Here is a 144,179-nt window from a genome sequence, read left to right on the forward strand (position 1 = left end):
TTCTTAAAATACGCCAAGCAGCATGCCATGACAGGTGCTTTTTACACGCTCGTCAAGAACGGCTTGTTACAATAATGATAATAATAAGCCTCCATATTCTCCGGAAAGTTCTTGGTGGGTTCGACTGGGCAGTGTTTCCTGGGAGAAGTCCCATTCGCTGTCTGGGCTGCGTGTAGAGGGGGCGAGGGCCCTGAGCTGATGATGAGCTTTACCAGCCTGACTGTGCCAGGAGCACCCGAACCCTCTCTGCTGCATTTTAATCCTAATCTGTAACACATAATGAGGGTACTTATACTGCACAATACTCCCTACCACTAAGGGGCATGCTCAAAGCGCGCACAAACAGTTAAAAAACAAAACAAACACATCAAAAGTCAGATGAATGACACATAGAGGATAGTCGTAAGTATGAGCTTGGAGAGAGTTACTGTTTGTATCGGCTGAAAAGGTGTGTTTTGAGGTTACGCTTGAACGCTTGTAGAGATGGGGCTGTACGCAGTGGAAGTGAGTTCCATAGTGCAGCAGTACACAGTGGAAGTGAGTTCCATAGTGCAGCAGTACACAGTGGAAGTGAGTTCCATAGTGCAGCAGTACACAGTGGAAGTGAGTTCCATAGTGCAGCAGTACACAGTGGAAGTGAGTTCCATAGTGCAGCAGTACACAGTGGAAGTGAGTTCCATAGTGCATCAGTACACAGTGGAAGTGAGTTCCATAGTGCAGCAGTACACAGTGGAAGTGAGTTCCATAGTGCAGCAGTACACAGTGGAAGTGAGTTCCATAGTGCAGCTGTGCGCAGTGGAAGTGAGTTCCATAGTGCAGCAGTACACAGTGGAAGTGAGTTCCATAGTGCAGCAGTACACAGTGGAAGTGAGTTCCATAGTGCAGCTGTGCGCAGTGGAAGTGAGTTCCATAGTGCAGCTGTGCGCAGTGGAAGTGAGTTCCATGATGCAGCTGCTGCTGAAGCAAAAGAGTGAGCACCAAATGTGAAAATATATTTGAAGAAAAACTATTTTTCGTTTCTCAGACAATCCTACTTATTATATGTGTGACAATGAAACACGTGTGGTTCAAAATGAGTGTCCATACGATACATACAAACCAACGAGTCAAGCTACCTTAGATAAATCCGCCTGTAGCTGTATCCTTGACAATGCCACCGACTGTCCAAAACTGTGAGTCCCTGTCACACATTGCTATCCTAGACAACACAGCAATTTGTCCAAACTGTGCGTCCCTGTCACACATTGCTATCCTAGAAAATACAGCAATTTGTCCAAACTGTGAGTCCCTGTCACACATTGCTATCCTAGACAGTTCAGCCATTTGTCCAAACTGTGCGTCCCTGTCACACATTGCTATCCAAGACAATACAGCCATTTATCCAAACTGTGCGTCCCTGCCACACATTGCTATCCTAGAAAATACAGCTATTTATCCAAACTGTGGGTCCTTGTCACACATTGCTATCCTAGACAATACCGATCATTATTCATAACTTCAAAATTTACATATATCCCTAACTATTTTTGTCCAGTATATAAGATCTCTCGCTCATCTTTAGGACAATGTGATAACGTATCCCATCACACATATCTCACTAAGACATCTGTGTACACTTTCTGGACTTATGTTCTGCATTTGACAGTCTCGCCCAATGTCCTAAAATCTTCCATTTTACAGCGATCGCCCAAGTCCTCAAACCTTCCTTGCAGTATGACCAACACATAACAGTCCTCGACCAAAGTCCTCAAAGCTTTCAGTTAACAGTTCTCGCCCAAGTCCTCAAGGCTTCGGTACAAAATAATCAACATTTAACGTCCCCCAGCAAAGACATGAAAGCTTCTTAACAGTATGACCAAGATTTAACAGTCCCCTTCCGAAGTCCTCGCGCCGTCCGATCAACGTCCGTCATATTTAACAGTCCTCGCCCAACCCCCCATGTTATCCGGTCTCCAAATCCCTTTTAACAGTTCCATGCGAAAGCCGCCACATATACCGTTATCATACATCGGTCAGGTATGGAAGTCGTGTACAACTGTCACATCTAATATTGACTCACTCCGAAAAAAGAGATTATCATCCCCATAGAATATCATCATCATATTGTTCTTCTTTTCATCTTACAGCAATGGACTCTTGCCGATTTTCATATCAAGGCATTTTTATCAATTCAAACCAAGCTGAGGCGTCTCTACATTGCAAGTACAGTATTCTTCAATAAGCAGTCCCATTCAGAAGCTCGCGGGAATCTTGTATCGTTGCCTGCCTATATGTGCCTAGCCCTTGTTACAACACCATGTAGTTGTACACCGATTGTGCCATGAATATGTTATGGACCCACTGATGGACTTCTGTATTTGAAGGCACAGTTATCCCTTCAACAGCCCGGAATACGTATGTGTTCCGTTAACTAACGGTTCAATCTAACCCGAAACACCTACCCTCTGATCCATCGCTCTTTCCCGCATCAAAGGATTATTAATGCACACACCAAACCTGTTTTGTATATTGAGCTGATTATGTAACCCGTAGGAGGGAGGGGGTGAAGTACAGAGTGTGTCTGTGTGGAGGGGTGAAGGATACGGGGAGGGATGGTGGTATGCAGAAAATGAATGGTGGGTGATGGATAATGGCGCGAAATGACAGAGCGCACGCGCGCCATATGGAATACTCTCTAACCTGCAAGCAGACTCCATGACATCCACGCTTTGCTTCCTGAATGGGGTACGGCAAAAGGAGAACGCTCGGAAATGGCGGGGGATGTGTTTTGGAGAGGGGGGTCAACGCAGGCAGCAAATTGGCGTGAAATGCTTGAATGGGGAATCTTGTTGGTCCTGACTTGACGTCTCACTTTGCGTACCGTGTTTGCCCTCGAACAGAACGCGCTAATACCTAATCGTCTATAAGATGTATAGTCTTACGCGAGAAAAGAACGAAGTACAAAGGTACAACCTAAAAACTGTGCACGTTTATAACAAGCACATCTCCTTTGAAAGGCATAAATCAGTTATCCCATCACACATATCTCACTAAGACATCTGTGTACACTTTCTGGACTTATGTTCTGCATTTGACAGTCTCGCCCAATGTCCTAAAATCTTCCATTTTACAGCGATCGCCCAAGTCCTCAAACCTTCCTTGCAGTATGACCAACACATAACAGTCCTCGACCAAAGTCCTCAAAGCTTTCAGTTAACAGTTCTCGCCCAAGTCCTCAAGGCTTCGGTACAAAATAATCAACATTTAACGTCCCCCAGCAAAGACATGAAAGCTTCTTAACAGTATGACCAAGATTTAACAGTCCCCTTCCGAAGTCCTCGCGCCGTCCGATCAACGTCCGTCATATTTAACAGTCCTCGCCCAACCCCCCATGTTATCCGGTCTCCAAATCCCTTTTAACAGTTCCATGCGAAAGCCGCCACATATACCGTTATCATACATCGGTCAGGTATGGAAGTCGTGTACAACTGTCACATCTAATATTGACTCACTCCGAAAAAAGAGATTATCATCCCCATAGAATATCATCATCATATTGTTCTTCTTTTCATCTTACAGCAATGGACTCTTGCCGATTTTCATATCAAGGCATTTTTATCAATTCAAACCAAGCTGAGGCGTCTCTACATTGCAAGTACAGTATTCTTCAATAAGCAGTCCCATTCAGAAGCTCGCGGGAATCTTGTATCGTTGCCTGCCTATATGTGCCTAGCCCTTGTTACAACACCATGTAGTTGTACACCGATTGTGCCATGAATATGTTATGGACCCACTGATGGACTTCTGTATTTGAAGGCACAGTTATCCCTTCAACAGCCCGGAATACGTATGTGTTCCGTTAACTAACGGTTCAATCTAACCCGAAACACCTACCCTCTGATCCATCGCTCTTTCCCGCATCAAAGGATTATTAATGCACACACCAAACCTGTTTTGTATATTGAGCTGATTATGTAACCCGTAGGAGGGAGGGGGTGAAGTACAGAGTGTGTCTGTGTGGAGGGGTGAAGGATACGGGGAGGGATGGTGGTATGCAGAAAATGAATGGTGGGTGATGGATAATGGCGCGAAATGACAGAGCGCACGCGCGCCATATGGAATACTCTCTAACCTGCAAGCAGACTCCATGACATCCACGCTTTGCTTCCTGAATGGGGTACGGCAAAAGGAGAACGCTCGGAAATGGCGGGGGATGTGTTTTGGAGAGGGGGGTCAACGCAGGCAGCAAATTGGCGTGAAATGCTTGAATGGGGAATCTTGTTGGTCCTGACTTGACGTCTCACTTTGCGTACCGTGTTTGCCCTCGAACAGAACGCGCTAATACCTAATCGTCTATAAGATGTATAGTCTTACGCGAGAAAAGAACGAAGTACAAAGGTACAACCTAAAAACTGTGCACGTTTATAACAAGCACATCTCCTTTGAAAGGCATAAATCAGTTATTAAGGAGTTCCTTGCGTGGATTAATCTTGACAAATCCATCCAGTGTCACGCTGGGCTTAACAAGTGTTACGCTAACCGTATAATGAGGGGACTAGCATTGTCCGTATACTTGCAAGTCTTGGAGACACAACATAATGAATTCTAGAGGTGCATAGCATAAAAACAGAGCCCCTTGGTGATATGTCTACGTTCTAGTGTGTGTATGTAAAACTAATGCTTAGTCTTTGAATACAGACAACTTTGATAGTAACAATTAAAATTAAATTGAATCAAAATTTATATTAAAATGGAGTAACAATTAATTGAAAAGGAGATCCAGACTGGTGGTAAATTCCTGAACCCGTGGAAATGGTGTCTTGCTTCATTTAGGACTTAAGCATTACGGGGACGGCTAGAATGTAGGGATATAATGTGATTTGGGGGGTGTGAGACTTTATACAGTGTGTGGTGCCTCTATGCTTATTGCAGATAGAATTGCCTAGGCCTGTTTCGGGAGAGCTCATACATACTCAGTTGTGTATGTATATTATTCAATCATTCAACGTCCGTATACTTTTGTTACCATGGGGACACGCGATTGGAATAATTGATGTACATTAAACTGTAGGACGTAATAGTTTTTAGATAAAACCCTCCGTAAAAGTGAGTATAGTTTTACGCCGCTTTTAGCACAATTCATCAATAACAGCTAGACAGGGTCACCAGAAATTGCATAACACTTTGTACCCATGGAATCGAACTGGGTTTCGGCGTGACGGGTGAACGCTTTAACCACGGGCCTATTTCACCGTCCCTGCTGTAAAATTTTCATTCTCCAACTGCGTCGAGGACAATGATTAAGGCTTTCATTTGGTGTGAGTAATAGGTCAAAGGTCAAATGGTTGTTTGTCTATGTTCAAACACTTGATGAATGCGAAACGTATTCGATTTATTTCCCAATACGATGAAAACTCAAACCAATTGCCTTTCCGGGGATAAACAGATTTGTATTCTTGGTAAGCGGTCTTCAGGGAAGTATTATCAGAAACAAGTCCTACCGGGGGACATACCAACAGCGCCCCCTGTCTCAGGACACCGACATGCCGCTTCGATATATAGCAACGCCAGGCTACCACAGCTCCTTAAGACTTGTCCCTGCTGTGGGCGTGTAACATAGCCTAAGTCGTTGAAACAGACCCGTGTATTATTGAAGGGAACTTTCACAGTATGTGATTATTTGTTGCTCGCTCTGAGTCACAGGGCGTAGCGTATATGGGACTAAGTATTCCATCCCAGTGTCGGTTTTCATAGCAACTGAAGGAGCTGCGACATATACATTCATGCAGTCATTCACTATGTGCCACACTGAAAACCATGCCCCGACAGGGCTTTGTCCTGACGTTTCCATAGCAACAAACTTTGATGTATATGTTTGAGGTGTTACTGTCATTCACTAGTGACATATACAACCTTGAATCTCTAGACGAATATTCAATTCATCATTTAAGCGATATCTTTTTTTAATAACACAGCGCATTACCTGTCGTTGTTGTATAACATAATTTCAACCAGTTTGTCAAAATATATCAACGTGCACATCACTAAAATATGCTATTTCAGTTATTTGTATATGTCATTCGTGTTCTTAAATTCGATGTGTGTATAGACGTTCGTTATAGTTCTGTTGTATAATTTCATCTGTTCTGAAATCTAATGCAAAATGTATCATTGCCAATCCATCCAAACAAATCCACGAGCCCATTATGTAAATGCATGTATTTAAATAGTTTTTGTGTATGCATACCATTCGATCGATGTGTTTCTCTAAAAGTACATTCTAGGTGTATTGTACTTTTCATGTATTCTGAAATGTATTGCAATTAACATCATTGGCATTCCATTGCAAAAACTCCAACCTAGCCCTAATTAAAACACATTATTTCATTATTTTATGTATATCTTTGTCATATGTATACCTATTCGGTGTCATAGCATAAAAAAGTATCTTATAACGTTGTGGAACATTTCATGTTTTCTTCAGTGTTTTGCAATAACTATCACTGGCAACTATATGTTGGTTTAACAATCTACACAAATACATCAAAGTAACCAATATCTAAATACATTACTATGCTTATTCATTTCCTTGTCGTTTATGGCGTGTTTGTATATAAGTATGTTGTCATGGTATTGTACCTTTCATTTGTTCTGAAATGTATTGCAATAAACATCTTTTCCAATCCATTGCAATACTTCAACTCACCCATCTAAATACATTAATTCATTTATTTGGTCCCTTGTCAGGTATGTATATAAAGACATAATACACTTATTTGATGTATTTGTATAAAACTATGTTATAACAGCGTGGTACATTTGAGTTGTTTTGAGATGTATTGCAATAAAAATTATCTTAAGATATGTGATTAAGGAAGCGTAAAAACTCAGGTTACTTTCAAGGAAGATATTCGTTTGATGTCTAAATGTGATTGTTGAAGAGTCTTAATCCCTTTTCTCGTGTCACTGAAAACGAATGTAAAATAACGCGATCTCGTCTGCGGTACTGTTCACGGGCATTGCTCTGCTATCGGCCAAGCGGGAGGCATAAGACGGTTTCAATTAGTGTGACATGCGAGCTCGTAGGCAGTGGGTGCTTGCTTGTCTCTGGGAGCAGTCATATCTTGTGTTCTCGAACTTTTCAATAGAAGCAACGCGCACCTGTCTCACGTGTTGACATACCAGTTTATTCCGGTCGGGACTTAATCAAAACAGAGTAATCTACGACACAGATAACGGTTACCACGTGTGCGACGATGTAGCGCACAGCTGATGCAGCAGTGGTTGAGCTAGAATGCCGTTCCTGTCGCTGTCCTGACACGAGGGACCATGTGGTTTCAATCTATGAACTTCCTATCTCCACCGGCTCTACTCTACGGGGAGTATACCACGCGCGCGCCTTGTCTGATTCAATAACAATGAGTAAATTGATTTTCCTTTATTACAAGTCGCAATGGTGAAAAAACATCACCACTTGTGTTTCACCTTAGGCAAATCAGAAACGTAAAACGCATTTCTGAGCCAACCTATCAACGAATGCGCGCACGGAACTAATGTCAAGCCCGGCTTTCAGGAATTCCCCACTGATTTGGCGCGACGCGGTTGTCTGCCCCTGAAGAGACGCGAAGCTAACGTGATCTCTTGCAAGTGCGAGTGGGTTCAGTAGGCTGTTATTGCAAAGGTGTGTAGGTAAACTGTAATACCTAAGCCGGGATCTACCAGGAAATATGTGATTTACTGGAGTTCATTTCCTCTATCAGCAAACGGGCCCTTCCAGGTGTTTCTCCTCGGATATATATCTGTACAGCGGCGCACGAGATATTTGCTTGTCATTCAACATTTAATTGATTTTGTTGTGAAAATCAGCTCGTGCAACCCGTGATCTTCATGCTGCCCGTGCAGTCGTGTAGGATGTAAACAGTTCAGGTGCTCAAATCTCACGTTAACTTCACCAGCATGGGAGCTAAAGAGGATCCACCAGACACGATTGAAGAAATTCAGGAAATGGAAACCCAGGTAAGCCTTGAACACTTGATTACAGGTGCGAGTAATACCTGGTTGTATTGATTTCTATTACAGGTAGACATGCACAGGTAAGTTACAACACAACCACCAGGTGAGAGGATTAACTCGTCCACACAATTCCTGCAAGTCGGCGATAGGATTTCTACCACGGAGTTGACTCGACCTTTATATTATTGATATTGGTGCAGCTAAGCCGATTGACAGGTGCCTGACTCGGGTGAAATTCATTACCCTGCCATGAACAGAATTCTCGTCAACCCATACGGTTGACTAGGCGATATTAGCGCTTTTATGCCGATCTTCATGTTATGGAAGGACATTATAACAGTACAAGAATTAACCGTTATAAATATAGCGTCATTGTCGGCACGACCCTGTGCGCGTTGTCCTGCTTCGACGTCCCAGCTATTGATGCCAGGCAATACAAGCATCGATCTGTTAATCGTCTAATCAGATAATGACAGGACAATTTGTCATGTTAGAAATGTTTGTGTGTCTAGCAAGGTGTATCCACCAAAGCGTATTACGCAGAAGATACTGCCTAAATATATCCGAGAGTGGAGGAATATTACCCTTTCTACCATTATTAGTGTCACTAGAAAAAACGTACACATTTGTTACAATCATGCTCCAATCAATACCTGTAGCATCATATGGACATATTCAAATACGTGTTAGTCCAGGAATTCCTCATTAATTTTTGCATCCGTGTTCTTAATATACCAACCTGTGACGCACCTATGACAAATATGGCCTTGACTCTTTGATATATTCATTGCAAGTGAGAACATACAGGTAAACACAAGAACTCTGTGATATCGCAAATGATTATATGTTAATATTGCGACACTTGCTGCCAGATATTGCTTAGCAGTCAAATACGTTTTGACATGTTGATCAAGCATGCACACAAAGTAATATTGGGTCATCTTAATGGCATGTTTAATGGAGTCAGTGTAATATATCCCGCGCATATTGTCCACGTAATCAATGAGCAGCCATTTATAATTTCGCTATGGTTACCGCATCTTGCATCGTTCGTTTTGTACTGTCAGATCTATTTGTCAGAAATACAAGCCTTGATGTATGTAAAATCAGATACACAACGACATGCCATTGCTGGATGTTATATAGCGGAATTGACTTGTATTGGCAGTGTTCAGATTTCTAGAAATCGCTCGCGGTTGTTGATAGTTATCTGTATTGATATTTGTTTGTACTCCTTGACGTGCAGGCCGAATTACGTCGGTTGTACATATCACGACAATTGCCGAAAATGTGGAACATCTGCGAGAATGTGAACCATCTGCCGACGTCATGCATGCGTCAGCTAGGTGCATGTCACGGTGATGCACATAATTATATTCATAACATGAAACCGTGTAGCACAGTTATGTATATTGCCGTTTACTCATATTTATTTTCTATTTACGCATTCTGAACACCTATGGCTAGTTTGTTCAACATGATATATTATGCGAAAAAATATACCTTTAAAAAAATATTCAGAATATGTGAAAACAGACATAGCTTTTGTGTACCGTTGATATTGATATATATTTGGTTATTGTTAGGTCTCTTATATAACATGTGGCTCAGAATATATATGTTTGGAGACACCCTGTTGAAGTAATATGTAATAGAATTTGTAATTCAAAAGTGCATTGGCAACACCAGCACACATGTGAACATTAACACAAGTGTCCTCCGATTGTGCTGAAATCTGTGGTCTGAATATCGACATGAAATGTAACACCAGTTGTTATTATCTCTTTTGACAGCTCGGTCCATCTGACATGGACCCATGTATATGTCAATACATATATCACACCCATATGTCAGCACAACAGTTAGAAATCGATTACAATACAACGACTGTCATATCACCGCTGAAAGGGTAAATAACACGACTAATCACTACAGAAGGCTTAATGTCCTGGATTTCCCTGCTATTGACATCTGTCAATTACACAATCTGAAGCGTGGTCTGAAATATACATGATGCAGGGTGGAAAAAATTCTCTTTCAGCACTAATATTTCTACTGATGGTATCACATGAGATCACATTCCAAACAAACCAAACGGCATCAGTGACAGTTGGTGTATATTTCACACCCCGTCCATTCTCGTTATAGCGCGGCAATGAAATGTACAACACCTGACCACGAGTGACAAGTATACATACCGACCATTCTTGTCAGTCAGTCTTAAAGGGGATAAATTTATGAAGCCAGACGCAGATACATTGACAAATGTTGCATTTTAGTCATTGTAACGTATTTGCCTGTACAGATCTCGACATCAAACTGTGTCGACTGAAATAGATTATATTTACCACGTCTGTCACACCTCGCGATATATCCGCTATGTAATTAACAATCGGACTCATGTAGGGGCTCCCATAGTGAGAGACTTTTAATTATGCCCGTTTACTTGGTATTGACGATTTCCTTTAGATACGAAGCACCACGTGAGTTTCCAAATGAACAGGCGAAATTCATTACGAAAACTTATAACGTCAATTATACCGTTATGCGTTTGTTTGTCATTCTAAACAATATTCTTAAACAGTGCTTGGGACTCTTAAGGTCCTTCCCTTTTTGAAGGTACGTGTAGCTAGATGTTCTAGCGATTTGAAAAACACCCCTTCTTTTAAACGATACTTTTATCAAGTAGATAACCTAAGAGACGATTTCATTTGGATACTCTGAATACGTTATATAATGCAAATACACCCGTCGGCGGTAAACTGCTATGTCTGTGAATAATGTAACCTCTATTCATTGAATATTGTCACGAGATCTTTATTTTTAAAACTAAGATAACGGGGTTTATATGAATGTGTATTCAGTAAACAAGTCCGAATTCTGATTATTTTCTGTAAGCTGTTCCTATCAGTGAAATTCGCTTGCAACAGTTGCGTGGATTCTCAAGTTTCAAATGTCAAAGCACCAGCTTTGTACGTTTATAACATCCAATATATTTTACTGTTTTCTGCGATAAATATTAGGTTTCCGTGGAAGTAAAGTGGGCTGCGTTTCCGTACCAGGTATCTAACGGTAAACCAGATATCTAACGGTAAATGTGTTGACAACAGCAGTGGAGGAGGATGTAGCACACAATGTGTGCATAACGCGTCCCAGCTTTCGTAAACATTCACAGCAGCTATGAAACATTCACGGAACATCCGCCATTCCATCGCTATCAGCCACTAGGATTAATCTGTGATTTGAGCGATAAGTTTTATCCCGAGTGTATGTGGTTATCACTGTTGATTTACGAGACAATTCACTCGGAGTGAGTATGGTTTTACGCCGCGTTTCGGAACATTCACGCAACATCTGCATGGTTAATACTCAAGCCGTATGAGGTAAATTCACTGTTGAAGGAGATTAACGACATCTTCACTTTTAGGAGTGAGTACAGTTTTACGCCGTATTATCGGAATATTCCAGTAGTCTAGCGGTTAAAGCGTTGCTCATCGCACCGCATGCTCAGGTTCTATTCTCCATATTGATTACGATATGTGTAGCCCATTTCAGGTGTCCCATGCTGTGATATTTCTGGAATATTGTATAAAACGACATAAAGAATAAACTCACTGACTGGGAGATAGGAGACTTCATGTACCGTATGCCCCACAGGGAAATCGAACCATGTCCTGAGGCGAGACGAGGTGAGGCGAACCCAGCGAACGCTTTAACCACTTGACTATACCTATAGCTCCTCACTCAAACGACCTAAAATTAAGATATTGACGAATTTGTTAGTACTGATGTTTCTGTATGGTCCAAGTTGAGTCCTTGTCGACAAATCTAGATCTGTCTTGAATCGACAAGTCCTGTTCGGATCCGGGCTAGAATTTGTTTGGTGAACAGCAACCCATCATTGCCACAAGAAAAGAATAGTGAGTGACTTTAGTTTTACGCCGCACTCAGCAATATACCAGATATATGGCGGTGGTCTGTACATAATCGCGTCTGGACCAGACAATCAGCAGCACGAGCATCGATCTGCGGGGACGGAATGTGCGCTGACACGGCTGCACGGGGACTGTCATCGCATCCCAATTTCTTACATTGATGCTCATGATATCAATCACGGGGATGTATGATACTGACTCCATTATTTACAAACTGGCGTCACATTGCGTGAATATAGTTAAGTGTTCAAAAAACAACTTTAAAAAATGGTTAAAAAAACAAGTTTTATCTGCAATATTGTCTATTTCAGCTATCCGACAGTCTCAAATTCCACATCAATCCCTGTTATTTATGTCTATGGACTTAAGTACTGTCATTTAAAACGAAATGGTGGTGAGGGTATCCATTTGCAATGAAGAAAAATCTTACTTGAAATACATGTTACTGTATTTAAGAGAATTTAATACTGAAGGGACACAATATGTTCCTTATCCCAAAAGCAAAAACGTGTCTGAAAATATTTTCGTACATGTTTAAAGAATTATTATTTCCGTGATGGACGTAAAACTGAAAGGAATTGTTGGGATATGCTCGCTACGCGTGTAAAATACATCAATAGTTTTGCAAAAAAACAAGATGGTAGGGTCGCTATGTTTAGAGTGTGCACCGCGAGAATGCTTACTGGCGAATAATTTACTGAAACAAAACTTACACTTCTGCCTCAACAAACATAACACAGTGTTAAAAAGCCGGTGTACGAAGTAGGTATACACGGCCCCGTTGATGGGGAGACGATACGTGGAATGCGTTGTCGACAAAGACGTAGACGGCGAGGTATCACATGGCAGTGCACGGCGCTGTCGTAACGCGATCTGTAGTCGAGGGGAAGGTATTGTTTTTGTGGCGAGCTAATACGACACCGGTGTTAATGCTGTTCTTGTTGCAGTTACTGTTCCAGGAATAGCATGAACACAATATCTGCATCCGCGTAGAACGGCTCTCAGTTCCTCTCCGTGCACAATATTATGTCATTGTCTGATCCGCGTGTTATTCAAACCACGGCTTTGGATGCAGTCTGCGGGAAGATAATGATCTCCTGTTGTTGTGGCGGCGGTAAAACCGAACATTTGTAAGCTGAAAATGACTGCGAAAGTCATAATTCGTGAAAGGGAACGTCCTTGTATGTACGGAAGGGTCTCTGTTGGACTGGTTTCATGTCTTAGTGCTGCGAAATGCAACAAGATCATTGATGTAGCGTTAAACGTGTTCGCTCGCTCACAGCAATCAGCGTTGAAAGGAGACGTGCAAGTGTTCGCAGTTTTACGCTGCTTTGAACAATATCCAAGCGATATCACGACGGGACACACAAGAAATGGGCTTCACATATTGTATCCGTGTGGGGAATCGAACCCACGCCTTCACCCTGAGGAGCGAGCGCCTTTTGAAGGAAAGAATTCCAGTCTCAGCCTTTATTGCAGAAGTCGTGAATACAATATATACTGATCGGCAAAATAAACGTAAGTTTCGAAAACAAATGAAATCTCATTAAAGTAAGAGTTCGTATGTGTGCCCTCTATTTAAAAGAAACTTGCCCTGAAAACAGAGTTGCGTTTCTTTTTCTGTTCAGAATATTTTGGACACTAAGACACCCGAACGCAGCTTCAACAATCTTACTCTGGTCAACTTTACTCGTGAGTTCGAATCCCACATTTGTCAAGGTTATGTTCCCAGTTCTCATAAAATGAGCGCTAATCTGCATGGCTGCAACGATACTGAAATTATGTTAGCCTCAACTCGCTTAGACCCAAAGCAACTGTTTTAAACATAGTCATAACGAAGGCCAGGGTATAGCTTAAAATGGGTGCAGTGTAATACTCCTAAATTTGTTATTTCCACCGAGAAAGTGTAAAATGATTAGGTAAAAACTCACTCACTCACGTAGGCAAGCACGCACGCACGTACGCGCGCGATCGCTCGCTCCTTCGCTCGCTCGCTCACTCACTCACTCACTCACTCGGGGACCTGGGCCTCCAACCTATGGGATACCTTCCGTAAACAAGCCTCCATCATCAACCGCATCTGCAACGGCGTCACTTGGAAAATATGTCAATATTGATTCCCATAATGAAATTTCTGAATCAGATTCGAGGTATGCGGTTTCCGTCAAGCAGATCTGGTTTAGGGCTATTAATATACGCGACAGGGTGTACCGTGTATCTCCAACGCATTTATTTTTTTATTTCTCGATGTGCCCATATTCGTGCTATGTGAAGAATGGACTAGTCTAGTGGATAAGGTGTTTGATCGTCACGCTGAAAACTCGGGTTCGGTTCCCCCCATGGGTGCATTGTGTGAAACCCATTTCTGGGGTCCCTCACCATGATGTTGTTGGAATATTTCTAAAAACGGCGTAAAACCATAGTGACTCGTGCTACATGAATGGAGGCTTTGTGAATAATCGAGCCTGGTGATCGATATCATGAACACCCATACACGAAATTGGAGTACGGTGTCGTTCGAACACCCAGCTAACCAAATCCATTAGGCTAAAGCTGACAAATCGTTATGTCCCTGAGTATAGTACGTTAGGACACGAATAGGACGTGTCGGATGTCCATGTGGCATGTATGGACAATTAAATGACACGTTTAGGGCACGCTAGGGACAGGTATAGGACATGCACGGTGTGCAAAACATGTTTACGAAACTGAGAGTATGGTATTAAAGCCGCTTTTAGCAGTATTCCAGAAATATAACGGCCGGGGACACCAGAAATTGCCTTCACACACTGTACGCAAATGGGAAGTCCAACACGCGTCTTAGGCGTGACGAGTGACCGATTTAACCACTAGGCTGCCTCACTATTGCGGTACGTAGAGAGCAGGTTCGATTCGCCAAATGGTAAAGTGTGCGAAGCCCATTTCTGGCCCTGCGGCAGTTGACGCTAAACACCTTTATTTGCTGCGGTCGGGCGGTTGTGGCCGTGTCGAGGCTGTAGGGTAGCCTAGGGGTAAAATAGTTGGCTCGTCACGCTGAAAACCCGGGTTCAGTTCCTCACTTGGGAGGTTCTGGTTCAGACCTGATTATTTACAGACCGTCGCAATAAATCTGGACTGTTGCTGAGTGCGGCGTAAACCTAAACTCACTCAGTCAGCCCCTGAACACATTAGTATCCGTTCCAACAAAACCTTTTGGAAATGCCAAAACTCAAAATGAGGCAAATTTAGAATAAACTCATGCTTCGGAGTCTCCCAATTCTCTGAGGATTTCTTTTTCACTTTAGTGGAGTTTCTGTCAAACACATACAGTTGAAGAGACTGGGTGTCCGTCAAGTAGAGTGTATGCGTGGTGACCTATATAACATAAGGGTCGGTGGAGTAGTCCAGTGGTTAAAGCGTTCACTCGTCACGCCAAAGACCCTGGTTCGACTCCCTACATTGGTATAATGTGTGAAACCCATTTGTGGTGTCCCTTGTGATATTGCTGGAAGATTTCATAAACCGACGTAAGACTAAACTCACTGTATAACCAGAGACCATATATTATATGGTCTCTGGTATAACGTAAAGATAATTAATTGTTGTTGCTTTTCACAAGCACGAATATAGATAATGTTCAGCATCGCTAGTTAAACACTAATGAACTCTCAGGTCACAGCACTGGTTTGTACGATAAGGCACATTGCATCCCCGCTGGAAGGTTGGCAGCACTTTCTGGAGAAGAGAAGTACTTTACTGCCAAGTGTTTCGCGCTGTGTTACATGAAAGAGGCAGAGAGGAGGCAGGGTGTTACACGCCCCATCAAGACGGGAGGTCAGGAGAGTAGAGTGGGGATGCTTCAACGGAAAGATGCTACTTTGCCAGGTCGAGATGCTACTGGAGGAAAACTAATTGTTTTACACTCACACAGACATTGGCCTCTGTCGGACAATATTTGCCATCAGCGATTAATATCGGTTAACCTATTGATATAAAATAATTATTCTTTTTTTCTGTTTTTGCTTTCATTTGAAGAAAGACATATTATCACAAAGGTAGCGAGGTTATTTGGGGCATGGGGGTTGAATGTCTGCCAGAGCGGATTTAGGTGGTGTGCTACCCAGGAAACGTATAATTACGTCACATTTCATGGTTCTCTTTACTCTACGTGTCATAAAAGAAACGGAGAGACCAAACGGTTCGAGGTCAGAACACTGTGACCTAGTGGTAACATCATTTCACTTCTCCCCATGCCAAATACTTCGCGGAAAGGGTAGAGAGGCCTTAATTGTTAGATCACAGATCATCCATGTTCATGAAGGCGACGAAGTTGGTTTATTATGTTGGTTTTTTTGTTGTTTTACGCCGCAGACAATCCCAGACAATCCGGAATGTTTATTGATAACCGCCAGTAAAACGCAGCGGCGAGACATAACTTTCACTCAGCAGTTATTCCCTGGATATAACCTTTTCATCATGCCTCATGTGGAAGACTTTATGAACTCGTATTACTGTTAACATCACTAGGGCACACAGTGGAAATTAATATACCACCTTTAATGCAAAAGCACACCCATGGTGTGATAGAAATAGTCCACTCGCTTAAACTGCTAGTCAGCATAGCAAGTATTGAAAATTAGATTCAACCAACAAATTACACTCGTTCTGGAAACGTTACTGTTTTTAAAAAGTGTTGTCAGCCTGAAGTGGTTAAAGCGTTCGCTCTTAACGCCGACGACTTGGGTTCGTTGCCCCACATGGGTACAATGTATGAAACCCATTTCTGGTATCCCCGCGGTGATATTTCTGGAATATGTTTCTAATGCGGCGTAAAACTACACTCACTCTCTCATGTTCTGCAACATTATGTGTGTGATTAAGTAACCTTACTTACAAGTGTAGATAAACTTATATGCCAGGTTATGACGCATTGTTTCACGAGAATGGTGGAGAGAAATGGAAAAGATTTGGAATGAAATTCACATGGATTTGTTTATCCCGGGCGTCCAGTTTGCAGTGAGAAATGTGATTGATTTTTTGACATGCCATGCATGTGTTTCTATAATAACGGCCAAGTTACCACGTGGTTTGCAATTACGTTCGCCACTTGTCGTCGTCACGTGACTTATTCATCACCCTGACAACGACAGTGTCTCGCTTTATTAGTTGTGTCAATAGCCATTGCAATTTTCGAATCTTTTGCCATCGACAAGAATGCATTGCACATCGGTTGAAATAGACACCACACTTTAAAATAGCAGCGTGTTCTTTCATAATGCATAGATAAATTATTCATGAAATCTTTTATCACGAGAGTTTCTTTTCATGATTTTTTATTTCTCTCGACATAAATTCATCGATCAATACCGATGAAAGAAACACTAAACCCTTCGTCCGCGCATGCTCAGTTCGTCGCTGCAATCGACACCACTCCTGCCGGGATCAAAATCCATGTGACAATATGTTATATGACTGAAAAATACCTGAATTCCAATAAAACGGACTGAATCAGCGCACGGGAAGGTAGACAAACAGAATTAATGTATTATGAGAAATTTCAGCAAACATTGCGTGTGTCTAACTTGATTGTAAGGTTTAACAGGACAGCGGATCGCAAGCTGCCCAGGCTTGTCTAGACAGCAGTGGACGGGGGCAATTATTGTCTATTAAGGAAATCAATTTATACCTTGTACTATCCTTCTTTACTGGACTAATACAATTGATGGGTGTATGGTAGTAAACAAGATTGGACGCAAGCTTAAAAGCTATTTATACACGGGTCGTTAATGCATTCAGATATCGGTCAGGTCACAAAGACTTATATTCATTAATTAATCCGATACTCAAGCTGTGCTGTAATATACCCTTAGAGTGTAGATGCGTTATGTGGATGTTGATGAAAAGCGGAAGCTGGGAGAGAGCTTGTATCATTTTGCTGATGGACCTCTGATGGATGATATATTGTCTCGTCGTGTCACACTGCACAGATCGATGGCAATGTACTGCCACTGTTGAGTCATGTGGAGAATTTCATTAAGCTTTTTATCATCGGCTAATAATTTTCTGTCGTTCATATTTTGAAGCATTAAATTATTGTTATGGGTTTCCAGTGTGTAATGGCTGCGGAGATTGTATGGATGGAAAGGGTATGTATTCACTTTGAACGTTTATATTATTTTCCTTTCTGAATGTACATAATGGAGGTGACTGGCTATGTTATTGTAGTGAGTGAATTAAGTTTTACACCGCATTCAGCAATATTCCGCTACATAGGCAGCGGTATGAAAGTAATCGAGTCTGAAACAGACAATTCAGTGATCAACAGAAGGACAATCCATCTGCGCAATTGGGAAGCGATGACATGTACCAACCACGTCAGCGAGTCTGACCACCCGATCCCGTTAGTCGCCTCTGACGACAAGCATGGATTACTGAAGACCATTTCTAACTCGGATCTTCACTGAACAAAAAATTCACAGAATACCTTCTTAACACGATTTACCCTCTTACGGTGTTCAACTTGGAGGAAGGTTAAAAATGTGGTCGATACGTTGTGTCATTGTGTTGAGGATCTCTTTACAAAATCATATATATGAAGAGAGAGACGGGGAAGGGGTAGAAGTCAGCGTAATTATTTGAAACATCCGTGTAACGTCTCAGGTCGAGGTAAACCTCACTCACTATTGAAATTCCCGAAATATATGTTCTGTTTCCAATATACGATGTATAAATAGGTGGGGTTTCAACACGTGTCCTACACTGGGATATATTGAACATACCCTCGTAGCATTTATTATTTCATTCTTGATATATATCCAAACATTTTGCTTTGGCATGTACTTAAACATCCGATGTATTCAGTTTACGATATTTTGAAGACTGTTGCTACGAAAAGTGGTATAAATTTAACCTTTATGAGACTGCTGAACGCACCTTTGAGATACTCACAGTCTCCGACAGGCCATGTCAATCTCAGCCACAAATGTCAATTACAGCCACCTGCCAGCGTCATCACGCCTTATCACAGGCGGCGCTGCTGCAACCCGTGCCACAGCTCGTGCAACACTTGTCAATATCACTAACACGTGCTCCCGAACCCAGCGCAGCAACTGCAAGCCATATTTGTTTAGAAAACACTACGCTTCTGTTTTTGAACATTATAATTAGACTTGCATTTTGAGGAGGTGTGCTTTATTGAACATTTTAATTCCTTATGTAAGCACCATTGATGAAGCAATTTATTTGACTAGGTATGTGTCAATATCACATGGTTTTAACAAGGTAGAGAAAAAAACTCTTTTCTGCTTAAATATTTCCATGGATAACATACATGCTCAGGTACACACTTTCTAAGTGCGTGTACACTGAGCCAATTTCGATGAAGAGTGCTCCTAATTTGTCAGGCTTAAATTCGTGAAAGATTTTCGTTCTAAAGCAGCATATCCAACAGTCACCTTCCTTCAAGATGCAAATTATATTTCAAAAGACATCTTGCATATAAATGTCAACTGAAATGAATATTTCATTTGCCAAAATTAGACTTCTGCCCTAAATCTACAAGTTTTGAAGTTTATGTTCCAACTGGTATGTTTAAATGTGACATCTGTTTGTTTTCATATTCAACGGTCTTAACAAACAATATTTACGGTGTTGGTTTATTCATATATTCACAATTTGTAAGATAATTACATGTAAAGAAACGCTGACTTCGCATATTTGAACAAAATTTATATTCGTTTTAAAAGACGAATCAAATACGAATATGAAACTAAGGTATTTTGAAATGCATAAGTGTGTGCGTTGAAGGGTGTTTGTGAAAGTACAGAAGTGGTAAGGCTGATTTTCAGTCTCCTGTTTAATATAAAGTTTGTTTTTTCAAGTACAGATGACCCCAAGTGCGTGCTTATTGACAATCCGATCATCGCTTAAAAAATCAAATTACATTCCTACTCCTTGAAATCAGTAATACTATTGAAATATATCTACGATCTTTACTGTATATTTATGAATATTCAGTAACACACATCGTTAAAAAGCATCATCTAATCACTGATCGTGTTGGCAATATGCTCCACACCTCCGTATGTATGTATATATGTATTTATGTATTAAAGGTCGTTTATTCACGCATATATATTGCCTTGTAATTGAATACAAAGAATACGACCCTGTAGTCAGGAATTTCATAGTAACAGTGTCGCGGTTTTTCATTTGTAAATGAAGTATGGAACCTTGGTGAAAAATCCTCAGTTTGGGCATTGTTACTTGTTATGCGGCACACTATTTAGATATAGAGTGGTATATTGGGGTGCCGAGTATGCCATACACAATGTATTGAAATCGTGCTTTTGGAGCGGAGTCGAGAATGAGGTTTGTATTGCTGCAAAGTAACCCTACGCCAGTTTTGTCACTCATGTGAAATAATCCAACTTCAATCGCTGCTGTACACGCTCTCAGAAATGTAATAAAACATGATAGTTGTTGTAGGACATCGGATTAGGGGAGATTGTGTTACAGATATAAATCCAATTTTACCTACATGGTGACCAAATCAAAACACAGTTCAATTCGGTGGTTGTTATTTGACGAATGTTGAAAGGGGAAGAGACGTTTTGAGTTTTTACTGAATTGTAACACTTTCTGTTAACACTGAAATCATATTTCAAAGCTGTTTCTTATTTTGGGCCTCCACGCAGGGAACTAGTGCAATGAGATTTTGATCTTCAAAGATGCATTTTGCAAACATCCTTTAAATATTTTGTACGCGTTGGGTTTAGTGGTGCAGGTGTATCAGATATTTTTGGTTATTGCGAGGGATATACATTTGTACGTACAAACACAGGATATATCTGACGTGTTTATCGGTACGAATTGTTTGGTGGGTATGGCTGACGCAGTTTCGTCGCCCGTAGAGTTGCGTCCGGTCACAAAAACATCCTGGTTATGGCAGTTGCGTTTCGAATGCCAGAGGGGCGATGGTGTAGCCCGGTGGTTAAGGCGTTCGCTCGTCAAGCCTAGGACACGGGTTCGATTCCCCGCAGGGTACAACGGGTGAAGCTCATTTCTGGTGTCCCTCACCCATGTATTGCTGGAATATTGCTAAAAGCGGCGTAAAACTAAACTCACTCACTAGCATCTCAGGTTTGCTCCAATTTTCCATTTATCCGTGCTTGTGGTTACAGCAAGGATGTGTACATCAAATACAGTTATCATTTTGGGATTTAACATTAAGCAGACACGCTGTGGTATATCTGAAATAATACCGACAGTTGCGTTAAACTAAGTCACAGCTTGGTAACTTGGTTGATCCTAACCCACAATCGCAACCCGATGGCATGGGGCATGTTCATGATATCAGTCACCGGGTGGGTCCTGAATCTATCACTTACATCATGTTGCTGAATCGTTGTTGAATACGGAACTAAAAAACACAAGTAACCGGATATTCTTCGGGGTTTTTTTTCAGGACTTTTTGATATTTTTCACAATTAATTCACAGAATATCAGCCATATTGACCATCCGATACCCACTTTTGTAATACTTGGTTACGGAGAGTCTGTGTAGCTGAATTCCGCACAGCAGACAGAACAAACTACAACAGATGGGAAATACTCGTGCAGCTCTTTGAAACTATTCCATGCACTTTTTCGACGATTTGCTGATGACTTTACCGCTTGAAGTCAATTTTCAAGGTCAACTATTATCAGCTTTGACATCTATATTCTGCTGCAGCAATATTTTCGCTGACACATATATTGCACAGAATAGGTTCTTAAACGATCATGAAATATGCGTGCCGACAAAAATCATCACTCGGTGAAATCATCTCATTCTAAAGATGTATGTAAAACTTACAATCCGCCAAAGTTGTTTCAGAAACAAATTTTAAAAAAGGTCAACAGCTTGCAACCCCATTTGAAAAGCAATGAGTAATTGGTCGCAAGTCAAGGTAAAAATGGATGTGTTACTTTCTCGGCATTTATTTCCGTACATTATTTTATTTCCTTAACGTTTTTCACGGTGAAACTGTTTACCGTTTGCGTCGACATTTGTGCGTAAGCAGTGTCAAATATGCGTCAGCCGTACCTGTGCGTTTGTTACAACGTGTTGCAAAGCTCAGATTTTTTAGTAAACGATACCTCGCCTAAGCACGAACGTTGAGTCGTGTAGAGCTCGAGTAAATTAAAACGGTAATTTAACGTGCCATGCTGAGTATTTTCGTAGGCATACGGTTCTGCCGAGAGCTGGGTCCACTTGCACTTAACTCTGCAGGAAAAGACAAACTCGCTTAAATCATACATAATCATAATACATATCAGAATCATAACTGTAAGTGCATGCCTCTTAAAATTGAGTGGAGGAACATTGTTGTCATAAAACTAAATATCAGCAGTATCAGGCTCTTATTTGTTAGTCGACCAGTAAAGTCTTCAGAAACCCATGCTTGTCGTAAGAGGCGACTAACGGGATCGGGTGGTCAAGCTCGCTAGCATGTTTGGCACATGTCATCAGTTCCCAATTGCGCAGATCGATGCTCATGCTGTTGATCGCTGGACTGTCTGGTTCAGACTCGAGTGTTTACAGACCGCCACCATATAGCTGGAATATTTCTGAATGCGGCGTAAAACTAAACTCACTCACCCACTCACTACTTGTTAGACAAATTTGCTTGTCCTCGAGTTCGACCGAGTTCATAATATAAATTCTATATGTCGTAAGTATTTATAATAGTGCGTGAATTTAGTTACGAAGAGCTACGTTCAGATTTACATTTCTACATCCCACGACAAAGACGTGCAGCTTTATAACTGTTTTCAGTGTGTGTTTTTTTATGCCAGATCCAAGAGAGAGTGTGCGAATGGTTTTACGCCTCATTTTGGCGATGTCCACACTGGGGACACACGAAATGGACTTCACACATTGTACCCATGTACAACCAACACATCCGAGATAATATAAAAAATGAACGCAAGTAAAGTTTAGAATGGGTTTTAAGTCCTAGATTGCCTCGTTACTATTGGTCTGGGTTTTTTTATTTGAATGTAAGTTTTGAATGTGCGGAAACGGTGAAAAGGTTTTAGTAAGAGAAATATTACATGTGCACTGGATTTTTCAGAGTTATTGTGTTTCAATGTATTTTACAAAAAAGAAAGCAATTTTAATGTAAACGCACGTCAGGTGTTAATTTTCAACAAATCTATAGCCACGTGCGTGTGAAACTTGCATATGCATAGGGAATACCGTGTCAACATGACGCTGATTCAGCTGTTTACACAGAATTCTGTTTGAAAGAGGGCAGGTCTTTCACACGTGTACGAAAATCCATAGTGTACTGAATGGGGAGGTAAAACACAATGGCAGGGTTTGTAGTACATACGTGCAGAAAGTAAGCTCAGTGTCAATGTGCGTTATAGCGAGGAAGGCGTAAGACAGCGAGAACACTCGATGAGACGGTCGCAGAGGTGCTTTCTAGTGACAAGGGACGTTACTCCTACGGCTCTCCTCGCTTACCTTGCTCACCTGAGAACACGAGGGTGAAAGGCGACACTACTCGATAAATTAGTGTGGTCTGTGGGTTATGGCTTTGGCAGACAGAAAATATTGTTTCGTTATTCATGAGCATTGTTGATTTACTTTATATCACTGTAGAACATTTGGTAATGATTTTTAGATTGATTGTTAACGTATGTGGCATTTAATGTTTATAAGCAAATTTTATTACTAAGAGTAATGCCAATATATATTATTGGAATTTACAAGGCCATATATATTATGCATTTGATGAAAATGTCATATTGTTTCACCCCATTGTAAAGGTATGGATTATTTCACGTCATAATCTCTTGGGACTCATCACGACGAAGCCTGATTCGAATCCCCGTGTGGGTGCAATGTGTGAAGCCGATATCAGGTGTCCCTGATCGTGTCAGGTGTCCCTCGCCGTGATGTTGCTTGAATATTGCTAAAAGGTGGGGACCCAACTCACCCACTCACTCATATTACATCTCACCGTATCTTCCACACACGCAGTAATCAACCCTGAAACGATGCATAAAGGACTGTTGTGTATTTCGATGCTCGTGATATCAGTCCCTGGTTTGTTTCGACTAGACTCGACCCTCCTGACCGTTTTTTCGGGGACGGTTAATATTGTTTCCGACGTGCAGCTACAATGGAATCAGGGGTATACCACTACGCCGTTAGCCCGAGACAAGTAACAATCTACACGGACATGTTGTTTTCCCCAAACCTAGTTACTTTACGTATGCACAAGCCCGAAATGAGGTTCGGTCTAACTGGATATGACATACGAGGACCACCTGTCGAAAACTCCCACTTTTCAACAATGGTAACCATGCCAACATTAGCAAGTCGATTATTTTGGAAGCTGTGCAAAAGCAACAATACTCAAGATTTCGCTGTCACGGCGATATCTTTGACAAGGAGTGGTTGCTTGGTTTGACGCCCTAAGCAATATTCCAGCTGTGTGCAGGCTGTCTGCACATAACCGAGTCTGGACCAGATAATCCAGTGATCAAAAGCATTAGCATCGATCTACGCAACCGAGATACGATGACATGTGTCAGCCAGCCTGGCCATCCGATCCTCTCCGTCGCCTCTTTCATCCAGCATCGGTTGCTGAAGTCCAATTCTAATGCGGATCTTCACGGGTGTCTTTGATAAGGAATGATCGTGGTATTCAAACGATATTACATCACAAGTTTCCGCACACAGAAACCATAAGGCACCCATTTTGGGAACTGAACCCATCTCGCAACCAGCGACAGCTACTCCATCACTGATAGGGCGTCAGTGAAGAATCGTGTTGGAACAGGTCTTCAGCTACCCATGCTTGCAGAGAGGGTCGACTAACGGAATGATCGGATGGTCATTCCCGCTGACCTTTTCATGTACGTCATCGTATCCCACCTGCATAGATCGCTGCTCATGATATCAGTCACTGGAATGTCTGGCCCAAACTCGACTAATTGTACAGTATAACACAGTACCGTCACAAAGCTGTAGTATTGCTGAGCGCGCTCTTATCCAGCAGTCGTTCACAGTGATGGTAAAGTATAGTTATTGGCGAGCATCACTGGCCACACATCCATAGCCTTTCAGGCACAATTTTCACAGCTTTAAAGTATCCGTCATGAACGTCAGACTTAACAATAATGGCGACCAAGAATAAATCCAGCCCGATGACGCGGAGTCTGTACCTATCGCTACTGACCTAGACGTCTAGACGGTTAATTTTGTGCTCAAAATAACATGTTATTGCTTAACAAAGAAAAGATGCGAATTTTCTGGATTTATGCTCGGCAGATTCCTTGTATATCTTGAGCTGAAAACATTGAAACGAAGCATATATTTATCAAGAAAAATAGTCTTTTTCCAGCCTCGATATCCGACTCCAGGAAGATAGATGCACGCTTTCAATATTAAACCCGTTGGTTGTGGAGATTTCGTCTCGCATTTATTGAAAGAGATGAAGTTGATTTGTGACTACCCCTTGAACCATATAACAATTTCACTCAGAAAAGCAATATTTCATCGCGTATGTTCCAAGTTCGTTTTAGCTGAGGGTGGCGCTGGACTTCCTTTCCGACGACATTGAGGGATGCCCACATCGCCAGTTTAAAAGCCTTCATCAAAAGATTCGCCACTCGTGCAAAAATGAACAAAACCCTAGAAATTCACTTAAAAGATTAAAGGATATTTTATTTCCTGCTCGTTGCGAGGCGGATCTCAGTGAGGAATGGACGCGGCGTTTTTCTGTTAGATCTGTCAATGGTTCGACGGCTATGTTGTAAACATCTCTACAATATTGGTGAAGCTCTCTACTGACATGTTTATAGTCGGCGTAACACTCTCGTTAATGCTTAAAAGTGCCAAGAGCGCCCCTTAATTCCTGAATCAGTGCCCCAGCTACTACCCTTGCTCTTGAAATCAATCAGAAGATCACCATACTAAGTCTTGCCATTGTACTCCGCAATGACTGACTAACTCAACTGGTATTTTCTCTCCGAGCTAATGCATCGTCGTATTGGTGAAAACAACACAGACTGGGCACATGTCTTTAAATAGACGGGTTTCATTATTAACACTACGTTTACTTGAATTGCGTTACATTCATGCGAATGGTATCATGTTCTGATCAAGAAAGCCTTGGCATTTTTGGACTAGGGACGCTTTCATAGTCCTGGCAGCCGTTTCTGGTCTTTGAGTATTTCTCTTGAAATTAACCAGTTTTAGGTTTCTCCGCCCAAAGTCGACAGTCCTTTGCTAATCTGGGAGCCGTCTCTCATTACGTCTCCGCCGGGTCACGGACTGTTCGCGAGAGAGGACGTTATTACAGGGACCTTCTTCACAGGAAGTAGGTCGTCTTCCCTTTCGACGTTTTGGAAGTAAAGTTTGGAGATATCTGATAATTATTTAGTTCGACGGATACCCTTGGGGTTAGATTTTTAATAGTCTGAAGTTTAAACTTGTATTGTTTTACGTCTGTGGCCTGCGGTGCAGTTGCTACCGTCGCGATGGTGTAGTTAGGTCCGTCCATTAAGAATTACAGGTTTGTCTATTCCGCAGACCAAATTTGGAATTCACTGGAAGCATGGTATTTTACGTGGAGACTAAGAATCTGCTCATCAACTTCTAGTGTGCAAAATAGTTTCCAAATTTACTAGCCAGTCGAGCTAGCTTTGACTGAAGGTTACTAGCCTTACTACAAAATAATTCACTAGCCCAAAATGTGAATGCAGACACGGGTTTCATCACCAAACTGATAATATGATGAACATTTTTATAAGGTCGTTATCTTGCACGATTTAATATAACTTAACAAGTCAGAGGTAGTGGTAGATTTATAAAATGACCCCATGAAAAATAACAGCTTGATTTACTGGCCCGACTGGAATTATTACTAGCCACGGGCTAGCGGACCAGTCGCTATTTCTCACACCGCCAACATCCCGACCCACCTACAAACCATCTCGCCCCTACTCATCATCATCCCGAAGTCCATACCCGACACTACCAATTGCCCGTCCTTACGCTACTTCCAACCAAATCAAGTGCCACACCCTCTTCAAGGTCTTTTGACCAACAACACCACCTCCAACCTGAGCCCACCATTCCGCCCCAAGCCTCCAAGAGTCTTATTTGTTTTATATTTGAACCAGGCATGCCTGGTTAGTCCAAACAGAACCATTCCAGTTCTAGGTGCGAGAGATGTGTAAGTATGGTTTTGCGTTTCCTAAGCAGTATTCCAGCACCAATGGAAGACGACTGTGACGTCAAAATACGCATACATTGTATCTGGAATCGAACTCGGTCTTTTAAATTGGTTAATGCGCAAACACCTTCTCCACTGAGCTACTCAACCTGCGAAGGTCACCACAGACATAGGTTATCCTCTAACCGCAATACATTATCCATGCTACAGAATATAAAATAAAAATTATCCATTCCACACTCAGGTTTAGTTCCAGTCCTGATCTATCCCGGAAGCAGATTCCAATTATTGAATAGCACGTCACACTTGCTCATATGACCACTGGAATGTTTGATCATTTTGACCCTTCACATCAGAACGAAGGGGTAGTGCAAGTGGGGCCAAATAATCATCCGTGCCTAAAGAATGGAGGCATGTAAAATTTCCTCAGATGCTAACACGGCTCTTACACATCCCAGACGTAACCCAAACACTTGATCAATTCCAAAATAATATAGCAATCAAGACATGATTCAGCGATGCAGCAGTGCCATGCCCAAGATGATTTTCCATGCCGAAATAATATTTTGATTTCTCTTGGTATTTTGACTCCAATATGATTACCCCAAGATCGATGAGAATGCATTACAACTATGGAAGTACCACGAGAGGTATATCTGATTTTGCTTGTCCAAGCGAAGGGACGAATAAAACGACATATACCCCGAGTGATACTGCTACGATGAATTAACCTTACGGTATGTTTTAATCTGCAATTTAAGAGAATTAATACAAAATGAAAATTTACAACAATACCTGTTGAGCTGAGGCAAAAGCACTTGTCGCCACGTTACTTTCATTGACACGTATAGGAGACAAGGTGGCTTGTTGTTGATTTTGTTTTGCTAGTTTTTCGATTCGTTGTTTTCATTGTTGCGAAGTATCAAAAATGTATACTCCGACTCTGTGATATGTTTCCTTACCCAGAATTCCAAGATCATCCGAACCAATTCGACCTCATTTTTGTAGGAAGGTAAAGTAAATATCTCTTTGAGGCATTTGAATACGATTTAAAATACAACTCTTCAGATTCCATCTTGTAATGAGGTGTCGTAAGATGTATTAATATTTACATTAGTAGCTCACATGGGTTGGTGTTGCGAAATATGACCAATTTGCAGTTACAACCTATTCACACAATGGTCTACCTCCTATTCCAATTTACATTCCATTATCTTCCAACATCGTGAGACATCAATATCATTTCCCAAACCCCCTGTCGGGGCTCAGTACGATTGCAATATCCCACACGGTGCTCCCTAGTGAGACCGGTCCGTCCATTTCCGTGGACGACCAGAGATCGGGCGTCTTCGCCAGCTCTTCCCCACATTCATTTCCGACGTGCAGAGCTGCCCATAGTCCGCCAGTGCCGATGTTTTGATAACGCTTCGACAATTACCCCGGTCGGGATTTAATTCAGTTTTGGAGCATACGATCGAGCTGCCCAAACACACAGCGCGTCCATTGAGCGCCTCAACCCCCCAGCGCCACCGAAATCTCATATTAGACGAAAATAAAACTCATTTCGTCTCTCGGTTGCTCCTGCATTCAAACTTTGGAACGAGTGGGTGCGTCTAACTGACTTATCTCCCCTTGATGACACTACCCAATCAGATTGCGTCTTGTTTCAATGTTGACATATGTTTCTCGCTTTTCGTTTCAATACGGCTGCTCTTTCTTCTAAGATAACCTATCAACTTTATCGGTTTAAGGCGGACACATGAGGTCAAGCTGCCGTTCATGGGATGATTGAGTTACATTGATTTGCCTCACAAATACAGACTGGATATTAATCTGTAAGATGCACGAACAGTCTTATCGAAGTCATATCATTCTTAGCTTTTCTTCTGATGAAATTCTCGCCGGATTGACAACAATATTTGCAGAGGAACATGGCGGGGGTGTATGCAGTAACACGCTGATAGTGGACACAGGATGTCCAGCAATAACAAATACTCGCATATTTGAAGCGGGTTTTCATCAAAACTGACCTTGGTTTGAGATCTGGTTCGATTTGGACTTTTGCGAATGTTGCGTCTAGAATGTATTGTGAGCCGTGTTTCTTTACATGGTGATAATGCAAAGTGATGGAGAATGGATGGGATGGGCATTGTATGTGTGCATATTTTTTTGTGGATGAGTGTGGTTTTACGCCGCTTTTACCAATATCTCGTCGGTACAGGCTTCACATATTGTACCCATGTGGGGAATCAAACCCGGCCCTTCGGGTTGACGAGCGAACGGTTTAACCATAACTCTACCCCACCACCCCACCACCCCATTTTTCTTTATGCCAGTATTGGTAATTGCTAAGTAATAGAAATTGCGCAAATCGATGCTTATGCTGTTGATCACTGGTCTTGTCCAAGCTCGAATATTTGCAGCCGTCCTATGGCTGAAACATTGCGGTGTGCGGCCGTAAACAAACGAACAAACAAATACAAACTTAACACAGGATAATGGGATGGCCTTTTCTGAAAGTATTTTCACGGCCTGCGTTTGATGTTTGAAATCTGTTTCTGGTGCCCACCGTTGTGATTGCCCAAGAAGATAGTCAAAGCAATCCCCATTCTACATGCTCAAATAGATTCACTTTCTGACTTGAGAGAGGAAGGTTAGCTGTTGGAATCCTGACCGCGGCATTCTGAAAGTTGTTACTTCGTGTTATCGTGCCTGGCGTTCGGTGTTTAAGTGATAGACATTTCTAGGAGACAAAGTGCATACTCCAGGCTAGTTCAAGCTGGCAGGTACGCACACACACGTTCGCACATACATACACACGCTCTTCCGCACATGCGGGCGCAAATTCGTATATTCGACATTCGCATGCCGCAACATAGGTGCAATAATCGTAAACCTCAAGGTCCCGATCCACAAAGCGTTCGTAACGTTACGACCTGTCGTAACTCTATAGATTCTTGTAAGCTTTCGCACGTCGTAGCGCTACGAACGTTCTGTGGATTGGGAACCAGAGTCCCGACCTACAAAACGTTCGTAGCTCTACGACGTTCATAAGCCTGTGATAAATTGTAGGGTTACGACAGGTCGTAAAGTTACGAACCACCACCTCAAGTCAACGTGACCAAATAAATCAGGTAGTCATTTCCACTAGCTGGGTTCATGTTTGTCTCCGTGTGCCGCTGGCATGTTCATTTTGTTCATCACCTGATTATCTGATCATTATTACGTACAGATCGCCAATACATAGGAAACAAACGTAATTCCACAATGGAGTCACAGGTGCATTCTTAACAACGATTCTCGTAAGAACCATTTTGGCACTGGTGATTACCAGGTCCAAATTGGCCTCCTCACCTTGACGTTATTGCTAGACGTTTAATAAACTGATTACCTGAGAGTGATTTATGTCACAAAACGAAATAAACCACATGCCTTTCAAATTTACCACCTCGTAGCTTGCACAGAGGCCAAACGACGGCTTTAATAATATCACGTGTTAAATAAATCTGACGTCGGATTATATTTGGCGCCGTTGTTGATTACAAGCGGGTGCAGAATCTGACTTGAGGAGGCGGAAGAGGCAGGTAGGGCGTCGTCGATGAGAGATGCCAGGCACCGTAGTGATGGGGGAAGGAGGGAGGGGTATTTGATACGTAAACATGTTAATAACCACGGTTTATATGCTGGAATTATGTTAATAACTATGTCAAACAATAACTATGTAAATAACTAATTGACTTTATAACTATGTAAATAACTGTCTGACTTTATAACTATGTAAATAACTGTCTGACTTTATAACTATGTAAATAACTGTCTGACTTTATAACTATGTAAATAACTGTCTGACTTTATAACTATGTAAATAACTGTCTGACTTTATAACTATGTAAATAACTAATTGACTTTATAACTATGTAAATAACTGTCTGACTTTATAACTATGTAAATAACTGTCTGACTTTATAACTATGTAAATAACTGTCTGACTTTGGGTGGTACATTAGTACTTCACATAGCAGGAGCTGCGGTTGGTTGCCATGTTGTTTTGTCTCATGTCTGATTGTGTGTCTGTGTGTGAATGAGAGAGAGGGGGGGGGGAGAAAGGAGAGAGAGAACAACACACAGACAGAAAGAGACAGACAAAGAGGGTTGATATCTGATGCCGTATCTGATTGTGTGTCGGGGTGTAGGTGTGCCGTGTCTGATTGTGTGTGTGTGTGTGTGTGGGGGGGGGGGGGGGGGGGTCGCCTCTTTAGTATGGAACTGACCCGTGAAGGTCCCGGAGTAGAGTAGGCCTTCAGCAATCGCACATGCCATAAAAGGCGACTATGCCTGTCGTAAGAGGCGACTAACGGGATCGAGTGGTCAGGCTTCCTGACTTGGTTGATACATCTCATCGGTTCCCAATTGCGCAGATCGATGCTCATGCTGTTGATCACTGGAGTGATTGGCCCAGACTCGACTGACCGTCGCCATATAGTAATAGTAATAATATCCTGGAGTGCGGCGTAAGAAACTCACTCAGAAACCCTAAGGATAGAACTCTAAGTACTTTAAATGAAAAAAAAATGTTTGTGCAAAGTTTCCAGTTGCAAGACCCACTGCATTTGCATGCTTCTGTTGAAACGTAATTACTCTGCAAATGTCATGCTTTGAATTGAGAGTATTTTAAAACTGATATCGGATTTATATTCGAAAAAGCACAATACAAATGCAATTTGAATGACATCATACGAATACCTCATCGAATTTCAAACTATACGGAGTAGGCTGTCAGGGCAGTTAAAACGCGGAACGTCAAGTAGATGGATTTTAGCATGTGTGAGACTGAAGAGTGCTTACACTGTGCCAAGGTATGAAATGTGTATGAGATAAAGGAGGATGTAACATATGGCACATGGAGGACTCTAGACCTGCCTACACACCTGTCTCTCCTTCTGTCTCTCTCCAACAGGGGCGGTGGGGTAGCCTAGTGGTTAAAGCGTTCGCTCGTCACGCCGGAGACTCGGGTTCGATTACCCACATGGGTACAATGTGTGAAGCCCATTTTCTGGTGTCCCCCGCCGTGATATTGCTGGGATATTGCCAAAAAGAACTAAACTCACTCACTCTCTCAAACAACCCTTTCTGGCTTTCAGCCCCCTCTCTCCCTGTACCCTACCACCCTCTCTCTCTCTCTCACTGTCTCTCTCTCTCTCTCTCTCTCTCTCTCTCTCTCTAACACCTCCCCCTTCCCTACTCCCTCTTTCCCCCATCGCTCTCTCTCTCGAGCAGTGGGTCCTCTCTCTCTCGTCCTCTCTCTCTCTCTATCTATCTATCTATCTATCTAACACCCCCCTCTTCTCTTTCCCCCTCCCTCTCTCGAACAACGGGTCCCCTGTCTCCCCCTCTCTCTCTCGCTATCTCTCTCTCTAACACACACACACACACACACACACACACACACACACCTCTTACCTGCTCCCTCTTTCCGCCATCCCTCTCTCCCTCCCTCCGCCATCCCTCTCTCCCTCCCTGTGCATCTTACCCTCACTCTCCGTTTCAAAGAAGGGTGCAATACGATGCATCATGAACTCAGCATCCACCTCAACTTAGTGCCGGTGTTGTGCTTACTTTGTGTATATTACCTTTTTTCAAATATACAATTACACCTATTATCTTTTATACATCTGTAAATCTTACGTTCCTACTGAAATGCCATAACTGCGGAGGTAGCCATGGTATGCAGTCTTACATCAAGTGCAGCGTCCCGTTTGAATAAACACATATGTATTAATGTTATTCCCTTCATCCTGACAAAATGTGTAGCTTTTACCTCTGTGCTGTATTCAATCACCGATGCATGAATATTTTTCCTATCTGCAATGGGCTTAATGTTAAGTGTTGTGTTTTGATATTGAAATAGAGAAAAAGTTCGGACAATAGGAAGGGTTAGCATAATGCACGCGCTGAACGATCCATGAATGTATTTTGTATGCGGCGTCGTGCAGCAAATAATGTGAATTAATTCAACCCACGTTCCCTTGAGAAAATGTTCCTCAAACACTTATCTCTAGTGTCTAATGCATTTGGGAAGAAATGTAGGATTATTTTCACTTGCGAGTGACGACTTTCCTGCAGGTTATACCTTGTGCAAAGCGACTGATTATGATTGACAGGCGTATATTTCGCAAATCGCCCAAGCGGATGATATGACTTCCAAATCTCCAATTCACCGCATAAAACACATCAATGTTGTTTGTATTAGATTTATATAAATTGTATTCTTAAAATGTACTCACAGTCTGTTTAACGATTCCCCAAGAACGAGCGACGTACTTCATATCTCGGCAATGTACATGTATAATGAACAGCAAAAGAAACGCAATTTTCGAAAAATCGAAATCTTATAAAAGTGAGCGTTCTTGTTTATGTCTTCTATTTAAAAAAACTTGACAAAAAGCCAGAGTTGCATTTTATTTGCTTTCTTTTGCCGTTGAAAGCAAGGCCTTGTTGAACCTGACGGTAGTGGTACGGACGAGTTGTATGGATCCAGTTTTCCGCTTGATTATGTTTATATGTACATGTACAAAATATTATATAATTCCACGTAAACTTCAGTTTCGATATTGCAAATTTCGTTGGAATACCACGACTACAAACCCTGCAAGAAACAGCGTAATTATGTGCAGTACCACGTGACAGAATATGGTTTTGGCGCCGCCTTTAGCAAGTGCTCCGTTAATATGACGGCGGGGTACACCAGAATTAGACTCATTGTATCATGTGGGGAATCGAACTTCGGCCTTCAGTTTGACGAGCGAACGCTATAACTGTTTGAGAGGCATTCTAGAAGTTGCTGAGATAAAGATGACAAGAATTATTATGGATGATCAACTTCTTTATTGCAGGGTAGCGACGTTTCGGTATAGATTCTTATACCGTTTTCAAGCGTGTGGGGAATGGCAGGGGGAGTACAATATATATACAGCAGAGATGAGCATGTGATGACAATACAACAATGACAGGATTAACAATAACTATTTGAGGTAACAATACATTAGAGAAGTGTTGAGGTAAGCTGATTAAGGACTGAAGCCAGCGGGTGAGTTGACAGAAGCCAGGGTGAGATGAGTGGATTAATTGGTGGAAGCCAGGGTGAGTTGAGTGGATAAATTGAGACTGGGGGCCAGAGTGGGTTGATTAATTAGTGTTAATGATGCAGTTGAATGCCGGAGAGACAAAGACGCCTTGATCCCTGTTGATTGTTGGGTTGTGTCTGCGGATTTGTACTGCTTCAGCAAGTTTGCGTTGTTTGAAGTCATGTTTGTTGCTAGCAAGTGTTGTGACAGTGTCCCAGTTGATGTTGTGGTCAGGAAATTTGGTGATGTGTTCCGAAATGGCTGATTTTGTGTCACCTTTGTTTGTGGAGGTTTTGTGTTCTTTGATGCGTATGTTGAGTGGTGTGGATGTGCGGATTTGTACTGCTTCAGCACGTTTGCGTTGTTTGAAGTCATGTTTGTTGCTAGCAAGTGTTGTGACAGTGTCCCAGTTGATGTTGTGGTCAGGAAATTTGGTGATGTGTTCCGAAATGGCTGATTTTGTGTCACCTTTGTTTGAGCACCAAGCCCTCAGTTCCTCACTAATTAAACCAACCTGCTGGTTCAGGAAGGTTGACGACACCTTTGTCATTCTGCCCCAAGCTAACGACCCCTCCGCTCTCCTTCAGCACCTTAACCAGCAACACCCCCGCATTCAGTTCACGTTTGAGACTGAAAGCAACTCACAACTCCCCTTCCTTGACGTTCTCGTCACCCGCACTACTGACAACACCATCCAAACCTCTGTCTATCGTAAACCCACTCACACTGACCAATACCTCCACTTTGACTCAAACCACTCACTCCGAACTAAAACGGGCATCATCTCTACCCTCACCCGCCGTGCCCTAAACCTATCCTCTGTCTCTCCTCAACCCGAACTAAACCATCTCAAGCATGTCTTCACTCAACTAAACAACTACCCTCCCCAACTTGTTAACCGTGTCATTAACTCCACTGTCAACCCACCTCCCAAACCCACTACTACCAAGCCTGATCCCGCTCCCATACGCATCTCACTACCATACACCGGCAAAACATCACACCACATCAGTCGCCTACTCAAGCAACAAGCAGGCATTGACACCTACTTTACAACAGGAACACCCCTCAAAACAATCATTAAGGCCAACGGTAGGAAACACAGTACACAACAACAACACCCTAAAGGCGTCATCTACAACATCAGCTGCAGCTGCGGCAGCAACTACATTGGGGAAACATCCAGACCACTCAACATACGCATCAAAGAACACAAAACCTCCACAAACAAAGGTGACACAAAATCAGCCATTTCGGAACACATCACCAAATTTCCTGACCACAACATCAACTGGGACACTGTCACAACACTTGCTAGCAACAAACATGACTTCAAACAACGCAAACTTGCTGAAGCAGTACAAATCCGCAGACACAACCCAACAATCAACAGGGATCAAGGCGTCTTTGTCTCTCCGGCATTCAACTGCATCATTAACACTAATTAATCAACCCACTCTGGCCCCCAGTCTCAATTTATCCACTCAACTCACCCTGGCTTCCACCAATTAATCCACTCATCTCACTCTGGCTTCTGTCAACTCACCCGCTGGCTTCAGTCCTTAATCAGCTTACCTCAACACTTCTCTAATGTATTGTTACCTCAAATAGTTATTGTTAATCCTGTCATTGTTGTATTGTCATCACATGCTCATCTCTGCTGTATATATATTGTACTCCCCCTGCCATTCCCCACACGCTTGAAAACGGTATAAGAATCTATACCGAAACGTCGCTACCCTGCAATAAAGAAGTTGATCATCCATAAAAATTCTTGTCATCTTGAACGCTATAACCACTACGCTACCACACCACCTCTTACAATACAAAGACGCTAGTTAGGATATGGTGAAGGTATTCACAGAGGTTCCCGTTCTAAGGCCAGTCCTATTAAAACTATTTCCTGCTGTAGTGCTATTTGAATTATGTGTTCTGTTGGTAATGTTATAGATTGTTCTAATGCTATTGGTAGTTAACATCGCTAGTCCTATTGCTGTTAGTTTTGCTGGCCCCGTGGATCCGTGAAGATCCAAGTTAGAACGTATCTTCAGCAACCTGTGCTTGTCGTAAGAGGCGACTCACCCACTCACGTATGCATCGATGCTCATGAAGCCGATCACTGGATTGTGTCCAGATTTGATTGTTTACAAACCACCGCCGTATAAACATCAAATGACCACACAGATCATTAATAGAGTATGATGGGATAACCTTTTTTGAAAAAGGACAAACAAACAAACGAATATTTCTCCTCCATCAATCGAATGAAGGGGTCAGAAGTACTGTGGTAGTATTATGATAAAGACTAAACACAAATTAGTATCCATGAAACGTTTCGTGTATTGTCGTTTGTTTGTGATGGTATGAGACACTAGGATGTCGAATTCATTCATCTGAGTATTGAATTAATTAGGAAGTGTAATATTGAGCGCTATTTAGAACGTTTTTGGAAATGTTCCAGCAATATGCACACCATATTAAGCCAAGGATCTGACTATTGGCATTTGGAGTGAGTGAGTGAATATTTAACGTCATTGGCATTTGGAGTGAGTGAGTTAATATTTAACGTCATTGGCATTTGGAGAGGAAGGGAAATATAGTTAATTAAATGGCCAATCTCTCTCTCTCACACACACACACACACACACACTCACTCACTCACACCACACCACACCACACCACACCACACCACACCACACCACACCACACCACACCACACCACACCACACCACACCACACCACACCACACCTTCTCACTTTCTCAAAGGTATGCACCCCTTTCGCAAAAAGCTGTATCCGACCCTGCTCCCAAAAGGAAGTGAAGGGGTGAGGGTGGGAAACAGTAGGAGCAAAGAAAGATTTCAGCTACATTTTTAAGTGACCCAACACAAGGCCATTTTTTCTATACCTCGTCAGCTTCACGGCACGACATAACATGACTAATGCTCTCTCGTCCAACCACTCGCTCTTTGTGCAGTACTGTTATGCAATGATAACGACACATGTCATTTCCCAGTAGGCTGTCAATCAACTGATAGCAATGCTCCAGTTTCCTACAATAAGATATGTTTTGTTGTTAATATTGCCTCAGACCTTTCTTCCTCAGCACAGATGATGAGATAAAGAATTATGTAACAGCATCGGTCACAACAACGTGACTGCTGTCAGGTGAACGCTACTCCACTGCCACTCGACGTCAACACTGGTGATGTGAAGCATTAAGGGTAAACAAAGATCAGAAAACTTTGATTTTAACAGTTTTGTTAAAAGTTAATTTATTATTTTTATAGAGTTTGGACAAGTATTAACTTTTTTGTACGCATTCATTTCTATCGCATATGCTACCTGATACTTAGATACGTTTGGGGTTTTTTTTGGTCTTGTTTGGTTTTTTTTTACGTTCTTATTGCGTAGTGTCATGAGACTAGTTCCAGTACAGGCTCTTAAACAGATCACATCTCAGCGAAGCAAGGCGTCACGTCCATTTGTGTACGATTATTAGAGTGTATGATAGCGTACTAGGTTTTTAGTGTAATTTGGAAAGAAGGTTAAAAAAACCCAGAGCCCTAAAAAATCAGAACCGTTAAGATGCCTTCCATCAAAATTATCTAGCGCACATTTATTTCACTTTCCTTGGCGTTATTTAGGAATTATCAGGCACTTGTGTATCATGCATGGTCCTATGCGCTTGTGTATGAAATTTTGAAATAAGTGAGCGGTAAACGTTTCTCTTTTTTTCCTTTTTTCTCATATATAGGGTAACATGTCAACCCAGTGATACGTGGGAGAAGTGTCAACATGCGTGTAAACTCTAAAACTAGTTCCAACAAATTACTTCGTATATTTAGAACGAATCTGGAATTCAAAGACATGACCTGCGGAATCTTCCAGATGAACGAGTGCATCTCATGAGAGATTTTGGTAGTCTCAAAACAATGTGTGTTGATGTTTTGGGCTGGGTTTTTCTTTTTTTCATTTTTTGTCATCAGAAGCTTCAGAAAACTTTGTATTATGTACCTGTGGTCAAGTCAAACGTTACCTGTTAGATATTGATGTTGTGGGACAGTTGATTAAGGCTTGTTTGTGCAGAGATGTAGAGTTGCCTCCCCTTGGCACAACAGGATTGTGGATTCGTATCCTTTTTCTTTGTAAAAATACAATTTATCTCACCCACTAACGTAATCACATTTTTAGCATGCAGTAAATGGGTACCCGGTAGGGTGAGATGAACATACAAGATGTTGACAAGCCCGGCTTTGGTTTTTGCACACCTCAAGGAGCAGAGAATGTTGGCTCTTGAAACAATGACAATATTTCTTCCGTTGTTTCATCTATATTTTCCTGATGCACCAAAGATAACTGTACAAAACGTTGTCTTTTTTAGATATTACGTTTGTGAATTTTAGATTAAAATATGATAATTACCAGCACCTTGTTTTTGACAGACGGACATTCGTTCCCACATTTTCCTGAATCTAAAACAATCATAAAAAAATTACTATATTTAATGGGAAAGCCACACCCCGTGTCTGAAATGAACATATATTTTTTAAGTTATGCCATCTTCATAAAACGTGATGAAAAGGAGCTCATAGTCTCGTCCCGACTCTACTGTAGCGTAGACTTGCCAACTGTTACAGACTTACATGGGAAGTATTGAATATATTTGTTTCAGGGTTATGTATGAATTGTAAAGTAACACACTTTACCCTGTTTAGTATGCATGACCAGGGCCCATTTCACACTCAATCATTAGCTCTCCCGGAGCCATGGTATCTAAATGAGGCAAATTCCGAATGTCGATAGGTTTATGTCATTCATTCTTAATTAAATATTGGTTTGGGGTTTTTTATTTTAATTAAAATTTCATATTTTCAGTGTCACAGTCCCGAACAGTTTCTGAGAACGCTCTTCTATGTATTATCCTAAGATCGATCTGTTAACAAATACTGAGCATTTAAGTCCCCATGCAGCAGCTGTTCGGGTCATTTCCAGATCGACTTTGTTGACTTGTCGAAAGCCGGAATACAAACCCGTAGAAACCACGTTATGAACGAGAAGGACAGTATTTGGTCCTACAAGATGGTTTTACCGCTTCCAGACCGATATCCGAAGAAAGACGATGAAACGTTTTACGAAACATCGACATGGGTAAATCATTTGTTTTATTTCAATTGTGTATAATTCCTTCCTTTTCTGTTAGAATTCTTGACAACTTGTCCCGATTTAATAGGTCGTCCCGTGAAACAGCACGGGTTAGAATTGGTCTTGAGCAACCATAGTTGTTGTGAGAGGCCGTGAGGTTTCTTCGTGTACCATTGTGCTGGTCGGTGTTCATGATGTCTTGAATAGTCTGGTCAAGACTCGTCATGTCAGAATGGCGTAGATCGATGCTTGTGATACCACAGACTAGATTATCTGGTCCAAAACCAATCGACCCGTGAAGGTCCCGGGATGGAATAGGTCTTCAGCAACCCACGCTTGCCACAAAAGGTAATTATGCTTGTCGTAAGAGGCGACAAACGGGATCAGGTGGTCAGGCTCGCTGACTTGGTTGACACATGCCATCGGTTCCTAACTGCCTTTTTTCATGGGCGGAACGGGCTCCGACTTGTCCGGTTCTCACTTCCGGCTTGTCGTACAGGGCAATGTTCCCGGTCAATGTTCAGCGGTCACGGTTTGTCGTGGTTCATCGAGGCTCTGAGAATCGTTGTTCCTACTATCACCAACTGGATTGACTGCTCCAGGATATCATTGCTCCAGGAGCGATATTGTTGCATAACCCAACGGCAAACAATATTCAGTCACTTGTTTACCATTGCACCACTTTTTGATGGGATGTTTTGATACTTTAGTCTTCTCTTGTATTAATTTCTATATTGTTAACAGTACAGTGCAGTGAGCAGCGTTTGAAAGCCAACACCATGCAGGCACACATGCAACCAACGCTCATGCGCAGCTAACTAGTGCAACGACAATGTTCTGACGTTGGAAGCCGTGCAGGTCGTTGCCCTTGCCGCTATTACCCAACATCAGGGGATATTTCCAACGATTTGTGCCCATATTAAAATATTTTACCGCAATAAATGTCTCCGTATAAAGCGAGCGCTAGGTCATGTTAAAGAAAGATAAAATCATTTGCGTAAGTAATCAAATAAAATCACAGTGTGGGGTGGCACTGATGGATGATTCTCTAAGTTGAGAGGAGCGTGTTCGGCTTTGTTTTAGCTCTTCCTTTTTTAGCTGGAAAACGGCTTAATTTGACGTTTGACTCAGCGTAATTTTCTCGGGAAACTTGCACCTCTTCTCACAATGTCATGTAATCGTTCTCCCAGCGCAAGAGGTATCTCCAGACTGCGGCTTGCGCCTAAGGGCAAGCGTTCTATCAAGCTTAGTGTCAAAGATGATATACGGTGTACACTCAGGTCGATAGATGGCGCTGAGATAGCCCATGTTGTCTTTCCTTCTTAGAGGACGGGCCATTGAGGAGCTGTAGTAGCTATGACAAGATGATACGTTTCTTGGTCCGTTTGTAGTTAGGTACTCGTCTCGACCATTATATACACAGATAAGGAGCCCTGGTTGTATTCTATATTCCAACTCGGAGTGGACGTCACGTGCAGCGTTAAAAACGTTAGATGGCTGACGTGCTTCTTCATACATCTCTTCCGCGCGGAGTCTCCGGTCGCAATTTGAACTGATCGATTGAACCAATTCGTCTGTACCCCAGGGCTTGGCTGGTGGTTTGGGGGTGGGGAAGTTTTATCTGTCCTTTCGGGCGAAACTCCGAATAGGCGGGCAAGCACAGCTAAAGCCGTTATCTTGGTTAATTACGACCAGATTACGCAGCAGTTGTCGCCCTTAGGCGATTCACAACTCGTGGTTGATTATACAAGTTAGAGAAGCGGGTTCGCTGGCGATATCCTAGAAAGTGTGAGATTTTATTGATAACGTTATGTGTTTACAAATCTTAAGCTTAGTGCTAACACAATAACTATCATTGTTATTATACACAAATGCGATAAGTATATTATGCAAATGCTTTTAGGTGGTTGTTTGTGGTTTAACGTCAGCAATATTAAACATATATATGACATAGGTTGTATATAATTGAATCTGGATCGAATAAGCCATTGGTTAAGGAAATGTGTCACAGTTCCATCAGACTGACACTGTTAAACCAGTAAAAGCCCGGACAGTACCAACAACCCAATACACGTTGAACGTTTAAGTGAAACATTCTGAGTCTTGACCAACCTCCATATTTAAGCGACCCGCGAAAGTTCGAGGTAGAAAAGGCCTTCAGCAACCTATGGTTGCCATAAGAGGCGACTATGCTTGTTGTAAGAGGCGTCTAACAGGATCGGGTGCTCAGGCTCGCTGACTTGGTTCCCATTTGCGCAGACCGATGCTCATGCTGTTGATCACTAGATTGTCTGGTGCAGACTCGATTATTTACAGACCACCACCATATAGCTGTAATATTGCTGAATGCGGCGTACAACCAAACTCACTCATTCACTCACTCACTCACTCCATATTTAAGCAAGTTTTGTATAAATCCAAGGTATGTTATGAATAATTTAAGTAGTTCTAGGCCTGGTGAAAATTGAACATACGTTTACGCTGTTCTAAGCAGTATTCCAGAAATATCAGGGCAGAAGACACCAAAAGTGGCTTCAAACCCAGTTTGCGGTATCGAATCGGGGTCTTCTCCACGACGACCAACGCTTTAACCACGTGGCTACCTCACCGCCGTACATTTCTGGCTTCCGAACATGACACCATATTATCTTTACGGGGAAAGGCTTTATTCATATTTCTTTATCGGGATGGGAATAATGAAATGTCTTAAAAACGCAAACAGTGAACAATGCAATCGATATGGCGACTATTCCATTGAGGAGATTTAGCTTTGTTTATTCCACCCGCGGAGCGTTGTTTTCCGAACGTGCCAAGAGATCTATCTCTCATATGCTAGTGTTGAAGCGCATTGGTAAAGAAACCTCAAGTTCCTGCAATTAGTGCTATAGTTTTTGGCTATTAAGTTATGTGTTTATACAAGAGGCATCAAGGCAAACAGTCAAAGACCGGAATGGCCTCCGGTGTGCCAGGACCATTTAACTGCTGAAAATTGATCCAGTACTTCGTAAGACTTTTTAGCCAGGAATATTGACCCAAGAACTATAACTGCGTGCCTCAAGACACCTTTTTGTCATCGCTGTCGCCGAATCTGTTGACTTTCTTTCGAGCTGTGATATTAAAATTCCCCATGAACTAATATTTTTGCCGGTTTGGCTACAAAGTACGACCCTTAAGGGGCTTTTTTTCGAATTATCACTTGACGGCTGGGAAAACACAACGTTTGTGTATTTGTACAAGAGCTTATCAAATTTCTTGTCCGCTTGTTTATAATATTGCAGAGTCAACTCAATAGCGGTGAATTTCACGCACGTTTTATTGATTTTTCATCACAACACAATGGAAAGCTGAAGAATTTAAACCCGCAACGCCTGTTGATATTAATATAGCATCAATACCACAAAGCTGGAACTTTGGATATTAAGAGTATTTCTTAGTTATGGCTCCACCGCGCTCCGCGTATCTTGTTATCGATTATTTAAGCCGAGATGCCTCATTAAGATGCAAATATTAAATGTATTGGTGGAATCCTTTGAAACTAACCTCGTAAACTTATTTGAATGACACCTAATCTATATCAACAATGCAGCCCGATATAGTTGACGTTAAGGAGACAAATGTGGGTCGATTGAAATGAACTGGCACATATTGCCGGAAGCAGTATATGAAATAGGTGTGTATTTCATGCATATACATTACATTTGCTACCACCTGTCAATGTATTACACACTTGATATGTAGGAATGTTTGTTGCACGTTACACATCAACACGGACTGATTTGGTAATACCATTGCTGTGTCGATGTGCTGGATACTTGCATTGGGTGCATTTACTCGTAACCCTGTTCATATCGAATATGTGTTGCTCGTTGTTCGATTCAAGCAGACTGTCGATAAATTCTCACAGAGACAGTGAGAATACTTTTGCTGTATTCTAGACGCCATAGAATAATGAAAAATGAAACAAACTTATTGAATACAATGAGTTGTAGATGAATGTTAAGTGTCTGAATATGTTTACTGAACAGCAACAGAAAAAAGATTCGAAAAAATGAAATCTAAGTGTTCATGTTTTAGTCTATTTCAAAACTTGATACTAAAACAGAGTTGCGTCTTTTTAGTCGTTCAGTATATTATTTTGGCAGAAAAAAAATATAATTCTTTTTTAATTGAAGAGGAGCCTTAGCGTAATGGAAATGGTAGTGAATGTTTTATTGTTTCAGCATTGTTTGGGGCTCCGCTTAGACACTTTAATTTTGTTTAACTGTGTTTTTCAATAGAAAAATAATGTATCGAAAACTGTCAGTGATAATTCTACTTTTAAACAATATAAGATTTAACGATATTCGACGTTCCAGGAATATCACGGCGTGTGGCACCAGAAATGGTATCGAAATAATGACACTGAATCACATTTGACTCCAGTTATCAAACGTTGTCCGATTCCGATGATCAAGAGACATACTTTCTGTTTAGACCTACTGGGCTTGGCTTAGTGGCAAGTTTGGGTAGATTTCGAGTATTTCGCTGTTGTATTCTCTCGACTTTGTCTTGCACAGATCCATGTTCCAATCCTGGTTTGATCGTGATTAATATTCATGTTCTGTTGGCACCAAAAAATAGCATATAACATGCTTGCATTTTTAGATGACAGGGGTAAGACAACATGGGCGTCTCATATTAGAAACCTTTTGTTTTCTCATGGGTTTGGATTTGTGTGGCTAAATCAAACAGTTGGTAATATTAATGTATTTCTTAAGCAATTTCGAGAACAATCAGTTAGCATGTATCACCAAGAACGGCATTCCTGTTTAGACAATAGTTCAAGATATCAGCTGTACAGATCGCATAAGAGCTACTTCAACCTGAACTGCATCTATCTGCATTGACATCTAGAAATATCAGACGCATATTTGTCAATTTTCGATTGGGCTTATTAGACTTATCTGTAAACAGGGGCAGACGGCTTTTAATAGAGAGATGGTTAAGGTTATGTCCACTATGTAGCTCGGCCATAGAAGATGAAATTCACTTCGTTTTTGTTTGCCAATATTATGTCGATTTAGGAAAAAATATATCCCAGATACCTACCTATTAAAATATCCCTCAACTGCCTTTGTTTCCATTCTATGCTCCAAAAGTGAAAATGTAATATGTAATCTTGCCCTCTATCTAAAACATGCTGTTATCCTTAGAAGCAATATCTTATCTGAACTGTAATTTCTTTCGCGAAATGTATGTAACATGTGCTGATAATATACCTGTATTACGTGTATATGGGCGGGAGGCCTTGAGTACAATAAATATCTTAGACTTGACTTGACTTGGTACCTGTGAAGATCCGGATTAGAATTGATCTTCAGTAACTCATGTTTGTTGAAAGAGGGGATTAGCGGGATGGGTGGTCAGGTTTGCATACTTGGTTGACACGTGTCATCATATCCCAGTTGCGTGTACCGATGCTCATTCTGTTGGTCACTGGATTGTCTGGTCCAGACCCGATTATGTACACACTGCCGCCATATACCTGGACTATTGCTGAATGTGGCGTAAAACTAAACTCATCCACGTGGTTTGATGGCGTTATATCGAGCTAGTAAGTTGTTTAAGCAACGTAAATACCAAGACTACATAGCCCGGCATTTCTTTGGTTAAGTCGATACGCCTTGACAAGCTGAAATTAAAACAGAGTGCTGAGCTGCGATACATCAAAGTCATGTTTTCCAACTACAAAGAAATATCTGTTTAGTGTTTACCTGATAACCTTTCGGTCAACCTTAACTAAGAGCACACAGCAGGACCTGTGGGTTTCGGCCATTAAATAGTTACTTACGCGTTATACCATGGCGTTATAGCTGTCTGCCATTCTTGCTGGGAAAGACAATTATGCTTGTCCTACGAGGCGACTAACAGAATCGGGTGGACAGGCTCTCTGACTTGGTTGACACATGTCATCGGTTCCCAGTTGCGCAGATCGATGCTCATGTTGTTGATCACTAGATTGTCTGGTGCAGACTCGATTATTTACAGACCGACTCCATATAGCTTGAGTATTGCTGAGTGCGGCGTGAAACTCACTCACTAACTCACTCACTCACTAGTGGTTAAAGCGTTCGTTCGTCAACCGAAGACCCGGTTCGATTGCTCACATGGTGTCAATGTGTAGAGCACATTACTGGTGTCTCCTGTCATGATATTGCTGGAATATTACTAAAAGAGGCTTAAACCTAAACTCAATCAGTATACCATTTGGTTATACCTGTCTTTCTCACCACGTATACCGTGCTGCTATTCGTGTCTGCTTCACTATACCGCTGTGTTGTAATTGTCTTCACTATGTACTGTTGTGTATCTGTCAACATCACAAAATACCATTGCCTCCCCAGCTCACCACATCTTGTCATCACACATTTCACCATACTATGGGGTAGCCTCGGGGTTGAAGCGTTCTCTCGTCACGCCAAAGACCCAGGTTCGATTCCCCTCAAGGGTACAATGTGCGAAGCCCATTTCTGGGGTTCCCTGCCGTGATCCCTCCCTACATCTGGTTTCATCTTCGCGATACCCTATGCTTTACGACCCAGTTTGGAGACATATAAGCCATACTGTACACAGTTAATACCGTTTGACGATCTCTACATCATTTTGATGATAAACTGTACAGGCACTTGATTTTGATTGCATGCATAAATATCAGACTAATTCAACACTTTGACGTCTCACGTTTGGCAAAGAATCACATGAAGAATATTGTATGTTTACTGATCTGCTTTGTCTGGAATCGATTGTTTACTGCCATGGTACTGTTTGCGGCGTCAAACGGCATCAATCGCTCAGTGTAAATCCAGTATAGACAATGACAGGCACATTTTTTTCGATATTGTCTCTGAAAGAAACCAGTTGTGGTGTGGTAGCCTAGTGCTTAAAGCACCGGGTTCGATTCCCTACATAGCTACAATGTGTGAAGCCCATTTCTGATGTCCCCTGGCGTAATGTTTACGGGGCTATTGCTGAAGGCAGAGACAAACCCAGTTCACACACTTATTCTGTATGAGTTCATTCAGTAAGTCAGCAACGACATGTGGTCTAGCGGAGTCTCCCCGAGGAGTGGACGATTGAGGTTTCGATGTTTCGATTCCCGACCGTGTCAAGCCAAAATACTTAAAACATGTAAGATATTTTTACCCAGACTGCTGCTGTGCTTGAGTCGATTAAACAAGGATATTTCTGCTTGGCGTTGGTCTACTGTTTTTGGGACTGGTTTCTATGTTTACTAGCACTAGGTTTACTCACTCTCTCTCTCTCTCTCTCTCTCTCTCCCCTCTCTCTCTCTCTCTCCACACCATCTACACACAAACCCACACAGTTCACCTATTTCAAACCATCACCCTTAACTCAACCCAACCCCCCAACCCCAACCCGTACGCCTACCCAATCCCCCCATGTCTGTACTCACAAACCGAAGCTCCACCACAGGTTTTCTTTCACATCACTCAAATGTGGGTCCTGGAAGCTTCAATAATCTGCAGCTGATTATTGGAATCAAGGGGATTCGTTTCTATTTTCGAATTACAAGCCAGTGCTAAATTACAGAGTGCATTTGACATAGATGAATTGATATTACAAATCTAAAATCATGATGCATCATTTCATGCTAAGCCTCTCATTATATGAATATTAACGAGAGATAGTTTGATTACCGCGAGCTTGATTCCGCGAAGTATTTTGGGGCTATTTCCGGGTCGGCGGGTATGAATATGTATTTTCGTTCACCACAAGTGTGCTTTATGTTCTTAGTAAACTAGAACTCAATCCACTTCATTGAAAGGATAGAGTCCCCTGTACTTTCTACGATAGAACAAGTGCTCTCGTTGCGTGAGTCGACCACTTCATCTACAGCGGTACAAAGACACGCACATAAATATTTACATAACACAGCTCACCAAGTGCCCCTTGTCCTTAACGAAGGTTTTACACCCAAGCCTGTTTCAATTTGTCTCCAACAATAAAAGTCCAACTTTGTGATATTTAGTAAGATTGGATCAATCGTGTTCGATGAACTCTTCACATAGAGAGGAGAAATTGTAGTCTCACCGGAAATTGCTAGGTCACGTGATTTCTTAACGATCTTTTACGTCTGTCGTTGGACGGCCTAATTTAAGCGGAGGAGCTAGCACATGGCGGTCGGTACCGTGTCAAATCCGTAGATGTCTTTCTAAATCTTAGTAATCCAGTTGCTTGTTCTACAAGACGCTTTCTCCGCCTTTGGCGTCATTTTTGTCATGTTAGCACGTCACTCGCTCAATAATCTCTCGTTTATTGGATAATTTTACCGTTACAAATGTCCATTACGGCTTTTACACGGTCTCAAACCTGATTCACCGAAACCAATTGGTGGCCTGCTCTCATTTCCTGCTTCTGCGATCTGGCGATTCGACACTCATTACAAATATAATGGAATAACTAATATTGTTTGATGGCAACGCCGCTATTTCAGGCTATGTACATCCAGGCTATAAGTCGCCCCTAGCTAAGAGAGTGGCCCTCGAGAGCCGATCAAATAGAAGCAAAGTGATGGCAAAGTGAAAGTTTCACACAATATGAAATTGCTTTGACTTAGATGAGTGCATGCAATGCCACTGCATGTCCTTGCCATTAGGAGAAAAAGCCTAAGGGGGTTGCCCTGAGCATGAGAGCCTTTGTACAGAGCTAATAACAAGATTCTGTTCCACGACCGATCGTCCTCCTTTAACTCTTCGTGGTTCTCTTCTGTGTTGCGGCCATCAATGGATCCACCGCTCAATCTCTTCAGGATGGTGTCTTCGAGAAGCGCAATGAAAGCCCTTCATCTTGAGTTGTGGCGTGCTGAAGATACTCGAAAATTGAAATAAATGGTTCGGGAACCATGGCAAGAATCACAAGACGATACGACCGGGAGAATGGAAACATATTGTTCTCACGCATGTTTTATGACTTGAAATGCTCTGCCCCTGTAAAGGGATTTGTTTATCTGGAGACAGTCTGGCTCTCATGCGCATTTAGATGGGCGAGAAGCTCGGCTTTGTGGAATACGTGAATAAATATAGAGCTTTCTTGGCGAGAGGCCATACATTTGGAAGAAATGGAACTATCTTGTCTTGAGATCTTGTAATTCTAAACACAATACACAATAAAGGCTCTTCGCTGAATCGGTAATTTACGACACAAGACACGACAGCAGTTCTTTGATGAGAGTGTTTTGTTTAAAGCTACTTGGGCCAGTATTTCTGTTGTATCTCCGGGTTTCAGGAAGATATCTTGCTAAAACTCAAAATGATACAACCCGCGAACATCCCCCGTGTTCAGCACCCCATGCATGCACGTCGAAGGAGGCGATTAGCGGAATCGGGTGGTTAGGCTTTTGGTTGAGCAATGTCGTCGAATCACACTTATGTCGATCGATGCACATGTTGTTGATCAGTGGAATGTCAAACTATACCAAAATCAAGCCAATGACATTTACCACTCTGGGCAATGGACCCGTGAATGTCCCGGGGTAGAACAGGCTTTTAGCAACCCATGCTCGCCACAAAAGGCGACTATGCCTGTCGCAAGAGGCGACTAACAGGATCGGGTGGTCAGGCTCGATGCTGATGTAGTTGATCACTAGATTGTCTGGTGCAGACTCGATTATTTACAGACCGCGCCATATATCTGGAATATTTTTACTGAGTGCGGCGTAAACCTAAACTCACTCACTCACTCACTTTGGGAAATGCAGGTATTAACGCGGGATTTGATTTCACTATCACACCCGTGATATGCATCCGTGTGAAACCAAGGGGCACAATCTGCGGCTGCTTGGAATCTTGGCGCTCTCTCCCACGACGGTTATGGAAACCTTCAGGAAATCATAGTAAATCGGAAGTCGAGTCTCTTTCATCTGTACATAAATATCGGTTAGTTTTCTGTCAACACTTCTCCAACAAATCACGAAGACTTATGGCTGTCAGATTGTTTCATTCGCATCCCCTCTCATTATATCCAGGAATCAATATCGTTAATTATCGTGATTGCTTGTGTTTACAGTGAAATTGACACACTACATACGATTCATGCTGATGGACAGTTATATGTGATTCTTTTGATAGTACCGTGTAGATTTCTCAAACAGTTTGTTAATGGTCTATTGGCCGAAGAAATGTTGATGTTACATTCACCGGAAAAATACGTTTGTGTGTGGTGACAGTGAAAACGTGCTAACAACGTGTAAATTGTCACGCTGGATTTACCAGAAATTACATATCCAGATGTCAGTGTCAATTGCTCAATCCCATGATGCCCTGCGGTCCCGCAATACTTCCGCCTGATTAATCATTCACACTGACCTCTCACCTCAGGTGAACAGGTGACAAAGAAACGCCGTCAGAGCGGTTGTCAGAAATGATTGCCAGACTTATTGCCAAACTCATTGCCAGCTTGTTTGTGAAATGGGTTGCCAACATGGTTGTTGATGGTTAAATAGGTTGTCAGATTGGTTGTTAGAATGATTATCTGTGTGATTGTTAGAATGGTTGTCGATGTGATTGTCAGGGTGGTTGTCAGATTGTTATAAGCATGGATTTCAGATTGCTGTGAACGTTGATTTCAGATTGGGTGCCTGAATGATTGTCATCGTGGTTGTCGGATTGTTATACGTGTTGATTTCAGGCTGCTCTGAACGTGGACGTCAATTTAGTTGTCTCAATGGATGTCAGCGCGATTGTCACGTTGTTATAAGCGTGAATTTCACATTGCTATGAAAGTGGTTGTCAGATGGTTATCATGCATGGTGGTTGTCAGAGTGTTATCATAAGGGTTGTCAGGGCAGTTTTCAATGCAGTTTTCAGCGACGTCACCGCCAGCATTTTTCCAGGGATCCAACATTCACGAACCACTTCCTAGCGTGTAGATCTATAGTGATGACAAATATCAGCGGTCTGGTGGTTGACAAGGGGGTCTCATTAGCAGGTTTGTTTGAGGAGAGGAACTGTGTGCAGAGTCCCCGATCCATACTCAGCCTCGCTGAAACGCCTTACGTTGCCATTGACGACGTAACTAATTCTGCTTTTGTCGTGTTTTGGTCTGAAAGCAGGTAATGGGAGAGGATTGGCGGTTTTATGACCATCAGTTGCGGGAAGGCCAGGCGAGATGGGAAATCACCGGAGAATCTTTTCCTAAATGAAGCAGATTAGAAAAGAGGACTCTCATAGCTGGCGTAATTCTCCCTCTCTGGGCCTGATGACATACACCGGCAGATGAGTCCCATTAAAGGGGGTAGCTGATTACTGTGCACCTGAAAGGAGGTTTCGACTGGAGAATGTGTCAGAACCCGGATGTAATTGATGTGACGGGCCCCGCGGCCATACTGTGACCGTAATCTGACTGACGTCACTTCTCATAGCGCAATAACGAGGCGGATAGGTAGAGTTATTGAATGCTGGTGGCCGGGGTTTAAAGATGGAATTATCTCAGACAAACCTTTAGGAATGTAAACGTGATAGGGCCCTTCAAATAACGACGAGCTCGTTTGTTTGTTAAGACAATTTAATTATGGAGTTCGGTCCAGTAATTACCGATAACAAGAATGGCGAACCCTTAACATCAGAACTCCAAGAGATCACTTACCAGGACATCTACATCTTGGAAAGTGCACTCTACAAGAACACGATCAGGTTATTTGGCGGTATTGGCAACAACATATGCGCGCAATTGCTGTTGGTAAATTTATTACAGTGTGCTTTGGGCTTTTCTTGTTTTGTTTTGCAATTTAAGGTGAATTGTGTTCCTGCCCTCAGATTCATGTTCCGAATGAGTGAGTGAGTGAGTGAGTGAGTGAGTGAGTTTAGTTTTACGCCGCATTCAGCAATATTCCAGCTATATAGCGGCGGTCTGTAAATAATCGAGTCCGGACCAGGCAATCCAGTGATCAACAACATGAGCATCGATCTGCGCAATTGGGAACCGATGACATGTGGCAACCAAGTCAGTGAGCCTGACCACCCGATCCTGTTAGTCGCCTCTTACTCATGTTCCGAGGGAGTAGGGGAAGGTGAAGAGAGGAAGAGGGGGGTGGGGACGGGGGGTTGAGGGTGAGGGGTTGGAAGCAATAATGGTGGGATGGTGTATGGTAATTGTAGATACCATGCAAACTTGATAGCGAAAGTAACATCAAATAAAGTTCTCCCTCTATCCGCTCTGTCTATCATATGTATGTTGAATGTTTGTGGGTGGATGGATAGACACATCGATTTATATTCACACACCTGCATACACAGTCAAACACGTGTGTTTGCACGTTGATGCTTTGGCGTGGATGCGCATGTGGGGACACCGTGACAGATTTTTCATAAACTGCAATAAGTAATGTTCCATCAAACCACTTAACAAACTTAAAAACAATATTAAACACTGATCTCTACATGTTTACTCGTTTAGACACTTTCCAGTTCATGCGAGACTTCAATGAATTGAACCACTCAACCTTTCAATGAAATTACTGGTTTTCTTCTCGGAGATCTGGATTGTGTCTTACCAGGCTCTGCAACATGCATTGTAGATGTGTTTAACAATAACAACTTGACACTGCACATTACGAAATGGCTGTGGGTAATTGTGTTCTTTTCAGATGCATTGAACTGAGATCCCATTACTAGTAATCGATAGTGGAAACGAGGGCGACAGATACCATGTTGATTTCAAAGCAGTTAATCTAAGCCAAGTCACCATGGCCTCGACCTTCATGGTCTCCATAGCACCAGCCAATCAAATTCCGCGGCGATCGTCAACCCGCGGCGACAACATGGGGGAAAGTAGTAATTTCTCACCAGGTGTGCGAATGTGCGGGAATTCCATATGAGTACGAGACAATCGATCCACAGTTGAGTCAGTAAACCAGCTAATAATATCACCCGGAGGAGCCGTGCATGAACATAGTAACGGGTAACTGTGACACGCGACACCTTGCGGCGAAATCACCTATTGATTTCTACGCCATTATCAGTCGTCCGGCGCTGACGAGGAAACGTAGAAAAACCGAACTGGTAATGGACAGGTGCTCCATTGTGAAGTCGATGGAACTTGTTGAGACATTATATAAGAGAAAGAAAGAGAATGGAATTGGTTCCGCAGGCAATGAAATTATATGTCTGAAGTTGAAACTAATGTCACTTTTGCATGACAGCATGTAAATTGAGGTTCGGGGCATTTCAGTTGTGATCAGGGTACGAATGTCGTTTTAAGAATTCGGGTCATGCATTTTAAATACGATGGTTTTCCTTGCAGATCCTCACAATAGCATAAGTCGACTCTGTTTTTGTCCAATGAGAATCAATGTTACATCGTCATTCGAGTAAGTTGTGGGTAATGTCAGTGAATATCCTGCGTTGCCATCAGATGAAATGGCAATGTGCAATGGGACTCGGATCACCAAACTCGACCCAAAACTCCACCAACCCAACCCCAACCCCAACCCCAACCCCAACCCCAACCCCTTTGCAGGTTCTAATCCAAGATTGCTACTGATTGTGTTCCTCGGTTTACCATAGCTATTTTTGAAACATAGTAAACGCCCCCTCTCTCTCTCTCTCTCTCTCTCTCTCATCTCTCTCTCCTGCCTCTCATCTCTCTCTCTCTCTCCTGCCTCTCAACGCACCCCTTCTCTCATCTTTACCCTAACTCCAACACTATCTCTCTCGTTCTCTTTTTCTCTCCCTCTTCCTCTGTCATGTTTCACTCCTATATCTATCTGTCTGTCTGTCCGTCCGTCCATCCCTCCATCCGTCCATCCATCTATCTATTTATCTATCTCCGCTGTATTACAACACTATGCAGCATATCTCACAATCATCACTCGAATGTGACGCACCTTGACTTATAAATGGCATTTCCAAATTGTTTCGCCTATCCTTACATTCTGTTTGTGTCGAACACAGTAATTAGATAGAGGTTAATTCAGGGCTCAGTCACAAGGATTCCAATACTTGTATTGATTATAGTCTCCAACCTTTTTGGTTCGTGTCACTGTCTGTTTGTTTTGCCAAGCACAGGCAGGAGATTGAAAATTTCATTTCCGAAAACGTCCCCCCGTGACCGTGTGTCACGCACATGTGACCTTAATTACTGTCTTTCTCTGTCACATGAAATGGCGGGCCAGGTCACAGGTCCCTTTGTTTTATTGCTTCATAAATTTTGCAGAGATTACTTTGACACCATCAAGGGAAATAAGCTGATTTACGGCTGTGAACGGCCAGATTGCTGAGTAGACATTGTCAACAAGCCTGGGGTTTTTTTTAGAGCTTTGGGGGCACCGATGCTCAGGCTTCTGCTTCGGGGGGCTCATGTGCGAGTAGATTTATGTCAAATATTTGTCGGACGAAGTCACGACCCTTAGATGATGATAGTAAATTCGAATCTCTAATTCGCACCTGTACCACACCTGATCATGGGTCCATATGCACAAAGTCATCTTTGACGTGTAAACATTTGGGACCTACGATCGTCGTCGTATCAAGATAGCTTCATGAAAGTGGGCCCTGGGCTGTCAGACCAATTGAAAGAGTCACAAAAACCCCAGCAAGCACCGTAGTTCGCTGTACAGAGTTCCCTACCTTTAGTATTGCAGGATCTATAATGACCACTAAACAACTTAACATATTCTTCCCGCATGTGAGAGCGGTGGGGTAGCCTAGCGGTTAAAGCATTCGCTCCTCACGCCGGAAACCAGGGTTGGATTCCCCACATGGGTACAATGTGTGAAGCCCATTTCTGGGAATCCCCGCCGTGATATTGCTTGGATATTGCTGAAAAGCGATGTGAACTAAACTTACTCACTCTCATGTTTGAGAAAAAAAAACAGAATATTACGCCATGACCCCTCACCAATGTTGCAGTGATACATGTGCAAGATATGCCAATGAAGAAAAGTACGTATTTCAAGAATAATTGATTCGGTACAGTTTCTGTACATCTGCACATACAATATAGACTATTCCTGTTATCGCATAGGGTGGTCCTGTGCGGCGAATAGACATAACAGCGTCTACATATTGCAGACAATGGACGACTTGCTTATCTCTGCGTGTTCCAAGTTTAGCGCCTTAAGAACTTGTCAGTTTAGATTCTTTGGTGGAAAAAACACTCCTGTGTGAAATCTGCACTTGCGAAGAAATGTGCATTTGTGGATTGTCATTTTCACTCAAGTGTCGGATGTTACCGAGGTAGGGGAAAATGTTACGGAATCTGTAATCTCGTAGGAGAGTGCAAATCACCTCAGTCGTTACTTGCCATTTACGTTTACATCACTACCCGGCGAGTTTGGACGCCCACAGTGGAATCTATTACATCACTGGGAGCAGTCCAAGGGAGGAATTGTTTCATTTTTTCCAGACAATTAAACAGCAGATCCCGACTGTTTCAAGTTGAACCTACTCAAACCGGAATATATATATCGTTATTCACATTGTTTCATTTGATTGTTGTTACATACGGTTCATAAGTGGGTGGGTGGGTTTATTGCCGCTTTAAACAGCATTTCAGTCTGCTGGTAGGGCGGTGGGGTAGCCTAGTGGTTAATGTGTTCTCTCGTCTCGCCAAGGACCCGGGTTCTTTTCCCCACATGGGTACAATATGTGAAGCCCATTTCTTGTGTCCCTCGCCGTGATATAGCTGGACTGTTGCGAAAAGCGGCGTAAAACCCAACTCACTCAGTCAGCTGGTTGGTGGAGGAAAGTCTCAAATTATGCAGGTTCAATGCGTTTCTGATGAATCTTACAAACACAGACGTGATGCTGACAAATCAATGACCATGCGATGTTATGTTAGTTAAGTTACAGGTCCATGTTAGTTGAGTTACAGGCCCATGTTAGTTAAGTTACAGGTCCATGTTAGTTGAGTTACAGGCCCATGTTAGTTAAGTTACAGATCTGTGTTAGTCACGTAACAATGCTGCATATGTGATGTTACAAATCTGTGTTAATTCTACATATTTGGTGATAGTACAGAACTATGTTTGTTATGTTACATTACAGAGCTTTGTTATTTAAGTTACAGAGCTTAATTAGTGCTGTAATGAAGCTGTATAAGTTGTGTAACAGAGCTTTGTTAATTAAGTTACAGTGCCAAATTAGGTCTGCATCAGACCTGCTGTGTGTTACAGATCCGTGTTAGTTCTGTTATAGAGCTGTGTAAGTTAAGTTACAGAGGTTTCCTAATGCGCTTACTCAACTGAGTTAGTGCTGTTATGAAGCTATATTAGTTCTGTTGCAGATCGATATTGGTCATGTTATTAAACTACAAGAGCACCGTTATAGTGGTATTATTGATGTTATTGAGACGTTTAGTTCTCTAACAGAACTGTTTGTGCGCTGATACAGAGCATTATTAGTAGTAATGGAGACGTAAGTAATACTCCTCACCAGCTGACTGGTATTTCTTTCACAAGTCTGTATTTATATGGCAAAATATGAGCATGCTTTCTGAATGCCAGAATGGCGGGAAAAGTTTGGGCTTCTCCCTTGACGCAAATATGTAAATGTTCATAATGTGGTTTTAACACTCTCCACATGCAAATTCGCGGAATCGAACACATGGGGGTGACTGTTCAGTGTGACCATAGTACTAAATCCCATTTTTCTTAAATGTTTGATTTGTATAATAGTCAGACCAAAGCGTTTCCATGACTACATTCATTGTGTTGACACTGTAACGCAAAAGCGACAACTTCGCCGTGTACAACATAGACAAACTTTCATCGAACTGTTTCAAACCTGAAGCGTGTTTACTGCATGTAGGTGTTCTGATCTATATCGGTGACAGTCGCTAAGGTTGATGAATTATTAGCCTGCCACCCCCCACTCACGGCTGTCTTCACACCCAGGTAATCACCATGTCTGGGTCACTATGGAAGCACTGGACGCTGCCCTGGGACGGGAGTCAGGGAGTCAACAGTTCAAGTAGATGTAGATGCGTGGCATCCACTGGAGCAGATGTTGTTGAATTAACCATGTCTATTCAGACAGCAACGACATCTGCTTGTGATGCTGATGTTGAGAAGGAGGAGGTGGTGGTGCTGGTGATGTTGGTGGGTTGTAGTTAAGCCGATGAAGATCATGACTTCGACGACGACGATGATGAAGATGACGATGATGATGATGATGATGATGATGATGATGATGATAGTGAGTGAGTTTAGTTTTACGCCGCTTTTTAGCAATATTCCAGCAATATCACGGCGGGGGACTCCAGAAAATGGGCTTCACACATTGTACCCATGTGGGGAATCTGATGATGATAGTGATGTCAATGATGATAATGATAATGATGACAATGATGATAATAATGGTAGTGATGATGATGATTATGATGATGATAGTGATGACGATGGTGATGATGACAGTGATGACAATGATGACAATGATGAAAACAATCCATAAGATTGCTACTAAACAATACACTTTCTATGCTTCCAAACAATAGCTCCATATCTTGGCTAATGTGCAAGATCTTGGCTAATGTGTCAGATGTCAAGATATTATGCAATATTGCATGCTTCTTCAGATATTTTACAGGCAGTGTAAGCGTAGAATAAGCGCATTTACATTTTTTGCTCGTGTGTTTGGGGACTTGGATACTGTTTCTGTGTATACGACAGATATAGCTCAGGGGGGCTTGGCTATTGCTGATTGTGAATGGATAGCGTTGTGTATCGTAATACTGATGTCTCTGTCAATCTTAACTATCTGAGGTAGAACAAATAACGGAATCAAATATCATCCAATTTAATCTCATCAAAACACATCCACAGTTGACATGCTGGCACTAACACTGAAATCAGTCCTCGAAACCAAAATCCTTTTATGACAGATTCTATTACTCAGAAATAATATCTGTCGAGGGAAAAAACGTTATCTTCGCCGAAACAAAAATCTCGAATTAGATCTCGCGAGAAAAGTTGCACGCGGAATTCCCCGCCAGCGATCGATCGACTGTGTCAACAGCGCGGAGGAATACATTCGGTGAGACGGCCAGGTGTCGCGTTGCCGTTCGATGACAAAGCACAGCTCTGCATTACAGCAACCGTGTAACATTACACAATGTTATATAGCGCCCCCTCTCGACTGGGGGAAGGGTGCATTGCGTCGTTTATTACCTGACTCGTTAACTTGGGCTTTTGGCCTTTTCAAAGTCTACGACCTCGGGGTAAACAATGATTAAATTTGAACCCATCACAAAGCTCGCTATGTTGTAAAGACAAGATTCACAGTGGAGGAGATACAATCTGCTACAAGAAGCGTCTGTTGTCATTTTCTTGTCTTCATATTTAAGTTACTATTTATTTTAGTAGGTTTAATCTTAGCTTTGGCCATAAAAACTGTGTCAATATTTCAATAAATAAATATTATGGCAGCTGCTCTTGTTTTTATTGTCACTAAACATTCCTGCAAATTTTAAACTGAACTTTTATCAGTTTCAATGTATTCAAAGTTTGAAAAGAGATTATTTTCAAAGAATTTAAAATATATGACATATAATGATATAACTATTTACTTGATGAAGGGACAAGGCGTAGCCCAGAAACGTTGCGTTGTGAACGGTGTACAGTTGTACCCAACGTTACTCACCTGAACTTTAAGGAGCTCAGCCCACAACAATTTGTACAGGGGAGGACCTTTGCCCACAACAACTTGTACAGGGGAGGACCTTTGCCCACAACAATTTGTACAGGGGAGGACCTTTGCCCACAACAACTTGTACAGGGGAGGACCTTTGCCCACAACAACTTGTACAGGGGAGGACCTTTGCCCACAACAATTTGTACAGGGGAGGACCTTTGCCCACAACAACTTGTACAGGGGAGGACCTTTGCCCACAACAACTTGTACAGGGGAGGACCTTTGCCCACAACAACTTGTACAGGGGAGGACCTTTGCCCACAACAACTTGTACAGGGGAGGACCTTTGCCCACAATAGTAATACATGGCCCATGATAGTAATACACCGTTATTTAAAATAGTGCGTATTGTTTTATTTAACGACACAGAAACACCACGTAATATTGCATATTGAGAGAGCAAAAACTGAACCGTTTATATATTAATAATCGATCTGTAAAACTAAACTTCGTGAGCACTCTGAACATTGAGGTGGGTAATACAGAGTTTAATTAAATGAAAGGAGAAAACAAAGGGGTAGAGAGGTTTTTGTGAGTGCAGTTAATGTTTTATCACAATTAGAACTATTTATATCCTCAACAGTGTGAGTATTAAGGGTGAATATTAATGTAGGCACAAATTTATGTTGTGGGCAAAGGTCCTCCCATGTCATGATTGTCGTGGGCAGAGTTCCTGTGGTAAACGATCCTGTGGGGAAAGTCCCTGTGGGGAAAGTCCCTGTGGAGAAAAGTTCCTGTGTATAAAGTGCCTGTGGGCGAAGTCGCTGTGGTAAAGTGCCTGTGGGGAAAGTGCCCGTGGGGAAAAGTTCCTGTGTATAAAGTGCCTGTGGGCAAAGTCGCTCTGGGTAAAGTGCCTGTGGGAATTTTTTCAGTGGGTACATTTCCTGGATTTGTTGTAAACAAAACAGCAGTTGTAAATCCATATCATACGATGTTGTGTGTAGTCATATAGTGTGAATGGGCGGATTTAAACGACCTTGATGAGAACTTGAGACCCGTGAAAATAAGTTCTTTCAAATTTTGTGTGGCAGTAAAAAACGCCGATGGACATTTTTCACTCACTCACCTCATGGAAGCTCTAAATGTCAGGATAATGATTTTGCATTGAGAGTGGTCGCAATTCACGTACACCTTTCAGGCTGCCTGTTGTCCCAGTTTCAACACATGCGCACGTTGGGAACGTGCATTAGGAGTGCCAGATAGATAGATCCAGTTTATTTACATAGCCTTAGACTGTCAACACACCGGCCCAGAGTGGACATACATCGTCGAATCGATTAATGCGAACGGCGGCCATTAGCTTGTGTTTAACAAACTATATCCTTATTTGTCCAGAGCGGTGTCACCCATCCATTCTTTGGTGTTCGCGTTCGTGTATCACCCCGAGAGGCAAGACGTGGTGAACTGGTTCTTTCATATCGCTGTGTGTGTTTTGTTGTGTAATGTTTATTCTCGGACTTGTTAATGGCGTTGAATGTTGCTTGTTTTGTCTGTGACGTCATATTACCTGATTTTATTGTGTAATGTGTGTGTACGTGGACAGATACACATATTGCCATCAGTGTCTCTATTTACACAGGATGGTTGAACATTGTTTAATGATAAGAACAAAGTACTACAATGCGATATAATAAATCTGTATGTTGGCTGAGCTCTCAAAACTCACAAAAAGTTAGATCTTAGGTTGTATCCCAGATCCAACATTTTCCGTCCATTTTTGTGCTGGCTGGAATTTTTATTGGTTGACACCAAACAGCAATTTTCAAGCCATATGACATTGGTCTCTAAATTTTCCACATTGGACCTGACAATCCATTCAATAAAATCATGAGCATCGATCTGTGAAATTGGGACACGGCGATATGTGTCTACCAAGTCAACAACACTGACCACCCGATCGAGTTAGTCGCCTCTTACGACAAGCCAGGGTTGCTGAAGATCATTTCTGATCCGGTTCTTCAGGGATTCGTTGGAATGACGTATCTCACGCGATATTTTCACACCATTGCATGGGGGATACCTACTTTTATACAGACTTTCACAGACTGACATCTTCGTGTAAAATATTTTTGCATATGTCATCATGCCTTTCAAGCCTTGAAGACAGAATGTGATACGATTATAAAAATGCGAGCCAGTCCTTTATCTAAGTTCTGAATGCGCGATAAGGAAATGTGAATACATATGATACCATATACCCGGTAAACGACGGGTGGTCGAAAGACGAGTATATGCTTTACAGTGACATTATCTCACTGCACAGTTCTCCTTCAGCCAACCGTGGCTTCAAAATGTGTTCCACTAGCCCCATGGGCACCTTTCGCCAGCCTCTCACGTGACTTAATCCCGTATCGTTTCGCGTTTCCCGGCGTCGCCCACGTGCAACCCGTGCTTGTAAATAACACAAGTTTATCGGCAGCATTGTAAAAACATTGTTGAAGTTGACTGACAACTAGCGGGATTGCTTTAAAGTCCCATGTTGATATCACCACGATCAATTCAGGGTGCTTACCGCACCACTTGTCGAATGACGTAACTTGAGATTGTGTAATTTTTGGTTTGAGTGTGTTGGGGTGTTTTTGAGAGATAATTGATGAAGACTTACATTATCCACTGGAAAAAAATCCATTGGAATATTGTACAGACTTTACCAAGTTTATCGACGTGCAATTAGAGACAGTCGGATTTTGCACCATATTGGTGAGACCCCCGGCACTGCTAAACTGGAGTGTTGTTTAGAAATGGATTTTGTACGTAATACTTTCCAAATGAGTAGTCTGCTTTTACGGAATTGTGAAAAAATCTGTGGTATGAATTACTAGACATTATCAACGTTTTCTTCTAGGGGTGGAGTGCATTAAGACCACAAGGTTAGGTAGTTCTTATGTATAGAATTAGCAGAGTGGGTTAAAATCTTTTCTAGATGTAATGCTTCCTTTGCGGGAATGTTTCAAGCATATCGATCGGAATTGTGGAGTAACGTTCGACAGCTTGACCTTCAATGGACCCAGCTCCATACAGCGTTACAGGAACACAACGAGAACCAGTCTTCTGGAAAGTAGGATCGCAAAATCATTGAATTGTTTGATTTGAAAATGACATTTCGTGGGATCTTCGGTTTTCCAAAAAAATAACTTCCCTTTTCGCCTGGCTATAATTCTCACTAGTCATTCAGAAATCGAGCAAGGGATTAGAAGTATTAGAAATTGTATTTTAAGTGGATTCCCAAACGTATTGGTGTTGTCAATGTTATTAGTGGAGATGGACTGTTCAGAGCTCAAGTTATTTGTCTCAAGCAAATGATATATGTCTGTATTGACTCTGATACCACGGGGTCTTGGCTTTTCAAAGATTTTAAATCCAGAGGGAGAATCGCTCCACGCAAACTAGCATTCTCTGAAGCAATATTAAGGGGGAGTAATTTTTTGAAAGCATTTATTTGTAAAAGCAATTAGCAGGGAAGATAACTTCAAAACAATGGTCTGCACAAATGATTAACACTGCGTGTTTTTCGATATTACGTAACCATGGCAACCTCTTTGATTTCTGGGATTATAGTTCAGCTTCAGCTAAACCGCCATGGAACGAAATACATGTTTGATCTGTTTGACTGTGTAACATGCATGAGACCGTCAAACCACCTGATTTGGTTGGTATGGGCGTTTTCTTGTCGTATCTCGACATTGCGAGCTTTGCATACGTAACCTAAATTCCAAGCCATGTATTCTCATATACAATAACTAAAACACAGCAGAGACCCCAAGGGACCCCAGGGTCTCATCCGGGGCTGTTTAGAAGCCGTACCCACATAATAGAAGCTGCAATGATTGGGAATAGTTGTCCTAGGCACGACACCCTCCAACGGCTTTATATTGACAGTCTTTGAACCAATATCGACCTCGATCCAAATATTACGGGTAGGGTACAAAAGACTGTTTCTTTCAGTTCGATCTGGCCTGCCAGAACATCACCCAGACCGGCAATTCTATGTAGCCATTCAGGAACTCCTGAGCGAATTACATCCACGCGACTGCACCTTCAAAGAGCGATTAGGAATCTTTTACCAGTCGCTCTCAACTAAAATAACATGGTTGTCGGGCTCGTGAATGTTGAGGCTCTATGGTGAAATAAAAGCCCATCATTGATGAAGCAACGACAGTCCAATCTGCCAAATTCACGGAAGGTAGAAAATCGTGATTGAATAATCAGTTAGCGGCTGCTTTGATCAATACAATAATATAAATGTTTCTATTCTTAACGTAAACGAAGAAACCCGATCACCGCTGTTAGGAGCTTTATTTGCTTATCAGATTTAGCGAATGTTGTATTCGGGCTCATCAATAGCTCTCTAGCAGCTCGAGTGTCCTTCAGATGCAGCGCCCATATTGACCGTTCGGTGCCAGGACTTTGGCAACAATACCGTTATTGGAACGGGCCTTCCTGCTGGGCAGACGTGGTCATTTTTTCTGACCCTTGTAGTTCCAAGGAGTACATGGATGGCATAAAAAGGCATCTGTGTGGGGGACATTCATTGTTGTGTCGTTTAGTTTTAATCTAACTTTGTTTTCACTGTATTCCTTGAGTTTTTTTATTGATCGACAGAAAGGTTGTCTTTATCAATATACTCGCCGAAATGTTTCCTGGGAGTCTTTGAAACGACAACCATGGAGACCTTCCAGGGATCATTGGCTCACAGAACCTGTGTCACATAACTGTGTATACAGTGCGAGAGTAAACACGCTGTTAAATTTCAGCCCAAATATACGTGTGGATAAAACCATTGAAATACCTCGAATGCCTCATTGCTATTCACAGTCCTTTTATACTCTGCTGTATATAGACCCAGCGTGTTGCGTGTCGGTCTGGTTGATACGTACACCCAGATATAACATTACTTGGTGGGATGAGAATAATATTCAAGATATCATCTTGCTGACCAAGCACTTTGGTCGAGGCGCTTCCTGAATTTGATGCAAAATAAGTAGTGACGGTACTGGTTGTATGGTCAATCGCCTCTTGCACAGGCCCTCGCATGTGTGAGCGTGTATGTATGCGCATGCGTAATGAAATAAGATCAATGTGTATCCGTAATCGAACTCAAAGGGACCGCTCATGTCACAGTCTGTTTGCAGTGAAAACGTACCGATGAATTTCACTTTAAACAAAAAAAGTAAATCGAAATAGAGTGAAATTTAGATTGCGAATCCTCATAATTTTACCTTGCCAAGTGGACATTTAAATCTCAGAATTTTATTCAACTTCGATAAAAGTTGCTTAACAAACAATCATAGTTTCAAATCGCTTAATTTATTTTATCACAAGGGGGTATGCACATTAAATGAAACACCAATAACAAGTTGGGCTCGTGTACGTTAACGCTCATCACGGACCGCTTGTGCATTTGTGTTACTTTTCCAACTACTGCGCCTACCCCCTTGTACTACAAACCAATAACAACGATTTGAAATCACGGTCGTTTGTGAAACAACTTTTATTCTAAGTTGAAAAAAATTCTGAGGCTCATATTTTCAATTTGCACGGTGAAATATCGGGATTCGCAATTTATCTTTCTTTGTTTTACTTTTGGGGTTAAAGTGAAATTCATCGGTACGTTTTCACTGCAAACAGACTATAGTTCGTAATAACCGTATTTCGCTATACGCATACCTGTTCAAATATACAATAAATGGCTCGAACAAAAGTAGTTAGTTATTTCCATCTGTTCGTTATATGCGTGTTCAGTGTAGACGTAGTTTAGAATATTATATTCATACAACTGCTTGCGAAACGTTAAACTCAACATCGCCACAGTGTGTAGAGTATTTGTTACGGAAATATGTGAAAATAGGATTGTGCACATTCGTATCTTCCGTCCTACCTGTACTGACTATCTGGGGATTAAGGGAAGGAGATTTCGATAGAAAAACCCCAATCAAATATTACTCTATCATACATCTAGTTACCGAAATGGTGTTTCACGCTGAATGTCAATGACGTAGGTGGGGGTCATCGCGCAGCATTGTCCAGTCATCACAGATGTCCAGCTATAGATCGTGGTAATGAATCTCTCGTGAGTGTCCGTCAAGTCCACTATCTTGCACAGTCGGATATGATCGGCCAATCTCCTTTACCGGTTTCTCACACTAGTCTGGAAGTCCGGTTTTGTTCGTGGGAGGTCAGTTATTCTGGTACATGTCCAGTCACATTGGTCAATATTTATTTGTAAGTATGAGCTATACCCGTTGGTGTGCACATTCATTTCTTTGCTATAGACCTAGATGCAATTTCTCGTCACGATCTATTGGTTTGGTTCTAGATGTAAAGTGAACTTATACTTGATAATCAGTTGATTCGGGTTGTGTGTAAGTTGAACTTACACTTGATAATCAGTTGTGGTTCCGATGTAAGTTGATCAGATGCTTGAAAATCAGTAGGTTCGATTTAGAGGCAAGTTGAACTTACACTTGATAATCAGTTAGTATGGGAGTATGTGCAAGTCGACTTTACACTTGATAATCAGTTGGTCCAAATTAAGATGCAAGTTAAGCATACACTTAATAATCACTTGGTTCGATTTAGATCCAAGTTGAACACATGCTTAATAATCAGTTGTTGGTTGAACAAACACTTGATAACCAGTTAGTATGGGTTATATGCAAGTCGAACTTACACTTGATAATCAGTTGGTTCGATTTAGAGGCAAGTTGAATTTACGACTTGATAATCAGTTGAATCGTGTTTAGTTGCAAGTTCACGTACACTTGATAGTCAGTTGGTTCAGGTTCAGATTTAAGTTGAAAATACGCTTCATAAAATTCGGTTTTTATGAGTAGGTTGAACTTAGACTTGGAAATCAGTTGGTTCGGGTTTAGATGTAAGTTTGAACGTACACTTTATAGTCAGTTGGTTAGGGTTTTGTTGTAAGTTGAACTTAGACTTGACAAACAGTAACAATGTTTGGAGCTTTGTTTCTAAAACTGAATCTACACTGAAACTGAGTCGGTACAGGTGTAAACCCACGTTCAACTTTTGAAAATCAGTTGGTACAGGTTTATGAGCCATTTAACCGCTGCATCGTCCTTTACAGGTATCCTCCATGATGCTGATACAAAGAAACATTTTCTGAGGAGTTGTCTATGATGGTGGTGTGAGAAAATGACGAACCACATGTATGATTTTACAACAAACTAGAAGGGAGGATTAGGATCTGATAATGTGAAAATGTCGTAACTTAAAACTATTTTATACGTTTACGTCCTGGTAGTTTTCTCTGAAAGCATCATTAAGGAAATGTACGAGAAGGTTTCATTAGTGTACATTGTTTTTAGACACGTTTGAAATATATATCACATTTCTGGATCAAAAGCAGCCATGATTATCAAAAGGTTTTTGAAACTTGAAAGGTCCGTGACCCAACAAGCGGCACTTTTGTTGGAGTTGATAATTTTGGAAAGTTCGGAACGACTAAAACCGTACATTTCCTGACTTTATAGCATGAGAGTGCTCAATGTTGCTTGTAGTACGAGGAGACAGGTCTTGAAATACGGTGTACTGCAGACATACTGTATATCTGTCAATGAGGAAGTGCATATAATATGACTTGCTATACGAGCACGGATATACATGTAGATAGATAGTCGCACGCAATGGGTAGACTTAAAGTTCACTTTAGCCATCTTGGATGACGTCACACTTGGTTAAGACAAATTCTCCATATTTATTCCGATATGACTACACAGTTCCATTTAGAAAATGGTCAAATTAATATATGCTATAGGCTTGAGATTACACTTTCTAAGTAAAGTAAAGATTCATATTCGAACCCCCTGACACAACTTAACGAAAGTACAGGGATCTTTACTGTAGTGAGAATATGCATTGTGACATATTATTCTTGTAACTGGCTGTTTCATCTGATAAGATGAGTATGGGGATGGATGCAGCACCACTGCTTGTTCTCTTGGTCCCAAATTTGACAATTTGAACTGATGTGATATTGCTGACATTGGGGCGGTAGGTTAGCCTTATTGTTAAAGCACCCGCTCGTCACGCTGAATACCCGGGTTCGATTTCCTGCATAGGTACAATGAGTGAAGCCCTTTTCTGGTGTCCGCCGCCGTGATATTGCTAAACGCGGCGTAAAAACATACTCACTATTGCTGACATTAGTTTCCGTAGTATAGCAGTGATATTTGCTGAATCCTGACACTGTGGTCTTGCTGTAATTTTGCTGACAAAACTTTTTGTATTCCCCGGAATGCTAACTGTTGTGCACATGGTGACTTGACTGTGTTTCTTTAATGGATTAGGATTAAGGGGTGGTCTTGCTTCAGCATTGTTGAACACAGTCCCATCGTGATATGATATGGCAGCAATGTTGTTATAATCACAGTCTTAATCCTTAGATCCTAAATTGCTCCTCCCACCCCCACTCCTTTACACTCATTCATTCATTCTTTCATTCATTCAGTCAGTCAGTCATTGGATAAAGAAATGAATAAATGAATGAACAAACGAATGGTGGGTGTAAGTTGCCTTGTATATAATTACAGTAAAGTGCGCATCTTAGTTGATCGTACGCTGTGAGGTAAATGAATCTCTATGTTAGAGCCTCCCTCCCCCCTCACATACTAGTATAACCCCTTAAAATAAACAATAAACACATGACTAACAATAGGAAAGTTCACACGCACCGCATTTCGCCGTCCTGTGAGCCCCTAAACCTGAACAGTTCACCCTTGCGAAAACACATACAGGGTACAGATATATAATTCAGTTCAGAAATACCAGTACTGTATGTAACAAACTTTCTCTCCGTTATTACTTACCGACTATAAAGCCTTGATGATTTAGAAGTGAAGATAATTACGATATCTTGACCATATCCCTCCCTCACAATTTTTAATCAACTGCATTTCCGTAATATTTTCAATCTCGATGCTTATTGTAAATACGTGTACATAAAAGAGATTTCCTTCCCGATTACCAGTGACGTACTGATCCAAGTTACAGCGTACTTAAAGTTCATGTTCCGTTCATCCACGAACAGATACATAATTGAGAAGTATTTTGGGAACTAATTGCACCGATGTTAATTATCAGAAACATCAGGATTAAGCAATATGGTTTCATGCAAAGAAAAAGCAAAGCTTGATAAACAGGTTTGAGGATTTCCTCTGGTAATTGCATGTTGTTTCTTTCGACTGGGATTTCGCGTTGTGTCTGTTGAGAATGGTCTGCATGTCGGTTATCCGTGCAGTGGCAGATGCAGATGAAGAGCAGATGCATGTCATTCCAAGTCTGTAGCCAGTTCTTAACCTCCCTCGGTGAAAGCAGAGGTTTGTTTTCATTCCTCAGTTCCTTCCCCCATTAACGTCCTCCAATGAGGTCAATCATGTGCACGCATGTTCAGGTATTTCTCCAAAACGCAGCGCACGTGTTTCTTATCGGGGCTCTTTTATTGACGTGCTGTTGCAGGATAATTAATGCGCTCGGTATTATCACGTTAGCGGGCAGTGAGTGCGCTGGACTTGGAATAGGAACGTCTTTCCCTTTCATGTGGAACATTTCGCTCTGAGGAGAACGAATTGTTTTCTCGCCTTTCTTCACAAGATATTGGGAAAATGTCCCTAGACTGACAGAAAGCATATTTTTCAGCCATCAGTACCGTTTGGTAATGGATTAATTCACATGGCATTGTGCGGGTTTGTCGTGATCAATTCAAAATCAGAGGTGGGATATCAATTTCTGTTATTTGCGGACATCGACTCTGGTAACGACGCTGTACAAGAGTGGCTAAATGATGCAGAGCAGCACTGCAGTCGCGTGTAAGACGCCGTTCAGGACTCGTGGAGTTAGTTTTCGATGACAAAAATCGAAATTTTCCGCTTGGGATGTCGATCTCGTACAGATATGTATTGATAAGGACTTTTCCTTTTCCTATTTGGACCCTCATCAAGGACTTTCAGAATTGACATTCGTGAGAACCTCACATGTTTAATTACCTATTGTAGGCACGAAGAAATCCCTCCCTCTAGTTTACTGGACTGTATTGATCACGAGCTCTCACACTACACCAGTTTCGACCCTTTAATTCTCGACATCCAACCTTCTTGGTCCACGGTTTGCCGTGCCTTGAGGGGGATGGGAATACAGGGCCTACATTACTGTCAGATCTAGCGGGTGAATGCACAGACTTCAGTTGACAAACATAGTCCCACGCGGACCTGACATCAACAAGCGTCTCCCTCCGCGGTACAATATAGTGCGCTAGGGCTGACAGATAACTTCAGGTGTATGGACTGCTGGCGTTGGATGTCGCCTCACACGTAACGGGATACATTGCTTGTGTGACTCTGTTTTGGAGTAATGTAGGTCATCCGTGGACGCTATTAACGGTAAGTCTCACTTTCATATTGTAAAAGTCATTCTACATTTTACCTGTCAGTTTCACGATCACCTGACGAATACGCGTGGCCTGTGTATAAGAAGTATTGATCTGCCCGAACTATTTTCTATTCTTTGAATGGAGGTAGTTAAGGAATAATCCTCAATTTGTTGTTATTGTCCATACAAAGTGGTTGTATCAACTCACGTCCTTATTGCTCAATCCGGCCAAATTGACTGAAACTGGCACAGGTCTAATTCGTGTCAATCACCTGCACAGGTAAAACAAAATGGCGACAAGGGGAGGCCGTGTACCTAGCTGCCTGTGGTGACGAGAGGACATCTTGCTATCTCAATGACCCGTGGTCAAGCATGTGTATATCTAACCCACTCACTGTGAAGGCGAACGAGATTTTCCCGCTTCGACCTCTATTTTAACAGAGTTCCGCATGGAAAGTTTTCAATAAACGGGCACTCAGCATATTTCCTTTGCTAACCCCGTGTCGCCGAGCCTCGGATTTTGAAATACATATTGTGTGTTAGGAAATCTGTTTATTGTTGTGAATTCAGAGGAGTGTATAAGCACCATCTTGTCACACAGGAAAAAGGAAGGAAGATTTTGAAGTTGAAACATCGAAAGAAAAATGACGAAAAAAACTGGCGCGGATGTGGATCCTAAGAGCCGAGCGTCACTTTTAGGGCCCTCGGGAAAAAAGGTATGTACCGTGGGATCGAGTATGTTTACTATTCGTCATATCATTGCGACCTGTTTGTTATCGAGGGGGAGCCCTGATCTGCTGACAGTCACTGCTGTTATCTATAGCTTCTCAAAGCATTTGAATACACAAATACCGTTACTGGCTTAACAGTATGTATGTATGATAGCGTGATCGTTGAGGTTTCATAAAAAGGGATCGTTGTATGTGTGTTTGTATATTACATACATATATGAATATGGGTTATTTATCGGTCAACGCTTTAAGCAGGGTGGGCTGTATATCACCTTTAACACTATTACATGCATGTGGAAATTGGAACAACGTCGGGAGGCAGTTCTAACAGGCCCTGTATTCTCCCTTATTATGCATTCCTATACTGTTACATTATCAAGACCATAATCCACATCGGAAACATATACTCAACAGAAAGAATCTGAAAGTCGAACTACTATATGATTAAAACAGTACATTACTTCAAGAATTATTTTAATCAGATTACACCACCTGCTGTAAGCGTGGTCACCTCCTTAATATGCTAAAAGCTAGATGCTGCTCGATCAGGGCGAAGCCATGTTGAGTACTGGCCCCGTACATGTGTCGGAAATGCTGATGTAACTGTAATTACAGTGTCGTGATGTTTCCGTTACTGTGCAACACGTGTTCGGATGTCCGTGTTGGTGACCCGTTTACCGTTTTCTTAAGAAACACGCTTTAATACCCAAGACTGGCTCACATATTGTATTGAATAATTTCTTTAACCAACACTGTTAACGTCACCGACAGCACGTGTAAGGATGGGCTCAGTGTCCAGATGGTAGGTGGCCCCAAGGTGAAAGTCTTCACCCACGGTGAAGTATTAAACGGGTTTCGATTTCAAATGTATGCATAATTACCTCAACACCGTTTCTCGATACTCTTGGAATAAATAATGTGTTTTGTTTTTCTTATACCTTAATATAAACAGTACAGCGCCCATGCTTGGTGTCTGGAACATATACGCTTTAAAATAAATCGGGATTTTGTTTTGAATGACTAACGGACTGACTGAAAAATATTCTTTCTAAAACACCAATAAAATGGCCTTATGGTGAAAGTGACCGAGTTGATTTGGCGCTCCACAAACGACAGTGGAAGCTTTTCGTGTCTCTCTGAGAATATTTACCGTGTGAAGTATACATGAGGGATGCATATTTCTTTATGAAATGTACACGTGTATGTATATATCTTTTTGAAATGTACATGTGTACGTATATTTCTTTATGGCATGTACACGTGTGTGGCTATTTCTTCATGACACGTGCATGTGTATGACATTGTGAAATGTACATGCGTATGTATTTTTCTTTATGAAACATACGCGTATATGCACATTTCTTTGTGAAATGTACACATGCATGTGTCTTTATTTGTGAAATGTACATGTGTATGCATGTTTTTATGAACTGTATGTATGTGTGTGTGCGTATGTATGTATGTATGTATGTATGTATGTATGTATGTATGTATGTATGTATGTATGTATGTATGTATGTATGTATGTATGTATGTATGTATGTATGTATGTATGTATGTATGTATGTATGTATGTATGTATGTGTGTGCATGTTTCTTTATGAAATGTACATATGGATGTATATTTCTTTATGAAATGTACAAATGTATCTCTCTATGAAATGTACATGTATGTTGACTGGCATAACGGAGAGATTCCAGACATTTCCACGTGTCCAGAAACCATACGGATGATGCTTCATCTCATTAGTGTGATTGATGAGAGAATTAATGCATACTCGAGTTGATTACATGTCGCCCCTTCATCAATACACACCATTCACATGCAAGACGAAAGCTTGGCCAGAATATTGAAGTTAATACATCTTTCATCTCCACGTTCCTTTCACATCAGTGCAAAATTGTTTATAGCAGTGTCTGCAGTGTACGAGTGTTATGTCACAACACCGTCACTGTGTTTTACATAACATGGCAGTTTTGTTGGTTGACCTAGAGCGTCAAAGACCATATTGTTATGTCATGGCGTTATGGGGGATGTTGTCGTGTATACAAGTGACCTAGTAATGAGCTTGTAAGAAGCCCAGGTTTTGTAATTTGTTGCAACCAAATCTGTTTCATTCCAGTTAGTTACTGAGTTTTACGCCGCTTTTAACAATATTCCAGCAATATCACAGAGGGGGACACCACAAATGGCCTTCACAAATTGTACCCATGTGGGATGCAACCTGGGTCTCCAGCGTCACGAGCGACCACTTTACCACTAGGCTACCCCACCGCCCTTGGTTTCACATGAAGTTACATAGTGATGAAATTAGATGTCAAAGTATGTTAATATTATATGTTGGGAATTTTCGCGTTCTGGTGCAGTTAGCAACAGATTTTGCAATTTACACCAGCTGTGAAGCAGCTGTTGTGTTTGTGCAGCTGCAGCTGTTTGAAGTAAAGATATAATAGTAAGTAAGGTTATTTGTAATTGCCTAATTTGTTATGACGATATGCCGTATGGCTCTACTACCGATGTCTTCGGGATATGGAAACCAGTTTTGTTTTGGCAACAGCTGTGGTGTTTGAATGATCTCTTTTGAATTTCCAATATCCAATATTCATTCTATAACTGCGTGTGTTCCAATGTATCGTGAGTAACCGGTTTCCTAAAGGTGAATGTTGTTTAATTTCGAAATCGGAAATAGTACACAATACCACAACGACCATATAGTACAAAACGTCGAGCCTCTGCACGTACTGGTGGTTGATAGAAGGAATATTTACAGCACGGGGATAGCGACATTTAGACTCAACAGTGAGTGAATGATGGCGGGAAGAGTAACGCTTAGTCCACGAATATATATCGAAGGAAAAAAATAAGGGATCACACGAAGGAACAAGTGCTCCTGTATTTTTCGCAAGGTGTCTTCACAAGCTTTCCATCGCATAGCTTGTGAAGAAACCTGGGAAAAAGATAAGGCGCCACTTGTGCATTGATCTGATCCCTTATTTTTTTCTCTCAGTATATATAATATTGATAGTAACAAATATACCAATTTACATTGAAAAGGAGCCCAAGTGACTTGGGAGGTTCTGGCTAAATCTAGACTTGCTTCATTTAGGACTTCAGGGGCGGCTTGGTAAAATAATGTGATTCGGTTACTGTTAGACAGGCAGGGCGAGAATCAATGAGATTACGTAGGATTATGCAGAATTACGTATCTATGTGAGCACGAAGGGTTTGTATTGCACCTTTGTAGGTCCGGACAATTTCAAGGACTTCTGAACCCATGCGTTCAGCGCTTTATCTTTCTATCTCTAATCGGATTCGTAACGTTTGCAGGTTAGAATGAAGATCTGTTTAATCATGCTATGTATGGGTAGAAGGCCTTCAGTAGTCAGTGGTTATGCGTGTATGTGTATATACACTGCTACAGCCATGTATGTTGAGTGTGAGTATTGTGAACGCCGACCTTTGCAATGACAAGCCCCGATTCGGTAGATATGGGCTTCATATACTGAACAGCAAATGAAACGCAACACTGTCTTTTTTCAATAGAAGACATAGACAGGAAGATGTATGAGATTTCATTTTTTCGAAACTTGCGTTTCTTTTGCTTTTCAGTATACATTGTACTCATTTGGGAATCGAACCCAGGTGATTGGTAGGATGGGTGAATACACCTGGTTATCCTTGCGACCCCGATCTCAGAACACGGTAACTGTGTCTGTAGTTCTGTGAATAGTCTGTGATATTAATGAACATTTTAATGTCCTCTGCTGACATTTACTCATTGCTGAGATAGACGTTTGGCTGTGTAGGTGAATATTGCATATGTGATGCGGGCTCTATCTCACTCACAGACACTGTTTGTGAAACCCCGTTTAGATACATTGTGAGAGGCCTCTTCTGGTGTCCCATGTCGCTTGTTCGTTAAAACCCGTGAAGGCCAGGGGTAGAATTGGCCTTCAACAACCCATGCTTGCCATAAGAGGCGACTATGCTTGTCGTAAGAGGCGACTAACGGGATCGGGTGGTCAGGTTCGCTAACTTTGTTGACACATGTCATCGGTTCCCAATAGCGCAGATCGATGCTCATGCTGTTGATCACTGGATTGTCCGGTCAGGACTCGATTATTTACAGACCGCCGCCAGAAAGCTGGAATAGTGCTTAGTGCGGTGTAAAACTAAACTGGAGGAGACATGAAAACCTCACTCACTCACGCCCATTCTCAATCGCATACACTGTTTGTAAATGCTCCATTGTTTATTGGAAAATGAATCAGTCGCCCTAAAGTAAAATATAAAGGAATTTAAATATCTTTATTCACTGACTTTCCGTGGTAAGACAGACATTGAATATGAGTACGGAATCACAAACCAGCAAAGAAATAAGACATTTCAAAGTCTCCACTTTTTCCAGACACTGTGGGACCTTTTAACTGCATGAACTCGTAAATATAATCTTATTTTGAAAAAGTACTGCATTTACTTATTTGACTGGCAGCCTTTTGCATTTATCCCGCCTAACCATATGCACTAGGGGATTAAAGTCAGGATTTAATGCGTACTGTATCTGAACGTTCCGAGGTCATAATGAAGTTGAAGTTCAACCAGTTTAGCTTCCATGTATGTTATCGTGCACGTATAACACATATTCTACCCATGGTGCAACAGTTACATTGTGTCTTAGGGAAATTGTTTACCAAGTTAGAAGTAAATGAATCGTGGGTTCGATAAAGCCATTCCCTGCGGGGGTCGGGCAAAGTCGCCCTTGTCCTGATTGCCGCGATAGTAAGACGCTTAAAGCCTGTCTGAGTTGCGCTTATCCATACGAATGCTTCATTTCCAGTCTCGATGTCCTTCCCACAGGGGAAAGGGTACCTTCTAACTTAGTATCCACCATTGGAGTGCAAACACGTATTAGTTTTTCATTCTCATTTCTGAATCTGAAATAGTTGATATTTGACAAATAAATGTTCTTCAGCGGCTTTGACGTAATTAGATATTGCCCACGAACGTTAAGCTGAATCCGCCCGATAGTAGCATCATCCCGTGTTATCATCTTCAGATGATAAATCCTTCCTAAGTTCCTACTTAAAACATCATATTGAGTTGAAGTTTCCAGATAGTATTGAATATGACATATTCATGCGCACAGTTGCAGTCAATTCACGATTACATGAATAAATTTAAAAGTCAAATCAGAATGGTAATTACCAGCATCTCAGTGTTTGAGGATAACAAGGTAGAGCACCAGGAACTGCAACAGAGTTGGGTCGCTGAGCAGTACATATGACAGTGGAGGATAAATCTTTTGGTGTATATGGCTGTTCCTCGGGAGAGCCTATCTGCAGGGAATCAGGACCAGAACCGACCATTATCCTATACTCCATCATGATTTATTTCTCACTGACTGTAATTATCCTGCCCCTGCATCTTTTGTGACGATTCATCTTTTGCGTCTTGCCATCGACCCGAGCTTTGATTAGTGAGAGTCTTTGGTAACATGCAAATGGTGGCTATACGCCGCTCTGTTTAGCTAATTGATACGACATGTGATCTGCTCCCATCTCTAGCTTCGGGCTCAACTGGGATCCTGTCTACAAACACAGTAAGCCGTGTTAGCGCACAAATATATGCTCGCCGATACAGTGAACCAGTTAGCCAACGCGGGCAGCTATGCTGCAGTCTGGCTCGAGAGGTCATTTTCTATAATTCAGCTTCTTTTCCTAGGCTGCCTGGTGTTATGTGAGAGTGCGTTGTCAGGCATAATTAAAGCACATTTTGAAAATGTGCCTCAGGGGCTTCTAATGTTGGAAGGCTGATGATGTCTTCAGAGAAGTGAAAAAAAACTCCCAGGAATGAACACCTCTTAAGAAAGAGACTGTGAACCAAATTAGTCACATGGCCTAACTTCAAAATCCAAATTAGCACCAGATTGTGACTTTGGTTCCTCGTTCTGTTTGGCGTTTTACAAGTCTTGTGATTCAAAAGCTATAAATGATATATATTGATTTGGATGGTATTGAGTGCCGTTTGTCTGGTAATGGCAGCAGACGGTCAGGTCAAAGCTCATCCTGATTCGGCTTTGGTCGTTTGGTGGAGGTGAGGCTGACGTTGTCGCTTAACACTCGGTTCATGTCGTTAATGGCCCCTGTCCGTTGCAGCGAGAAATATAAGCATCCTCGTACCACCTTCCGATTGTCCCATAGGGTCACGAGGTCAGAGATTTTTCGCTTTGCATTGTAGCACCGAGCACCCGGATTTGGAGCGTGCTCAATGAAATCTCATGGGCGTCGGGATTTGTAGGCTTAAATTTATGATATGCAACTGTTTTTCAAGATTTAACCTTTAGCCGTTATCTATGTGCTCTATGTGTGCGTTTTATGAGAATTCGGGTTTATTTTTGTGGTATCATTTTTTATTCGAAGCTGTACCGGCAGATTTTCAAAAAATGTGTTGGTTTTCTGTGTATTTCGGTGCTGGCACCCAGTCAAGTAATATGAACAGCAAAATGAATATTGTTCAACACTCAGGATAGCCTGTGCATATTTTAAATCATAATCTTTAAGATATAAGGTTAGGTGTTCGTCTTGGAAACCAACGTCCTGTGTTCGCCTCGCCACGGCCCATATTTCCTTCATGTATGTATGGTTCCAATAGTATCTCTTGTACATGCTATTTCTGGTAAATGCTCAATTAATGATCAATGATCGGTTATCCTCACGCAACATAAGTTTTTAAGAATCCTTGTGTTTAAAACGCTGGCCCGCATCTACAGTCAGTGTACACTTGGATGAGTCTGCTGGTGGGATATTGCTGAAATTTAAATGGGACGATAAGGTAGCCCAGTGATCTAAGTGTTCGCTCGTCACGTCGAATGCCCGGGTGCGATTCTTGAAAGGGGTACAGTGTGTGAAGCCCTTTACTGGTGTCTCTAACCGTTACATTGCTGGAATATTGCTAAGGGCGGAAAACCCAACTCACTCACTCACCCACCCACCCACCCACTCACTCACTCACTGGAACATTCAGGAACATTCAGGAACATTCAATTCATTCAACATGAATACGATCTCAAGTGATTGTCGATAGCTGTGTTATTGTCTGATCAAAATAATATTTGTCATTGACAAGAGAGTTACTAGTCTCTCTGGTTTGACGTTAAAAACATTCAGTTACTGCCAAGACTGGCGATGCATGACATCAGCAAAGTACGTGGGCGCTATATGAATGGATACCATTGTTCTCATGTCATGCTGTGCAGCGTCATGCCATGTCTTGACCTTTGGAGATTACCGAGAGTCTAAGATACAACGGTGGCTATAGAGTGCACATACAAAGCACTTGTTATATTGCATAAGGAGTATTAACCTGCTTTGTAGATGGCCAAATGAATAGGTCTAGTATTTCTGCATCGGTGCATCATGCGTATCCCGCCTAAACTGGGTTGTATACGCAACAACATTTGTGATCATTTTTTATACACATCACAACTGATATTTGGGATATGGTGCGTGTCAAGTTACGTTAATCTGTTATATAAACCCGACTGCAGTGCAGAGAGATGTCACGAGGCTGTGTCAACATCATGATTGTTGATTTTTACACCCATTGGACATTTTTGTGTTTAGGGGGTGTTTAGCCTTATGGTTAGAGCGTCCGTGAAGTAGATTTCTGGTGTCTCCGTAGGTAACTTTGCCAGAATATTGGTAACGACGCCGTAAAATCATACACATTCACGAATGGCTACGTGTTTATTGAGAAGCACATGCCTTGTGTTAACCGTCGTCATGTTGTAAACTTCCTCAAATGACATAAAACCATACTCACTCATTCCATGTTCGTCATGGGACGGTGGGTAAAGCACCCGCTCGTCACGCCGAAGACCCGGGTTCGATTCCCCACATGGGTACAATGTGTGAAGCCCATTTCTGGCGTGTCCCCGTGATATTGCTAGCATATTGATAAAAACGGCGTAAAACTACACTCTCACAAACTCATCACCATCCACATACTGTTGATCCCACAAATTAGTAGACGTCTCAGATTTGCTTCAGTCAAGCTTTCGACGCTTACTGTGATTACGCTATCTTGCGAATGGAATACTTTTCCAAGCGGTGTTAACAAAATTCACTTCCTACAGGTCATTAGACAGCTGCGACGACAACCAGCTTCGCCCACCGATTTGTCGCAGTGTAACTGGTTCGTTGAGAATGAACCATTAATCGATTTATAAATTATCGCCATTATATATTTAGCGGTATATTCAACTCGCGCAAGCCTCGCCAAAATGACGAGATTTTGAAGACACGTCCTAACAAGTGAATGGTAAAGCGCCGAATATATGACGCTGATATTGGCGATCTGTTTCACGCATCTTATTTATAACTCCTCAGCGTTCCTGTTGTAAATAATTACTATGTTTCTCTGACAAATATATTGTGCAAAATCCAGAGAAAAGATGCTCCGATCTCCAAAAATATTATTTACCCTAGCGTTCGGTTGTGTATTGTCCTCGATATCTTGTTGAATATGACCGATTTCGTTCCGGACACATCCGATTACTTCCGAATACTTTAGAATAATTCTTCGTATTTCTGTTTAGCACGTCGTGTACTAACAAATCCCTTGAACATTTCTCCGAAACGATGTTTGCTGAAAATGGTCCATTAAGAGTTTTATCAATATTCATAAATACCAAACATTATTGGCCGGATGAGATAAGGCCGAGTTCCCGTTTAACCCGAGAGCTTGCGTGACTTGTAACTGACTCGAGAGTGACGAGAGCTTGTCCATGCGTAGAATTCAAGATTGTTTTTCATTCATGGTATAAGTTTACGTCTTTATTTTGTAAACGTGTCCTGAATATATTCCTGGCAACCTCATCTCAATCGAAAATTGTATCTATTTCTCCGGATTGAGTACCGTTCACTTTGAAATACCACCAACATGACTAGATTTTATTGGACAATCATATACTTGCCCATTGTTATGAACAATCACATATAGAGCGCTAGGTGTCATTGAAACTGCAATTTATGAGCTGCTTGCTAAGGGTATCAATGAAAGTAAAAATTGTTGAAATTTAGTTTTGTTTTTCAACGGAAGCGGAAGGATCTTAATTACATGAGCTGACAATGCCATTGCTCTTTCAGTCTGAGCCATGGAGCTGCGGTGACGCTGTGTCTATGATGATGATGATGATCATTATCATGATCATTATCATGATGATCATCGCTATGATTACACCGTAAACATGTCCGTGTCGGTATAACTGATTTTGAATGTCGTGATTTATATCGATTTTCTCCTCACTTACGAACGTTATTTTAAAATTTTAAAATTTATTCAAAGCAGTTTGCGATTTGAATAAACCTCCATTTCAATCTAAACTCAGCTGCAAGGAAAGTAATAATTCATTACGAGACGACTGAATCCATGACTCCAGCTAAATATGAAGCATTAGCCATAGAATAGAAGATGATGATAAGAGACGAATAAAAATGTGAACACATCCTCTGAGAATGCCAGTCTCTCTAGATGATGAATGTACTCAGTCCTTGAATCAATTTAAGAAAACACCACACTATAAGTGAAGAAGTGGGACCACCAGGGACAAAAAGAAAAATTTCAAAAGAATATGAAATCAATAGAGGCTTGGAAATGGGTTTTTTGTCTGTCAGGAAATACGGCGCATTAAGGCGACCACAGCCGTCAGATCCTCAACATCCAGGACATGTTTGGGTTTTACGGTTTCTATAGAAGGCTGAAAATGCCATATATACGCTTCGGAGACATATATCACTCTATAGAATGGTGCATTATCATATATCCGCAGCAACGCAGTTTGGGTTTATATGGTGTTCTTCGGTCTTCGCTTCCATGGCGTTTTGTGCGATGCAGTGCTTTTGGCACTAATCTGATTTTCTTCTCCAGGAACCTAACTCCAATGACTTTTATGAGTTTAATGACAGTTGAGGTCAATTATCATGTTTCTGACGGATGGGTCTTCAGTCATATCGTCAACTCTGGGTTCTGGGAAGGGTTGATTGTCAGTATGACTACGTTAATTTCATGAAGGGGTTTACGTCGTTGAACATTTCACAGGAAACTCACACTAATCGAATGAAGACTGACATCAGTAAGTTGATTTCCCGCCTGAGATTGATTATGTCAAAAGTACACGGTATGTTTAAAAATATACAGTTTGAAATATGTTTAAGTCGGCGTCAGTGCATTTAAAAATGTACAATTAGAAATATATCCATGTCGGTGGCAGTGTAGAACATGTTGTTATTCAACCAGTAGAGATCCGGGTAAGATGTAGTCTTCAGCAGCCATGCGATTCAACTAACGGGATAGAGTGGCGGGGCTCGCTTTCCTGGTTGACACGTCATCGTCTCCCAGTTGTGTAGATGGGTGCTCGTGATGTTAATCACTGGATTGTCTGGTTGAGACTCGAATATTTACAGACCGCCGCCATATCGCTGGAATATTGCCGATTGCGGTGTTAAAAAAAACAACAAACGAAATCATCTTGTAATCCATTTCAGATACAATATACACCCACCGTCTAGAGCATACACCCACATGCTTTGTGTATAGGTTGTGTGCTGTGGAATTACACACGTCCCGTAAGGTCGTTCTGGTTTCTGGGGTATTTCGTAATCCCCAGTCAACCCGGATTTGATTTTCCTCCCTCGTGAATCGAGATATATTTACTTATCTCAAAGGTCAGGGGACGTATGACAATCTAAAATAGATAATATCTAAAGATAATTGTAGAGTGATGGTGATCAAAATGGAATAGGTTTTCAAGTACGTGTATGTTTCTTGAAGCGTGGGGGCAGTCAATGCACGTTTCGGTTCAGTATGTTGTTGCTTACGAGCTGAAAGGTAGAATTCAACAAAAATGTTTGAGAGCCCCCTATGTCAACACTTCTGTAACGCATTGCGACGCGTCTTTTGTACGTCAGCATCTAGTTTTGACCTCTCATTTCAAACCTTCGTATCTGTTCATGCGTATGCCGGTTTTATGTGATAATGACAGATACGAACACACGTTGCCATGTTTGTTTCTGTTTGTAGTCTGTTTCTAGTGTGTTTATCCACATCGTTTATTAAGCGGGTGTATTTTCAAATGATTTTGTCAAAATAGTAAATATTATTCCGATATTACGCTTTCAAACAATTGTAAAGCATCAAATCTTAGAGCTTATTAGAAATGGCAGGCTTAGATGATTCTCTTTATGATAGACTAGCGGGGATTGATTGATTGATTGATTGATTGATTGATTGGTTGATCGATCGATCGATCGATCGATCGGTTCATTGGTTGATTGGTTGGTTGATTGGTTGGTTGATTGGTTGGTTGATTGGTTGGTTGATTGGTTTAAAGTGACTGGGAACGTAAGTTCGATTCTAATGTACCTACAGTGTACCTCATAACCTCTGTAGGCCACGTCCAAACCTCACCCCCGGGTTTGGGAGAGACGGGGGAGTGTACCCAGGGTGCAGTTTTTCTATGTGTCTCTGACTTTGAACTCAATGAATAACGCTTCCCTTTAAAACTGTGTTGAAAAAGGTCGTCCTTTAATGTGTTTATAATATATTAAACATTTAGAAATCGGGGCGGAGCTGCTTCATGGGATTAAGGGCAGGCTGAAAGGAGTTTTTTTCTTAAATTATTTCCGAATGAAACACGTGTGTGTTAATTTTAGTGTCAAGGTCGGAGTTCACATCACAAACAACAACATTACTCAAATGTATATCGACAATGATGAACATTTAACCGTTCATGTCGCCACTGCTCTCGCAGTAATCCGGAGCCCAGTCGACCATGGTTAGATATATAGCATCACTTGTTATCTTGAAGCGCTGTTTTGAACTATTGAATTCCACGATTCATTGCGCTCACTGCCCAATCTTGTCACTTGAGTTGGCAATTGACTTGGTTTTAGTGAAAGTATTTGAAGTAGAGGCGGGCGCCATACTGAAAGGAAATTGTTGCTGAAACGCCCTACGGACCTCAATTCACAAGTTCTTACAAAAGAGATATCAAAAATAGGTCACTCGCTTCCCTGCTTCGGCAAGAAAAGGCTTGATATATGTCTCTTTCAAAACGTACCCGCTGGAAAATATATAATGCCTCCAATTCAAGTTTGTTTAAACCGGCTTAATGCTACAGCAGGTCGGGTTGTACTCATTCTGTCCGCATGGATACAACCTGATTATAGATATCACTCATAATGGAATGACAGATGGTTGTATTGGATAAAAAAAGTTACATTTTATAATTTTATCATTTTTATCGATCGATATTGTGACGCCGTTTTTTTTTCAGAAATATATTCGCTGAAGTTTGAAATGTGCATTTTAATATGATGTTGCGGTGTCTCTGCATGTAATTTGCCAGTACTTTCTAAAGTGAGTGAGTACGGTTTTGCGCCACTTCTAGAATTATTCCAGCAATATCATGGTGGGAGAACCAGACTTTATACATTGTAACAATGTGGGGAATCGAACTCGGGTCTTCAGCGGGATGCGCGAACGGTTTAATCTCTAGCCTACCACTCGTCCCTACATTACACAGTGATGTCACCTTTGTAAATAAGGAAGATGGTAAGTGATGATGGTGGTGATGCATCATCATCATCATCATCATCATCATGAATAAATCAAAATTACATTGCGCTCTTTCCCAAGCATGTTCCGTCTCATAACAGAGATATGCAGCGATTGTATTGCATAAAGATCTTAAACTTTACCCTCGAATTGCTAGTACGTATTCTCTGGTACGTGCGGTTTCTCATGCATGAAGATTAAATGTCAAGTTTACTGTCGTAAGCCTCAATCTCTCCCATGACGAGCTGTCGCTGTCAACATCTCATGTCCTTATGCCTGAGGCAAAGATAAATACATCCCTGCAACGAGTCGCGCCGGGTTTCTAGATGATGATAGTACATTACTGGAGTTATGTGTGCGTCCTGGAACGTTTGTCAGTTCGACCTGCCTCGGGCGATGTCCCGGTTGGATTGTCACGTCAGGGCGAGTGGTTGTGTAAATGAGAGGACAATACAACTCAAGTGCCAAACGCTTCCTCCATCAACTAGACTCTTTTCACATTACGTCACCTAATTGGCAGTTGTTATGATGTGATTGAGTGACCTACTCTTCAGCATTGTCCACAGGTCATTTGACCTCCGGGTGAATAGGTTTGTTTGTGGGAATGTTTATCGAAAGGACAAAGGACCGTCACGACGTCACTGGAAAGTATAGTGTCGGCACCTGCGGATTTATAGTATCCGATTACGATTTCACCTGCTGTATTAACCATCTTACAAAGTTGTAGATTAATCAATTTTATTGTTTATCGGCACTAGCGTCATAAAATAAACACGCCATACAATGCGTATACATAATTCAATTTTTTTAGAGTTGTCCTTAGAAGATGTGTTATTGAATATTCAGTAAACCGCCAATGTATTTTTGGCGATGTATTTTCAAATGCACGTATATTGAATATTTTCAGCTCGAATCGTATTTGTGCTCTACAAACACACCCTGTCTCTCTAAACAACACGTAGGGATACATCCGTGATAGCTGCCGGCAAAACAAACATCAAAACGTACATACCAAAACAGGAGAAAAGTCAACACACCTCGTCGCTCGATGTCGTCTGCTCCGCGACCTCTCGTGCGCTACGTCATCACAGTGACCTGCACTTGACCCCGCGACCTGTCTTAACTCCCTCTGTGCGTGCAATGTCAAATCTCGTTGTTGTTTTTTTAAAATATATAGTCCTTGTTAAATATATATCTGAAATGACAAACAGCTTGAATTTTAACATCAAACTCGCGTCAAGGCAGATCTGTTTTCCCTTAGACGAATAAACTTATGAAAAGTTTTCATGTCCCAAACTGGGTTAAGTTTTTTGTGTCCCGGTGAAAGCATTCTAGAACCCTTGGAAATAACATCCGCCTCAGACAGCCAGCCGATACATATCTGAACTCGAATACATGGAAAACAGCCATAGGGCCGAGAACAAGCTATATTATATCGATTTCTTATATCATGGCAAGTTAGCTTTGAAATAAACAGCGTTTAATCTGCAAACGACATTGAAACATTATGATAAAATATTACAAGGGACCCAAACTCCTCTGCGCCGGTCCGCGAGCACGACACCATGCTGGAGTGGAGGGGCGCGACATTCCCCAAATCACCAACCTAACTCACTATGAGCGAGGTAAGCGAACTGATCTACAAACGTATGTGTTGTATTTTGAGTGTTAATGCGCTATCCAATGAGAACCCCTTTTTATGTATCCCTGAACAAGTTCGTCTGTGTCAAACTTTGTAAACTAGCCCGTGTCCTTAGCTTCGCAGGTGTCGGATTGCCATCGGCCCGATCGGCTTTTCCCGGAAACTTTCATTAGCTGGACCAACCCTGATATTAATGTATAGGCAAAAGTCATGCCAGTGTTTATTAACGCCCCGAACCTGATTGGCTCAATGTGCTTAATGTACGTAAACAGATTTGTGACCATACTCACACTGGCCGATAGTTGACATGTTGTGGCATATTTGATCGCCCTGGTGCCCAGATCCCCCTTGATATGTGCATTAGCCCCGGCGCATTATGTTGCCTGGTTGTTTATGACCGTGCCGGTACACTAATTAATATGATCCCTTGTCAATATCGGGTTAGCATGGTTACCGAGATAAGATTATGGCTTTGCAGTACTGGTCGAGAGGCCGGAAACACTAACTTGCAAGAATATTGGACTGATCGTTGTTACTTGGACAGAGAGAGTTGTTACAGATATTTGAACGATACAACTGATACGTGATATTTTGTATGCCAGGCTTTCACAGTGAACAAGTTTAGTTTTACGCCGCTTTTGGTAATTTTCCAGCGATATCACCGCGGGGAACACCAGAAATGGGCTTCACACATTGTACCCATGTGGGTAATAGAACCCAGGTGTTCGGGGCTACAAGCGAACGCTTTAACCACTGGACTAACTCCATCACCCCCCAGACATGCAGAGTCACACGCTGGTTTAAGTACATGGGGGTAGTTGACTGGTTAAAGCGGTGGCTCTTCACAATGTAGTCCTGGTTCTACTCATGTCTGAAGCCCAAAGTGATTGTTCCGGCAAGTGCCGAGCCGGGTTAGAATTGGTCTTCAACAACTAATACCTGTCGAAAGAGGCTACTTTTGTGATTGCTTGGTCGGGTTCACTGGCTTGGTTGATACATATCCTTGTGTCCCGGATGCGTAGATGGATGCTCATTATGTCGGTCACAGGGTTGTCATTCCAGACAGGATTATATGCAGACCACTGTCAGATTCTGAGACAGGCAAACAGATTGTGCATCACAAACATAAGTTGAAACCAGTTTTATTTATTTTCATATGAAGATGTTGATAAATAACCTCTTCTTGTGACAACCAAACACTACACTTAGCATGCAGGATTCTAATTGCAGTGAATGGTTTTACGGGAATATCCACGGGCTTTGTCACCTATTTAATACTTCTCTAGTGCAGTGTTCAATCTGCACATGGGTGCTCGTATCAGTTTGAAAACATTTTACTGTGAAAACTAGTCAAAATGTATTAATGGGGAGGAGAGTAAGTTCCGTTTATATGACGCTTCGAACAGTATTCCAACAATGACACGACAGAGGACACCAGGAATGGGCTTCAGACGTTGTACCCATATGGGGAATCGAACCTGGGACTTCGGCATGACGAGCGAACGCTTGAACCACAAGGCAACTTTACCGCCCCTAAGCAACCAAGACATATTTTTGTTCGGACTGCAGTTATCTAACTAGATGAATACGTTTTGGATCAACCCCATTGTGTACTTATATGGGATGTAAATGTGTCAGACAGTTGACAGACAGTTTCACCAACATCACCTCAAACATCGCGATAAGTCTGTTTTATAACCATGACCGCATATAGCTGTTGCTGGTAAAGTTCCTAAATAATTCTCAGCGAATATTTTGTATTGATTATGACAAATTAACGTCAACGACTTTACGAAGAGCACTCTAGTGAGATCTTTGGTAAAAATGACTCCTCAGACTGATACCGTGTGTGTGCACAGCGGTGTATACCACCCAAAACATTTTAAGGAGCACCGATTACTTAACTTGATTTGAGCAGAATATGTGATCTGCATATGTTCATTGCAGCGTCGTGACAATAGACAGTAAAGGGCGGTTGGGTGGCCTCGTCGTTAAAGCGTTCGCTGTCCACTCCAAAGACCCGAGTTTGATTCACCATTATTGCTAAAAGCGGCGTAGAACTAAATTCAGTGACTCACCCACTCTGGAATGGTTGAATGAATGAATGAATGAACGAATGATGGCCCTGATGAAGATTACTTTTCTTTTATGTCGGGATAATTCGTTTGTATTTTCTTTATGCAGAATGTCCATGTTTAGATACTGACGTGAACTTCAGTGCATTGTTAAGTTTGCCACAGACAAAACATCTAGTATGCCTTTTACAGAAATATTTCATGCGACTTCAAACCCCCAACTCACCCACTCACCCACTCACTCACCCACTGACGCTATTCTGCAAGATGATTGCAGTGTAAGCCTTCCTCTCAAACGTGAAGGTCACAAAGATTGTCTTCACCAGGATATATCGTTTCCCAATTTTGCCAGGAAGTGCAGACAGATTTGCGCTGCGGTGCAATCCTCCATTTTTTCAACGATCCACCGTCCCGTCACCTGTGCAAAATACCGGCGCGACGTGATGGCATTCTCCACGACGTGTTTACGCACAAGGTCACGTCGGTGTGTTTGCGAATCCTTCAAGGTCGTGTCACCTTGTCAGTGTAGACGTGCTCGCGTGTCGCGTGTTGCTCTTAAGGAACATCGCCTGCAACTTAATGTCAGAATTTCAGACACACGAGTGACTAACGAGGCACACGATTGGGTTAACGCCAGCTCAGAAAAACTTAACTGGAGGCAAAGATTGGTGATTTTAGATGTCGCCCTTTCTGGATAAAAAATGTTTTTAAATCTTGCAAGACACAGTTTTTTATTCCATGAAAACGCTAAAACCAGGGTCTATTTTTCTAAACGTTTCAAAAGTAACTGAAGCCTTATGTGTGGTTAGTAAGCATCTCGATGGACGATTTCTGTTGAGCCCTGGATAACAAAGTGAAGTGAATCTGTCCTTGGAAGCTCAATTGAGTACGTCGGTATGGTTATATACCGCTTTTAATAATATTCCAGCGATATCACGGCGGAGAACACCAGAAGTGGGCTTCACAAATAGTACCCAGGTGGAAATCGAACCCGGGTCTTCTGAGTGACGAGCGAATGCTGTAACCACTGGGCTAAGCCACCGCTTCCCCAACTGAAGCCGTTGGTGCTGAAACCATTCTTACCGTTGAACAACAATTACCGAAGTAGATGCATCTGCGGGTTTTACAAAGTTTCAGGTTGGCTCAACAAAAGGAGAATTTACTCAAAGACTAGTCCAGAGTTATTGGAAGGCAGATATATCAAAGGCAGCAAACGTTTGGAATAATTGTAACAGGCATACTAATAGAAGACACCTGTGGAATCGACCAGGTCTTGTTAATTCCACCAAATTTCCCTTTTGTGTTGGACACTTGCAAATACGTGGAGCTGGCATTTGCATAATTGATGAAATAATTACTGAAAGAAGTTCCCCTACGATATCACGTTGGGAAGTGAATGTTGTACCAAGCGCGGGGTGTAGTGCGGGGGTTGTGGAGCTTTTGATGTAGCAACTTCCGGATAGAATTGAATCATGGACCCTCTTGCCTTGGATACATAGCTCAATTGGTGTTCTTCAAAGAAAGAAATGTTTGATGAGAAATTACCTTTTGTTACAAATTAGGCACTTTGACCAACCCAAGTTGGCTGAAGTGCTTAAGTGGCCCGAGCCATTTGCATCACATATAGACCGCTCGTGTTCACTAACCCAGAGATCATTTGGCATCAGCTTCAACATGTGTTTCGGCCCGGTGCCTTTTATCAGTTCTCAATCATTGTCAATTGCACTCGCTAGTATTGATTCAAGCCAAGCCGGCAGTGGGAGTCTTCGAATGAAACATCAACATGAGATAGTCCGATTGATAAACCAAACCAGCGTGCAAATCACCAGATACAGCAGTAAAAACAGTCTGTTTGATAGCGAAACAGAATATAAGAAACAAACGGTTGAAATTAAAACCAGCGTGGAATATCTTTACCTTAATAAGATCCACTTAAGTGTGCGTAGACCGGGAGGCTGAGCCTGCTGAAATAGTGGACCACACGCCAAATCTCGTTATTGAAACTTACTGAGAATGACAGAGGCTAGTGTGGGATCTTTTAGGATGAGTCAGTGTTTGGCCGATCCTAGTCTGGTCGGGAGTACCTTTCCTCGATGAACACGGTCCAGAAAGTTTGTGCGTTTCGGTGACCGGTGGCGCCCAAGGACACTGGTCAGCTATGGGGAGGACGATGTTCTCTAGCCAGGAGACGCTGGGGTCTGTCGGCATTGATGTGAGTTATTCGATATTGTGTCAGTGAACATTCGAATATTCTGGCCCGTGAAAACTGGCACGTTGAACACGCCTTGCCTTGCAGATCACTGCACATGTGATCGAAATTGTTGTCCGACTGTTTATGATTAGATAGGATCAAGCTTATCATGGTTAATGGTGTGTGATGATTTATCTTCGATCACTAGCCAAGGAAGCCTGATTTTATAAACGCCTCTCCTCCATGTCTGGCTGGGATATTAAATGATCTCGCGATGTGAATTTTTACCTCATCAAGCCATGAATCTTCAATGTGATATTTTTAATTTTTGGGAGGATTCTTTTCAATTTAAGGGACCTCAAATCACCACTAGGAACTCGATAGAAATCGACGCCAGTGAACAAAAAATAATTACATCAATCAAAGGCGATGTGTATAAAACAAACGTTATACCGATATTTCTTTTGGTACTCAATCACTTTTGTTGACGGAACATTTAAACCTTAACAATTTTATCATACAGTAATATTTCATGTCGGTCTTATCCGTTTCTGAAGCAGTATAAAAGTCTAAGTATTTACGCCGCTTTTGGTTCCTTAGTCTCTTCAGAAAGAACAAAGAACATCTAAGTATTTCATACTTGTCCTGCTTGTTATAAACAAGCATGTGGTTATGCTTGTTAGCAGTGTCGGATAGGTCCCAAAAGGTGTCCCAAAAGGTGTCCCAGTACAGGTCCCAGTGGGTACATCGGAAAAGTTGTCATCGGCACCTTGCTGTTAACGTCGGTAGTCCAACCTGCCCCAGGTTTCCTGTACCCCACGTCTGTATCTATGGATGTCTCTTTGATTAGTGCCTATATGCGGGCCAGAGGCTTGTACAATACACAACGTTGGTAGGAACCGAAACTGAGAGGAACGGGAACTTAAAAACTGATGGAAAGGCAACTGAAACTAACGAGAAGGGAACATTTTGGCGGTGATTCACACTACATCACAAAACTGATGGACATGATCACAATTTAATAACGTCTCTGACTTGAACAGTTTTGTGCCAGAAGTTATCGGGTCTTCAAGCAGGCCATTACATTCCGATATTAATGATCCTTTTCATTGAAACACTGTAGTTCGATCATCGAACAATGCGTTAGTTATCGGGACCTCGTGATGATGATAGGTGTGACATTTGCAGTAGCATTTTTCGCAGCTGTTGCTTGACACTGCCCACCCTCCGCAGCTGTTAGATGACATTGCCCATCTTCCGCAGCTGTTAGTTGACGACTTCAGCAGCAAGTTGTTGACTGACAGGACCAGCAACTTGGTTGGTTGACACACTGCCCATCTTCCACAGCTGTTGGCTGACCTGGACAGTAGTTGCACCGTCTTCCTCAGATGTGCTTGACCATCAGAAGCGGCACAGTCTTGCGATTTTCAAGCGCTTGTTTTCAAGACAGTGCAAACCCTCACAGAGAAACACCATTCATAACCACATGGTATGTACATCCTGCTACGTACGCTATCACGCTGGTCGATAATGTAATTAGACATCGGCGGCTCATTTTTCCAATGCCATCAGCTAATTGTAAGCAGAAGATTTTGTCGCATAACCCTATTATGGCATCCTGGCATTAGAGCTCTGATCAAACAAAGCCTTACTCTCGCGAGATCTCGTTTGTCAGTCGAGATTGAAGGCAATTTACATCATTTTTGCGTCATTGGACAAAGCGCGGATAAACGTTTTTAGGTCATTGCTTGAACCAAATGAAAATTAAGTTTTTTTTCAACATTTGCAGCAAGTTAGCCTTGTTTGCCGCAACCTATGAATCACGTGTTTTACGTTTTTGACGAATTTGTATTACTCAAGATAGGGCATGACAATAACGTGCGTCGGCGAATCGCCTCAGTGCGACCTGAAACCCATTCATCATTGGTTGTTTGGCTGTCAGTTTGTGAGGTTTATGAAGAAATTCAATCTTGCACATGAGCATTAGTTTGACATTTTGAAAGCCTGATCCATAATCCTTATACACCGATCTGCACAACGAGTTACGAGATTGCTAAATGAATTTATATTGGAGCTGTTATTCAAAGCAGACACTTGACCTTATTAATAAAGCGATGCTTTACGTACAGCTCGTCCGTTCTCGTTATGTTAAAACCACGTAGAATCGTTTCAACAATCGTTTCAACAATCGTTGAATTGCACAAAGGAAGGGCCTACTTCTGACAATGAACTATGGTATTTGTGATTTTATCTGATAAACAGTTTGCAATTGATTCACTGCATTTGCAGTCTAGACTCGACCCAGTATTCGTTATGGCAAAGATACTCAGTACTTTGGGAGTGCTTTTGTTTAAGTGGGGAAATACCAGAACTGGTGTTATAATCCAGAAGATAATCCATATAATCCATAAGATCACCCAGCTCTGACACCATTGCAGTCAGTCTGTATCTTCATATGACATGCATACGAATCACTTCCTTCTTAACCTTCAAGCTGGCATGCATGCCGCTAATTCTTTTCATTCCCCTTCAGGCTGGCATGAGTACCACCGATTTGTGTAATCTTTAATGTAGCATGCATACTGCTCACTTCCCTCTGAACCTTCAAGCTGACATGCTTGCCACCAGTTTGTGTATTCACCTTTACTCTAGCATGCATACCGCTCACTTCCCTGTGAACCTTCAAGCTGACATGCTTGCCATAATTTCTCTATTCACCTGTTGGCTGAAATGCATACCACTCACTTCCCTCTTAACCTTCCCGCTGACATGCATACCACTAATTTTTGTATTACCCTTCAAGCTGACATGCATACCACCAATTTGTGTATCCCCTTCAAGCATGCATGAGTTCGACAAAAACAAACACTCTTTCCATCCGACTTCCGTCCGTCATGCACCATCTACTTCCGGTTATGGCGGACACGAATAGTACCACACACTTCTATACAGCTTCAAGAAAACAAATCTGATCACGTTTGCCAATCTCAGTCCATATTAAGAACTCGGTTTTACAGTCCACCATAAACAATATGTGACAAGAAAAGAAAGGACTCCTTTGTATGCGCCCGTCCCGTCAAGCATCATTGTTTTGTGTTTTAATTCCACCGAGGGTAGAACTGACGTTGTTTAACCGCTAGGGGGCGCTGGGCGAGGTGAAGGGTTATTGCAGAGTTCGAAAGCGAATATTAATGTTCGTAACAGCATTACACAATCGATAAAGATAATATTTGCCGTTGCAAATGAGTTTCCAAGATTATTTTTTTTCGTGTTGGCATTCTGGTCGATAGTGAAGAGATTTGTTTGCAAGTTCTTAATGTTGCATTGTCGCGTCAATAGTTTGTCAAAACCTTGCCTCATCTGTGGGTAACGTCTCAATATGTTGTGACATTCCCTGCATCGTGTCGTTGTATAGAAACACCCCACTTTGTGTCTAGAAATTCATTAATATAATGTTTTTTATTATCAGGATGTTAAATTGAACATTTCGAGTCTTTTTTTGTAAATAATAAAGTCTATTGATTGTGATTGGCTACTGTCCAGTCTCGGCTATTATTACCATACCGCGTGACTTATATTCGAGACGTCAGAAACAATGCTTCTTACAATCATTGTTGTGAAATAATATTCTGAATTTTCTTTTCCCACTTGACGGAAATTCTGTGCAGCTTCATTTTGAACATCATAGGAATTCTCATCCATGTAATTAAATTCATTTCATGCTTTGAAATTGAAAATTTGAATGATTTCATATTTTTTTGTATTTTTAAATCTCAACCATTCCATTGTAGAAAGGGGAGATGGTTCAGACAGTATTATCAAATATTGATTGATATGTTCTTGAAATATCAGCCATACGCTGGCATGAACAGACAAATAGCCTCTGTCGGGGATTGATCGTTAGAATACAATATTAAGCCCTGATGAACATCTTAATTGTTTATTTTATTACTCTTTATTCGTCATACCGCGCGCACCGTCGCCATTAAGAAGTCACCCCTGTGTCCTGCAAGCGCACTCGCAACGTTTGATGACTGGTTTCTGACCTCCCGTCATCATTCTCTATCATACTCGGACAAAGACTAAATTATCACGACTGGGCTCAGTATTTAGTAATTTACTGTACACTTAGCTAGGGATTGTGTTGCATGCTGGGTAAAAGACTCCAATACTGCATCCGCGGCAGATTAATGGTCGCTATTTGACCTTGATCCTGGTGTTTAATCTCAACAGGCAGCAATAATTCTTTAGTAGACAGTCACCGGTGGCAGGCGTTGTACGGAGCACTCAGTGACAACCCTGTTGGGAGCGGAGACATAGTGGTTTTGTAAATGGCTTCCTAACAAGTCCAGTTCGTTGTCAAGAATTGGTCAACCGTTGCTAGGGTAAAATGGACAGTGTAATCCAGTTACGCCTGTGTGTATTTTTCTTGATTAATGAAACTAACACGTTAACTGGCATATGCAGACCACACGTTCTAACTAACTGACAGTACTACTTTAGAAATAAAATGAATGGTAATGATATTGTTACAAACGCGGAGAGATGTTTCATGGCTTAAGCTTTTCTCTCCAAGGAAGAAAGCAAAAATTAAATATGCCCAGGAGCCTCATGTCATGAGCACATGGAAATTGTAGACACGAAAGTAACATCCTGTCAATAATAATAGTAATAATACTTTTACTTACGTTTCTTAAAATCAAGGAGCAAAGCGGCGTAAAACCATACTCACCTGGACAGCTATTGTGAATGCATATATACATGTGGGTATTTGCATAGCGCTATAATCCATCCCATCTACATGCATGCCCAAAGCGTTTTGCTTTCCATCGATCAATGCATGTTAATCTGAACGGCACATCGTAGTTTTTCGATCTCAGCTCCCTGGGGAACATACAGCTCTTGCAGCCACTAGGTGTACAAACTTATTGTGTCTTTCCCATCCTAACGAGGGACCCATTTACAGCTTGGTTGACTGTATTTGGAAATGAGAAATTGGGGAATGGGAGAAATAGTTTTATATTTGTTAACATACGCAGAATCTGATAATATGGACCTTTGAAATGTTTATTAATGTCCGGTCACGTGAAGGCTGTCATTGCGGCCCTAGCCGCTCTCCGTACCATGACTTGGTGACGAAGGCCATATGAAGACGCTTAATGGACTGCCCCAGTTTGACGTCAGGGCAGCGGTTCTATTACGTTGTCATGGTAACTGATACACGTTTAAAACTGCTTCTGTATTGCTTTTTAACCAGCATGCCGTTTGAAGTATATTACAGGCAAACCCAACTCGCGGACCGGCTTTCTGATAGTGAAATGCAATCACGGCATTGTTCTCTGTGGCCGTTGTACTTCGTCACTGCCAATTACCAAGAAAGGTTTCTGAAATTAATGATCTGACTTTTAAAAGCGAATTTTAAACGGGTTCTCCCTGCCCTTGTGTGATGGTATTACAAGCTTTAAGTATGTGATGTAAGAAGACCGAGACTTTACGTGGGACTTGACGTCACGGCGAGACACGAAGCGAGAGTTTGCAAATTTCGTCCATTGTCAAGTCGGTTCCTTGCCGGCCAGGAAAAAAAGACCCATACAGCACCAACTACTATCGGCCTATTGACTGCCCGTAATTTAGTTTACGCAGGTTCAGTGCCGTAATGTAGTAACAATTGATTTCTGGGCTCATTTGCCACAATTTTGCACTCAATTTGACGTTCAGCTCTCGCGTCGTTCCATCAATGTACTTCTGAACACGACAGAGGCTAAACATTAGTACAACTCGATAATGGGCTACCTATGCAGCCGTCTGTTGCGGCCATCACAGGGACCATTACGACCTAGTCGTGCCTGTCCCGACTTCGTGGTGTTGAGACGTCAGTAACGGCCTCGCTTCGACCGACGTCACCCCATCGTGGGCCAGTTCATGCCTGCTGCCAGCAGCGTTGATTACGGCTAACCCTAGCGGCCTTGGCGACCTATTCACTCCAGTGTCAACACTGATTTGGATTCTGATCGTCTGCAATCGGCCGGATCATCAAATGTTTGATCTGGGTCGAGGCAGCCATTCTGGTGAAGATGGGCGATCGGAATCCAATGGAAGGGTCCATAGGCTTTCCTGACCCTTCTGGAAGGCTATGAATGGACGCGAGGATCAAACGAAAACTCAGTTTGTCTGCAAGTAGGCCGACCTCAGCACAGGGCGATCTTAAGCAGGTTCGTCGGCTAATATTGGTCCATACAGATCTCAAATGGAACGTTGTGTTGATAGAGGCAATATTACCAAGGACTATGATATGAGAACGGGATTTGCAATCGAAGCGTAGAATTGATTCGCAAGGGATAACGGGAATAAAACAGATGCAATTACACGCAGACTAATCTTGCGGATCATGCAAAGGCTAAGGAAACACCTTTCAGCATATTGTAACTCGACGATGTCGAAATCTTACTGCAGCTGTCGAGATGTGTGTTAGATGGTAGGCGCTGCAGATGAAGATGAATAAACGGACTTGACTTTTGCACGGTGGCTGGGTAACTGCACTCTGGAGAAAACGCACAAAATGGTACCGCTAATTAGTATCGATCTCTGGGAAACATTGCGATCGATAGGAAATGACGCGTCTGTTTCGCAATGGTAATTGTTCCATCCGGCGGTAGTTGGTATGGTTTCTCAGTGGTTCTGCTCTCACTGAAGAGAAACTAAGTCCCTTGTATAGAGGACGTTCATAGACCTTACGCTTTTAGTTAGTCGAACATCATCAATCCAGACACCTCCACCGGTATTTATTTATTTGTTTATAAGCATCCTAGGACACCAGTGCCTAGCTAGCTCTCTTAGCGCTAAGATAGTCATACATTAATGTTAACCTACCTCTGTCTTAGCGCTAAGAGAGCTTCGAAAATCTGGGCCCTGGACCACTTGAAGGTACCGGGTAGAACTGGCCTTCAGCAACCCATGCTTGCCCTAAAAGGCGACTATGCTTGTCGTAAGATTCGGTCAGACTCCCTGTCTTGGTTGACACATGTCATCGGTTTCCCATTGCGCAGATCGATGCTCATGCTGTTGATCAATGGATTGTGTGGTCCAGACTTGATTATGAACAGACCGCCGCCACATAGCTGGACTATTGTTGAGTGCCATGTAAAACTCAACTCTCACCTAAGACTCCAGCGTCCCTTTAGAGAATTATTTTTTTATATTCTTTTCCACGGGTTTATTTGGGGAACCATGAATTAGTTCCAGTTTATGACATTTTCACATCCATCCTTCCATCCATCCGCGGAATGCTGAAAGCAGTACCCATTATGAAACCGAAGCTTGTATCTTTACAGTACTATATTGCATACCCTCGAATGTTTAGCCCGTCACGTTTCACTTCCTCCTAGGTATATAACTGAGTGAGTGAGTTTAGTTTTACGCCGCACTCAGCAATATTCCAGATTTATGACGGCGGTCTGTAAATAATCGAGTCTGGACCAGACAATCCAGTGATCAACAACATGAGCATCAAACCGATGACATGATGATTGAACCATTCGGAAACGATGACATGTGTCAACCAAGTCTTCCGACAAGCATAGTCGCCTTTTGTGGCAAGCATGGGTTGCTGAAGGCCTATTCTACCCCGGGACCTTCACGGGTCAGGTATATAACTAATAACAATGTTATCCAGTATATCATGACTTTTACATGATCCCATGGTATATGAACATGTATATAATTCATACTTAAAACGCTGCACGCTTTGCACGAATGTAAAATACAACGCGATATTTTTTAGCGGCATGCCAGCTATACCAGTCGATAAAAACATGACACAACGATATTTGGCAGCATCCTTTAAACTACGTTCCAACCTCTACCACGACGTTTCAGTACAGAATTGAATTATACTGCACACAAGCATCCAGGGCTAGACTGATAAGATATAATTTGTTATAAATTATCGTAAATTGCTTTTCAAACATCTGACATTCTCAGTCTCCGGCGTAATGGCGGTAATTGTCGCGTCTCTACTGACATTCGAGGTGTGATGCTGCATGTACCGCATCTCAAATGGATGTCGATCCGCGAATGATGAAGAAGGCACCTGATGGATATTACAATCAGGATTACCGGGTGATGGTGGGATAGTTTAATATTACCTCTGAAGACGTTAGTTATAATGACGTTTTTGCCAAGGTCATCGCCGCGTCGACTGGTTTCGTTGGAGTTGTAGTCGACTTTATCATTCCTCATTTTCTGGCGTTGAATGTGTCTCGATAGAATCAACTACAGTATTGCAGGTCAACAAACCTTTTTGCGAAAGCATGTGTTTTATTCAGCTACCCTGAATAATGGAAACGGATTATATTAGAAACTTGCACCATCAATAATTGTTTTTCAATTTAGGGTTTTCAACGTTTGCCGTGTGTAGGTTATTGATAGAAACAATTTTTCTTGATACTAGTGATTGACAGTGATCATTTTGATTTTACAAACATCAAATTTTAATGTCGTCTGTCTTTGTTTTCAGCCATTGCGAAGACGCCGATCATCACGGGAAAATTCGGATGATTATAAGGCGAAACGTGTACGGAGGCAAAATGACTCCAACTGTACAATGTGCCTCCGTGGAACTCTCCATTGTTACAATGTCTGTATATTGGTAAGTAAACAAGTCCTTATTTGGGCATGACCTAACATAAGGAATATAATATTGGTCTTGACTGATAAACAAATGGCATGAAATCGCCTTCTGGAGATGTAGTCATTTATTCATATTTCGAAGTTCAAGTCCACAAATCGATCTTAGCGTTATGGCCATTTAAAGTCCTAACTCACGTGCAGCAGTCATACTAAGATTGTTTTGTGGACCCGGAGTCTGAGCCGAGTTGTGACCTTTCTGACTAGGTCATGGTGACCTGACCTTCAGATAGTTGCTGACGCCATGACTACGGTCTGTCGTTTTTTTACATGCTTTTTCTATGCCATTGCTGACGACAGCTGGCTGTGGTGCAGCTGTAAAAGAACAGCAGCTGTCCTCAGCTGTAGTATTGGTGGATCTTACCACTTCCAAACTATCAATGATGATGCTGTCAATGTTCACACTGTCATAGCTTTAGCAGCTTTAGTACTTTCTGTGTTCTGACCTGGTACATTCAAACCAGTGCTAAACATTAATCAGCTCACACATCAAAACATATATCCAGTTGTTAACAACAGTTGGATTCCACCTAGTAGATAAAAAAAACGTAAAAAAGGCAATCTGATTTCACTCATACATAGCAACCATCGCTTTCCCATTGCCACCTAGCAGATACAAAAAGACACTCTCAAATCACTCACTCACACATGGTTGCCATGTTATCCCATTATTAGTCGTTTAACTGTTTGTGCCATATAAACATGTCGTCAATAGTATAAGCATCTGTTTGTCCAAGACATACGCAGCCATACATTTGTACCATTCTCGCTCAGACTCCTCAAACTTTGGGGATCTATTGTGTATGGATACAGTCTCAGTTGGACTCAATATTCATGTAATTATGCCATTAAAAAAAATAATATCTTAATTATACCAGCTTCCTCCGTTATGCAGAGAGTTCGTCATTCCCATGGTAACTATATTCCAAAACATGACGCTTGGTGTTATGCCTGGTGTAGAGCATTTTGGTGACAACCCCCCCCCCCCCCCCCCCCCCCCCCCAAACCCTACTGTTTCAGCTCCCTATGTCCGCCGGCATGGTATCTAGTAATGGGGTTGGCATAAGGCAGGTCTAGTAAATGCGCAGCATACACACGCAATTGGAGGTCGAATTTGAGTGAACAGATCTTGCCAGGAAACTCACACTCACAAAATGTTCTCTCCCAATTTAATCTTCAATTTGAAGCTCACCCACGATTTTAGATACGCCGTACCTACACACCAAAGAGACGGTTTGAAAATGGCTGTTTGGATAATATCAAGCAAATCAAGTTCTGCGTTCCACGATGTGCTGCAAACGTTTATATTCAACCAGAGTCCATTAAGGGCTTTCATACTTCAGAGCGGTAATATTGGAATCACCAGCAAACGGTAGATGGAAACGTTCCTGTTTTTATGTATGGTTAGGGGGAATATATTTAAGTGGCCATCACCATAACCCAAATTCGTTACAAATTCTGCAAGAAGTCATGGGTGTTAGTAGAAGAAAATGCACGTTTCTTTCCTTGCTGAAAAGTAGACGACTCTTTGGTTGAGTCCAACCAACATAAAGCTGTTCGAGATCAATACACCAACCATTTATGACAGCCTCTCTGAGAAAATTGCTTTGCTGTCACGAGAGAAGGTTTTTATGCCTGGAGCGTTTAGTCCCACATCTCGAATAAAATATAGGCAAAGCTATAACCTTAGAATTTGCCGTCGATTACACGAATAAAGCATGGAGGTTTGGGAAAGGGCGATTGTACGAAATGATCCTAGAGATCGGGTTTTTCATTGAAATTCCTCGACTTCTCGTCGACTTGGTACATTGAACGGAGTAGTTGTTTGAGCAGGAAAATGGCAAGATGATTTATCAGTTCAAACATTACTCGCCCTTCATTCTAAGGTTCGGTCTGGAGTTTAACCCTTTTGGATGAAGCGGGAAACATGATGTCTGATGTTTTGTGTTCATCAGAATGGCAGATCTTAGCGCAGTTTGTCTGTCAGAATTTCGTGGCGTGTTCCCATCGCGGGGTTATTGTTCTTCAATAATTGAATGTCTAGACCGCTATAAGAAGACACAATATGCCAATGTTGTATCAGCCAGCTTGTCGCACAATCCAAGTCTCTTAACTTGCTGTTTGGTTCCATGCCTCTTCAAGACATTGTTCCACATTAAGTACAACGTTCAAAGCAAACATATTTGGCATCGTTACTCCAAGCGTGAATCACAGTCAAGGACTTAACATGACCATTGGCAAACTATGTTGAACCTCGAGCCATTGCTTAGACAGAGATGTGCCATGTTATTAAGCCTATGTAGTATTCTGCCAGCTGATCATGTTACTCCTCTGAGGTACATTTCAATCACGTTTTTGATAATTGTTCCGCTGCCGTCCCTACATTAAAACATCATAGCTAGGTCCGTTCTCTTGTTTTGTAGTTGTGGCCCGACTGTTCCGATCCGATGCGTCACATGTTCCAAAATCTCAGATAGGAGGCATATTGAAATTTGGATGGTGATCGAATCGCAAAATAGATGTTTGGCAAAACTTCTACGTTCATTGTGAATAATTCAAGCGTTTCCTTCTATTTGTTTCGCAATATGCCGTGAAATTACAATAGGTGTTTGGCATTTACAGACATCCCATAATGTCAAATTGTGTATAACTTTTCCTACTTTATTAATATCAAGAAATCAATATTCACACCATTTATATACTGGACAAAAATAGTTAGGGATATTTGTAAATTTTGAAATTATGAATAATGATGTATTTATTCATTGACATAATGATAAAATACCAGTCATAAAGATACCAATATCCCTAACTTATTTTGTCCTCTATACATTGATTGGTAATGTAAAATCGTCCAAACAACGCGCAATACAGCATCATAACTATTATGGATTTTTGAGAGATATTCAATAATGTCAACAAGTTAAATCGCCTGGAATTTGATCCTATTCAAGACTCACTTCAGACTGGCACTGACGAAAATACTCATTAAGAATAGTGGTAAAGGAAACATGTTAACAGAGGTACCGCCCTATGTGTCCATCATGACTCGGAAGGTTCATCATATATTAACAAGCCAATCCACTTAGTGAAAATACTCCGTCTTTTAATTTCCTAATGCTATCTTCCTCAAAACATGTCATGCTTTTGAAAGCATGTTTTAAACTTACAAATTAATACAATAAATAGACCTGCCTTGTTCAAAGATGAAAGGCGGGGCGTTGATCTCTTTAAAAACACTCCCTACCTAAGGCTTTTGTCATCATCGTCGAATTGATGGGAAATACTTCCTTTTAGTCATCAGATGCACTTGAACGTTTGTCCAACACGCATGACTTCACCTTATAATTTACTCAGCTACCGATGAATTTAAACGTATTGGTAATATGTACATACCTACCTACCATATCATTACTCCATTCTTTCGAGAGGTCAAACGAGATATAAAAACTGCCTATCTACTACTTACATATATTTAACGTCTAGAGACCGTCCCCAGTTGGTTTTGTTCATGAAATAAACATGGGCAGAGAATGTCGGTCTCATATTAAACGTACATAACCGCGATGTTGAATAGGTAATGCGTAAGTAATAGCGAGTCGAACACTGCCTTAAAACTGTACCGAGATCTTGACTTAAATGTGATCATGCGTAGCCGTATGCACTGGGTGAACTTGTAGTAATTGAAAAGAACTTTAGTACCATTTTTGTTGTTTATTCGCATCGGAAAACAGTAGCAGTTTAAACGTCAGATTTTTCATGGTGGTAATAATTCCTTTTACTGATTAATATGGAATGACTGATTTAGGCAGATCTGTAGCTGTAATCTGTTACGTGGTTGCGTCCTTGATGAACTCTACATCTCGGAAACTAAAAGGCATAAAGTTGAAATCTCACATGGATAATCCTACAATGGGATTTTCTTTCATTTTTGTACATCATCCCTAATTCAGCCATATTGTAAAGATCACTCGTCCGTTACTCGGCCTTTTGTGAGCAGCATGATTGATTATTTTCAACCCTACTATCACCGCATCAAGCTCAAATCTAGTGATTCTTGTAAAATTTGCATTGAGCTCCCTGAAGCTGAGATCTATTGTAACAACAGAAGCATCTCTATCCATTATCACGGCTTATGATCATCTGGGCTGGTATTGGATATCAGCAGCCTGTGCTTGTGGGGAGAGTGAGTGATGGTTTACGCCGCGCTTTTGCGATTTCACAACGGGGGGATCACCAGACAACAGACTTACAAATTGTACCCATGTGTGGATTCGAACCCGGGTCTTCGGCGTGACGAGCCAACAACTCCTTAACCATTAAGCTACCCCATCGGTCGGAAGAAGCGACTTACTTGATTGACACTCGTCATTGTATCCCAATAGATCGATGTTCATGATGTCAGTCACTGGGTTGTCTGGTCCAGACTCAGTTACTTACTGACCGATACGTTGATGAGTGAGTGAGTGAGACGTTTAACACCAAACGAACACATGGAATTACCAACATGCAATGTTAAGGACAATATACAATACGTGGATCGACAACAGCTATTTCACGTCACATTGAATGTATCTAGTGAACGATGGTTTGAACAAATGCTAAGAGTATATTGTTTTGCAAGAATTATCAAACCGTAGTTTAGGCCCATCCCATTGTCACATGAGCCGACGCCAAAAGTGGACTGGTTGGTCATGCCGAGATTTTTTTTCTGTGGACTTTGTGACTGCAGATATCAATGTGAAGGAAAACTGTATTTATCTCGCACCATATGCGTGTTGACATGAAAACTAGATTGCACCAATAAAACTAATCAAATTAATGAGGTTGAACCAAATAAAAGCTGGCTGCACACGCTGGTCCCATCACATGAATAGGAAATATAGTCCAGTCTGCTTCCTATGTCACATAAACTGATGACGTAATTGTGTAAACATTGTACACAAAAGGCACACACGAACTACACATAGATTCACGCCACGCTGGAGGACCATGACAGACTACACATAACGTATTCAGAGGCGTGTTCCAAAATCGATTTTATGTGGTCAAGGGTGAATCAGGCACTTTCACACGCACTTGCTGTTTGATGGTACTCATTACCATGCAAGTTTCAGAAATAGGTTGCACGTATGCGTATTTTATATAGCTGAATCACGGTTATGAGTTGCGTGTCGGATCCAGTCTCGAGTGTCCACAGATTGGGTTTACTATTGGTCCGGCCACGTTAAACTAATTATACATTTGTGATACGGACAGGTTTATCTCGCAATGATACACACGTAATTCTGATAGTATGTCAAGTATATGTTTGACGTATCGATTAACCCGTAAATTTCCGTGTTGAAATTAACTACAGCCATCCCAATTTCTCGTAGGAGGCAGCTAACGGTATCGGATGGTCAGACTTGGTTGACACATGCATCGTATTCCAGTTATGTAGATCGATGCTCATGATGTTGATCACTGGATTGCCGAGTCTAGACTCTATTATCATAAGCTGGAACATTGTTGAGTGCTATGTCAAATGTCAAACAACAAAGAAACAAAAAACATTTGACCTACCAGATATATTAAATGCTTAATTGCATCACGATGTTACATGTATTTTTAGATATAATTCTCGAACGCCTTTTTTCTAGACCTGATTGCTTGTGCCCCCAGGTTATTGGCTGTGCGTCGCTTGGAGTAGGGGTATGGCTCCTTGTCACCGACTTCGGCGCGAGGAAAGTGACACCAATTGTGGATAATCAGCTATATGAAGTGACGACATACCTCCTCATCGCTGGGGGTGGGGCTGTAGCCCTCCTTGCCTTTTGTGGGTGCTGTGGCACAATACGAGAAGATAAATGTGTTTTATCATTTGTGAGTATGATATTATCGCATAACGAATATTATTTGTGCAACTTCATCAAAACGAATTTGAAGTAATTTTTGAATGCGAAATTTCAAATGATGATCGCAACATGTTTAATCGTGATTAAATGCATGAGTGAAACGTTGTTTAGATAACATTATATGCTTATCTTAATTTGCCTGTTGTTGGTGTCCTATCTTGACATTGCTGGAATATAGCTGAAAGCGGCATTATTAAAACCATACTCAGCCACTCACTCAACGTAAATCAGTATTAACAAGTGGTCGAATGGTCGTATTTTGAGTACACTGAAACACCATTAATTCAAATACTGCATATTTTGAAAAAGGTGCTAATACAGTACAACTGATACATTTCTCTCTGGTACAAGTTTTCTGATTTCATATGCAACATCGTTATCCTGGTGTAATAGGTTCTACTGTAGATTATATTATATATACCCGTGTTTTTCCGCGAGAGAACATATACTCAAGCTTTTACTATGAGCTTATGTACATACTTTTGGTGAAGCTCTGTGTTATAGTTATTAACCTTTGGAACAAATGTTAACGTCTATTTTCTGTATTTCAGTATGGCACAACGTTAGCGATAGTATTAATAATACTGGGCGTGGCGTCAGGCTTGTCGTTTTTCTTCCGGGGCGCGGTAAGTATCTTAAAACCCCAGTAAATGAAACAGACACTTGACATTATATATTTAACTATATACTACTTGTTTGGTCATGAGTAACCCAGTCGTGGAGGTGGCAGCAACATGCTGTGCAGAGTTGCGCCCCTTGCTCAGCAAGACACTAATGATCGTGTGTTCGATTCCCAGTTCGTGAAAATTATACTCATACCTTTGTATGCGCCATAGTTTGCTCCTGGTTTCATCTACATGTAAAACGCGCAATACCGTACCCAGTGGTGCAAGCTTTCGCTGAAAGACCGGTTTCGATTCCTCAAGCCCGGAATAGCTGCAAAATTGCTGATGCGGCGTAAAACATCTTTCAGTCACTCACTCAATCGATGACAATCCCCCATGAAGCAGGTAGTGATTACAGCATTCCCTTGGCATGTGTTCGATTCACCATATGGAAGGCACATTTATGCTGATTCCAACCATGTCTTTGCTGAAATAGCCTAAACGGCGTAAAACCAAACTCATTCACCTAGTGGTGGTAGGATTAATTCAAATAATCCAACATTGGTCGCCCGGAATAGCTGCAAAATTGCTGATGCGGCGTAAAACATCTTTCAGTCACTCACTCTATCGATTCCCTAAATGTGTACAGCATGTGAAGTCCTCCACTGAGCTATTGTTGGAGTATTCCTGATAGTTGGGTAAAATTAAACTCCTTTCGGATTTGTCTCCCATGTGAAGTTGACAATCCCGTATGAAGCAGGTAGTGATTACAGCGTTCCCTTGGCATGTGTTCGATTCACCATATGGAAGGCACATTTATGCTGATTCCAACCATGACTTTGCTGAAATAGCCTAAACGGCGTAAAACCAAACTCATTCACCTGGTGGTGGTCGGATTAATTCAAATAATCCAACATTGGTCGCAATGACAAAACGGCTCAACAATCAATCATGTTTTTTTTTTCATTATCGAACTCAAACAACTTTGGAACAACTTGTTTCATTAACAGTATTTATCAAAGGTTGTTTTTTCTGTTACATTTCGCACAGCACAACAAGCTCGTCCTTGTCATGACTGAATTTATCTTAAGGACACCAGGAACTTTATGTTCCTATAACATACTGGTCATACTTTAAAGATATGATATTCGTAAATGCATTTTGCGAAATAATTGCGTGTTTAGAAAGAACAGCGTCCTTTTAAAAATATTTTGTGCATTAACAAACGTAGCCAGGAGGATTTGATGAGTGGCGCTCACCAATTTTTGTCGGTGATTGATCGGTTGTCATGAACCAATCATCAATTGTGAGATATGAACCAATTACTAACACTATATTCCCCTACCCAAGTATTTGCCCACCTTGCGAAAGACCTATGTTGGTTGCTGCACATGCCGGTAATGTGTGAAGACCATTTCTGTAGATTCCAACAATGCTGTAATAGTCTAAAACGGCGTAAAACATAACTCACTCTCTAATTTTATCATTTCTTTCAGCTTGCCTCGCACATAAAGTCCCGTATGCGCGACACGTTAACGGAAAAGTACGGCATAGGTACTCGAACGTTACCTGAACACAAGCGCATAACGGAAGCGTGGGACTCCATGCAGCGACAGGTACGGTTCAACCGACGTGATCGTCAACATTTCTATACATCACCGTCCCCAAAAGTGTTGACGGTTTCGAATATAATCATTACCCTATGAAATGTAGCATGTTCGCCTAAACCTCGTTAATTCGGTGTGCAGCCCAATTTCTTTTGTCTCGATGTGATACTGCTGAACAGCAGTGTAAAACAACACTTACTCGTTAATTCGGACGGTTCAGTTTTACTGTGAAATCTTTCTTTCGGATTAATGTCTTCCTGAATTTGTGAATACTAGATTCTTCAGAGTGGCAATTTGTTTTTCACAAACTCTAACGAAACAGTTTCCAGAATAACGAAGTTTCATGACAGATTTCTTTAATAATTGTCTTTAGTAGCCAAGCTAAAGGGGTTTAGGCTAACGAGGTATCCATGCTAACGGTTCCTTTACTGGCAAACGGTTCTTCTAGACTAACGGTTTTTGGTAGAAGAACATGTGTTTTGAAACCAGCGGTCTGACACGTGTGCTGTTAAGGGACTACCGGGGTCTCTTGGCTAACTGCCTAGACCAAGGGGTTTCCTTTGATTCCTTCCTTCATTCCTGGTTTCACTTGTGATTTACGACTAACGGGTTTCACTTTATTTTCATTATCCGTGATTATCTGATCCCTCTTTCAGCTCGGATGCTGTGGTATATCTGGGAACAGCACTTCAACCGATTCCTGGGCATTTTATTCTACCAACACGTTGTGGTATAATGAAATGCAGAATGACCGTAAGTATCACTGCAAATAGTCAGTGCAAATAAAACTTCAGTAGAAATTGATGTTCAGGGCAAATATGCGTCTGTGCAAATTGTTGTTATGTGTAAATGGAGGTGTTTAGTTTAAATATATATCTGCAAGTAGATGTTCATTGTAAATATGTCTCTCTGCAAATAGTTGTTAAGTGTACCTGTTTATATTCAGTATAAATGTAGATGTTCAGAACCAATAGATATTTAATGAACTTAATATTTAATGACTAATGCTCCTCGCAAATATTTATCTTTAATTTTAACAAATCCGCAATGCAAATATATACTTAATGCAAATACACCCCAGCAAATATGGATTCACTGCAATAAACTCGCTCACTGCAATTAACTCGCTCTCTGCAATAAATTTGCGCACTCTGCTTGTTTCGTTCGTAGTTTCCACACCACGTTCTCTATCCTACCGTGTAGTGTTTATATTCATATATCTTTTGTTACATTTATGTTTCTTTGAAACCCATATTTGTAACCTTTACAATCTTGATTATTCTATATACATTTTGTTTAGTTATATTTCACTTAGCATTGGTGCCACTGTGTGAAGAATCTTGATCATATTCTTTGGTCCTATTGCGAGGAATTTCGGAATGTGATACAATTTAGAAGTGAAAGTATATTATCCATAAAAATACGAAAGTTAATGTTTTGGTTAAAACAGACTGAAGTCATTATTTTTCAAAACTTATATAGCCTCGCAAATTTTGCAAGTCTGACAGAAACAAGCTCTTCCCTTCCCAGTGAGAAGGGAACCTCTCAATTCGCAGCTGAAAAGAAATTGTAAACCCCCCACACTCCTCCCCACTCGACCCCTACCCTTCTCCAATCACATGTCACCAATGCTACGTGACTGCTTGATTTCCCTACCTGTTCTTCAGTTCATCTGTTGTGCTCTTTTTGCTTGCTTTTGTTTCGTTGCTTCCCACTAACGTTGTTGTGTCTTGCGTGCTGAAATGGCGCGGTCATCAGACAAGACTCGTTTTCCATCAGAAGGTAAGAAGCTACAGAAGGTGCCAGACAGCTGCTGCCGTGAGGGGGACAAGGCCATCTGCACGGGGCAAACCTACTTCCCTGGACCCCCCAATCATCTCAACCCACAGAAGGAGAGGTTCAAAAAGATAAACCCACACCTCTACACCACAGTGAGTACTAAATGAGCATGTGATATGATTAACCAGTTCTGTAGGATCGAACCCATGAAGATCCGGGTTTAAATTGATCTTCAGTGCTTGTCGTAACAGGTGACTAACGGGATCGGATGGTTGACTTGGTTCACAGTCATCGTATGTCCATTTGCGTGGATAGGTCCTCATGTTGTTAGTCACTGGATTGTTTAGTCCAGACTCGATTATTTACATAATGCCGCCATTTAGCTGGAATATTTCTGATTTGCGAGGCAAAAGCAAACTCACTCACTATTGCTAAATGCTGCTTAAAACCTATCGCACACACTCACTCACTCACTCGCTCACTTATGCACTGTAGGATATATACCCATATGTTTTAACTGTGTTAGTCGTCCGTCATGATATCCACGTTTTTCGTAATGCGAGATTTGACTATTTACCGGACGCTGTCATACGGCTTTGGTATAGAGAATTTCGGTGTTTGTAAACACCCGCTTGCTCATCGAGTTACATTGCCGTCATGGAAATCGGTCGTCAGCAACTCATGCTTGTCGGAAGAGGCGGCTAACGGGATCGGGTGATCCGGTTGCTGACGTGCTTGACACATGTCATCGTATCTCATGATCGATGCTCATGATGTCATCCACATAACAGACAAATGTCAGAATATGTGGACCGTAGGCTGTGCAATTCTTCAAACTGTTTGTCTCTGAGTACACGGGAGATTAGCAGCTTAACAGACATTTTGAAAAGTCACAGCGAGGTGGGATATGGACCTCTAGAAATTCAAGACTTCGTTTTGGGTTGTAGCGATAGTTACCTGTGCGAAATGGGAAATAATCAATGCATGCACTTAATTTCACCTTGGCTCCGGGTCTGAAAGTTCACACACAAATTAGGGTAGCCTCGTGGTTAAAGGGTTTGTTCGTCACGCCGAAGCCCCGGGTTCAATTTCCCACATGGGTTCAATGTCTAAAGCCCATTTCTGGTGTCTTCCCCTTTTCTGGTGTCCTCCCCTATAATATTGCTGGAATATTGCTAATAGTGGCATACAACTAAACACTCAAGACCCTCACTCTCAAGAAGCTGAAATGTCAATCTGACAAGCTAGATAATCGGGGCTGCCAGTGAGAGATGTGAAGCATTTGCTAGAAATACGGGGAAAACACACTAATGACAATCCGGATCGTACGGCGGCAGCTCGTCATGGCTAGTGTTAACTTGCCATCCAAGTCCATGGTCACTGTGTAGGTATCCCAGATCTGATATCCTTATCATGAAATCACAGTTTGTGTCAATCATGCTGATGTCATCATCATCATCATCATCATCATCACATCATGTTATTCGTTTTTCAGGGCTGTTACGACCAGCTGATGGATTATTTGTTGACGTATTCCGCCGTTGCTGGCATAGTATCTGCAATCGTGCCGATCTTTTTGGTGAGTTTATTTTAAGAAAGAAACTTCGAAATGTGCCTGTTCCTTTCTATGGAGGAAGGAACATTATTGTGCTCTTATGTTTAATTATTGTTGAGCTATGATAATGGAACTTTTCATACATTAGTCTCTTTTTCTGCAAACGGGCCTAACAATTTATTCTTTCACAAAGCCCCCTTCATCTTTTGTGAAGTCCAACTTTTGTCATGACCTGGAACCAGGGAGTTGTTTATCGTCAGTTTTTACATTCAGGACATCTACGCGGACTATCTAACGTCTAATTCGTGCCGACTTCAAGATATGGTGGCACATAAGTATAGGGTGTTTCTGATAACACACTGGAACGTTTTTGATGCACGTTCATGTGACTTCAGTGAAATATATCTGTGTCGAACGTACAGTTGTATCGAAGGAAACGTTTGGTCGTGCCTATTCGTAGTTTAGTCATGATTATTGCATTGTGTGGAGCCCTAAATAACTCGAATTATTGACACAAAGGTGTTTGTTCATTAGTTTGCAGATATTGGTCAGTTAGGTTTCTGTAAGCAACAACAAGAACATACTCAAATGATGTTGGTCACATGAGCATTGTCATTTTACTTTTCAGATCTTTGGCATCATAATATCATTCTGTCTGTGCGCAAGAGTTAGTGGTACGTCACCGGACGACGAGGTAGAGTTATAGGCCTTGGAAGGTACTTTCCGTCCAATCAGGCAGTGCCTACTTTATGCAAATGAGGACACGTGACACTCAAACATTAACCATGATCAAAGATGGCTGACATGATGGAGAGATAATTTGTTTGAGGAAACAGTTGTGCGGAACTTGTGGGTTAAGGCGTTTTTAAGCTGCAACATCTGTGATGACACAAGTCCATAGCGGATATAAAACTACTTTACATGAGGCGGATCCATGGGATGGAATTGAGTTTTCATATCAGATTCATCGAAGCGTTGTCCGGAGTCCAGATTTGGATGGTTCCGTTCCACCGACGGACTTGAACAAGGAATGAAGCCTGTTCCAATATTGTGTTTTCTGTGTATTGTGGGCTGCCGAAATTACATACGTTACAAATTTGTGAATACGCGACAATGAGACTGATGATCGTTATTATTATGTGTTTTCCAATCAATTCACCGTATCCTGCAACATGATGATTCAGGGGATTGCTGTAAGCAACTTTTCCCTTACATTCAAGTCCACTCTTTCTCACATTCCCAGTCTGTTGCCTTCATGGAAAAATGGCCCATCTACTCGGCAGCCTGTATCTGACATTCCCCCACGTCTCGAGGGGCTTCCACACCCGGGCCTTGCACGCATGCGCAGAGTGCATATGATAAGAAAAAGTGACAGGCCCGCAAGAAATAGTTCAGCGTTTTTAGTTTGTTTTTTCCATTGCTTAGCCTCGGGTGAACGGATTTGTTTTGTAACATGACACGTTGATTTTGTATTCAAGGTTTAGCGTTTCTAAATCGGGCTTTCCTAATGAAACTGTTTCCCTGAATAATGTCATTGTTCCTGTTTGTGATATGCTAGTCTGGTTGCTATGTTCCTGACATATGAGAACCGTCAGCATAACAGTTTAACGTAAGAAACTAACACAGAGAATGGCAGCATGCATGACGCAGACTAATTTAAATGTAAGATTGCCATATCCTTAACATGTAAGCATTCCCAGAACTGTATGCATCTATTATGCGTTTATTATTCCCAAAATATCTTACTTGAGATCAGGCAATGTCTCCATTGAGATGAGGCTGCCATGAAATAATATTGATTTGTGTGTCATAGTGACGTCATCGGTTTCCATGACGTCTTGAATTTCTGCCTCTGAAGCCTGTCTGATGTATATTCTATTCCCACGGCCCAGTTTCTTCCTCTTTATGAATTAAAAAACCAACCTGGAAGAATGTTTGGGAAACTAAGTGGAGTCTTAGAATCGGGGTTTCACTCAAAAATATCAGCACCCGTGGATAAAAGTTTCCAGCAATTGGCTAGAAGAAATACGACGGAATTCTTCATCCATATTTATATATAGACACAGATCGTTAATAGTGATTAGTGATAAGTAGCTACACACGGGTGATTTGTATAATATATACATACAGTTGAGTTGGTCGTAACAAGTGAGTCGAAGAGGATCGAGTCGAAGAGGATATTGAGCTATGATTGTTTATGATCTACTTACGCAGAATGTTGGAACTGATGTTTGATGCTTTAGCCCAGTGTCCTTGACGTTTCTAATTAGGTTCCTAGTGTAAGGTATTTTGAAGACTGTACGAACTCTCGTAGAATGTAGAAGTTCATTTATTACCTGTCATAGAACACATCCATCATAATAGTATACCATCGCTGGCCCAACCATGTGCTTTATCATATCTCCATGACAACAGCTTAAAGAAAGGCTGTGACCAATACGTTTCTACTTTTAAAATTCATTTCGTTTTTCAGTTGGTTTGGAATAATATGTTCTTAAACCTAACAAATTTCACTATTTCAGTCTACTTTTCTATTTTAATATTTTCTGTTAAAAAACCTGGTCCGCAATTTAAAATGTTTTACATATCAGTGTATATAATTTGTTCATAGGGGCTATCGAAATAGACTGAGGCACCACAATTCGTGATGCAGATTTGTGTCCCTTGGATCTAGCAGGAACCTATGATTTCCAGAATCGCCCTGATCGTATTTGTTCGAGCTTTACCCAAATAATGATGTCACCAAAATAGTTAAATACAGACAACCTCAAGTTTACGAACCAGGATATATATGCAATACTGTTCAAATGGGCGTTTAACCAATCTCATTATTATATTTTTTATTTATACAATTGATATTTGGTGAGATGAAATGGCTTTCTGTAGAATATGCCTAAATTAAACGGTAAACGTGCAATCATACTCTCGTGATAACCGATTTGAATATACATTATTCTCATACCAAAGGCATGCCTCTATTTATTTCTGTAACCAGTGCGATGTTGAGCTCTTTATCATTACGGCAACAAACTTGTGCTTCTTTAATGGAAGAGTTCCTCCGAGGCTTATATACTCCAGATTTATTGTTTCCCAAATTTTGACCCATAACATACTGCATTTCTTAAAATATCCAGCTTAAGAATGTCGAATTTCTGACTTGGCTGTGTCGTATTCATAACCATCTTTTTTGACATGTGTATTTCGACAGGTCACTTTAAATAAGCTATTTTGTATGTATCCATAACAAGGTGTATTATCTGCGCAGAAATTCGTCTATTAATCACGTAGATCCATAAAAATGTATGTGTTAATCCATCTATAGACAGGTCCATAGTATTAACAAAACTGGGTCAGTTTGCATTGAGGCGCTATAGCGGCCAGCGCCATTGTGTTCATCTGAGTGTCGTTTTTTTACATCCATTTGTAATCAGCTTATATTATATCGTTTAAATTGAATAATTTTATCTTTTGAAATGCTGTTATTTAGGTTTTCTAAGGAGATGTGTATGATTCGATTTTCCGAAAGCCTTTCAACACAGATGTTCACTGAAACAGTTGTTTGTTTATATCTGAAATGTGCACCATTAATCAAACTTTGTAATTTGTGATATTTCATTGACTGACGTAGTTGGTATTGTAGAACTGGTTTGTTAATCACACCTTTATATTTAGTTAGTGTTTTCTTCATTTCCTCATTGTAAGAATTAAGGGTGTTGACGATTACTTGTTTCATTGTTTCGCCTTCCAATGTTGCTGGTGAATTGCTGTAAAAATGTACAGTTCATGTCTAGTCTAGTCATAAGTGACGTCATCATAGGTCCTGCGTTGTTGACCTCGTGTGCGCATGCGCATCATCACTGTACTTCACATTGTGTACAAAGTTTCATGCCACAAAGATTTCTTATAACTACACATATGCACGATTCGGAGAAAAAATTACAACACGGTGCGTTTTTTTGGAAAAAGAGTATGGAGAATTTGAAGAATGGGTGAGACCAAATATGTCCAGATTGTGCAACACGCATGTTAATGTCGATGTGATGTCCGAAAATCCACCTCAGCATTTCACAATGTAATTGTAACTGAAAACTCCGAACACTGCATTTATGTGTGGAGCACATTGAGGCACGGCATCACGTTGAATATCCGTTATCTCATGATGCGATTATGCCTGAATTTGTAAATCCGCCACCGTTATCCTTCATCCAAATAACGGTGCGTGTGAACAAATACTAACACGTTATAAACATCACTTTGTTAGGTTTCTATGTGAAATATTCTTGACATGACCTAACCCAGTAACCGAGAGTGCAGCGATATGCTTGGGCGACTCGATTGATAAGTCGAAACTCCTCACAGCGATAGTCGGTTCGCATAGCCTGCTTTAACATGATACCAGGTGTCACGCGCTGGGACGGAGCTTTGTGGAATCTTATAAAGGGAAGAAACTCTTATTCACTGTCTAAGGGAGGCTACTCTTAACCAACCAACTTGATCTGCACCATGTGCAATGGCGTGAATAGATTGTGGTGACATCATCCAAAACTATGATGTTTGTCACAAGCAAAGGGACCAAACCGCAACTAGCTTTGTTTAACCGCAACATTTGAAGCAGTGGTGTTGACAATAGCTTATGATGTGATCGGAGGGAGGGGTTTGTGATTCATATAATATAATATGTTGGATGATGACGTTTTGTACAAATTAAATTTTCCTGAACTCATATGAAAATTAAGAACTTTAAGAGGAAATAAAAAAAATATTTTGATATTAAAGTGGTTGTGTGTTGTTTAGTTAAGTAGGGAACCAGTGGACGCAGGTTTACCGTGTTGAAGATCGTATGTAACAACACGTCACAAATGACGTCATGGACTGGAAACTCAAAATATTGTCTTTAAAATATTTGATGGATGCTTGTCATCGCTTTAGATTAACAAGGACGGCGATCTACAAAACAGAAGACGACGAAGCTAATCTCGTACGGATCTGTGACGATCCGAGATACAACTAGTCTTCAGTAGCACATGTTCGTTTGGATGCGATTCACGGGATCCGTCAGACTCGACACATATTAATCATTCAAATTGCATAGATCGATGCTTATCCTATTGATCACTAGATTGTCTGGTCCAGACTCGATTAATTACAGACTTACATGTTTCCTTGATATTGCTGGGCGCGGTGTTAAAAACCAACCAAACAAACAATACATCCGTATTGGGACAGAGACGTTTTTTCGTAGCCAACCTCAGCTTCTATTGTAAACGCGGGAAATGGAAATAACATTCAATTATATAGGACCCGTGAAGGTCCCGGGGTAGAATAGGCCTTCAGCAACCCATGCTTGCCATAAAAGGCGACTATGCTTGTCGTAAGAGGCGACTAACGGGATCGGGTGGTCAGACTAGCTGACTTGGTTGACACATGTCATCGGTTCCCAATTGCGCAGATCGATGCTCATGTTGTTGATCACTGGATTGTCTGGTCCAGACTCGATTATTTAAAACTAAACTCACTCACTCACTCACTCAATTATATAGGCAGTATAAGGGTAAACTAACTTTACCATGATAGACATATTTTGAACACACCGCCATTTCTCTTTATCACCCCACGCCCCCATTCCCAAGGTAAAACCACGTATACAACACAGTGGCCCAGTATGCGTGCATGAGGTTTCAGTTTTCATTTTCACGGTGTTTGGGGAAGATCGATAAATCACTGGAGATAATTGTAGTGGTTGTTTCTAGCCGTGTGTTTCGTTTGCAAATGAAAATCATACACCTGTGAATTTCACGTCACACAGCAATCATCTTTCAACAGCGATGATTACAAACAACTACGCTCCTAAGTGAGTGAGTGAGTTTAGTTTTACGTCGCACTCAGCAGTATTCCAGCTATATGGCAACGGTCTGTTAATAATAATATAGTCTGGACCAGCCAATCCAGTGATCAACAACATGAGCATCGACCTTTACAACTGGGAACCGATGACATGCGTCAACCACGTCAGCGAGCCTGACCACCCGATCCCGTTAGTCGCCTCTTGCTGATGGCCTATTTTACCCCGGGACCTTCACGGAAGTGGATACGGCGATGCACTCCTAAAGCATTCATTATTATCATATCAACATTGACTGACTGAAAGGTTGTAGGATGTTTTCGAAATAACGTTGACATTGCTCCTGTCAGAAGTGCAATCGACAAACCTTGATGTAGCCAGCTGGTGTTCTTATTCAACCATTGTACACGTTGAAGACAACACGGATACAATCAACGTAAGCGGAAGCCCAAACGGATCAGAAACCGATTTATTGTATTATTCTCTTGCATGTCTCATTATATCTACTGTGATAGACACGAACTCCATACCTTAGTAGATTTTCCAATATTATGGCAAAAAGTATTTACAGCAATTAGCCACATTTAATCCGTTGCGATTTTTCTTTCATTAATTTGGCTACTCATAGATTTTCTTCCAAGCCGAATTAGTTAATCCGAACATGATCAATGAAATTCCTATTTTCAATGACGTTCCCTGAATGTAACTGTCTTTTGCTACAAAGCGAGTACTTTATCATGGAGTCTTTTTCATGCCTTCACTGTGTCGTCTGCTTGCTCATCCGGGACATTAATGTGTCGGACGGGGAGTATCCGTCTTAAGGTTGGGCTCAGAGCGCGTGCAAGGGAAAATCAATCCAACGTCACAGACATGTTGTAGAATACCGTCAGTCCTTGATCCGACAATTGGTTGTACCGCGAAATATTGCATCATATATCACCCCTTTCTGATCGAAACTCATGCATTTTGTATAACCTTGTCAATGATACGCCATCGCCCCGATTGGGGAAATTTCCCCTCCTATCTGATGAATTACTGGTCCTTAATTTCTAATCTGAGTATTCATTTGGAAAGTCACACGGAACTTCACGTGCAGTGTTGTGGAGATCTACGTCTGGAGACGGGAGACGGCCTTTGCGCCTCAACTGCGAAATTATCTGCTTTCCAATCTGCAGTCAAATAAGATAAGGGTTGTTTTTTATTGCTATTAAATATATTTCAGCAGTATCAGAATGGGTGAGAGATTATGGATTTACGCCAATTTAGCAATGACGAGCGAACGCTTTATCCTTGAAGCTACCCCCAGAAAAAGACCTCGTACTTAGTACCGGTGTTGGGAATCGAACTTGCACCTGAACGACGACGGTTTTAACCACAAGGTTACCACTAGGTCTGATGTGTGTTAGCTTAGGCATGTAGTTGCAAATACGTCTACATTATCTCATCCAAGAGAACTCTCAGTGGTGAGACGACCCTTTGTATTTTCTTGCCAAATACCACATTGTCTCATCAATAATCAGACAAAGATAATGTATTTTAGTGATCTTCAGTTTTACCGCCTGTGATCAGTTATTATTGTTAACTAACCAGAAAAGATATTTTTGCATGATATTCATGATTCTCTGACACAAGAGTCTCTTAAAGACATGCAGAAAGTAGTTCCTGCTATCGCCCAGGTGAGGTATCAATTTTCAGTCAGATATCTGCAGTGATTCGATAGCTAGATACACAGTTCATAATTACTGAGTTGTCAGATAATTGTTCCTTTTAACTTGAGCAGACACCACTGTTATCCCAAATGAAGAGTGAATTTATCACCCAGTCTGAAAAACAATTTTTCCTTCTTTTGCAGAAAAAAATATGAACATATAAACAACGATGTTTAATCAAGATCGTCCTTGATCAACGATGTCGCCAAAGTTATAGAAACTGAATAAAATGAACACAAATAGCAAAGCCGATAAATTGTTTCCATGACAGGCCATCTGACTGACGGATATAAGGGACTGTTGTTTTTGTCTCAGTCACTTTTTCTACATGTTAGTGGTACTAAAATTTTTAACTTATATGCATACAAATAACGATTGTAGTAAACACTGAGATGCGTTAAATGCGACAATGTATCACATACGATAAAGCGGCAACCATGATGTCTCTGTAGGCGCATGTTCACGCCGTACAGCCCCCTGACTATCACGATGGAGTAGTCCATGGTTGTTTCAGAGTCCATTCCTATAGGAGGCTTGCATGACAGGAGATTGGTGAGATATTACTCTTCTTTGGCTTGTAATTTGGCAGCAGACTCTGTTAGTGAGACATGAATGATTTTGCACCATAGATCCTCACGGAAGTCCCCTGAACCGATATAGTGACGTATGTGGTGAATAAGGAGGTCAGCATACACATCCACACATCCCATATCGTCCACAAGCAGCTCCTGGTCTCCATCCAGCACAAAGGGTCACTACGAATCTGGATGTAGTCTTCAGAAAGGACACACCTTTGCCACCTCCCAGACCATGTGAGGGATGACGCCTTGGTGAATGTCCAAGAAGTGACGTGAGTCTGGACCCACGAGTAACCTTTGCTTCCAGTTCATATAGCCTTACTGTCTCCTTTACTTTCCCTTTCCATAACGTTCGTGACATAAACGAACCGGATATAACAAATCTTTCAAGGTGATCTTAAAGAGTCCATACTTTGAAAGTACCCTACATATGTTCTGGGCAAAACCTGAACTGGATGAAGCACGGTTGTATCCGTTAAGAGTGGGTCAAAAACAGCCTCACTGGAAGGAGGTGGTTTTGCGCAGTGACCAACATGCCACAGGAAGAACAGGTTTCGTGTATTTGTGCTGGCTTCTATCAGGAGCCAGCCCAGCAGGGAATCAGCTATCGAGTGTCCTTTTACATCTTGCCCGTTAAGCTTCACAGGACATTTTCACTGTTGCATTCACACAAGCTTCACAGTTATTTTCTCCTTTAAACCAAACGGAATTTGTTTCCGAGTGTAGTCAAAATTGGGCATGTTTTTGCACTGACCTTTTACATGTTGTTTAAATGCTCTTGTAGTTAGTCAACTTTAGAGAATTATTATTGGTTCGTCAGGTGTCATCTTGCCCCGATGATGTTGATCGTTTATATACCATCAGTCACAAATGTACCTGTCGAGAATCAATTATTCACAGGTTCTCAGTTTTTCATTATCTATCGATGGAACATAAGCAACATTCTGACCTTATCATGGCAGGGGAACCAAACATCAGCTTCGTATATTGTGCCCTTGTGGGGAATCGAACACGGGTCTTTGGCGTCACGAGCGAACACTTTCACCACTAGGCTATCTCGCAGCCCATCATGTACAGCTTAGGGTTTGTCAGCTGTTGCAGAAGTAAATCTTTATCATCTTCTGATTAAGCAAAGGTGTCAGAGCATGCCTGTGGATGATAGAGTGATAAAGCTATCAACCATACCAATTTTCTGCGATTTGATGGGGTAAACGTAAACGAAACCAACCTCTTTGATCGTGATCTGAAGCTGGCCTGAGGTTTCAAAATGAATAGGAATATTATTTTACTAAAAGATTAGACTAAAATGAATTTTGATGAAAGGATTTGCAAACTGAGAGTGAGTGAGTTTAGCAATTTTCCAGCAATATCACTGCGGGGGGACACCAGAAAATGGGCTTCACAGATAGTACCCATGTGGGGAGTCGAACCCTGGTGTCCGGCGTGACGAGCGAACGCTTTAACCACTAGGCTACCCGATCGTCCGTTTGCAAACTGACTTAAAATTGCTTCATTATAGTCTTTCCGTTAACCCATTAAACCAGATGGTCGCTGTAAAGGGTCATGGTTCCTTTACAGGGTGTGTTTCATTAAACCTGAAGCATCGTTTCAAACAATAAACGAAATTGTTGCCAGTGCATGTCTTTTGTCTTCCATCTTTTATGTCTTTTGGAGAAACGGTTGGCCATTCCTCTCAGACTCTGCTGTTGTCTTTTAGAACATACACACGTACCGATGTACCAAGACCATTTCCATTGCCGTCTGCAGCAAGCCCATGTAGGTAGGCTTCACCAAATCCGTTAATGTCTCTGATCTTCATGACATCTGGGCGCTGGGATAACAAAGTGCTTAAAGCGATGCTTCGTCACGCCGACGTCCCGGGTTCGATTACTAACATGGGTTTACAATGTGTGAAGCGTATACCTGGTGTCCGCAGTGTCATTGCTGAAATATTGCTAAAAGCGGAGTGACACTACAATCACTCACTAATTCACTCATTACTTCAAGAGGTCTTCCCTTTTTAAGATATTTAGGAATAGGTATTCAACTTCACTCACCCAAACTTTCTTGGCGACCTTGGCTCAAGGCTTTCAACTACTAGTATCCTACAGAAGCTGTCCGACGCTTCGTGGAAAGCGTAGAGGATAAAGCGTTCATTCATCTCGATTAATACACGGGCACGATTCCCCACATGGATACAATGCGGGAAACCCATTTCTGGTGAACCCCGCCGTGGTACTACAAGAATATTCCTAAAAACGGCGTAAACCTAAACTCGTTCACTGACCGCAGGAACTCGTTGTATCGAATCTAGGTCAACTTCAACCTCAGAAGCACATTTTGAATTAAATTTCAAAACTCGTGTACCTTCGTCTAGTATATTATCAAAGTTATTCCGCGTTAAACCAGACAATAACAACCTTCTCTTAAGTTCTTCTGTAATGGTGAGAAAGTACTACCGTAAAAGTAAACTTATTCCCATCAAATCTGATTTAGTCTCGAGACAATGAAATGTTCGAAAAGGGTTTTCATGTTGTGCTTCGTCCTCCCTATTATATAACACACTAGTGTTCCACAACACAACAAAACAAGACTAGATACACTCTCACTGGGACACAAATATTGCTGTTCCGTTATTTCCTGCAACAGAAGCTCTGGTCTTATTGTTCAAAAGCACTGCATACGAAAATACACGCTATTCAATACAGAATTTTGCAGTTCACTTCAGACGCACGAGTGTATTAAGGATGTTTAAGATAGCATACTTTTTCTGAGTTTTTAAACCCGATTTGAAAGGGCAATATTGAGAAAGCCAAATGCAGTTTCTTTGAAACTGAGATCGTTTGGCCGACATTTGTTCATGGAATAAGTCTTTAGCGCAAGCCAGAAGTAATCTCAAAAGGATTTGATTCCGCTAAGATCTTAGAAACGGATAAAAAATGTTTGAGCACAGAAACATCTCTTTTCATTGTGCTGTTTGATGGTGATTTTCTAATGTAAACTTGGCAGGATGTGTCACTGGTTTGATGCTAATCCCGGGAACGCTGTAGTAGTAGTTGATTTAGAGAGTCTAATAACGTATGGCGACCAGACTGTTTCATTCTGTATTCATGCAGAAAAAGCAGAATATAAAATGATCATAGTGTTGTTGTCAGATCAAAGTTTTCCATATTTTCGTCACGTAAGCATTTTATTTCCTTAAAATACTACGACTTAGGCAATACGTGGCATATTTTTAAACTGATAAGTGAAACAATATATTTATTAATGTTTAGATTAATAATCCAAATTGGTTACATCGCAATCTTGGACACCACCGACTATAGTTCGACATACCCGTATTTCCCACAAAAAATGATAATAGGATGTTATTATTTGTGTCATTAATGTTCAATAACCTTATCATAATCTAACACACAATCCGTTATCTCGAAATATGAGTACATCGACATATAGATGGCGGTCTTCATGATTTGATAAATAAATGTAATCGTCTGCGGGCCACATGGGTGGTGCGTTAGTCTTATGGTTAAAGTGTCCGCTCGTCATGCTGAAGACTTGGGTTCGACTCCCCACATGAGTACAATGTGTGCAGCCTACTTCTGGTGTCCCCCCAACTAATACTGCTGGAATATTGCTAAAAGCGACATAAAACCAAACCGGGCCACATTCTTTAATCGTCACAGTCAATATAACGAATTTAATATTTTGAGTTATGAGTGGTACTTATATCGGTCTGGTGTATCATTGTATACACGATATATCCCTTCGATTGTTGAGCAGTTTGTAAAGAACAGATTCTGATCACGTAAAGTGGTAGTTCACAGGTCAGAATATCTAATATCCGTGGCTAGAAATAATGAATGTACATTTCATCAACCACAGCCGAAAGTCCCGCTATACTTGGCGTTAGGTGTGACTTCCTAATACTCTGTCTGAGATATATCATCAAGTATTAATTGAATAGGCGGTAATGTTAAAAGGCGGTCACCAGCCAAGGTCAAACACGGGAAAGTGTACACGTGTTTGTGGACGTCGGACGTCTATGGGAACGGCTGCGATATAGGAGTATACGCCGACATCAGCACACGGAATAATCCTGGATTATTGGCTTTGTCGGCGGTATCAGTCACGCAATCCCTGCATGGAGTATCATTCTCACCCATCACTATCGTCACGTACACAATGTTTCATCGATAGAGTCGCCACGAGGGATAGCAGAAGCATCGACTTCAACCTTTGAAGAATTGGAAAACGTTTTCCAAAGATCAAAATCCTGGCGCTGGGTGATCTTGCGGATCATGCAGAGGCTAAGGAAACAACGTATGTATGCAACGGACTTAGTTTCTCTTCAGTGAGAGCAGAACCACTGAGAAACCATACCAACTACCGCCGAATGGAACAATTACCATTGCGAATCAGACGCGTCATTTCCTATCGATCGCAATGTTTCCCAGAGATCGATACTAATTAGCGGTACCATTTTGTCCGTTTTCTCCAGAGTGCAGTTACCCAGCTACCGTGCGAAGGTCAAGTCCTTTTATTCATCTTCATCTGCAGTGCCTACCATCTAACACACATCTCGACAGCTGCAGTAAGATTTCGACATCGTCGAGTTACAATATGCTGAAAGGTGTTTCCTTAGCCTTTGCATGATCCGCAAGATTAGTCTGCGTGTCTTAGCGCTGAGACAGTCATACATTAACATTAACCTATGACTGTCTTAGCGCTAAGAGAGCTTCGAAAATCTGGGCCCTGGACCACTTGAAGGTACCGGGTAGAACTGGCATTCAGCAACCCATGCTTGCCATAAAAGGCGACTATGCTTGTCGTATGAGGCGGTCAGGCTCCCAGACTTGGTTGACACATGTCATCGGTTGCCCATTGCGTAGGCCGATGCCCATACTGTTGATCAATGGATTGTCTGGTCCAGACTCGATTATTTACACACACCCGAAATATAGCTGGAATATTGTTGAGTGCTACGTAAAACTCAACTCACTCACCTTAGACACCAGCGTCCCCTTAGAGAATTATTTCTATTATTCTTTTACACGGGTTTATTTGGGGAACTATATGTTAGTTCTAGTTTATGACATTTTCACATCCAAAAGCTGATTAGATATAATTTGTTATAAATTATCGTAAATTGCTCTTCAAACATCCGGCGTAATGGCGGTAATTGTCGCGTCTCAACTGACATTTGAGGTTTGATGCTGAATGTGCCGCATCTCAAATGGATGTCGATACGCGAATGATGAAGAAGGCACCTGATGGATATCACAATCAGGATTACCGGATGATGGTAGGAGAGTTTACTATCACCAGTGAAGACGTTAGTTATAATGACGTTTTTGCCAATGTCATCGCTGCGATAACTGGTTTCGTTGGAGGTGTAGTCGACTTTATGTCATCCCTAATTTTCTTGCCTTGAATGTGTATCGATGGACACTACAGTATTGCAGGTCAACAACCCTTTTGTGAAAGCATGGGATTTATTCAGCTCACTACCCTGAATAATTTTCAACGTTTGGCGTGTGGAGGTTATTAACAGGAAGAATATTTCTTCACATTGATGAATGACAAGGATCATTTTGATTTTACAAACATCAAATTTTAATGTCGTCTGTCTTTGTTTGTCAGCCATTACGAAAACACCGATCATCGCGGGATAATTCGGATGATTATGAGGCGAAACGTGTACGGAGGCAGAATGACTCCAACTGTACAATGTGTCTCCGTGGAACTCTCCATTGTTACAATGTCTGTATATTGGTAAGTAAACAAGTCCTTATTTGGGCATGACCTAACATAAAGAATATAATATCGATCTTGACTGATAAACAAATGGCATGACCTCGCCTTCTGGAGATGTAGTCATTTATTCATATTACGAAGTTCAGGGTCCACAAATCGATCTTAATTCAGCGTTAAGGCCATTCAAAGTCCTAAGCTTACGTACAGCAGTCACACTAAGATTGTTTTGAGGACCCGGAGTCTGAGCCGAGTTGTGACCTTTCTGACTAGGTCATAATGACCTGACCTTCAGATAGTTGCTGACGCCAAGACTACGGTCTCTCGTTTCTATATATGCCGTTGCAATGATATTGCTGACAACAGCTGGCTGAGACGTTGCTGTGAAAGAAATACAGCTGTCCGCAGCTGTAGTATTGATGGATCTCACCACTTCCAAACGGATGATGACTGATGTCAATGCACACACTGTAATAGTTGCAGCAGTCATGCCTTCGGCAATACTGGTACTTGTTCGAATCTGGAACGGTCAAATCAATGCTAAACATAAGTCAGCTCACATCAAAACGGATATCCAGTTGTTTATGGCAGTTGGATTCCACCTAGCAGATACAAAGAGACACTCTCATATCACTCACTCACACATGGTAGTCATGTTATTCCATTGCTAGTCGTTTTAACTGTTTGTGCCATGTAAACACATCGTCAATAGCACAAACATTTGTTTGTCCAAGACACACTCAACCATATATATCCTCCCTCATACTGCTCGAACTTTGGGGATCTATTGTGCATGGATACCGTCTCAGTTGGACACAATATTCATGTAATTATGCCTTCAAAATAATATACCTTAATTATGCCAGCTTCCTCCGTTATGTAGAGAGTTCGTCATTCCCATGGTAACTATATTCCAATGATGCTTGGTGTTCTGCCTGTTGTAGGTCATTTTGGTGGAATAAAAGAAGTTTTTTATTAAAAAACAAAAAAAAACAAAAACCAAACAGCTGATTCAGCTCCCTATGTCCGCCGGCACGGTATCTAGTAATAGGGCTGGCATTAGGCAGGCCTAGTAAATGCGCAGCATACACACGCAATCGGGGGTCGAATTTGAGTGAACAGATCTTGCCAGCATACTCACCCTCACAAAATATTCTCTCCCATTTTAATCTTCAATTTGAAGCTCACCCACGATTATAAGATACGTCTTACCTACACACCCAAGAGGCGGCTTGAAAATGGCTGTTTGGATAATATCAAGCAAATCAAGTTCTGCGTTCCACGATGTGCTGCAAACGTTTATATTCAGTCAGAGTCCATTAAGGGCCTTCATACTTCAGAGCGGTAATATTGGAATCACCAGCAAACGGTAAATAGAAACGTTCCTGGTTTTATGTATGGTTAGGGGGAATATATTGAAGTGGCCATCACCATAACCCAAATTCGTTACAAATTCTTGGATATTAGTAGACGAAAATGCACATGTTTCTTTCCTTGCTGAAAAGTAGACGACTCTTTGGTTGAGTTCAACCAACATAAAGCTGTTCGAGATCAATACACCAACCATTTATGACAGTCTCTAAAAGAAAATTGCTCTGCTGTCACGAGAGAAGGTCTGTATGTCTGAAGCGTTTAGTCCCACATCTCGAATATAATATAGGCAACGCTATAACCTTAGAATTTGCCGACGATTACACGAATAAAGCATGGTGGTTTGGGAAAGGGCGATTGTACGAAATGATCCTAGAGATCGGGTTTTTCATTGAAATTCCTCGACTTCTCGTCGACTTGGTACATTGAACGGAGTAGTTGTTGGAGCAGGAAAATGGCAAGATGATTTATCAGTTACATCACTCGCCCTTCATTCTAAGGTTCGGCCTGGAGTTTAAACCTTGTGGATGAAGCGGGAAACCTAATGTCTGTTCATCAAAATGGCAGATCTTGGCGCAGTTTGTCTGTCAGAATTTCGTGGCGTGTTCCCATCGCGGGGTTATTGTTCTTCAATAATTGAATGTCTAGACCGCTATAAGAAGACACAATATGTAAGTGTTCTATCAGCCAGCACAATCCAAGTCTCTTAACATGCTGGAACCGTCAAGGTCCTGGGGTACAATATGCCTTCAGCAACCTATGCTTGCCATAAAGGGCGACTATGCTTGTCGTAAGAGGCGACTAACGGGATCGGTGGTCAGGCTCGCTGACTTGGTTGACAAAGGTCATCGGTACCCAATTGCGCAGACCGATGGTCATGTTGTTGATGACTGGATTGTCTGCTCCAGACTCGATTATTTAGAGACCGCCGCCATATGGCTGTAATATTGCTAAGTGCAGTGTAAAACTAAACACAATCACTCACTCTTAACTTGCTGTTTAGTTCCATACTTCTTCAAGACATTGTTCCACATTGTGGTGTCGTGTGGTTCTGTGGCAAAGCTCAGGTCATGAATCAGTTACAGTTAAGCACCATCGAACTAGGACAGTCCCTGAGAGTTTCTAGGACTTTAATCCTGCCCCACAACGAAGCACATAATACATGTGTTCTCACCTTAGGCAAGTGACTTTGTTTAAAATTGCCTCTCTTCACCCAGCAGTAAATGGGTACCCGATGGAATAAGTCATGTAACCACTAACCTGGAGTAATGCGCATGATAAATGGACTGTTAACATTAACATGAAGTACAAAGTTCAAAGCAAAAACATTTGGAATCGTTGCTCCAAGCGTGAATCACAGTCAAGGACCATTGGCAAACCATGTTGAACTTCCAGCTATTGCATAGACAAAGATGTGCCATGTTATTAGTCTTATGTAGTATTCTGCCAGCTGATCATATTACTCCTTCGAGGTACTTTTCAATCACGTTTTCGAAAATTGTTCCGATGCCGTCCCTACATTACATAGCTAGGTCCTTTCTCTTGTTTTGTGAATGTAGCCCACCTGTTCCGACCTGATGCTTCTCATGTTCCAAAACCTCAGTGAGGAGGTATTTTAAAAGTTGGATGGTGATCGATTCGCAAAATAGATGTTTGGTAAAACGTCTAAGTTTAATGTCAATAATTCAAGAGTTTCTTTTTGTTTTGTTTTTTTTCGTGATATGCCGTGAAATTACAATAGGCGTTTGGCATTTACAGACATCCCATAAAGGAAACATGTTAACAGAGGGACCGCCCTATGTGTCCATCATGACTCGGGAGGTTCATCATATATTAACAAGCCAACACACTTAGCGAAAATACTCCGTCTTTTGATTTCCTAATGCTATCTTCCTCAAAACTTGTCATGCTTTTGAAAGCAAGCATGTTTTAACTTAAAACATATAGACCTGCCTTGTTCAAAGATGAAAGGCGGGGCGTTGATATCTTTAAAAACACTCCCTACCTAAAGCTATTGTTGTCATCGTCAAACTGATGGGAAATATTTCAGTTTAGTTGGACGTGAACGTTTATCCAACACGCATGACTCATCTTATAAGAGTATAATTTACTCAGCTACTTATGAGTTTAAACATATTGGTAATATGTTCATACAGACCTACCATATCATTACCCCATTCTCTCGAAAGGTCAAACGATATACATGTATAATAACTCCCCATCTACTACTTACATATATTTATATGTCCCCAGTACATGACCGCGATGTTGAAAAGTTTATGCGTAAGTAATGGCGAGTCGAACACTGACTTAAACGTGAGCAAACCCGCGAAAACTGTACCGAGATCTTGACTTAAATGTAATCATGCGTAACCGTATGCACTGAGTGAACTTGTAATAACTGAAAAGAACTTTAGTACCATTTTTGTTGTTGTTTATTTACCTGTGAAAACAGTAGCAGTTTAACGTTAGATTTTTCTCGGTGGTAATTATTCCTTTTACAGCTTAGTATGGAATAATTGATTTCGGCATATCTGTAGCTGTATTCTGTTATGTGGTTGCGTCCTTGATGAACTCTACATCTCGGAAAGGCATAAAGTTGAAATGTGGCATTCATAATCGTACAATGGGATTTTCTCTCATTTTTGTACAATATCCCTAATTCAGCCATATTGTAAAGATCCCTAGTCCGTTACTCGGCCTTTTGTGAGCAGCTAACCATTAAGCTACCCCATCGGTCGGAAGAGGCGACTTACTTGATTGACACTCGTCATAGTCATGATGTCAGTCACTGGGTTGTCTGCTCCAGACTCAATTATTTACAGAGCACCGTACGATACGTCGATTATGTTTGAATTGCGTGTCGGGTCCAATCTCGAAAGTCCACGGATAGTGTGGACAATTTGTCCCGCAACGTTAAACTACTCATCCGTTTGTGATACGGACAAGTTTATCTCTCAATGATACACACGGAATTCTGATAGTATGTTTTACGTATTGGATTAACCCGTACATTTCCGGGTTGAAATTGGCAACAGCAACTCATGTTTCTTGTAGGAGGCGGCTAACGAGATCGGGGATCAGACTTGCCAACTTGTTTGACACATGCATCGTATTCCAATTACGTAGATCGATGGTCATAATGTTGATCACTGGATTGTCGGGTCTAGACTCGATTACCTAAATACCACCGTCATATAACTGCAACGTTGTTGAGTGCGGTGTTAAACAGAAAACAAAACAAAACCATTTGACTTACCAGATATATCAATTGTTAAATCGCATCGCGATGTGAAATGTATTTACATATGACGCTTGTCTACATGACAAGATTGCTTGTGTCCCCAGGTTATTGGCAGTGCGCTGCTTGGAGTGGGGGTGTGGCTCCTCGTCACCGACTTCGGCGCGAGGAAAGTGACACTAATTGTGGATAATCATCTATATGAAGTGACGACATACTTCCTCATCGCTGGGGGTGGGGCTGTAGCCCTCCTAGCCTTCTGTGGGTGTTGTGGTACACTACGAGAAAATAAATGTGTTTTATCATTTGTGAGTATACTATTATCACATTGCGAATGTTATTTGTACAACTTCCTCAAAACGAGTTTGAAGTAATTTTTGAATGCGAAATTTGAAATGACCACAACATGTTTAATCGTGATTGAATGCATGAGTGAAATATTATTTAAATAACATTATATACTTATCGCAAATCACATAATGCCGGTGTCCTATCTTGAAATTGCTGGAATATAGCTAAAGGCGGGATAAACTATTCTCAGTCAGCCGCTTACTCACTCACCTAAATGTGTATTAACAAGTGGCGGAATGGTCGTATTTTGAGTACACTGAAACCCCACCAATACAAATATTACACATTTTAGAAAGGTGCTAATGCTGTACAACTATGGCATTTGTCACATTTTCAAATTTCATTTCCGACATTGTTATCCTGGTGTAATAGGTTCTACTGTAGATTAAATTATATATACCCGGTTTTTTTCCTCGAGGGGAGATATGCTCAAGCTTTTACAATGAGCTTATGTACATACTTTTGGTGAAGCTCTGTGTTATAGTTATTAAACTTTGGAGCAACTGTTCACATGTATTTTCCTTATTTCAGTATGGCGCAACGTTACTGTTAGTATTAATAATACTGGGCGTGGCGTCAGGCTTGTCGTTTTTCTTCCGGGGCGCGGTAAGTATCTTAAAACCCCAGTAAATGAAACAGACACTTGACATTATATATTTAACTATATACTACTTGTTTGGTCATGAGTAAACCCAGTCGTGGAGGATACCGCAACATGTTGTGCAGAGTTGCGTCCCTTGCTCAGCAAGACACTAATGATCGTGTGTTCGATTCCCAGTTCGTGAAAATTATATTCATACGTTTGTATGCGCCATAGCTTGCTCCTGGTTTCAATTTCATGCAAAACGCGCAATAAGGTACCCATTGGTGAAAGCTTTCGCTGAGAGACCGGGTTCGATTCCCCAAACCCGGAAAAGCTGTAAAATTGCTGATGCGGCGTAAAACAACTTTCAGACACTCACTCAATCGATTCCCTGAATGTGTACAACATGTGAAGATCTTCCTGGAGATATCGTTGGAGTATTGCTGATAGTTGGGTAAAACTAAACTCACTCATTTCGGATTTGTCTCCCATGTAAAGTTGACAATCCCCCATGAAGCAGGTAGTGATTACAGCATTCCCTTGGCATGTATTCGATTCATATGATTCCCCATGTGTTCGGATCCCCATATGGATAGCACATTTCTGCTGATTCCAACCCGGCATGACTTTGCTGAAATTGCCTAAACAGCGTAAAACCAAACTCATTCACCTAGTGGTGGGCGGATTAATTGAAACAATCGAACATTGGTCGCAATGATCGGGGTTTTTTCTGTTACATTCCGTACAACACTACAAGCTCGTCCTTGTCATGACTGAATTTATCTTATTAATGTTCTTATGACATACTAGTCATCCTTTAAAGATGTAATATTGGTAAATGTATTTTGCGAAATAATTGCGTGTTTCTTTTGTGTTTCTTTTTAATATTTTTGGGCATCCACAAACGTAACCAGAAGGATTTGATAAAAGGCGTTCACCAATTTTTGTCGGTGATTGATCGGTTGTCATGAACCAATCATCAGTTGTGAGGTATTAATCAATTACCAACACTACATACACCAACCCAAGTTTTCGCCCGCCATGAGAAAGGCCTATGTTGGTTGCTCCACATGCCTGTCATGTGTGAAGCCTATTTCTGTAGATTCCAACAATGGCATTACTGTAATAGTCCAAAACGGCGTAAAACATAACTAAATCTCTGATTTTATCATTTTTTCAGCTTGCCTCGCACATAAAGTTACGTATGCGCGACACGTTAACGGAAAAGTACGGCATAGGTACTCGAACGTTACCTGAACACAAGCGCATAACGGAAGCTTGGGACTCCATGCAACGACAGGTACGGTTCAAACGACGTGGTCGTCAACATTTCCATACATCATCGTTCCTGAAAGTGTTGACGGTTTCGAATGTAATCATTACCCTATGAAATGTAGCATGTTCACCAGAGCCTCGTTAATTCGGTGTGAGGTCTAATTTCCTTTCTCCCGATGTGATATTGCTAAACAGTGGCGGCACTCACTCACTCTTTAATTCGGACGGTACAATTTTACTGTGAAATCTTTCTTTCGGATTAGTGTCTTCCTGAATTTGTGAATGCTAGATTGTGTAGAGTGGCAATTTGGTTCTCACAAACTCTGACGAAACTGAGATTCCAGATTAACGAAGTTTCATGACAGATTTCTTTAATAATTGACTGGAGTAGCCAAACTAATGGGGTGTAGGCTAACGAAGTTTCCGTGCTGACGGTTCCTTTACGGAGAAACGGTTCTTGTAGACTAACGGGTTGTGACAGAAAAGCATGTATTTTGAAACTAGAGGTCGGACATGTGTGCTGTTATGAGACTATCGGGATCTGTTAACTAACGATCTAGTCCGAGGGGGTTTCCTTGTTGATTCCTTGTGATTTACGACTAACGAGTTTCACTATTTTTTCGATATTATTGATTATTGATTATCTGATCCCCCTTTCAGCTCGGATGCTGTGGTATATCTGGAAACGGCACTTCAACCGATTCCTGGGCATTTTATTCTACCAGCACGTTGTGGTATACCGCAAATAGTCAGTGCAAATTAAAGTTCAGTGCAATAGTGTTCTGTGCAAATAAATGTTCAGCAGAAATTGATGTTCAGTGCAAATATGTATCTGTGGAAATTTATGTTCAGTGTAAATTGAGGTGTTTGGTGTAAATATATATCTGCAAATAGATGTTCTTTGATATCTGCAAATAGATTTTCAGTGTAAATACGTGTCTCTGCAAATAGTTGTTAAGTGTACCTGTTTATATTCAGTATAAATGTAGATGTTCAGAACCAATAGATATTTAATGTACTTAATATTTAATGACTAATGCTTCACGCAAATATATATCTTTACTTTTAACAAATCCGCAATGCAAATATATACTTAATGCAAATACATCCCAGCAAACATGGATTCAGTGCAATAAACTCGCTCACTGCAATAAACTTGCTCACTCTGCTTGTTTCGTTCGTAGTTTCCACACCATGTACCCTTTCCTACCGTAGTGCAATCCATGCAGTGTTTATAATCATACATTTTTTGTTCCATTCATGTTCATTTGAAACCCATATTTGATTTGTAACCTTTACAATCATGCGTATTCTGTATACATTTTGTTTAGTTATATTTCACTTAGCATTGGTGCCACTGTCTGAAGAATCTTGTCCATATTCTTTAGTCCTGTTCCGAGGAATTTCAGAATGCAATACAATTTAGAAGTGAAAATGTATTATCTATAAACATACGAAAAGTTCAAGGTTTGGTGTAAAACAGACTGAAGTCTTTTTTTTAAACGAATAGCGTCCCCAAATGTTTTCTAGTCTGACAGAAACAAGCTCTTCCTTGTAAACAAACCGTAAACGAATTCCAGTGGGAACCGCTCAATTTGCATGTCAGCAGAAAACTGAAAAGAAATTGTAACCCCCCACCCCCACCCCCACATCCACCCCCACCCAACCACTACCCTTCTCCAAACACATGGCACCAATGCTAGCTGACCTACCTAGTCTTCAGTTCATCTGTTGTGCTGGTTTTCAATCAGAAGGTAAGAAGCTTCAGAAGGTGCCAGAGAGCTGCTGCCGTGAGGGGGACAAGGCCATCTGCACGGGACAAACCTACTTCCCTGGACCCCCCAATCATCTCAACCCACAGAAGGAGAGGTTCAAAAAGATAAACCCATACCTCTACACCACAGTGAGTACTAAATGAGCATGTGATATGGTTGACCAGTGCTGTAGGATTGAACCCATGAAGATCCGGGTTTGAATTGATTTTCAGTGCTTGTAAGAGGCGACTAACGGGATCGGGTGGTTGACTTGGTTGACAGTCATCGTATGTCCAATTGCGTGGATATATAGATCCTCATGTTGTTAGTCACTGGGTTGTTTAGTCCAGACTCCATTATTTACAGACTGCCGCCATTTAGCAGGAATATTTCTGATTGCGAGGCAAAAGGAAACTCACTCACTATTGCTAAATGCTGCTTAAAACCCAACTCACTCACTCACTCACTCACTCACTCACTCACTTACGGAATGGCACGTTAGAATGTATACCCATACGTTTTAACTGTGTTAATCGTCCGTCATGATGTCCACGTTTTTCGTAATCCGAGATTTGAAGGTTTACCGGACGCTGTCATGTGGCTTTGGTATAGAGGATTTCGGTGTTTAAAACACCCGCTTTCTCATCGAGTTACATTACCGTCATGGAAATCGGTCGTCAGCAGCCCATGCTTGTCGGAAGAGGCGGCTAACGGGATCGGGTGATTCGGTTGCTGACGTGCTTGACACGTCATCGTATCTCGGTTGCGTAGATCGATGCTCATCATGTCATCCACATAACAGACAAATGTCACCTTGTCTCCGGGTCTGAATGGTCACTCAGAGGAATGCGGTGGGGTAGCCTCATGGTTAAAGTGTTTGCTCGTCACACCGAAGGCCGGGTTCGATTCCCCACATGGGCACAATGCGTAAAGCCCTTTTCTGGTGTCCTCCCCGTAGTATTGTTGGAATATTCAAGACCCTCACTCTCAAGAAGCTGAAATGTCAATTTGACAGGCTAGATAATCGGGACTGCCAGTGAGAGGTGTGAAGCATTTGCTAGAAAATAAGGGGAAAACACACTAATCAAACACACAATCCGGATCGTACGGCGGCAGTTCATCTTCCTTGTGTTTAAACCCGTCCGTGGTCACTGTGTAGGAATCCTAGATCTGATCTCCTTATCGTGAAATCACAATTTGTAACAATCATGACTGATGTCATCATCATCATCATCATCATCATCATCATCATCATCATCATCATCATCTTCATCTTCATCACATCATGTTATTCGTTTTTCAGGGCTGTTATGACCAGCTGATGGTGTATTTGTTGAGGTATTCCGCCGTTGTTGGCATAGTATCTGCAATCGTGCCGATCGTTTTGGTGAGTATATTTTAAAGAAAGAAACTTCGAGATTTGCGTGTCCCTTCTATTGAGGAATGAGTATTATTTTGCTTTATGTTAATTATTGTTGAGCTATCTTAGTGGAGCTGTTCATACATTAGTCTCGTTTTCTGCAAACGGGCCTAACAATTTATTCTTTCACAAAGCCCCCTTCATCTTTTGTGAAGTCCAACTTTTGTCATGACCTGGAACCAGGGCGTTGTTTATCGTCAGATTTTACATTCAGGACATGTACGCGGACTATCTAACGTCTAGTTCGTGCCGACTTCAAGATATGGTGGCACATAAGTGTAGGGTGTTTCTGATAACACACTGGAACGTTTAGGATGCACATTCTTGTGACTACAGTGAAATATATCTGTGTCGAACGTTTAGTTGTATCGAAGGAAACGTCTGGTCGTGCTTATTGATAGTTTAGTAATTATTATTGCATTTTGTCAAGCTCCAAATAACTCAAATTATTGACACAACGGTGTTTATTCAGTATCTTGCAGATATTGGTCAGTTAGTTTTCTGTAAGCAACAACAAGAACATACTCAAATGATATTGGTCACATGAGCATTGTCATTTTACTTTTCAGATCATTGGTGTCATATTATCATTCTGTCTGTGCGCAAGAGTTAGTGGTACGTCACCGGACGACGGGGTAAAGTTATAGGCCTTGGAAGGTACTTTCCCCCAATCAGATGACGTTTCTAATTAGATTCCTAGTGTAAGGTATTTTGAGGACTGTACGAACTCTCGTAGAATGTAGAAGGTACATTTATTACCTGTCATAGAACACATCCTTCGTAATAGTAAACCATCGCTGTATCAACGATGTGCTTTATTATATCTCCATGACAACATCTTAAAGAAAGGCTCTGATACGTTTCTACTTTCAAAATTTATTTCATTTTTCAACTGTATTTGAATGAAATATTCTTAAACCTAAGACATTTCACTATTTCATTTTACTTTGCTATTTTAATATTTTCTGTTCAAAAAGCCTGATCCGAAATTTAAAATGTGTTACATATTAGTGTATATAATTTGTTCATATGAGCTATCGAAATAGACTGAGGCACCACAATTCGTGATGCAGATTTGTGTCCCTTGGATCTAGCAGGAACCTATCATCGCCAGAATCGCCCTGATCGTGTTTGTACGAGCTTTAGCCAAATAATGGATGTCACCAAACTAGTTAAATACAGACAACCTCAAGCTTACGAACCAGGATATATCTGCAATACTGTTCAAATGGGCGTTTAACCAATCTCATTATTTTACGTTATATTTATACAATTGATATTTGGTGACATGAAATGGCTTCTCAAAAATATACCTAAATTAAACGGTAAACGTGCAATCATACTCTCGTGATGACCGATTTGAATATACATTATTCTAATAGGAAAGGCATGCCTCTATTTATTTCTGTAACCAGTGCGATGTTGAGCTCTTGATCATTAAGGCAACAAACTTGTGCTTCTTTAATGGAAGAGTTCCTCCGAGGCTTATATACTCCAGATTTATTGTTTCCCAAATTTTGACCCATAACATACTGCATTTCTTAAAATATCCAGCTTAAGAATGTCGAATTTCTGACTTGGCTGTGTTGTATTCATAACCATCTACCTAGGCATTTTTCACATGTGTATTTCGACAGGTTACTTTAAATAAGCTATTTTGTATGTATCCATAACAGGGTGTATTATCTGCGCAGAAATTCGTCTATTACTCACGTAGATCCATGCAAATGTATGTGTTAATCCATCTATAGACAGGTCCGTAGTATTAACAAAACTGGGTCAGTTTGCATTGAGGCGCTATTGCGGCCAGCGCCATTGTGTTCAACTGAGTGTCGTTTTTCACATCCATTTGTAATCAGCTTATATTATATCGTTTAAATTGAATAATTTTATCTTTTGAAATGCTGTTATTTAGGTTTTCTAAGGAGATGTGTATGATTCGATTTTCCGAAAGCCTTTCAACACAGATGTTCACTGAAACAGTTGTTGGTTTATATCTGAAATGTAAACCGTTAATCAAACTTTGTAATTTGTGATATTTCATTGACTGACGTAGTTGGTATTGTAGAACTGGTTTGTTAATCACACCTTTATATTTAGTTAGTGTTTTCTTCATTTCCACATTGTAAGAATTAAGGGTCTTGACGATTACTTGTTTCATTTTTTCGCCTTCCAATGTTGCTGGTGAATTTCTGTAAAAATGTACACTTAATGTACAGTTCACGTCTAGTCTATTCATAAGTGACGTCATTATAGGCCCAGCCTTGCCAACATCGTGTGCGCATGCGCATCATCACTGTACCTCACAAAGTTTCATGCCACAAAGTTTTCTTATAACTACACATATGCACGATTCGGAGAAAAAATTCAGCACGGTGCGTTATTTGGAAAAGAAATATGGAGAATTCAAAGAATGGGTGAGACCAAATATGTTCAGATTATGCGACACGCGTGTTAATAGCGATGTGATGTCCGAAAATCCACATCAGCATTTCACAGTGTAATGGTAACTGAAAACTCCGAACACTGCATTTATGTGTGGAGCTCATTGAGGCGCGGCATCACGTTGAATATCCGTTATCTCATGATGCGATTATGCCTGAATTTGTAAATCCACCACTGTTATCCATCATCCAAATAATAGTACGTGTGAAGAAATACTAACACGTTATAAACATCACTTTGTTAGGTTTCTATGTGAAATATTCTTGACATGACCTAACCCAGTAACCGAGAGTGCAGCGATATGCTTGGGCGACTCGATTGATAAGTCGAAACTCCTCACAGCGATAGCCGGTTCGCTTAGCCTGCTTTACCATGATACCAGGTGTCACGCGCTGGGACGGAGCTTTGTGGAATCTTATAAAGGGAAGAAACTCTTATTCACTGTCCAAGGGAGGCTACTCTTATCCAACCAACTTGATCTGCACCATGTGCAATGGCGTGAATAGATTGTGGTGACATCATCCAAAACTATGATGTTTGTTACAACCAAAGGGACCAAACCGCAACTAGCTTTGTTTAACCGCAACATTTGAAGCAGTGGTGTTGACAATAGCTTATGATGTGATCGGAGGGAGGTGTTTGTGACTTATATAATATAATATGTTGGATGATGACGTTTTGTACAAATTAAATTTTCCTGAACTCATATGAAAATTAAGAACTTTAAGAGGAAATAAAAAAATATTTTGATATTAAAGTGGTTGTGTGTTGTTTAGTTAAGTAGGGAACCAGTGGACGAAGGTTTATCGTGTTGAAGATCGTATGTAACAACACGTCACAAATGACGTCATGGACTGGAAACTCAAAATATTGTCTTTAAAATATTTGATGGATGCTTGTCATCGCTTTAGATTAACAAGGACGGCGATCTACAAAACAGAAGACGACGAAGCTAATCTCGTACGGATCTGCGACGATCCGAGATAGAACTAGTCTTCAGTAGCACATGTTCGTTTGGATGCGATTAACGGGATCCGAATGCGATTTGGGAAGATCGATAAATCACTGTAGACGTTTGTAGTGGTTCTTTCTAGCCGTGTGTTTTGTTTGCAAATGAAAATCATACACATGTGAATTTCACGTCACACGGCAATCATCTTTCAACATCGATGACTACAAACAACCATGGTCATAAGTGAGTGAGTGAGTTTATGTCGCAACAGCAATATTCCAGCTGTATGGCGGCGGTCTTTAAATAATCGAGTCTGGACCAGACAATCCAGTAATCAACAACATGAGCATCGATCTGCGCAACTGGGAACCGATGACATGCGTCGACCACGTCAGCGAGCCTGACCACCCGATCCTGTTAGTCGCCTCTTACGACAAGCACAGTCCCTTGCATGGCAAGCATGGGTGGCTGACGGCCTATTCTACCCCGGTACCTTCACGGGTATATGGTCCTAAGGAAGTGGAAAGCATTCACTATTATCATATCAACATTGACTGACTGAGAAGTTGTAGCATGTTTTGGAAATAACGTTTACATTGCTCCTGTCACAAGTGCAATCGACAAACCTTGATATATCTGGTGTTCTTATTCAACCATTGTACACGTTGAAGACAACACGGATACAATTAACGTTAGCGGAAGTCCAAACGGATCAGAAACCGATTTACTGTATTATTTTCTTGCATGTCTCCTTATATCTGCTGTAATTAACAACGTCCTGGAAATAGAACAATGGTAGCCATGAACTCCATACCTTAGTAGATTTTCCAATATTATGAAAAAAAACTATTTACAGCAATTAGCCAAATTTAATCCGTTGCGATTTTTCTTTCATTAATCTTGCTACTCATAGATTTCTTCCAAGCCAAATTAGTTAATCCGAACATGATCAATGAAATTTCCTATTTTCAATGACGTTCCCTGAATGTAACTGTCTTTTGCTACAAAGCGGTACTTTATCATGGAGTCTTTTTTATGCATTCGTTGTGTCGTCTGCTCGCTCATCCGGGACATTGATGTGTCGGACGGGGAGTATGCGTCTTCCGGTTGGGCTCAGAGCGCGTGCAAGGGAAAGTCAATCCAACGTCACAGACATGTTGTAGAATACCGTCAGTCCTTGATCCGACAATTGGTGGTATCGCGAAATATTGCATCATATATCACCCCTTTATGATCGAAACTCATGCATTTTGTATAACCTTGTCAATGATACGCCATCGCCCCGATTGGGGGAATTTCCCCACCTATCTGATGAATTACTGGTCCTTAATTTCTAATCTGAGTATTCATTTGGAAAGTCACACGAAACTTCACGTGCGGTTTTGTGGAGATCTACGTCTGGAGACGGGAGACGGCCTTTGCGCCTCAACTGCAAAATTATCTGCTTTCTAATCTGCAGTTACGCAGATTCAATCTGACGACACACCATATCTGCATTGTTTATGAAGGAGCTTTTCTGAGATTATATTCGTGACGTAATCTTAGTTAGATTTATTCCGACTTTGAGCGTCCTTGGTCTCGGCTTGTCTTTTGTCAGTCAAATAATATAAGGGTTATGTCTTTTTCCCTTGATTTTATATATATTTGACTAGTATCAGAGTGGTTGAGTGATTATGGATTTGCGCCAATTTAGCAATGACGAGCGAACGCTTTATGCTTGAAGCTACCCCCAGAAAAAGACCTCGTACTTAGTACCGGTGTTGGGAATCGAACTTGAACCTGAACGACGACGGTTTTAACCACAAGGCTATCACTAGGTCTGATGTGTGTTAGCTTGGGCCTGGAGTTGCAAATACGTCTACATTATCTCATCCCAGAGAACTCTCAGTGGTGAGACGACCTTTTGTATTTTCTTGTCAAATACCACATTGTCACATCAATAATCAGACAAAGATAATGTATTTTAGTGATCTTCAGTTTTACCGTCCGTGATCAGTAATGTTTGTTAACTGACCAGAAAAGATATTTTTGCATGATATTCACGATTCTCTGACACAAGAGTCTCTTAAAGACATGCAGAAAGTAGTTCCTGCTATCGCTCAGGTGAGGTTTCAATTTTCAGTCAGATATCTACAGTGATTTGAAAACTAGATACACAGTTCATAATTACTGAGTTGTCAGATAATTGTTCCTTTTAACTTGAGCAGACACCACTGTTATCCCAAATGAAGAGTGAATTTATCACCCAGTCTGAAAAAGAAATATGAACATATAAACAACGATGTTTAATCAAGATCGTCCTTGATCAACGATGTCGCCAAAGTTATAGAAACTGAATAAAATGAACACAAATAGCAAAGCCGATGAATTGTTTCCATGACAGGCCATCTGACTGACGGACATAAGGGACTGTTGTTTTTTCTCAGTCACGTTTTCTACATGTTAGTGGTACTAACATTTTTAACTTATATGCATACAAATAACGATTGTAGTAAACATTGAGATGCGTTAAAAGCGACAATGTATCACATACGATAAAGCGACAACCACGATGTCTCTGTAGGCGCATGTTCACGTCGTACAGCCCCCTGACTATCACGATGGCTTTGTCCATGGTTGTTTCAGAGTTCATTCCTAAAGGAGGCTTACATGACAGCAGATTGGTGAGATCATACTCTTCTTTGGCTTGTAATTTGGCACTACACTCTTTTAAGAGACACGAGTGATTTTGCATCAAATCAATCTGTGAAGGTGATCTTAAAGAGTCCATACTTTGAAAGTACCCTATATATGTTCTGGACAAAGCCTGAACTGGATGAAGCACTGTTGCATCTGTTAAGAGTGAGTCAAAAACAGCCACACTGGAAGGAGGTGGTTTGCGCTGTGACAAAGATGCCACGGGAAGAACAATTTTCGTGTATTTGTGCTGGCTTCTATCAGGAGCCAGCACAGGAGAGAATTAGCTCTCGAGGTGTCCTTTTAAATCTTTTCCGTGAAGCTTGACAGAACATTTCAACTGTTGTATTCACACAGGTTTCAAGTTATTTTCCCTATAAACTAAACGGAATTTGTTTCCGAGTATAGTCATGATTTTTGCACTGACTTTCTACATTTTGTTTAGATAGTCTTCTACTCAGTTGATTTTAGAGAATTATTATTGATTGGTCAGGTGTCATCTTTTATATATCGTTTATATACCACCAGTAACAAATATACATGCCGCGAATCAATTATTCACAGGCTCTCAGTTATTCATTATCTATCGATGGCAGCGTTAAAGAATCACTCACTCATTTGGGACAAATATACACGAGTATGGATCTACGCCATTTTAAGCAACATTCTAACCATATCATGGCAGGGGACATCGGCTTCGTATATTGTGCGCTTGTTGGGAATCGAACACGGGTCTTCGGCGTCACGAGCGAGCACTTTCACCACTAGGCTATCTCGCAGCCCATTATCTACAGTTTAGTGTATGTCAGCTGTTGCAGAAGTAAAGCTTTATCATCTTCTGACTAACAAAGGTGTCAGAGCATGCCTGTGGATGATAGAGTGATAAAGCTATCAAGCATACCAATTATCTGAGATTTGATGGGATAAACTTAATCGAAAGTAACCTCTTTGATCGTGACCTGAAACTGACCTGGGGTTTCTAAACTAATGAATAGGAATTTTGCTTTACTAAATAGATTAGACTAAAATGAATTTTGATGAAAGGATTTGCAAACTGACTTAAAATGGCTTCATTATAGTCTTTCAGTTAACCCATTAAACCAGATGGTCACTGTAAAGGTTCGTGGTTGCTTTACAGGGTGTGGTACATTAAACCTGAACCATCGCTTCAAACAATAAAAGAAATTGTTGTCAGTACCTGTCTGATGTCTTCCATCGTTTATGTCTTTGGGAGAAATGGGTGGCCATCCCACTAAGACTCTGCTCTTCCGTTTTGGGAGATACGGATCTGCCAGTGTACCAAGAGAGTTTCCGTTGCTGTTCTGCACCAAGTCCAATATTTTAGGCTTCACCAGATCCGTTAATGTCTCAGATCTTCGTCACACCGGGACGGTGGTATAGTCTAGAGGTTAAAGAGACGCTTCGTCATGCAGAAGACCCGGAATCGATTCCAACATGTGTATAATGTGTGAAATCTATAGTTACAGTAATTTCCTCAGAAGTGCACTATACCACCAGACGTGAACAAACACAACTGACCACCACCAACACACACCATACCCATGTGGGAATCAAACACAGACCTTCCGTGAGTTAAGTTTTCGTATCAACCCCAGGAACACCCCATCTCCAATTCACAGCTGAACAGGAGTGATTTGGTAGCCTAGCGTTTCGTTAAAGCGTTAGTTCATCGAGATCAAGACCCGGCCACGATTCCCCACATGGATACAAAGCGGGAAACCCATTTCTGGTGAGCCTCGCCGTCGTATTACTAGAATATTCCTAACGGCGTAAAACTAAACTCATTCACTGAAGGCAGGGACTCATTGTTTCGAATCAAGGTTAGCATCAGCCTCAGAAGCACATTTTGAATAAAATTTCAAAACTCGTGTACCTTCGTCTCGTATATTATCAAAGTTATTCCACGTTAAACCAGACAATAACAACCTTCTCTTAAATTACTCTATAATTGTGAGAAACTATGACCGTAAAAGTAAACTTGTATCCATCAAATCTGATTTAGTCTCGAGACAATGAAATGTTCGAAAAGGGTTTTCATGTTGTGCTTCGTCCTCCCTATTATATAACACACTAGCGTTCCACAACACAACAAAACAAGACTAGATACACTCTCACTGGGACACAAATATTGCTGTTCCGTTATTTCCTGCAACAGCAGCTCTGGTCTAATAGTTCAAAAGCACTGCATACGAAAATACACGCTATTCAATATAGAATTTTGCAGTTCACTTTAGTGTATTAAGGATGTTTAAGATAGCATACTTTTTCTGAGTTTTTAAACCTGATTTGAAAGGGAAATATTGAGAAAGCCAAATGCAGTTTCTTTGAAACTGAGATCGTTTGGCCGATATTTGTTCATGAAATAAGTCTTTAGCGCAAGCCAGAAGTAATCTCAAAAGGTTTTGATTCCGCTAAGATCTTAGAAATGGATAAAAATGTTTGAGCACAGAAACATCTCTTTTCATTGTGTTGTTTGATGGTGATTTTCTAATGTAAACTTGGCAGGATGTGTCACTGGTTTGATGCTAATCCTGGGAACGCTGTAGTAGTAGTTGATTTAGAAAGTCTAATAACGTATGGCGACCAGGCTGTTTCATTCTGTATTCGTGCAGAAACGGCAGGATATAAAATGATCATAGTGTTCTTGTCAATTCAAACTTTGCCATATTTTCGCCACGTAAGCATTTTATTACCATAAAATACTACGACTTTAGCCAAACAGTGGCATATTTTTAAACTGATAAGTGAAAGAATATATTTATTATTGTTTAGATTAATAGTCCAAATTGGTTACATCACAATCTTGGACCCCACCGACTACAGTTTGACATACCCGTATTTCGAGTGGATAGCCCACAAAAAATTATAATAGGATGTTATTATTTGTGTCGTCAATGTTAATTAACCTTATCATAATCTAACACACAATCCGTTCATCTCGAAATATGAGTACATCGATATGTAGATGGCGGTTTTCATGATTTGATAAATAAATCTAATCGTTTGCGGGCCACATGGGTGGTGCGTTAGTCTAATGGTTAAAGTGTCCGCTCGTCATGCTGAAGACTTGGGTTCGACTCCCCACATGGGTACAATGTGTGGAGCTTACTTCTGGTGTCCCCGACCCTAATATTGCAGGAATATTGCTAAAAGCGGCATAAAGCCATACCGGGCCACATTCTTTGACCGTCACAATCAATACAACGAATTTAATATTTTGAGTTATGAGTGGTACTTATATCGGCCTGGTGTGTCATTGTATACACGATATATCCCTTCGATTGTGGAGTAGTATGTAGAGAACGGATTCTGATCACGTAAAGCAGTAGTTCAGAGGTCACAATATCCAATATGTATGGCTAGAAATAATTAATGTACATTTCAGCAACCACAGCAGAAAGACTCGCTATACCTTCGTTAGGTGTGACTTCCTAATACTCTGTCTGACGTATATCATCAAGTATTAATTGAATAGGCGGTAATGTTAAAAGCCGGCCAACAGCCCAGGTCAAACACGGGAAAGTGTACACGTGTTTGTGGACGTCGGACGTCCATGGCAACGGCTGCGATGGAGGAGTATACGCCGACATCAGCGCACGGAATAATCCTGGATTATTGGCTTTGTCGGCGGTATCAGTCACACAATCCCTGCATGGAGTATCATTCTCACGCATCACTGTCGTCACATACATCGATAGAGACGCCACGAGGGATAGCAGAAGCATCAACTTCAACCTTTGAAGAATTGGAAAACCTTTTCCAAACATCAAAATCCTGGCGCAAGGTGATCTTGCGGGTCATGCAAAGGCGAAGGAAACACCTGTCAGCATATTGTAACTCGACGATACCGAAATCTTACTGCAGCTGTCGAGATGTGTGTTAGATGGTAGGCGCTGCAGATGAAGATGAATAAACGGACTTGACTTTTGCAGGGTAGCTGGGTAACTGCACTCTGGTGAAAACGCACTAAATGGTACCACTAATTAGTATCGATCTCTGGGAAACATTGCGATCGATAGGAAATGACGTGTCTGTTTCGCAATGGTAATTGTTCCATTCGGCGGTAGTTGTTATGGTTTCTCAGTGGTTCTGCTCTCAATGAAGAGAAATTAAGTCCCTTGTATAAAGGACGTTCATAGACCTTACGCTTTTATTTAGTGTAGTTACCTTATGAGTCGAACCTCATTAGTCCAAACACCTCCACATACGACCAGTATGTCAAACGAGTCTCAGTACAGTAGAACTCGCATTTAGGAAAACCTCGTCACTGATGTCGCCATCCTGATTTGGAAGTGTCCTGGATATCGGGGCTCAGTGTAGCCAGGTCCCATGTTCTTAGCTTTTGTGTGCCCAGATTAGAGATTAGATGTATCCAGATTCGTTTTTTCCAGGTTCGCTATCACTTTCACCCGGCTCCCAGAAGAATAACCTTGATTCTCATTAATTGTTTCAATTAATCTATAGTTAGTTAGTTAGTTAGTTAGTTAGTTAGTTAGTTAGTTAGTTAAATAATAAGCCAATTACGCTCATCCTAAGACACTACTGCCTGTCTAGCTCTCTTAGCGCTAAGATAGCCATAGATTAACATTAACCTACGACTGTCTTAGCGCTAAGAGAGCTTCGAAAATCTAGGCCCTGGACCACTTGAAGGTACCGGGTAGAATTGGCCTTCAGCAATCTCATGCTTGTCATAAAAGGCGACTTTACTTGTCGTAAGAGGCTGTCAGGCTCTCTGACTTGGTTGACACATGTCATCGGTTTCCCATTGCACAGACCGATGCTCAGGCTGTTGATCAATGGATTGTCTGCTCCAGACTCGATTATTTACAGACTGCCGCAATATAGCTGGAATATTGTTGAGTGCTACGTAAAACTCAACTCACTCACCTTAGACACCAGCGTCCCCTTAGAGAATTATTTCTATTATTCTTTATACAGGTTTATTTGGGCAACTATAGTTCCAGTTTATGACATTTTCACATCCATCCGCGGAATGCAGGAAGTAATACTCCGCACTAAACCATTTTAAACTGACGCTGACATGAGATTGTACCTTTTCTGTATTATATTGCATACCCTCGCATGTTTACTTCCTTCTAGGTATATAACTAGTCACAATGTTATCCAGTATGTCATAAATGACCTTTACATGATCCTGTTGTATATAAACATGTTATTAATTCATATTTAAAACGCTGCACGCTTTGCACGAATGTAATATACAACGCGATACATTTTAGCGTCATGCCAGCAATAGCAGTCGATAAAATCACGACAACACGATATCTAGCAGCTTCCTTTAAACTGCGTTCGCAAACACAACCACGACGTTTGAGTACGGAATTGGAATATACTCCAGACAAGCATCCAATGCTAGAGTGATATGATATAATTTGTTATAAATTATCGTAAATTGCTATTTTCAGTCTCCGTCGTAATGGCGGTATTTGTCGGGTCTCAACTGACATTTGCGGTGTGATGCCATTGTGCTCAAATGGATCAATACGCGAATGATGAAGAAGGCACCTGATGGATATCACAATCAGGATTACCAGATGATGGTAGGACAGTTTACTATCACCAGTGAAGACGTTAGTTATAATGATGTTTTTGCCAAGGTCATCGCTGCGTTAACCGGCTTCGTTGGAGGTGTAGTAGACTTTATGTCATTCCTAATTTTCGGGCCTTGAATGTGTCACTACAGTATTGCAGGTCAACAAACCTTTTGTGAAAGCATGTGATTTATTCAGCTCACTACCCTGAATAATGAAAACGGGTTATATTAGAAATTTGTTTCAACTGTTTTTCAATTTAGCATTTTCAACGTTTGATGTGTGTAGGTTAGTAATAGGAAGAATATTTCTTCATATTGATGAATGACAAGGATCATTTTACAAACATCAAATTTCACTGTCGTCTGTCTTTGTTTTCAGCCATTACGAGGACGCCGATCATCGGATGATTATAAGGCGAAACGTGTACGGAGGCAGAATGACTCCAACTGTACAGTGTGCCTCCGTAGAACGTTCCATTGTTACAATGTCTGTATATTGGTAAGTAAACAAGTCTTTATTTGGGCATGACCTAACACAAAGAATAGAAATATCGATCTTGACTGATAAACAAATGGCATGGCCTCGCCCTCTGGAGCTGTAGTCATGTATTCATATTTACGAAGTTCAGGTCCACAAATCGATATTACCAAGGTCAGGATCCATAGATCGATCTTAGCGTTAACGCCATCTAAATTCCTAAGCTTACGTACAGCAGTCATACTAAGATTGTTTTGTGGACCCAGAGTCTGAGCCGAGTTGTGACCTTTCTGACTAGGTCATGATGAC

At 41.4% G+C, this 144,179-nt stretch overlaps 2 protein-coding genes and 1 pseudogene across 9 annotated transcripts; all 3 read left to right on the forward strand.

Annotated features, from left to right (window-relative positions):
* The first annotated feature begins 7,596 nt into the window (after positions 1-7,596).
* On the forward strand, positions 7,597-112,641 carry LOC137290203 (tetraspanin-18-like). 8 transcript variants are annotated; one of them, XM_067820929.1, is made up of 10 exons: positions 67,612-68,494; positions 69,085-69,199; positions 96,254-96,385; positions 102,088-102,288; positions 102,872-102,946; positions 104,422-104,541; positions 105,189-105,285; positions 106,312-106,463; positions 107,807-107,890; positions 108,495-112,641. In XM_067820929.1, exons 2-10 carry the CDS (start codon positions 69,128-69,130, stop codon positions 108,570-108,572), a joined length of 1,011 nt encoding a protein of 336 aa, XP_067677030.1. In that variant the 5' UTR covers positions 67,612-68,494; positions 69,085-69,127; the 3' UTR covers positions 108,573-112,641. The 8 variants fall into 8 exon arrangements, with proteins under 8 accessions (XP_067677033.1, XP_067677029.1, XP_067677030.1 ...); XM_067820927.1 differs by having other exon boundaries at positions 68,212-68,494; positions 106,291-106,463; XM_067820931.1 differs by having other exon boundaries at positions 68,212-68,494; positions 106,315-106,463.
* Positions 112,642-121,235: 8,594 nt separating this feature from the next.
* Positions 121,236-134,911, forward strand: LOC137290205 (tetraspanin-18B-like). Its single transcript, XM_067820935.1, has 9 exons — positions 121,236-121,300; positions 121,639-121,770; positions 126,469-126,669; positions 127,244-127,318; positions 128,476-128,595; positions 129,231-129,318; positions 130,322-130,473; positions 131,628-131,711; positions 132,314-134,911. Exons 1-9 carry the CDS (start codon positions 121,250-121,252, stop codon positions 132,389-132,391), a joined length of 981 nt encoding a protein of 326 aa, XP_067677036.1. The 5' UTR covers positions 121,236-121,249; the 3' UTR covers positions 132,392-134,911.
* Positions 134,912-143,331: 8,420 nt separating this feature from the next.
* Positions 143,332-144,179, forward strand: part of LOC137290206 (CD151 antigen-like) — a 12,279-nt pseudogene continuing 11,431 nt past the window's right edge.

Source organism: Haliotis asinina, chromosome 7, assembly GCF_037392515.1.
Source record: "Haliotis asinina isolate JCU_RB_2024 chromosome 7, JCU_Hal_asi_v2, whole genome shotgun sequence".
Taxonomy (NCBI): Eukaryota; Metazoa; Mollusca; class Gastropoda; order Lepetellida; family Haliotidae; genus Haliotis; species Haliotis asinina.

Excerpts from the sequence above, each read along its gene's own strand:
- LOC137290203 (XM_067820927.1), top strand. The coding sequence starts at position 69,128 with ATGACGAAAAAAACTGGCGCGGATGTGGATCCTAAGAGCCGAGCGTCA. Across the intron at positions 106,464-107,806 it reads ACCCACACCTCTACACCACA|GGCTGTTACGACCAGCTGAT; the intron begins GTGAGTACTAAA and ends TTCGTTTTTCAG. Across the intron at positions 107,891-108,494 it reads CAATCGTGCCGATCTTTTTG|ATCTTTGGCATCATAATATC; the intron begins GTGAGTTTATTT and ends TTTACTTTTCAG.
- LOC137290205 (XM_067820935.1), top strand. The coding sequence starts at position 121,250 with ATGATGAAGAAGGCACCTGATGGATATCACAATCAGGATTACCGGATG. Across the intron at positions 126,670-127,243 it reads ATAAATGTGTTTTATCATTT|TATGGCGCAACGTTACTGTT; the intron begins GTGAGTATACTA and ends TCCTTATTTCAG. Across the intron at positions 128,596-129,230 it reads GGGACTCCATGCAACGACAG|CTCGGATGCTGTGGTATATC; the intron begins GTACGGTTCAAA and ends TCCCCCTTTCAG.